At 49.3% G+C, this 142,615-nt stretch overlaps 3 protein-coding genes across 18 annotated transcripts; 2 read left to right on the top strand and 1 right to left on the bottom strand.

Annotated features, from left to right (window-relative positions):
- Window positions 1–23,507: 23,507 nt before the first annotated feature.
- On the top strand, window positions 23,508–55,419 carry LOC102930306 (coiled-coil domain-containing protein 33). Of its 8 annotated transcripts, XM_043523741.1 has the most exons (12): window positions 23,797–23,996; window positions 24,565–24,686; window positions 28,087–28,223; window positions 30,048–30,081; window positions 46,229–46,424; window positions 46,847–46,935; window positions 47,787–47,918; window positions 49,737–49,809; window positions 50,286–50,407; window positions 52,599–52,685; window positions 53,667–53,783; window positions 55,210–55,419. In XM_043523741.1, the coding sequence occupies exons 3-12, from the start codon at window positions 28,156–28,158 to the stop codon at window positions 55,270–55,272; spliced, it is 981 nt and encodes a 326-aa protein (XP_043379676.1). In that variant the 5' UTR covers window positions 23,797–23,996; window positions 24,565–24,686; window positions 28,087–28,155; the 3' UTR covers window positions 55,273–55,419. The 8 variants fall into 8 exon arrangements, with proteins under 8 accessions (XP_043379674.1, XP_043379679.1, XP_043379675.1 ...); XM_043523739.1 differs by lacking the exons at window positions 23,797–23,996; window positions 24,565–24,686 and adding an exon at window positions 23,508–23,642; XM_043523740.1 differs by lacking the exon at window positions 24,565–24,686 and having other exon boundaries at window positions 23,795–23,996; window positions 49,737–49,794.
- Window positions 55,420–65,952: 10,533 nt separating this feature from the next.
- On the top strand, window positions 65,953–88,680 carry LOC102939633 (cholesterol side-chain cleavage enzyme, mitochondrial). The gene is made up of 9 exons (XM_007055479.3): window positions 65,953–66,901; window positions 70,498–70,653; window positions 71,381–71,580; window positions 72,668–72,871; window positions 73,575–73,735; window positions 75,412–75,578; window positions 83,713–83,791; window positions 84,987–85,178; window positions 87,369–88,680. Exons 1-9 carry the CDS (start codon window positions 66,612–66,614, stop codon window positions 87,489–87,491), a joined length of 1,572 nt encoding a protein of 523 aa, XP_007055541.1. The 5' UTR covers window positions 65,953–66,611; the 3' UTR covers window positions 87,492–88,680.
- Window positions 88,681–99,288: 10,608 nt separating this feature from the next.
- LOC119567246 (coiled-coil domain-containing protein 33) lies at window positions 99,289–131,436 on the bottom strand. 9 transcript variants are annotated; one of them, XM_037911486.2, is made up of 12 exons: window positions 130,948–131,070; window positions 130,258–130,379; window positions 126,721–126,857; window positions 124,863–124,896; window positions 108,517–108,712; window positions 108,006–108,094; window positions 107,023–107,154; window positions 105,132–105,204; window positions 104,534–104,655; window positions 102,256–102,342; window positions 101,158–101,274; window positions 99,289–99,751 (listed from the first exon to the last, which is right to left on the bottom strand). In XM_037911486.2, exons 3-12 carry the CDS (start codon window positions 126,786–126,788, stop codon window positions 99,689–99,691), a joined length of 981 nt encoding a protein of 326 aa, XP_037767414.1. In that variant the 5' UTR covers window positions 126,789–126,857; window positions 130,258–130,379; window positions 130,948–131,070; the 3' UTR covers window positions 99,289–99,688. The 9 variants fall into 9 exon arrangements, with proteins under 9 accessions (XP_037767414.1, XP_043380043.1, XP_037767412.1 ...); XM_043524108.1 differs by lacking the exons at window positions 130,258–130,379; window positions 130,948–131,070 and adding an exon at window positions 131,302–131,436; XM_037911484.2 differs by lacking the exon at window positions 130,258–130,379 and having other exon boundaries at window positions 130,948–131,102.
- Between the last annotated feature and the right edge of the window lie 11,179 nt (window positions 131,437–142,615).

Below are 142,615 nucleotides of genomic sequence, written 5' to 3'. Positions count from 1 at the left end.
AGACTTCAGCTAGCAGGTTAAAAATAGCAGGGTGGCCCTTGTGGCACAGGTGGTGGCTCAGGCTAGCCACCAGAGCTTGGCCTTTGTGGCAGGCTTGGCCTTGGGCAACTAGCTCACCATCCACAGTGCTATTCTTAGCATGCTAGAGCTAGTGTGAGTCTGTCTCCCTCAGCTAGGAGGCTCTCTTCCAGCTCCAGTGCAGATGTACCCTGTGATAGTCAATGGGCCAGCTCGTCTATTTGGGCTCCAGGACTGAGTGTGGTTAGAGCAGCACCGTGACAATGGAGTGGGCCCCAAACCAGAGCACTGGCTCCAACCCCCTCGAGCTCTGGGAAGGTTGGTCCAGCATTCAGACTGGAACATGGCAGCTCAGACCCACTGGGTAGCTCAGACCCTCCTCCAGCTCCCTTTAAAGCTGGAGGGAAGGTTCTCGTCGACTCTAGTGGGTAACAAATGGCTCTGTTTGGAGTCAGCTCCCACTCTGCTGCTCACTAGAACCCAGAGGGCAGGTGCCCTAGTGCCCTAGGGCAGCAGCACACTTGTTGAACTACAAGCCCCCCACACATGCACTCTTTCTGACGTTGCCCTCCTTGCAACATTTTCATTGCCAGGTTGTGCAGACCCATGGCAGAGCATCCCAGGAGCTCTCTCCCCACCCTTGTGAAATTACACACATGGCTGGGGATGCAGCTACAAGCGCCTATGTACTTCAGGGCAGGGCAGAGTCACACAGTCTCTGTATCTCCTCCAGACCACAGGTGGCGGCTCTTCTACCCAACTGAGGAGTCCTAGCTTCTACCTGCTCCTCAAACCCTGCTGCTGAGGGGTTCATTGCCCCACCTTAACTTGAATTCCCTCTGATTCCTGCAGGGATTCCACCTGCCCCTTGTTTACTTGACTCTTCCAAATCCCCCCCAGGGATTCCGTCTCTGACTACTCCCCAAAACTCTCTACCATTTCCTTTCTGAGCTCCCCTCTTTGCTCCCCTACCTGCCTGCACTCCACGCTCCAACTTCCTGAGTTGCCAACTTGGAGCTGTGAGGACCTCTGTGGACACAGTCCTCCTCCCAAGCCCTGCTGTCATGCCAGCACTGCATCCTTGCATGTGACGCCACAGCCTAACATAACACTGAGCATGATGGGTAAACACCAGGACCAAGTCTTCTGGTTTCTACAGGTGTAAAGATCTCATGAGCACCCTCAGCTCAAGTCAGCAAGGATTTCTGGCGTGGAGAAGGAAAGGTCATCATCCTCGTCTCTGTTCATCTGTGGCTTCTGGGGAGACAGCCTCTCTGCCTTGAGAATGACTCCTTGAGAAGCACAGACCCAAAGCAGCATCCAGATGGTGGCAGTCCAAGCCCTGTCTCTTATCAGTACCATGTGAGGGCTTGTTACGAGCTTATCTCAGCAGCTGTGAAAGCTCTGATTTCCATGTGGGAAAGGGCAGCCTCTCCCAGGATGTGTCTCAGGACTGAAATGGGGAGCTGTCAACATTGTGCCCTTCTCTGGTGCTATCACTTAGCACTCCGACTCCTGCAATCCTCATCAAGCATCTCCAGAGAAGCTGGGGGCCCAGCCCTTTCGCCCCACTGGTTGCCTCCTCTTGTACTTACAGGACTGCTGCTCTCACTGCAGTGGAGAGAGTTTAGATAGTTAAGTCCAAAGCTGACTGTGAAGAGTTATAAAGGGATCTCCCTAAACTGGGTGCCTGGAAGACAAAATGGCTGATGAAATTCAATGCTGATAAATGCGAAGTAATGCACATTGGAAAACATAATCCAAACTATACATAGAAAATGGTTGGGTCTAAATTAGCTGTTGCCACTCAAGGAAAAGATTTGGAGTCATTGTGGACAGTTCTCTGAAAACATCCACTCAATGTGCAGCGGCAGTCAAAACAGCCAACAGAATGTTAGGAACCATTAGGAAAGAGATAGATAATAAGACAGAAAATAGTATAATGCCACTGTATAAATCCATGGTATGCTCACATCTTGTGTACTACGTGCAGATCTGGTCACCCCATCTCAAAAAAGATATATTAGAATTGGAAAAGGTACAGAGAAGGGCAACAAAAATGACTAAGGTTATGGAACAGCTTCAGTAAGAGGAGAGATTAAAAAGACTGGGACTGGTCAGTTTAGAAAAGCGACGACTAAAGGGGGATATGATAGAGGGCTATAAAAATGTTATTTACTCCTTCTCATAACATAAGAACCATGGGTCACCCAATGAAATTAATAGGTTTAATTATTGTTTAAAACAAACAAAAGGAAGTACTTCTTCACACAACACACAGTCAACCTGTGGAACTCATTGCCAGGATATGTTGTGAAGGCCAAAATATAACAGGGTTCAAAAAATAATTAGATGAGTTGACAGAGGATAGGTCCATCAATGGCTGTTAGCCAGGAAGGTCAGGGATGCAACCCCATGCTTTGGGTGTCCCTAGCCTCTGTTTGCCAGAAACTGGGCATGGATAATCACTTGATTACCTGTTTTGTTCATTCCGTCTGAAGCACCTGGCATTGGCCACTGTCAGAAGACAGGATGCTGGGTTAAATGGACCATTGGTCTGACCCAGTATGACCGTTCTTATGTTCTACCTGGCACTAGACATCCTGTTGTTGTTTTCCCAGTTCCTGTGGATACTGAATGCACGGTTCTAATTACTAACCCGTAACAGGGCGTATAAACCCCCGCACAATAGACCTAGATAGGACTCAAGTACAAGCTTAGTTCCTGTGCAGGCAAGCTGATCAGTGTGTGACTCACTGATCACTATGTTCTGCATCCCCTTCTGCGCCTGATCCAAAGAGAACACAAGTCTGTCACAGCTCAGCTCGTTGGGTCAAGTTGTAGCAACTCCTGATTTTACCTCTGAAAGTCCCTACTTCAGACCCCCATGTTGGCCAAATTGGCAGCCATCTCATAAGGGGGGCTTGTTTAGGATTTGAACTGCTGTTGGTCTCAGAGTCTTGGGATGAGCTTCCTCTGTCCAGAAGTGGTGCGTAATCCACCAATCAGTGCCCGACTATGTAACCCCACTGTGCCCAAGAAGGCCATTGTTACAACTGCACCATCTCAGCCCTAACCCAGAGTGGGAATTCACTGTGTTCTCAGGCTGGAACTTTGTATATTGCTTCCCCTTATGCACATCTGGCTAGGCCATTAGCTTTCCTCTCTCTTCAGATTTTCCCATCCTTTTCCCCTTTGTCTGTGGGAGTGGGGCTGATGACATCATACAATGATTTCCTCCCTTCTTCCTTATCACCCCCCACCGGTGGTGAATGAGTGGGAAGTTCTAGCAGCCATGTGAGGAACAAGAACCCATGTGGAGTATGGATGGGAAGGTCCTGGCCTGGGCCATAGTGAATGTGATGGCTGAGCCAAACTACACATCTCTCTGTTAGCTGGGAGGGTCTGGGGAAGCTTCATTTTATGGGCACTGCTGGTTGTCCAGGGCCTCCAGTGTCCACTCCATTGTCCTTTATGCACAGCACCCATCTCTGGAGCAAATTCTCATTGGAACATGTAGATGTCTCTACAGAACTCACAGTATCAGGGTCAAAGGTCAGAACAGGGCAAGCCCATGGAAGGCAATAACCTTGGCTTTTATTTCTTTTTCCAGATGGCCCCCATTGAGCTCGAACGCAAGAAGTCCCATGTCAATCTGTTGTTGGTGAGTAAGTATCCACAGGGATGCTCTCCATCACTAACCATTAGACTGGTGGTTGGGATTGGGAGTCAGAACAGGTCTTTCCCTGGGGCAACGCGCGAAGGTGAAGCATCTGATAGGAATTTACAATGGACATTTACAAGGACACCCCAGTGACAGCAATGTAAGCACTGCCATACCGGATCAGACCATTTTCCAGCCACAGCCTGCATCTTGCTGTATGGGATCCTTGCCATCTAGGCTTGTGTCTCACTTCCTACCAAGACAGTTTGGATCATGGCTCTACCAAGCCCCCTGTGGCACTGTCAGCTTTACTGAATCATTCATGGGTTGGCTAGTTCAGTGTCCTGCCTTCTGCCATTACCACTCTGCCCACTGGGCCAGCCATCCTTGTATTCCCACCTCCTGCCATATTGCAAAATGCTCCACCACATCTAATGACCCTCTTGTTAGCAGTCTTGGCACAGAGGCTAAGAATTGACTGGTAACATGCCCAGATTAAGGTAAATCAGGGCCTTAGGCAAACCATGACCCAGGGTCCTGGCAGCCTCACTCTTGCCATTGCACCAGAAAGGCAGGTGCAATGGCAAGGGGCCACCTTATCCCCCCAGGAGCAGCAGCTGTGTCCCCCATCCTCTTAGGAGCAGCAAAGCTTTCCCTGACAGGTGGGAATTATCTGCTTGGGTAGGTGGGGTACGCCTGCTGCCATACTCAGAGCCTTGTGGGGTGAGTATTGGAGATAACACCACATTGAGATGCATGGGGCAATTCACCCCTCTCAGAGCTATTGTTTCAGGCTGTCTGCAGGCTCAGGCAGAAATTACTGTTCCAGCCACACTCAGGTCACGTTTTCAAACTTTTCTTACCTACCATGAGGGAAGAAAGATCCTTTATTTTCAAATGAAATCTGAGAGTACAATATAATCATCTGACTCCTGGATCTGGGGCCCAAGGCACAGGACTGTAGCACCTACTTCATCCAGACGTGACTGAGAACAGAGACTCAGTTCCACCCCCCGCCTCTCCAGAGGTGGTCCTTCAAAGTCAGGACTGAGGTACATTGTTGTGATGGGGGTGTGGGCAAAGCTAGTTAGTGCCTCTGCCTTCATGGTTCCTTCTCTATGGAGGCAGTGAGGCTGTCATTGTCCAGGACTGTCAGTCCAGCACTTTTCACCAAGACTAAAGAAAGGGCAGATCCCGCATAAATAACAACCCGACTTCTCCCCCAGTCTGGCCCTGGATCTTGGAGAGAAAGTTGCAGCCTGGTGCATTATTGATGGGCCAGTTAATTGCATGCTTCCTAAAGCACACAGAGTCCTTGATTAAAAATTTATGGCATTGGCTGCGATATTAAGGAGAGATCAACTGGCTCTGGCTCCACTTGTTTCTTAACAAATGCTGAAGGAGACCCGAGTCTGGGATGCCGCAGCAGGTGAGAGAAGGAACAGAACCTGTTGGGGCCTCTCCAAGACTGAGGCCACATTACAGCTCCTGGCTCCTCCTGGCTGGTGCAACGCTGCGATGCCTTCCAGAGAAGAGGGGGACACACCTCACTTTAAGGGTACCACTAAGTGGTAGGGTGGCAGGCAAGTCACTGGCTGGCTGACAGGGTCATGGCAGGGTGCTGGCTGGCTGGCAAGGTAGTAGGCAGGACACTGGCTGTCAGGGCATCAGGCGAGGCACTGGCTGGCAGGGCAGGGCATTGGCAGGGTGCTGGATCACTGGCAGGATGGCAGGCAGGACACTGGCTGGCTGGCAGAGCAGCAGGAGAGGTGCTCGGTGGCAGGCAGGATACTGGCTGGCAGGGCAGCAGGTGAGGGGCTGGCGGGGCATTGGCAGGGCACTGGCTGGCTGGCAGGGCAGCAGGTGAGGGGCTGTCTGGGTGGCAAGCAGGGCACTGGCTGGCAGGGTGCTGGCTGGCTGGCAGGGCAGGGCAGCAGGTGAGGCACTGGCTGGCAGGGCAACAGGCGAGGCACCGGCTGGCTGGTAAGCAGCAGGCGAGGCACCGGCTGGCTGGCAGGGCAGCAGGCGAGGCACTGGCTGGCAAGGTGGCAGGCAGGACACTGGCTGGCTGGCAGGGTGGGAGCTGGTATAGTTGTGTGCCCTAACAGCTGCAAATCAGTCAGGCAGCAAGGGGGGAAGGACTGGTTGATTACCTAAATCTCCAGTGATATCCCGCATCGGGATGTATTCCTAAAGCTCAAATCTCCTGTGGCTCTGAAATATTGGGCTCCTCCCCGACTGCCAGGAGGGACCAGGAGCCACCAGGATGGACAGCAGGAGCCATGGATCTGTAGAACTGGAAGCAAAGTACAAACAAGCACACAAGAAAAGCGAGTGATGAACTGGACAAATCATCCTTGGGAGGCATAGAGAATTCCCCTTGTCCTGCGTGATGCGATGGATGCTCAGAAGCAGCAGACTGAGTATTCCTGACAGCTTGGCAGGCCTCAGGAGCTATGTCACCAGCTCACCCCATGCAGGATTATTTTGCGCAGATGGTTACCTCCGAAAAGAAAGTATAAGGCAAACCTGAAATGTTTCTCATTTCCTGGGGCCACATGAACAGAGAGTAATGCCAGGCAGCCATCCTGGATTGACAGCATTCTGGCTAGACAAGGAGGGGGCTGGCAAAGCCCTTTGGTTGCACTGCGAGGATTTTGTTAGCAAATATCATAATGGAGCCATTCCTTGGCATGCTCTCTGAGTCACAGATTGCACAGCACTCCCAGCTCCAGCTGAAATCAGTGGGATCTGTGTACTAAGAGGCTGCAGCGTGAGCAGAGAAACACCAGGCGCCATGTGCTTGAGTAGAGAGCTGGGGAATGAGCTGCCTCAAAGTCCTTCACTTGATTAAATTCGTCTTACAGTATATCCTGGTCCTCTCTGTGTCTGGAGCTGGAGAGCTAAGAACTCAATGGATTCAACTCCCCACTCAGTACCTCAGTACATCAGGCCCCACTAATGTGTCTAGTGTAGGGTGCTGCACACAAACATACAGGCTCTGCAGCCTGTATCATTGAGGCATTATTGGAACACCCCTCTGTGACCAATTTGGCCTCACTCTGACAGAGGTTGCTTATCTTCCGCTGTCTCTCCACTACTTAGCATATAAAGGGAATGAGGGCTGCAGATTACCCCACTACTCAAAGGGGCTGTTAGCTGGTGGGACTCACTCCGATTACAAATGGGTGATTACTCTTGCCTCAGTTTCCCCTTCTATGAAATGAAAATGGGACTGTGTCTAACCTAGAATCCCTTTGCTTTAGCTGTGTTGAGATTTGCCCAAGTTTGGGGCAAGGCAGAACAGAGCTGAAGCCTGAGTTTCACCTAGGGAAGGTCACAGCAGAGACTCTCTCAGAGACAGGATCTGAGATGCTGAGAGTCTTTAGAACTTAACTGGACAGGACGTGTGCATTACAGGGAAGAAAGCAGAGTGATAGGTGCTGGCGCTCAGCCTCTGAGATCCAATGGATGGAAATGAGACTCCACAAGTGTGAAAGGAGCAATAACTTTCCTCTTGGAGTCCATAATAATCTCCACCAAATTGCCTGGGTAGGTCTCAGCTCCTGGGAGCTAGAGATAAGTGCAAAGAAAGCTAATGTCAGGCCCAGAGACAAAGGGGACAGCCAAAAAAATGACAAGTTTTTAAAATGCTTATATACCAATGCTAGAAGTCTAAATAAATAAGATGGGTGAACTAGAGTGCCTTGTATTAAATGAGGATATTGATATAATAGGCATCACAGAAACCTGGTGGAATGAGGATAATCAATGGGACACAGTAATACCAGGGTACAAAATATATCAGAAGGACAGACCAGGTCGTGCTGGTTGGGGAGTTGCACTATATGTGAAAGAAAGCACAGAATCAAATGAAGTAAAAATCTTAAATGATCTAAATTGTACTATAGAATCTCTATGGATAGTAATTCCATGCTTGAAAACTAAGAATATAGCAGTAGGACTATATTACAGACCACCTGACCAGGATGGTGTTAGTGACTCTGAAATGCTCAGGGAGATTAGAGAGGATATTAAAATAAAAAACTCAATAATAATAATGGGGGATTTCAACTAGCCCGTTATTGACTCGGTACATATCACCTCAGGAAGGGATGCTGAGATAAAGTTTCTTGACACCTTAAATGACTGCTTCTTGGAGCAGCTAGTCCTGGAACCCATAAGAGGAGAGGCAGTTCTTGATTTAGTCCTAAGTGGAGCACAGGATCAGGTCCAAGGGGTGAATATAGCTGGACTGCTTGGTAATAGTGACTATAATATAATTAAATTTAATATCCCTGTGGCGGGGAAAACTCCACAGGGGCCCAACACAGTAGCATTTAATTTCAGAAAGGGGAACGACACAAAAATGAGGTTAGTGAAACAGAAATTAAAAGGTACAGTACCAAATGTAAAATCCCTGCAAGCTGCGTAGAAACTTTTTAAAGACACGATAGTAGAGCCTCAACTTAAATGTCTACCCCAATTTAGAAAACATAGTAAAAGAACCAAAAAAGAGCCACCGTGGTTAAACAACAAAGTAAAAGAAGCAGTGAGAGGCAAAAAGGCATCCTTTAAAAAGTGGAAGATAAATCCTAAGGAGGAAAATAGAAAAGAGCATAAACTCTGGCAAATAAAGTGTAAAAATATAATTAGAAAGACCAAAAAAGAATTTGAAGAACAGCTAGCCAAGGACTGCAAAAATAATAGGAAAAAAAATTTTAAGTACAACAGAAGCAGAAAGCCTGCTAACCAACTAGTTGGGCCTCTGGACGATCGAGTTGCTAAAGGAGCACTCAAATACAATAAGGCCATTGCAGAGAAACTAAATTAATTCTTTGCTTCGGTCTTCACTGTTGAGGATGTGAGGGAGATTCCCAAACTTGAGCCATTCTTTTTGGGTGACATATCTGAGGAACTGTCCCAAATTGAGGTGTCATTAGAGGAGGTTTTTGAACAAATTAATAAACTAAACAGTAATAAGTCTCCAGGACCTGATGGTATTCACCCAAGAGGTCTGAAGGAACTCAAATGTGAAATTGCAGGACTACTAACTGTCATCTGTAACCTATCATTTAAATCAGCTTCTCTACCAAATGACTGGAGGATAGCGAATGTGATGCCAATTTTTAAAAAGGGCTCCAGAGGTGACCCTGGCAACTACAGACCAGTAAACCTCACTTCAGTACTGGGCAAATTGGTTGAAACTATCGTAAAGAACAAAATTGTCAGACACATACATGAACATAATTTGTTGGGAAATAGTCAACATGGTTTTTGTAAAGGGAAATCATACCTCACCAATCTATTAGAATTCTTTGAGGGGATCAGCAAGCATGCGGACAAAGGAGATCCAGTGGGTATAGTGTACTTAGATTTTCAGAAAGCTTTTGACAAGGTCCCTCACCACAGGCTCTTAAGCAAAATAAGCAGTCATGGGATAAGAGGGAAGGTTCTCTTATGGATTGGTAACTGATTAAAAGATAGGAAATAAAGGGTAGGAATATTTGGTCAGTTTTCAGAATGGAGAGAGGTAAATAGTTGTGTCCCCCAGGGATCTGTACTGGGCCCAGTCCTATTTAATATATTCATAAACAATCTGGAAAAAGGGGTAAACAGTGAGGTGGCAAAATTTGCAGATGATACAAAACTATTCAAGATCGTTAAGTCCTAGGGAGACTGCAAAAAGCTACAAAAGGATCTCACAAAACTGGACAACAAAATGGCAGATGAAATTTAATGTTGATAAATGCAAAGTAATGCACATTGGAAAACATAATCCTAACTATACATATACAATGATGGGGTCTACATTAGCTGTTACCACTCAAGAAGGAGATTTTGGAGTCATTGTGGATAGTTCTCTGAAATCATCCACTCAGTGTCCAGTGGCAGTCAAAAAAATGAACAGAATGTTGGGACTCATCAAGAAAGGGATAGATAAGACAGAAAATATCATATTGCCTCTATATAAATCCATGGTATGCCCACATCTTGAATACTGCATGCAGATGTGGTCGCCCCATCTCAAAAAAGATATATTGGACTTGGAAAATGTTCAGAAAAGGGGAACAAAAAATTATTAGGGGTATAGAACAGCTTCTGTATGAGGAGAGATTAATAAGACTGGGACTTTTCAACTTGGAAAATAGGCAACTAAGGAGGGATATGATAGAGGTCTATAAAATCATGAGTGGTATAGAGAAAGTAAATAAGGAAGTGTTATTTACTCCTTCTCATAATACAAGAACAAGGGGCCACCAAATGAAATTAATAGGTAGCAGGTTTAAAACAAACACAAGAAAGTATTTTTTCAAGCAATGCACTGTTAGCCTCTGGAACTCCTTGCCAGAGGGTGTTGTGAAGGCCAATACTATAACAGGGTTCAAAAGGGAGCTAGATAGATTTATGGAAGATAGGTCCATCAATGGCTATTAGCCAGGATGGGTAGGAACGGTGTCCCTAGCCTCTGTTTGCCAGAAGCTGGGACTGGGTGACAGGGCATGGATCACTTGATGATAACCTGTCTGTTCATTCCCTTTGGGGACCTGTCAGTGGCCACTGTCAGAGGACAGGATACTGGGCTTGATGGACCCTTGGTCTGACCCAGTATGGCCGTTCTTATGTTCATGTTCTTATGATGAAACCAGCAAGTATTATCCATCTGGGGAGTATGGGAAAGTACAAGGGGAGAAAGGGGACAGGGGGAGTCAGGGGAAGCAGAGGTCCATGAGAGGTGGGGTCTGGGTGGCAGAGATCATAGAGAGGGGATGTGTGGGAAGCAGAGATCAGAGAGGGGATGTGGGGGGAGCAGAGATAAGAGCGAGGGGATTGTGGGAGCAAAGATCAGAGACAGGGAACTGGGGGAGCCAAGAACAGAGAGAGAGGGGATGGGCGAGCAGAGATCACAGAGAGAAGGGATGGGGAGCAAAGTTCATAGGGAGGAATCTGGGGGAAGCAGAGGAGAAAGAGGTTCTGGAGGCAGCAGAGAAGAAATGGGTGTGACAGGTTCCCCCGGGGTGCCAACTGGAATTGGGGTACCACTGAGTCCCCTGACCCACCAGCCTGGGCTCCTTCTCACACTGTGCTGCTGTGTCAAGCTGCAAAGCCCTCCAGCCTGCACTTTCACCAGCATTCACACAGGTAGGGACACACCCAGCTGCAGTTACATGCAGGCTCTATAACCACCAGCTTCCGAGCCTGGGACCCCAGAGCAGTACCATCCTGCCCTGGTCAAATCTGGCCAGTATATGGGTTTAATACCCAGTCCGCCTCTCCCTCAATGCGAAGAAAACAATGCACACTTGTGGTAACCAAGCAAAGATTTTCCCCCAAGCACTCCAGTCAAAGCTCACTGCTTTGGATTAAAACATAAAACAAGTTTATTAACTACAAAAAATAGATTTTAAGTGATTATAAGGGATAGCAAACAGATCAAAGCAGATTACCTATCAAATAAACAAAAAATGCAAACTAAACTTAATATACTAAATAGATTGGCTATGAATAACAGATTCTCACCCTAATGGATGGTACGAGCAGGCTACAAATTCTTAAGGCACAAGCTGCATTAGCTTTACAACTTGGGTTTCTCAGGTCTTCATGCATAGGCTAGAAATCCCTTTAGCATGGGTCCAGCACTTCCCACAGTTCAGTCTTTGTTCCTCAGGTGTTTCCAGGAGTCTTCTTGTATGGGGAGTGAAAAACCCTGATAATGTCACTCCCCTGCCTTATATAGCTTTTGCATATAAGCTTGGATCCCAGACCAATCTGTGGAAAAATACTGACATCCCAAGATGGAATCCAGCATCATGTGGCCTGGTCACATGTCCTTGTAGAGTCATAGCAGCCATCACTCACAGGTTGTCTGTGGAGTTCTCAGGAAGGCTCACCAGGTGGGAGATAAGCTTCTCCTAAAGCCTTTTGTTCTCCCTAATGGCTCATTGCCCTGAATAGGCCCTTTCCAACCAGCTATCTAGACTGAAAGCATCTTGTCTAGTGGGCATTACACAGGTGTAACTACATTTGAAGTACAAATACATATTCAATATTCATAACTTTAGATACAAAAATAATACATGCATACAAATAGGATAATCATATTCAGCAAATCAAAACTTTTCCAATGACATCTCACATGATTTATCTTGTACAAACTGCATCATAATTATGTCATAATCATATCATAATAATATCACTCTGAAGAATATGGGGTGCAGTGCCACAATGGGGTCTGGGGGATCAGGAGATTAGAGAGGAGGTCTGAGGGAAGCAAAGAAAGAGGGGTCAGGGGAGCAGAGAACAGAGGGGGGGGTATCTGGGAAGAAAAGAAATCAGAAAGGGGCTTAGGGGGAGCAGAAATCAGAGGGTGAGAGAAGTTCTAGAGTGGGGAAGCAGGGATCAGAGAGAGCGTGTGGGGGGAGCAGGAATCAATAGAGAATCTGAACTAAATTCACGGCTGGCTTTAGCAGGCATAACACCATTACTGTGAATGAGGTTGCACCTGTTTACCCGGCAGTGTGCTATGCTTCTCTCTGGGGTAAGGGCCTGCAGGAGAGTCTGCTTGGGGGCAAGGGAAGAAAGATCAAGGAGTTTGGGGTTTGTTGGGAGAAGAGTTCAGTCGGGGGATGTCAGTGCAGGCATTCTCCATCTGAACTGAGTTTCAATCCCCAGCCAGATGAGTTAGGCTGTGCATGTAAACACGCTGCCTTTTGCCTGCAAACTTTATGTCCTTCAAGTAGAGCTTGAAGCAATCACAGTGGGGTTCCCAGTGGCGGCTCAGGCAGGGAGCAAATGGAGTTTATTATTCAGGCACCCATCTGGCGCTGTCTCACAAGTGATGCTCTGAGAGAAACAGGCAGCGGCATGCATGAAATGGACTGGGAGGGCTGGGAGACTCACAAGGGACCAGCAGGATGATCCTCAAGCCCCTAAGCTCCCAAGGCTGCTCAGATTCAGAAACTGGGGGAATCACTGGGCTGGGCCCCTCTGTTCACTATGGGGAGACTGATATTTTGTGAGGACTGGGACCAGAAGAGTGAAGGGTTTTAGCCCTGGGTGCGTCTAGGACAGCATTTCTCAAATGCGGCCATCATGGCTGCATTTGGCCACAACAACTTCCTAAGCGATGATGTGGAGTAGGGAATGCATTGGTTCCTCCCCCTCCCTCCCTGTTTCTCCTGGATGCACTGCTCTGCATGTCTCCGGAGGCAGGTGGGGCACAACACTGAAGGAGAAAGTGAGTTCTCTAACTGGGGAGGGACGGGGGCTTTGTGGACTTCAGCCCTGAGGTGGTTGGGCGGTGGGGACTTAGGGAACCTGGCTGCAGACCAGGGCTCCATCCATGGGGCTTCAGGCCCCAATACCCAGCTCTGGCCATGGGGTTTCAGATGCTGACCCCCCAGCTCTGGCCATGCAATCTTGGCCTTCAGCCATGGGGCTTCAGACTCCAACCCCTGGCCATGCAGCAGCGGGCTCTGATCCCTGGCTCTTGCTGTGTGGTACCGACCCCTAATCCTGGCGGCGGCTGTTGGCCCTGAGAACTGACCCCTGTCCACGCACTCCAATCCCCAGCCCTGGCCACTGACCCTAGGTGCCAACCCTGGGTTCCAGTGGCTGGCAGCCCTGGGTGAAGATCCCCAGCTGCAACTGCTGGCCCTGGGTGCAGATCCCCGGCACTGGCCTTGGGCTCTGGCAGATGCTGGCTCTGGATGCAGATCCCAAATGCCAGCCCCCAATGCTGGCGGCAGCCGACCCCTGGCTGCACACTCTAACCCTCAGACCTGGCCACTGCCCCCGGGCACTGCTCCTGGATGTCAACTCTGGGTTCTGGCAGATGCTGGCCATGGACACTGATCCCAGCCCCAGGTGCAGATCCCCAGCCCCAGTCACGCAGCAGCAGGTGTCAACCCAAGGCTCCTGTGGGTGCTGGCCCAGGACATTGACTCCTAGCCCTGGCTGTGCAGCATCGGGCGTGGACCCGAAGGGTGCCAACCTACAGCCCTGGTCGCACAGCACTGGGCGCTGGCTCCAGGAGCTGACCCCCAGCTGCATGGCAGCGGGTGCTGATCCCCAGCCCTGGGCGCAAATTCCCAGCCCTGGCCACACAGCCGCAGGCATCGATACTAGGCTCCAGGGGGTGCTGGCCCAGGGCACTGACTTCCAGCCCCAGGCGCTGACCCACACACCCAATCACGCAATGGCGGGGCCCCCCATACATTGCCCCTGGCCTCTGCTGCCTCACCCCCCCACCCCTCCATCCATCTTCCTTGGCCACCGCTGCCTCACCCCCCATTCCTCCATCCAAGTCTTAACTTGCCAGGCCTTGCTGTAAAAAGTGATATTAACAAATATACAAATATCATTTTTCACAGTATTATTTTTATTATTGAGTATGGACAAAAAACCCTACATAAATAAATTACAATGATTTGGGTGTGTATCCATGCATAGCTTTTTGTTTTTCCGAAAGTTATTTAAGTATTTTAGGAAAAAGTGTCAGTGCGGCCCACCAGCAAGAGTTGGTTGGCTGCACTCTGAGGCCACCAAAAATTTTTTGAGAACCCCTGATCTAGGAAGAGTGCACACAGCTGTCCCCGTGCTGCCTCTGCCTTGGGAATCACAGCCTTAAACATGCCCCCACAGCTTCGCCAATGCTGCTGCAGGGCCTGATGTGGCAGCCCTGTTAAGTGGATACATAGTTGGTTAAAAAAGGCAAACAAAGAGTAACTATTAATGGAATGATGTCGGATTGGAGGGATGTCCCAAGTGGGATTCCAAGAGGTCTGTTCTGGGTCCAGAGTTCTTCAACATCTTTATTAATGACCTGGATGTAGGTATAGAGTGCATACTGATCAAATTTGCACATGACGCAAAGCTGGAGGATACCAATACTTGCTAACACTTTGGAGGATAGGGCTAAAATTCAGCAAATCTTGACAAATTGGAGAACTGGACTGTAGACAACAAAATGAAATTCAGCAAAGACACATGTAAGGTGCTACATTTAGGGGAAAAAACCAAATGCACAAATACAGAATGGGGCTTGGCAGCAGCACTGTTGAAAAGGATCTGGGAGTTGTGATGCAGTTGCAAAAACAGCAAATGCAATTTTCAGTTGTATTAACAATCATGCAAGTTACAGGAGTGATAGTACCACTCTACTCAGCGCTGGTTAGGCCTCAGCTGGAGTACTGTGTCCAACTTTGGTCACCAATATATAGAAAGGATGTAGAGAAACTGGAAAGGATCCAAAGCAGAGTGACAAAGATGATCAGAGGGATGGAACACAAGCCATATGAGCAAAGGCTGAAGGAACTGGGTATGTTCAGTTTGGAAAAGAGGAGATTGAGGGGGAATATAATAGCGGCCTTCAAATACTTGAAAGGCTTCCATTAAAAAGGTGGAGAAAAGTTGATCTCTTTTACCACAGAGGGCAGGACAAGAGACAATGGGTTCGAACTACAGCCTAGCAGATATAGATTAAATCTGAGGAAAAACTTCCTAGCTGTAAGCACAGTAGGACCATGGAACAGATGCCTAGGGAGGTCATGGAAGCTTATTCGCTGGAAGTTTTCAAAAGACTGGATAGCCATCTGTCTTGGATGGTTCAGACACAATAAATCCTGCATCTTGGTACGGGGTTAGCCTAAATGTCTATAATTCCCTCACACAGCTGTGCCAGTGCTGCTGCAGACCCAGCTTGTCCTGTCCTCTATGCAAAGTTTTGGGTGGATGGCCTGGGGCATCTGTAGGAAATGTTCCACTAGGCACTGACCTGCTGGAGGAGTCCAACGGGGTATGCTGCAGTCGCATTCAGTATTCAACCATGCATTAGTTTCCATTCAGTGTTGTCTAGTCTCTCTTCCCTTCCTTTCTGAGGCCTCTTGGAGAGGAGGTGAGATCCTGTGGGCTTTGCTGTGAGCAATATCATGGTGACACCCAATTCTATAGCTCTATAGCTCCTTCTTGGCACCTCCATGGGGTTGTGTGGCCCTCATCGCCATGGTATATGAGAGATTAACAGAGATGTCACCTGTGTGAGGCGTGCAAATTGTCTATAAGAGATTAGCACCTGCACAGAGAGCAACGAGCTCAAATGGACTGCAGGGAAGGTTGGAGTGGTGCAGGGGGAATGAGGAAATGTTCCAAAGAGCTGCCAAAATGTTGACCTCTCCTGCCATCAAAGTGCTTCACCCTCCTACCCTAAGTGTGGGTCTCGGGCCCATCATCACTAATCCTGTCCAACATCGTAGCTGCTTCCGCTTGGCAGGAAATGATGCCCCTTGCTCTGCAACGAGGATCCAGCCATGGGGACTGTGCCTTGGTCTCCTCCAGGCTGGACTATGATAACTCACTGTGCTGTAGCTGGGCCTACATATGGAAACCACGCTGAATCTCCAGTTTGTGCAGAAGGCAGAGCCCATCTCCTTAGCTAAGGAAGGGAAGCACAGGACTCTTCACACCAGGGTTCCTTGCTCTCCAGTGGATCAACATCTGCTTTCAGTGCCAATTCAAGGCCATGGACTTGAATGGCCAGGGACCAGCTGCATCAGAGACCTCCTCTCCATCCTGATCTCACCGAGACAGCTGTCCTCCCTTGGAACAATGCAGTTGATAGTGCCCAATGTGGAGTCCTTGGTGAGGCTTTCTCCACTGAGTTGTTCAACTGCTGAATAAGCACACAGAGGAAGACCAAGCCAAAGCCTGCCATTATTCCTAGTGTGTTGCAAGACTCTCCTCTTTGTAGAGCCACACTGTGTTATACCAATAAAATAAAAACCAGCAGGATCTTATTAAAGGGGATAAGACAAAATGTCACATTCATTGTGAATACATAAAGAATCGTAGTAGGCAGTCAGTTATAGCTATAACATTTCATTCAGTTTCGCATTCAGTCACACGTTCGTTCATACACACACACAGGTTCTGCAGCTGCTGTACAGTTACCAGTCCTGAATGTAGCTTGAGTTTGTGGCTTGGGTTTGTAGCTTGTGGCGGCTAGCTGGCCAGGAAAGCCAGGCACAAGGAAGAGCCGGGTCTCTGTTGGGCATGCACCGATGCCCTTCCATGTTGGCAGCAGAATGTTACCCTCCAAAGTCTTCCATCTCACCCATCCTTTTTGTAGGCTTTAGTTTGAATCCAGAGTCTATAGGTCTTGCTGTGTCACGCTGCCTCTGGGTTCGGAGTGACTGATCACCCGTCAATTACAGACATGACTTTCAGCCTGGGACCTGGCTTTAATGTTTCTTCAATTGCACTTTTGCTCTTTTCTTTTGAGGGTGGACTCCTCTTACTTTGTCAGGGCTGTTGTCTGCATCTTCAGCCGTTGGGTGTTTACACCACTTTATTTCATCAGGACAGGCTGGGGCTGGAGGTTGATTCCATCATCCATACATACCTCATTCACACATCTGGGGTTTTGCAAAAATGAAGCAGGGTTTTGCAAAAATGAAGGTTGCAGCAAGCTTTTACAAAATGGAGTGAGCATTTTAAAATGGACTGTGGGACAAGTTAAAATGGAGTTTGAGTTACAGTATGAACAAGTGTAAGGAATGGCAAACAGTGAACAGAAGTTACAATATAGACAAGTATAATGTATGACAGACAGTGAGCAGAAGTTACAATGTTGTAACAGTGCAAATTTCAGCGATTTAAGCAGCAATTGGATTGAAAGTGAAACTCAATTAGCCAGTTATTGGGGTAACCAGTTTTATGAATGAATGTTGTTTCATTCATAAAACTTTGCTTATGAAGTTATATTAATAAAGTGACCAATCAAAAACAATTTCATCGATCAGTTCTACAACTGCAGCAATCACAATGACAGCAATTACAACCCAGAACACAGGGAGCAAAAGCCATGACCCATGCAGAAGCAAGGAGCAGAGTCTACTATGGACGTCTCTGAACTGCACACTAATGGGTATCCTTGTAGTATCATACACAGATCTCCTGGATTGAGCATGTAGCCCAAGTTTATTTATTTACCAGCTCTCAAAATAGGAACCCCAGACAAGGATACAGAGGTGTTTGAGGTCTTGAGGGGTGGGGTGGTCTGATTCCTAAAGCAGTGTCTGCTTTGTAGTCAGTGGCAATAATTTGCCAAGGAACCCTTGGGGTGATAACCTTGGGGTGATTCAGCCATGGAAGACAGGCAGTGGAGAGACTCATTAGGGACCTGCCTCTTTCCCATTCTAACCAAAACTGGTCTGCAGCTTATTGGTCCATTCTTCTGCATACACAACTGATTGGTCCATCCATTCCCTTGCAGCCCCAGCTGCCAGATCCTACCCACCCAGGCCCCAGCACTCAGCCCTGGGAAGGGGGGTCCCGCAGGGAGACACTGACTGATGGCTGTTGTTGCATCCTGGGCTTGTGCCAGCAGCCCTGCCACTGTGACAGGGAGCAACATTCTCCCCACCTCCAGTGAGTACCCGTAGTGCAGGTACCCCCCACAACTTTCCCGCTCCCCCCGCAGTGTCCTCATTTTGGGAACCTGAAATATGGTAACCCTACCTCTGAAGCACCTGGCATTGGCTGCTCTTGGAAGACAGGATACTGGGTTAGATGGCACATTAGTCTGACCCAGTATGGCTGTTCTTATGTTTGTATGTGGATGTGTGGACAGATGGATAAACTGTACTGGTGATGAGGAGGCCTTCCCCAGGCACTGGGCTGAGATGGATGACATGGTTGGATAGAGAGATGGACAGTAGTGCTGTTGTAGACACCGTCTCCCTGGAGTGGGGCCTTGTATGACTGATTTGGAGAGATGCTTGTGATTCCATGTGCCTGTCTGTCACTTCTGGAATCACTTCCTGTGCATGCCCCTGTGTCTGGGAATTGCATCACACCATCAAGGACTCTAGCCAGTGTTCTCATTCCCACAAGTACCTAGCACTTACGTTCTGGCTACATAAGCTTTGGTGTGTCTGGCTGCACTAAGACAGAAGGTCCTTGTGATCCTGCAAAATGATGCCTGTGTGCATAGAAAACAGCATTGTATCATTCACCTTGGCATCCCCAAACAGGGAATTTGGCAAGGACCCAGAACACTCTAGCTGGTTTATTATTAACCTGGTCTTAAATGGGTTCTGGAGCTTTGAACTTCAGTGAGGTCTGAGACATCTCGAGCTTGGGCTGACTGACAAGGACTGTAATGATACTGAACTAGGTTTTGGATCAGAACCAGAGCATGCTTTCCTGTGGACTTTTGAGCCTTGCCAGAATACAGCAATGCATGGAAATGAAACATATGGGGAAATAAATCAGATATTTCATAACCTTCCTAAAAGGTTAGTAACAGAGACAAGTAGCGGGTTTAGAAGCAAGGGTGGGGTGGAGTTGTGACATTATTGACATAAACTGTAACCGTATAGATCATTGTTGCAACCACTGTTATATATTTGCAGCAAATATTGTACAAAGGCTGTCATGTGAGGTGTCTAAGACATGGTTATGATTTGCTGGTTATGATTATGCTATCTGTATGCATGTATCATTTTGATTATCATACACATTGTAAGGAGAGTGATCACTTTACATAAGCTATTACCAGCAGGAGAGTGGGGTGGGAGGAGAGAAAACCTTTTGTAGTGATAATCACCCATTTTTTTCATGGTTTGTGTGTATAAAAACATCTTCTGTACTTTCTACAGTATGCATCCGATGAAGTGAGCTGTAGTGCACGAAAGCTTATGCTCAAATAAATTGGTTAGTCTCTAAAGTGCCACAAGTACTCCTTTTCTTTTTGCAAATACAGACTAACACGGCTGTTACTCTGAAACATGTATCATTTTTGTATGTAAAGTTATAAATATTGGCTCTATATTGTCTGTATTTCAAACTTGTGCTATGCTTCTGGGTGACACCCCAGACCAGTTAGCATCAGCACTGCCTAGCCTGCTTGATGGCCCATTAAGGACCATCAGCTATACAATTGACACATTGAGAGAAGGCAGATACACCTTGTGACTCAGCAAGGCATGCAGGGACATGCCTATGGACAGAACTCTAAGGTTTTTCCATGCCATGTGCTGGGTAGCTTGTGGTTGGAACAAAGAAAGCACAAGCCACATGGCAAGAGACTTTGAAAGGCAGCTGCATCTCCTCCATCTTGTCTTCAGTCCTGCTTCTGACCTCTGGAGGAACTTTGCTACAAACTGAAGTTCTGAACAGAGGACTGAATGACCCGTCCCAGCTGTGGATGTACTCCAGAGACTTGATTTGAACCTGCAGTTTATTCCATCACTGCTAGAAGCCTGAACCAAGAACTTTGCCATTACTGTCTGTAATTGATTCCATTTAACCAATTCTAGCTAGCATCTATATTTCTTTCCTTTTATGAATAAAACTTTAGATTTTAGATTCTAAAGGATTGGCAACAGCGTGATTTGTGGGTAAGATCTGACTTGTATATTGACCTGGGTCTGGGGCTTGGTCCTTTGGGATCGGGCAAACCTTTTTTCTTTTACTGGGGTATTGGTTTTCATAACCATTCATCCCCATAACGAGTGGCTGCTGGTGGTTATACTGGGAAACTGGAGTGTCTACAGGAATTGCTTGTGTGACTTATGGTTAACCAGTGGGGTAAAACCAAAGTCTTCTCTGTTTGGCTGGTTTGGTTTGCCTTAATAGTAAAGGAACTCCAGCTTTGGGCTGTAACTGCCCTGCTCTAAGCAATTTGTCCTGAACTGATACTCTCAGTTGTGTCCTGCCAGAGGCAGCATCATTACAGGGGTGTCTTATTTTTTTCTGGGTGGGCTGTCTTTTCCCTGCCTCTAAAGTTTCCTTTTCTAAATAAAAGTTAGAGGGGTGATTGTGAGGTTTTTATATTTAGGGCCCAATTCTCCATTGCTTTACACCTTGTGCAGTGTGATTGGAAATGATCTCAACATTTTATACCAGCTTAGCACAGGCATGAATGATGACACAATAATGCAAGGCAGGGAAGACCCTCCCCTGTAGTATTTTGCTTATGGAACACTGTGTTAGTACAGAAATCTCTCTTTTTAAATAGTCACTGTAAGGTCAAGTTTGGCCCGGAATTAGTCTTTGTAAATTAGTTTTCATAGACCAAAACACCCATTGAAATGGGTCCAAATACAGATGTAACATTTAAATGTTAAACGGCCCTAAAGTTAAACTTCCCCCGCAGCACTGCCAATCCAAAGCTGGTATACTGGACTCTTGCAGGTAGAAGTGACTAGAACAGTGGTTCTCAACCCCTGGCCTGTGGGGCACTTGTGGCGCAATCAGCACACAGCTCCAGCCCGTGTGACATCCTCAGGGCCATACAGGGAGTGATGAGCTGCCAGAATCTTAACAACCGGTTCCCTATAATAAGTTCTGATAGAAGGGATGTGCCCCAGTATGTATTTTTTGTACCAACAGGGTCACCATACGTCCGTATTTTCCATACCATACTTCCGTATTTTTAAAATTTAAAAATTCCTCCCGGACGGCGATTTAAGAACCAAAAAGCCTGACCTGTCCGGGAAAATATGGCTGGATGTTAACCCTGCCTAAAGTTCTCTTTTTAAAAGATGGGCCTGAACTAGAAACGAGCTCCGTTTCACATGTGTGGGTCCCCGCCACTCCCTGGGGGTGTGCTAGGGTGACCAGATGTCCCGATTTTATAGGGACAGTCCTGATTTTGGGGTCTTTTTCTTATATAGGGTCCTATTACCCCCCCACCCCGTCCTGATTTTTCACACTTGCTGTCTGGTCACCCTAGGGTGTGCACATGTGTGGGTCCCTGCTGCTCTCTACCCCCCTCATTGAAGCTGGTGTGCAGGGTTATTGCCCTGGGAACTGCAGGGCACCAGTGGACGTGGGGCCAGCTGCAGACAGGGGCATGGGGCAGGGCTAGTTGAAGGCAGGGGGTGCGGGGCTGGCTGCAGGCAGGGCAGGGGGGTGCAGGGCTGGCTGGAGACAGGGGGTGTGGGTCTGGCTGGCTTTGGGCAGGGCTGCAGGGGGGTGCGAAAGGGGTTGGCTGGAGACGGGGGGGTGTGGGGATGGCTAGCTTCGGGCGGGGGGTGCGGCAGGGGTTGGCTGGAGACAGGGCAGGGGGTGCGGCATGGGCTGGCTGCGGGCAGGGGGTGCGGGGCTGGCTGCAGGCAGGGCAGGGGGTGCAGGGCCGGTGGGGGCAGGGCAGGGGGTGCAGCAGGGGCTGGCTGCGGGCAGCGGGTGCAGGACTGGCTGGAGACAGGGCAGGGGGTGCATGCTGCAGGGGTTGGCTGGATACAGGGCAGGGGGTGCGGCATGGGGCTGGCTGCAGGCAGGGGGTGCGGGGGTGGCTGGAGACAGGGGCTGGCTGCAGGCAGGGGGTGCAGGGGTGGCTGGAGACAGGGGCTGGCTGCAGGCAGGGGGTGCGGAGGTGGCTGGAGACGGGGGCTGGCTGCAGGCAGGGGGTGCGGGGGTGGCTGGAGACGGGGGCTGGCTGCAGGCAGGGGGTGCGGGGGTGGCTGGAGGCAGGAGCTGGCCACGGGCAGGAGGTGCGGGGGTGGCTGGAGGCAGGGGCTGGCTGCGGGCAGGGGGTGCGGGGGTGGCTGGAGACGGGGGCTGGCTGCAGGCAGGGGGTGCGGGGGTGGCTGGAGACAGGGGCTGGCTGCAGGCAGGGGGTGCGGGGGTGGCTGGAGGCAGGAGCTGGCTGCGGGCAGGGGGTGCGGGGGTGGCTGGAGACGGGGGCTGGCTGCAGGCAGGGGGTGCGGGGGTGGCTGGAGACAGGGGCTGGCTGCAGGCAGGGTGGTGGGTACTCACGGGGAGAGTGGCTCGGAGCAGCCCGAGCAGCAGGACGCAGCCCAGGCCCAGCTGAGCAGCCAGGGACCCACCAGGCAGCAGCAGGAGCCCCAGGGCCAGGGGTCGGGGGAGCAGCAGGAGCAGCAACAGGGCTTGTGCTCAGGGCCAGGCGGCAGCCCACATGGCTCCCGCAGTGCAGCGCCCCCGGCGGCCGGAGGAGGAATTGCATCACTTCTCGGCCAGAGCCCATCAAAGCCTCAGTGCCCCCTGCAGGGAAGCGGGTTAACAACGGTTTCTAACACTACTTCAAAATTTAACAACTGGTTCGTGCGAACCGGTGCAAACCGGCTCCAGCTCACCACTGCATACAGGTAGTATATATATTGTGTGGATGAGGCCCATATAACATATAGATGCATATGTGGCCCACAGTGGTAAATAGGTTGAGAACCATTGGACTAGAAACTGACTTACTACATAAATGAAACTGACCACTTTATTTTCATTGTCCCAATCAGAGAATGCAAAGGATAAACTAATAGAATTAGTGGTGAAAAGTCCATGACATTTGTAATAACTTACGGGGTAATAAAGATAAAGAAATCTAGGTGCCCAGCAGGTGTAAATCTGCATAACTGCATCAATTTATTCCATCACTGACTTCAATTGAGTGGTGCCTGGGGTTGTTTTTTTAGCTTGGCAGTACCCATGTAACAAACTGCTTCAGTGGAGACACAGAACAACAGGTTTGTGTTGCTCAAGGTTTTTCATCTAGGCTAACTTTGTCAGTGCTTCAGTCCACCCACAGATGTAGAACTAGAAGAGGCCTGATTTTCTGGTTCTGAAGTCAATAGAAGCCTGGGGGCTCAGCACCTCTGCTAATCAGGCAGGTGTCGAAACCTGGATTTGCATACTTGACCTTAGGCCCTTGGCTCTCCATCAGAGCGGCTCACCCCTCTCTTTCCCTTCCACACATCTGCTGTGGCAGTGAGAAAACCTGTGGGGTGCACACTTTGTGCACTGAAGCTGGAGTTCAAAGGGAGCCTTTCCTGTGCGGTTGCTAAGAGGAACCTTCTTGTTGTAGCAACAGCAGCACAGTGTGAGCTGTGAATGCACAAAGGAAGCAGGTGGTGCCTGCGTAAACCGAAACCCCTCTTGCTAGCAAAAAGTTCCTCAAAGACGCCTGGCTTCCCTCATGCTGCAGGCTACTAAGTCCTCTGTAAGTTTGGTGTCCTACTGCCTTTTCCTAGGCAGCTTGCAGCCTTGGTAGGGTGTGTGTCCAAGCCCCCTGTGGTCAGGACAGCAGAGAATGGGATCGCTGATTTGCCTTTGAGCTCTGGAGTTTGCATAGTTCTGTGGGTGTTGCTGTTTGACGTGACAGACACCTGGCAACGAACTGGTTATCACGGATGGCTGGCCTGCCAGTGAAGGGTGAGACCAGTTATCTCTGGAGCCCAGAGTCTCTCAGGAGCAGCAGCAGCAGCCTATGGGAGACGGCTTGGAATGAGCTAGTAGGATAGGGGCCAGGTACAGGTGGTGGATGGCTTGGTATTACAGGCCGTTCTCCTCAACCGTGAGTATCCAGGGCTGCAAACGGGGGTCGGGAACCATGAACCTTCTCTCTTTGTCTCTCACATTAAATTAAGTGCTGGCAAAGGGTGCCAGACTGACAGCTCTGGGAGTGCATTCTTCTCATTAGCAACAGCACAGATGCAGCCCAGGCAATGCACACTAACCCCTTCTGCGCCATGCAATCACATGGCAGCCCTAATCTGGAGAGACCATTTCAGAACAGGAGACCCCCATCCCCATGACCCATTCAGTCCTTAGCCTTGCTGCTAGCAAAGGGGGCAGGTAGCTCTTGCCCTTGCAGGCCCCTCACAGCTGTGAGGAGACAGGGCTTAATTGTAATGAAGAGCAAGAGGATTGTTTGCTGAGCCTGCTGGACACAGACAGACCCTGGGATCCTCTCTGCTCTCTAGCTCTCAGGCTGACTAGCGGTAGCTAGTGTCAGGGCCTCTGTAGCTCCTGGCCAGGACTCTGCAGCCACGGGTAGACTGCTGCCCATGCTGCAGTGCTGAGCATGGCTTTTGTGAGCGTTACATTTTGAAAGCTCATGTGTCAAGGTATCTTTCCACCAGAGGTGATGCAACATGATCAGATGCAGCGTCAGATATAACCAATATGCTTTTATGGTTGTGGGCACCAGAGTGTCGTGGCGGGGAACAAATCATTGTGGACAGTGGAGGTTCCAGCGAAGCAGGTATATTTTCAGAGTTAATGACTAGCAGTTGGGAAACATGACCCTGCTTTGTGTTACAGAGATTGTGAGATAACTGAATTAGCAATATTTGGGCTTGCACTGGATTTCTATCACTTGAATTAAGAAAATCAATGTTTTAAGATTGCCGGGAGAGAACTTTGTTTGCACTGTGTCACCTCTGTTTGATTAGTTCAGCAACGTGTGGTGTTCACTGAAGTAGGATTTGTCCCTGATAATTAGGCACCAACAAATCGGATGTAAATCACTCATTTACATGAGGTGTACAATGCAAAGTGTGCACAGTTCCATTTTGATGAAGTGAAGCGATGCAAAAGACGGTGTTGTCACCATGCCTCAGTGGGTCACAGCTGAGGATACGAGATTCAGGACAAACTGCCGAGAAATAGGGCAGACTTACCCCAAATTAGTGATTATTCTATTATTAGATATACCAAGCCTGAAACAAAAGTAAACTTCTGTCTTACCACACTGGTTAACTAGAAGTCAGAAATGCAGTCTCCTTAGGCATTCCAGCACGCATTTCACCATCCAGACACTAGACATTATGATGAATCATAGAAGATTAGGGTTGGAAGAGACCTCAGGAGGTAATCTAGTCCAACCCCCTGCTCAAAGCAGGACCAACCCCAACTAAATCACGCCAGCCAGGGCTTTCTCAAGCCAGGCCTTAAAAACATCTAAGGATGAGTGCTTATTGAAAACCAATTTCATGAGACAAAGAGTCCTTCTAATCCCAAGAGATCAGCCACGCAGCCAGGTCAATATATTGCTCAGATCTTACCTAACAATCATGCTGTTGCCAATCCTTTAGTATCTAATATATAAAGGTTTATTTATAAGAGAAAAGAAAGAGGAGAGAGTTAAAATGGTTAAGGAAATCAAATACATATAATCCTTGCAGAGTTCTTATATCAGGTTTGAAGCAGTGATGAATAAACTGCTGGCTTGTAAAGTCCTCAGTTCATTGATTGGAATATTCCTTTTAGTGTAAGTCTATAGTCCAGAGATCAGAGCAGGAAAGAGGCAAAATGGAGATGCTTCCAGGGTCCTTTATATCTTCTCCCAGGTGGAGGGACTGCTCTCAGTCTTAGTTTGTGGAAAAGTACAGGCACAAGATGGAGTCCAGGGTCACATCCCCTTGCATTCTTTGATGACTCATAAGAGCAGCCATTACCACTGTGCCCTCTAAGCTGTGCGCATGTGCATGCGCACCCAGATCCTAAACCCCGCGCACATGGCGAAACACCGCACATACAAAAATTTGCACAGAAGAAATTTTTTGCCCACACGGCCTGTCAAAAATTAGAGGGAACATTGGCCATTACCCATATTTTGGCTAAAGCATCTACAACTCACTCGGCAGGGACAAGCTTCTTCTATGGCCCATTTTGTCCTTTAACGGGCCATCTACCTGAATGGTCCATGTGCAATGTGCTGGCTAGACTGGATGTAAACTACCTTGTGGGTGTTCCCCCAGAAGCAAACACATGAAATACTGGTACATAATCAATATTTATAACTTCACATACAAAGATGATACATGCATATAAACAGGATAATCATATTTGATAGACTGTAACTTTTCCATTGACATACTTACATGACATACTTTGTACAAGATTTGTTTCAATAATAGTGGCAATATTAATCATATAAATGGTCATATTTCAATCATACAGCATCATGTGTGTTCACCAAACATACCTACTACTTTAATAAGTGGGTGAAACAGTTTATCTCAGATCTTAGGTGGACCTGTCACTCTGGTAGCTGAGTCCCTCACAGTGCAGCAAGGATTTAGGAGCCCTGTTCTAGAGCTGGACCCACAGTGGGTAGGGTGGTCACCTTGGGTAGGGTGAACTGGGGTGAGGAGGCAAGCAGCAGCCAGGTGGGCACACCAGATGGACGGCAAGGAGATTAGCAGGGGGGCTAGGGACGGCCCTGGCCCTTAGGCACAGAGAGCAGACATGACATACCCAAGGTCACACATAAGACCCAGCTTTCCTGAGCCCAGTCCAGTGCCAACCATCTTGGCAAATTTGCACTGAAATGTCAAGGCTGCCTGAGAATTAGTGATTAGGCTGAAACATCTGGAGGCCTGAGAGAGACTGAATGTAACTGATCCCTCTGGAATTGTGCCAGAGTTAACAACTCATACCAATGCCAAAAGTGCCTTGTGTGATCTTCAATGACCCTATAATAAATAAAGTGGGGGGATAGCTCCCTTTGATGGACACCCAGCCAGCCACCTGACCAAAAGAGCCAATGGGAAGGTAGAACTTTTTAAAGTTGGGAAAGAAACTTTCCCTTTGTCTGTTCTCTCTGGGCTGGAGGGTCAGAGTAGCCATGCTATAAGCAGCTAAGCCAGGTCTGATTATAAGTCCTCAGATCATGCCTAGAGCTACTTATCTGAACTCCAATGTGTAAGTAGATCAGAATGTTAACTAGATGCAATTAGGGTTATTTCTTATTGGCTTGTGGACTCCTCTGTGCTAACCCCAGATGCTTTTGTTTGTGTGTAACCTTTAAGCTGAACCCCCAAGAAAGCTATTTTGGGTGCTTGATTTTTGGAATTGCTCTTTTAAAATCTAGCAAAAGCCTAGGTTCCAGATGTATTTTCTTCCTTTTTGTTTTTAATAAAATTTACCTTTTTTAAGAACAGGATTGGATTTTTGGTGTCCTAAGAGGTTTGTGCATGTTGTTTGATTAGCTGGTAGCCACAGCTAATTTCCTTTGTTTCCTTTTTCAGCTCTTCCTGGGATGGGGGTGAAAGGGCTTGAGGGCACCCCACAGGGAGGAATTCCCAAGTGCTCCTTCCTGGGTTCAAAAGGGGTTTTGTTACATTTGGGTGATGGCAGCGTTTATCAAGCCAAGGTCAGAGAAAAGCTGTAACCTTGAGAGTTTAATACAAGCCTGAAGTGGCCAGTATTCATTTTTAAAATCCTTGCGGGCCCCACTTCTGCACTCGGAGTGACAGAGTTGGGATTCAGCCTTGACAGACCCCAAGTGGTCCTGGGCTGGGCTGTTCATCTCCTCTGAAAGATGAAGCATCGGAAAGACCAAACAGGGCCAAGTAAACAGCCAGACCAGATGAACTCTTAGGAAACACAGAGCATCTCTTCAGACAAGTGCCCTAAGTAAAGAGAGAAGGAGAGGAAGGATATAGGAGAGCTTCTGTTATGGTATCAGCCTGGCTTCCATGTTAGGGACCAGATCTGGAAATCAGCATCAATCCACAGAAGTCAGCAGAACTATGTCAATTTACATCAGCTGAGGATCTGGCCTCAATTCCCTCACCTGAGGTGTTCTGCATGGCACCGGCCCCACATTCTGTAAGCTTTGCTCCATCCATGGTGACCTTCTAAACTCCTTCTTGCAGCTTAACCAAGATAATGACGTCTCCCTCCCGCCCCCTGATGCTGTAGCTGAGATTCTGCCAGATAAGCAGATGCTCCTATATGAAAAGGCAGGCGGCCCAGCAGACAGTGACGTGGATGATGCAGATATGCTCAGAAGGTATGGGGAGCAGTGTTCCAGCTTGGGCTGGAAATCTCTTTGTCTCTGGTAGATGTGTCCTTAGGCACCTCCCCTGGTCCTCCTGCACCAGCTTCTTCCTCCTGCCTCCCACTGGTAGTCCATTGCTAGTGTCATTTTAGGAACATAGGGATTGGCTGACTGAACCAACCCCAAGGTCCATCTAGCCCAGTATCCTGTCTCTGTGGTGGCTTCAGAGGCAGGTGTGAGACCTCCACCTTGGGAAGCTAGGGAATAACCTGCTCTTATCAGAAGTTCCCTCCTAACCCCCAGCACTTTCTTTTTGTGAATATTTTGCCCCTGCTAGTAAAAGAATGATGGTCCTGACTGGAGCCAGTGACAGTGTGGGGAGTGGTGGGCAACCTTCCTTGTGATCCCTCCCTGCACCCATCCTGCAGTCCTGTGCCCCACACAGTTGGGCCAATGTCCTTCCATCCTGATATGTCTCACCACTGAATCGTGTTGAATTGGGCCAGGCTGAGTAGTGGCTTCTTAATGCAGACACATCCCAAGGGCTCGCTGGAAGTCATTAGTAGACTCACTTCACTAGGACCACAAGAGAGATTGTACTCTGGCCCCAATGGTGCAAGAGCGCAGCATTAGCATGGGGCACACACATCCCAGCTCACTGGGCTTTGATTGGTTTTCTGGGGCACTTCCTGCCTCCCAGCTGACTCACAGGCCCAGCCAGGTAAAGTCAAATCACCTCTTACCACCTTCTGCTCAGCCCTCTCCCCTCCTCCTCCTGTGCTCCTCTGCCTCATTGGGCATAGGCTGCCCACTTCTGAGCTGGGTCTTCCTGGGGCAAGCCTGGCCAGCTGCTGGCCTGGTGGGAAAGCACAGTGCATTAGGAATCACTTCACACCACAGAGGTCTGTCCATAATGTATTGCATGGGACCCAGCATGCCATTCAGCAGTGGGACCTAGTTCAGAAGGAGGTGAGCTGGTCAGGTTAGTCCATGGTAGGGGAAAGAACTAGAGGATATGGGGAGACAAAAGACAGCTGGTATTTAAGGACCCAACATCCTCTGCAAGGCAAAAGGCCCAGTCCCCCCACACACACACACCTGCACCCTTCTCACAGCACCCTCATCCTGCCTGCCCCAACGGCCAGCTTCCAGCCTGCCTGACTTCTGGAAGCCCTCCTCCAGTATTGGGTTTCCCTCTTGCCCAGTACAGTTGGCACAGGCTTCCCCAGCGCCTTGGGCAGAAGCGAACTGGTTGAGACCCCACCTTGACAGCACAGAGCTGATGCCTGGAGGCTGGGGCAAGCCACCAGAAGAAATGGCATGCCTTGACAGGGAGTACAGCTGTTTCTCCTTGTATTGCCTAGTGACTTGAGGCTGCTCCTGGATGCTCAGTTAGCTGTGGTGGCTGAGAGTTTGTTTGTTTTTCCATCTACCTTTGGCAAGAACCTAGGGACATCTCCACAGTCATCCAGGCCTTGTAAGTTCCAAACTGGGACCTGATCCAAGGTCCTTTGAAGTCAACAGAAAGACCCTCATTGACTCTGATAGGCATTGGATCAGGCCCTGGATTAGTGCAGTGGGCTACTGGCTGTCTGCCAGACTAGCAGTGGCTCAGAGCAGGGGCATGTCACCCTTTGCTCCAAGATCTGCACTGGCTCTCAGGCAGCTTGAGATGTTATTTTGGGCACCATCAAACCAAACCGTCTTGAGACCTACCTGCTTCCTCCCTCAGGCAGGGAGGGACAAAGGGAAGGGACTTCACAAGTTATTTCTTGCTCTGATGGGCTTGCAGGTTGCCTGGCTCCCATCCATGACCCTTTGCTTTCTGTTCTGCAGAACCCAGGATGTCACCAGGTTCCATCTGGATCAGGTGAGTAAATGTGGCTGCTTGTTTTCACTCCTAGAGGAGACATGATGGTAAGGAACCAGGGAGGGCAATGGACAAAGCAGGCTAGAAGTGTGGGTAACTGGGCACTCCAAGTCTGGCAAGGTACAACTAACATTGGCCAGACAGGAAAGGGGTGGGATGTGAGGCAGGGAGGGAAATGAGTGAGTCAGGACAACATGGGGCTCAGTGGACAATGTGAGTAACACTCTGTGGACGCTGCTGGGCTTGGGCAGTACCAGGTGGGTGGGAAGTAAGCAGCAGGGTGTGGTGGAGGCCTGTTGTTAATCAATGGTTGTTGACTGTTTCATGTTGTTCTCAAGTGAGCTGCAAACCAAACCGCCAAAGATTCATCCAGCTGTAGTGCACCATTCTGTGCTCTGGCTCTGCAGCCTGTCTGTTGGAGGAAGGGCTAAATGAAGTGTGTGGCTTGTCATAACTTCCTAGGATAGCCATGGGAACAAGATCCTTTCCATTGATAATATACAGATAAATAGCTTGGCAGCTATTTTCCATTAAGGCTTGATCCGGAGCCCACTGAAGTCAGTGAGGATCTTTCCCTTGATTTTAACAGGATTTGTATCAGACCTGCAGCTAACTCTGTGTGTGACATGCACAGGGCCTCCCACCTAGATACCAGCAACCTACAGAGAGCAGGAGAAGCAAGAGCAAATAATGAGACATCCCAGCTGGCTGGCCATCTTAGTATTTGCAATTAAATGCTGCCCTCTGCGGGAAAGAATAGGAAGTGCCGGAGCATCATGCAGAATTGATCATGAAGGGATTTGATTTGAGCAGGGATTTAATTTTGTTTCAATTATTACACAATTTCAAAAGAAAAAAAATCATTTTGTAGTGGTACAAAAAAAAAGAATTGAAATTTCCCACAAAAGAAATTTCTGGGAAAAAATTGGGGCAGCTGGAGTGTGAGAGTGAGATACAAACATGCAGAGGGACTAGTCAGAGAAAGGTAACTGGGATGTGTTTCTGTATTGCCTTGCAATGAGCAACACTACATCGGACAGGGAGTAATTAGATACAGGCTAGTCCCAGGTGGCACCAAACTCCAGGCTGGGATTTCCCATGGACCATCAGCAAGCAAAGTCTGTGTTACATAGAGCAACCTATCCAGAGTCAGGTCAGAGATTAGGGGTTCCTGGCTTCTAGTGTCATGCTCTCCAGTGAACCACATTGCCAGTCAGCAAAAATGAGGGGAGAAAACAGGGCAAACCCGTTCTGTGAATGCCCGTTGATGTAAGCGCAGAGCTCTTCTGGGTGAAGGTTTCACATGGGGCAGCTGAGCTAGCATCCCAGACAGCACAGTGCACGTGGCCACATGCCAGCAGCAGACTCCAGCACTTCAGGACTCTGACGGGCTCCTTTCATAGCAGCACAGCATGGGGCGCTCAGGTAGGACCAAGGGGAATTACAGGCCCCACCAAAATTGTTGACTTTAACAACAGGCTGACCTGACCCAGCTTCCCAGCCAAGGAGGGGACTCATCAGAGCTGCTCTTGGGCCACCTCTCTTGGGTTCAGAATGGTATGAAGTACTCCCTGCCCCTGCCAGAAGGTCCTCTCTTGTTGATTGTGTAACTATCCTACTGGGTGCAATAGGGAAATCTGTGCTGCCTAGAGGAGATGGTTTAGAAACCCCGTAAAAAGGCTCTCACTCTCTGTTAAATTCTGTAGGGTTTGGGAATCATGTTTATAAGGACCCCAGAGGTTTCATCCCTATGAAAGTGTCAAAGTCAGATTCAGGACTCACATAATTTGTCAGACCACTCTGTTTATTAGCAAAGCGCCTGGCTAATGCACCCAGATGTGAGCCCTTCTCTGAGGTTCAAGATAACTTATTTATACAGCTAAGCCAAAGCCAATTTAACATAAGAGACAAAAGAAAGCAGAAACTGACAAATATACATACATATCTTATTTGCATACTAACGTTTACCAATCTCCTAGCTCAGTAGGAGCTCTAAGTTAATTAGTTTGAGGACCCCTTGTCTCACACTCCTTAATGTTTCTCTTCCTGACAACTGTATTTCAACAAACCCTTCAGGTAGCATTTCTTTAATGAATTGTAATTTCAATATAATTCATTCTTAATTCATTCTACTTTCACAATCCCTCCTTTTGGTCAAGCTACGCAATGACCAACAATGACTGGGTTCCACATATCAATAGTTCTTTATCTCTTTGTTCATCAGTGATATTTAAAATCATCAAATTAGCACTCTGGTTTGGGGCAGCTATCTGTGTAGCATGCCTGATACAATTTTGGATAGTAACTGAAAACATAGGAAAGTAACTGAAAACATACAAAAATTATTAGGATTCCAAACAGGAGAGTTAGGGCTCCCTGAAACAACCAGTTTCCTATGCCAGAGAAATTGAAAAGGTTACTTAGCCACTTCCATAAAGAACTTGGCTCTTCGTGGGGAAGATATGCGATTTGTTCTAAGTGGCTAGCACGATCTATTACCTCATTGGTGTTGTCTGGTATATATACACAGCAGTCTTTTCCAATGAGAGCACAAGTCCCTCCTTTTGCCGCCAGCGCTATGTCCAATGCCTGACGGTTTTGGAGGGCCATCTGTCGGATTGCCCCTGTTTCTTTGGCCAGGGCTCTTAAACTTTCTCCGGTTTCATTTGCCATTATTTCAACTACTGCTTGTAACCTTAGGAGCCTTTTTGCATGGTGTATTACTCCCCCTAATGGTATTAAGGAACTGCCAATGGCCTCTTCCCAGGTTAAGGGGCTTATGTTATTTACGTGCCGTTGGGCATCTGTTAAGTCCCTTCTTTTTCGCCTGAAATTGCGGAGGCGTTCTCGAGGGAAGGTTCCTAGCACTCGGAATTGTGGGAAGAGTCAGGCAGGATAACAGGTTCCTGACCAATTAGCTGTTAGTTCGGTATAAGCTCTGGTCCCACACACCCAGTGATGGCCTATTAAGGCCGGGAAGGGTTGGTTGCACCCATTTGTCAGATAGGTGTTTGCAAAGGAGGAGTAGTATCCCCCAAAGGGTACAGGGTAATTCTCCTTACGAGGAGTGGTATTATTTGCATGACATTGAAAGATTGTATTGTTTTCACTAAGGTTACTGTAGGGGGAACATGAGATTGATTTCTCTGTTTGATCCCAGGTTGAGAAAAAATTCATATCTCCATACCCGGCCCGCCACTTTTTAGTTTTGTTTGAATAATCCCATACACCATTGGCCACAATATGCTGAAGGCAACGGCTTTTCCCCTGATCCAGCCCTCTCCCATTACACACCCAGCACCAATGACCTTTTCCCTCCACCACACTTATCCATTTAGTTGCATTTATTCCCACCGCTTTCCAAGTGTCATTGCTGATCCATATTTTGTTAAATGGACGAGGCCCTCCAGTGAGGTCTGGAGACTTGAGTGGGATAGCCAGGACAGGAACACCAGTTTGAGAGTGGGCTGGGATGTGGCTGCAGACCCAGCAATTAAAAATATTAAGGGTCTGAGCTATCCACACCTGCTGCTGGATAAAGTAATTGTCATTGTGGTCTCCCCAGACCGTAAGATACCAGCAGCCGAGGAACAGCGTCTGCTTCTGGCAACCCTTACGAGAGCGTAGATTGTAAGGTATTGCAGACTGTTCCTCTACGTCTTCTTGTGGAGTCAAAATTGACTCTTTGTTGTCCTGAGGTGATGACTGGTTCTCTGGGGATGGTGCCTTTTTACACTGTGAAGCATGTATCCACGCTGCGATGCCAGATAGTTTAACAGCCGTCTGTGTAGTAAGCAGTACCTAATGAGGACCTTCCACTGGGGCTCCAAGGTGTGCTTTCGATGATGGCGCCGTACGTAGACCCAATCACCTGGCTTGAGGTTGTGGCAAGCATCGGAGGTGGGTTCCGTGGGCCAGGCGACTCGAACCTGTGAATGGAAGTGACTTACAGCTTGTATTAGTCCCTTGCAATACTGAAGGAGCGCACTGTGAGTCAAGTTCAAATCTGGAACAGGAGTAATAGTAGTCATAGCTCGCATAGAACGTCCCATAACACTTTCAAAGGGACTTAATTTATGCCTTTGGGATGGAGTGGATCTCATGTCCATAAGGGCTAATGGTAAGGCTACTGGCCAGCTTAATCCTGTAGAGTCACAAATTTTAGCAAGCTTATTCTTAAGTACCCCATTTCGTCTTTCAACTGCACCTGCACTCTGTGGGTGGTAGGGACAGTGCAACAGGTATTTGATGTGCAATATACGGTCCAGGTGTTGAACAAGTTGTCCAGTAAAATGTGTACCCCGATCACTGGACAGAGTAGCAGGAATTCCCTTGGCAGGCATAATATGATTTAACAAACATTTGGCAACAGACAGTGAGTCAGCCTTGCGACAAGGAAAGGCTTCAATCCAACTGGAGAATAAACATACTATAACCAATATAAATTCATACTGTTGACACTTAGGCATTTGTGCAAGAACAGTGCTTGAGGCAGGCCCCGGAACCCCTGGACCACTTTTACAGGTTTACCAATATTCTGGCTTTGGCAAATGGTATAGGCTGCACAGTGGCGGGCTGCAAAAGACCTAAATTGGGGGGGCCCACCATCCTGTCTTAGTTACAGCAGAGACCATCCCCTCCTTTCCGACATGCGAAACACCGTGTAGCAGGGCGGCCCGAGACGGGTAGAGTGAAAAGGGGGCTACAAAGGCGCCAGTAGGCGAGCACCAAAAGGAATCGGGATGTAGAGAGCAACCTTGGGCGACCCAGGATTCTTTCTCGGTTTCTGGGGCAGAGTCTTGGAGCAGGGCGAAGTCAGTGAGGGACCAGGAGGGTAAGAGGAGAGCGGAGAACAAGGGAATCAGACATTTCGACTAGGCACGCTGCAGCAGCCACAGCACGCAGGCAGGGGGGTAAGCCTTGGGCAACAGGGTCTAAAGTGGCAGAGAAATAAGCCACTGGGCGGTTCTTTTCTCCGTGCATCTGAGTGAGAACTCCAAGTGCACACCCAGATTGTTCGTGGCAAAAAAGGGTAAAAGGCTTAGAATAGTCAGGCAGCCCTAAGGCAGGGGCAGAAGCCAAACCCTGTTTGAGGGAAACAAAGGCAGAATTGGCCTCAGGGGGCCACGGCATGGGGTCAGGCAGAGAGACCTGGGGAGGAGGGATAGCTCAATGGTTTGAGCGTTGGCCTGCTAAACCCAGCGTTGTGAGTTCAATCCTTGAGGGGGCCATTTAGGGATCTGGGGCAAAAATTGGGGATTGGTCCTGCTTTGAGCAGGGGGTTGGACTAGATGACCTCCTGAGGTCCCTTCCAACCCTGATATTCTATAATTCTATAATTCTCTATAATCGAGTGAGTTCCTGGAGAGGTTTTGCAAGGGAGGCATATTGGGGAATCCATTGCCTGCAAAATCCAGCCATGCCTAAAAACTTCCAGACCTGGCGTGGGGAGCGGGGTCAGGGAAAGCTAAGGATAGCTTGGACGCGGGTGGGAGAAAGTGCATGGGAACCGTGGGAGAGGAGAAAGCCAAGGTATGTGACAGAAGCTTGACAGAGTTGTAGTTTAGAGCGAGAAGCTTTGTGACCCTTATTTGCTAGGGCAGTAAGGAGCACTAAAGAGTCAGTTTCAGAGGCAGACAATGAAGGGGAACAGAGGAGGAGATCATCTACATATTGGACTAGTGTGGACCTGGACGGGAAAACAAGGTCAGCAAGGTCTCGGGCTAATGCCTGGGAAAAATATGATGGGCTTTCAGTATACCCCTAGGGCAGTGTGGTCCATGTGTACTGTTGCCCCTTGTAAGAAAAGGCAAACAGGAACTGGGAGTCAGGATGAACCAGGACAGAAAAGAAAGAAGAGCACAAATCAACAACAGTAAAATGAGTTGCATCTGGGATAGAAGCCAGAATCTTTGAGAGAGGCAAGTTTTGATTCTGTCCACCTATGATTTGCCTCTTCCCACCACTGCATGAAACAATCAACCTCTCCTTTTGCCAATTTAGTTGTAGGTTGGCTGAGTTTGTCTTTTAGGACGTCTGCTCGGTCTTTGTCCCAAGATCCTAACAGTGGCCACTGAATTTTGGGATTCTCCTGAGTTAGCCTTTTGCATTCCCATACACATCTTCCCCCCCTTCCCCCAAGGTCAGCCTTTTGAAGCCATCCCCCACCCATGTCATGAGGTTTTCTGTTCATTAAAACACAACAATGCTAGCAACAAGACAAACACCACAGTCAAACAACACAAAACATAGATCCATGGTATTCTGAGTTATTCTTCCGCTGGCGCCAGCTTGCTTGTAGAGTCTAAAAACAAAAGAAACAGTTTCTACCCCCCTGGTGGGGATAGATTATTGCTTAATAATAATACCACTTTCTTTTACAAATTTCCTTGCTAATTGCAGGAAAAACAGGAATTGCCCCCACATTTTCCTGTTTTTGTTCTATAGGCAGGCCAGGTTTCAATGGCTTTTATCTTTTAAGGGTTATGGGGAAATTATCCCACTGTTTAGTCATTAAATCCCTGAGTTTTCCTTCTTATACAGCAGACCAAGTTTATAATGTTTTTCCTGCTGTGTTAAGCTTTAAGTTTTATTTACAGGTCATAACTGAGAAGCATCATTACCATACGACCTTAAAGGGTTTTTCCAAAAATCATACACAATATACGTTGTTACAGGGATACTTATTATCATTAAATTTATTTAAATTATCTTGTTATACCATGCCTTTTATTTAGACAATTTGTTTGCTGACCAGGTGTGTCCTTTATCTGCAGCTCCTTTGTGCTGCTAGTTCTTTCCTTCCTTTATCATTTAGGTAATTTGCATTTTCACAGACACTTCCTGCTTTTGGATTTAAAGCCATCAGCAGCTCAGAGACTCTATCTTAAAAGGGACACAATCAACTTTCACCAGAGTTTTGATTACTTTTAACTTCTGCTTCCAAAACACACAGCAATCTGAAAAAGAAAACCCAACCTATTGTGGCTCCCTTTGGAGCCCTAATAGCATTTTAATTAAGTAGCATGGTATGTTTGCGTTTCTTTTGCCCCTTCTACAATATACCCTGCACATGTTCTGGGGCAAATGCACATTCCTTCCATAGTTTAACTTCTATAACATTATCCATATCCATTTTTACATAAGGTGTAACTATTTCTTTTTTTTGCTTACAGAGTTTTCATGTACCTTTATCAAAGTGACAGTCTGATTACTCAGAGCCATTTTAAGACTCAGTGTTTCTAACATTGGGGTTTTTTTTTGTTTTGTGCACTTCACCCCTGCTGTTGCTTCCGAAGGGCACTGTCTTTTATTTATTTATTTATTACTACAACTCTCATCTGCTATTTTGTTACAAAAACAAACAAACAAAAAACAAACAAACAAAAAGAATCCAGAATTTTTTTTTTTATCCTCCTGATTTTGACTGCCCTGCTGCAGCCACAACTTAAAAACATTTTAAATTTTGTAAAGCATTGAGTTACCTTTTAAGGGTTAAATGCCAAATCCCAAAGCCAAACAACACTAATTACCTGTGTCTAGCAAAAAGGTCTGTCAGTTTTGCAACTTTGAATTAAAGAGTCAAATGGATTTTTAGTGGCATTATTTAAAACAAAAACAACCAACTGGTCCTTAGAACTTTACATATTTACACACAGACAGACAGATACATACACATTTTCTTTCCCTTAACATCCCTTCCACACTGCTCTGTTTTTTTTTACATCTTACATTCCCTTTATACATTTGAGGCAGTTAAGTTCCAGTAGAACACCCTTACATCCTTTAGTGATTTTGATTACATTACCCAATAGTCAAACAATTTTGATCAGATTCTCTCTCTGCCTGCTGCCTGCAGCAGTTCCTTATAGACCATTTCTGTGGGGAAAGGGCCCATTTTCCCTCAGAATAGCTGTAAAGGCTTCTGGGGACAGAAGCGTAGTGCTGGTAGTAGTCACTCTACCTGACCCCCTTCGCCTAGACCATTTTTCCAGAAATTTACAGGAGTCCGAACTCTTCCTAAAATACATACACTGAGCCGGCGTTCCCTTAGGGAACTGTCCCGACTTAGACGTCTGGTTACCCATACAGGAGGACTTTACACACCAATCACACAAGAAGGAAAGTCGGGTTCGTCAGAGCGATGCCCGGTGCAACACACAAAAGGAGCCCACAGGCTACTGCCTCAATCGCCGTTGCTTTCACACTAAGAGTTTTACCCAAGGCGCGGTGCGGCTGCGATTGTGCAGATTTCACTCACTCAGACCACGGGGACAGGAACCCTTTGGTCAGCCGATCCCCAGACGGAGACGGCGCCCAGACTCAAACACACCACAGGGAGGACGGATAGACACAGAGACAAGACAGTCCTCAGTCCGGACAAAACACAGAAATAATTACCTGACCAGATTCCTGATGTCAGATCCCGGGATCCCTACCAGAACAGAGTGGGAACCAACAGGTTCGATGGCGTAGACTTCACTGTGGTCATGCACCCTTCCGTTCTGGTGGAGGACCGCTCGGGCCAAATGCCCAGGTGCCAGCTTGCCACGGCCGTCCTAAGAACAGTCAGGAGTCACACGGCCCCAGTGAAGATGGTTGCCATCTCGGTGGAACCTCCAAATTGTCAAAGTCAGATTCAGGACTCACATAATTTGTCAGACCACTCTGTTTATTAGCAAAGCGCCTTGCTAATGCACCCAGATGTGAGCCCTTCTCTGAGGTTCAAGATAACTTATTTATACAGCTAAGCCAAAGCCAATTTAACATAAGAGACAAAAGAAAGCAGAAACTGACAAATATACATACATATCTTATTTGCATACTAACGTTTACCAATCTCCTAGCTCAGTAGGAGCTCTAAGTTAATTAGTTTGAGGATTTGAGGACCCCTTGTCTCACACTCCTTAATGTTTCTCTTCCTGACAACTGTATTTCAACAAACCCTTCAGGTAGCATTTCTTTAATGAATTATAATTTCAATATAATTCATTCGTAATTCATTCTACTTTCACAAAAGTCTATATGGCTTTCCCATAAGGAATGCCCTGGGAGGACAGCATGTGTGGCAGGGTGGGAGTTGCAATATTGGGGCTCCTTTGGCACATGGGTCCCAGAATGGCTAATCCATCTGACTGGGTGCTAATCAGCCGCAGTGCATGATGCACACCGGCAAGGCTGGCGCCCCACTGAAGTGGAGAAATGAGACTCGTGCAATTTCCAGCTGATAGTCTCCCCTGTTTAAAAACAAGCAGGTCTCCTCAAGGCTCCGAGCCATGCACAACTCTCCCGAAGGCCATCAGTACTGGCACACAGACAGCTCTGTCATGGCTGTCTCTGCCCAAGGCCCCGAGCAATACAGTTGTGGCAGTTGCTGGAGGGGCTGACCCCCTTTCAAATCAGACGTGACTGCTTTCTCCTGTAAAGGCTTGTATGTCTGGCACAACATGTTGTCTCCTCACCTGATTCCATCAGTGCCACAAACTATTTAAGTGGAGCAAATACAATGGTCTGCCAAGGTTATAGCTTCATAGATTTTAAAGTCATTATGATAATCGACTCTGACTTCCTGCATAACACAGGCCACATAACCTCACGCAGTAATTTCTGCATCAAACCCATGACTTCAATTGGAGCTATAGCATCTCTTTTAGAAAGAGATCCAGTCTAGCTTTAAGGACTGCAAGCGATGGAGAATGCCCCACATGATTAATCACCCTCACTGTTAAAAATGTGCACCCTAGTCTGAATTTGTCTCTCTTTAGCTTCCAACCATTGGATCTCATTATGTCTTTTCCTGCCAAGTCAAAAGCTGTCTGCTATCAGAAATCTCTTCACCATGGAGGTAGACTGTGCTCAAGTCATCTGTTAACCTTCTCTTGGATAAACTAAATAGATTGAGCTTCTTGAGGCTCTCATTCTATAGCAGGGTTTCCAGACTTTGAATCTTTCTTGTAGCTCTCTTCTGAGCCCTTTCCAATTTTTCAACATCCTTTGTGAAGTGTGGACACCAGAACTGGACACAGTCTCCAGTAGTGGGCTCACTAATGCAATACACAGAGGTAATTCCAGCTTCATACTCCTACTTGATATGTCCCTGCATATACAGCCAAGAATCATGTTTGCCCTCTTAGCCACAACATTTCACTGAGAGCTCATGTTCAGTTGGCTGTCTACCATGCCCCCAAATGCTTTTCAGAGTCACAACGTTCCAGGATACAGTCACCCATCTTCTAAATGTGACCTTCAGTCTTTGTTTCTAAAAGTATGACTTTGTATTTGGCTGTGTTAAAACATATGGTGTTCAAATGAGCAGCCCTTACCAAGTGATGCAGATTAGTCTATAGAACTGACTGATCCCTGGCTGGAAGTTGAAGCTAAGACAAATTCAGACTGGAAATCAGGTGCAAATTTTTAACACTGAGGATAATTAACCACCAGAACAACTTATTAAGATTGAATGGGTTCTTTTAAAGACATGCTCTAGTTCAGAAGGGATTACTTTGGGGCAGTTCTCTGGTCTGTCTTATACAGGAGGGCAGACTAGATAATCACAGTAGTACCTTAGGGCCCTTAGAATCTATGAACACCTGTGATTATTTACCACTCCACCAGTGTTTCTGTCACTTTGCCAGGGAATAAGAGAGAGGATTGAGATTCAGGAAGCTGCTTCTCAAGCTACATGGGCTCTGTCTCTCTCTCTCTCTGAAGATGGACACCTCTGGGGCCTGATTCTTAATTGAGTTACTCTTGGTTTACACTGGGCGAGATCTTACCTCTCTCATTAGGAGAGAAGGATTTTGCTGCATGCCCTTTAGCACTGCCAGTATGTAGCTGATATCAGCCAGAGTTGATGTTAAGAATAGAAAGCTCGTGTGCTGTGGAACAAGGAAGTGCATGACAGTGCGATATACTGTCCATAGCTCAAACTTCATTGTCCACTCATTTTAACTTACTCCAAGGGTTTTCCCATTTCTGGCAGCTCATGGTCAAGCAGCTACCCCTCAACCATCACGAGAGCTCCAGAGGATATGGGGAGACAAAGGGCTCGAGGGACAAATCAGCATTTGCCAGCCGTTCCTAGCACTGCAGCATCAGAGTGGCCACAGTCTTTCCTTCTACTTAAAGTAGAAAAGAGCTGTGGGAACCCTTAGTAGTTACTGCCCTTTTACTAGCAACTGCTGTGTGCAGTGTCAGAAGCCATCCAGTGTGCAGAGTACATATCACCCCATTGTTAGCTCCTGTTCTATTGGAGTTCTGTTCAGAATGGTGTTGCCTCTGAGGCAGACGTTTGGAAGGATCTGAATTTGTTTTATTTCCTTGTTATTCCTGCTGCATTTTCTCCCACAACCTGTGTGCCCTGTGTGGCATGTCTGATGCCTCCCTGAAGGGTGGCAGAAGAGCCAAGAGATGTGCCTGAAAAGCTGCACTGAGCTGAGACTAAATGTAGGTGTCTCGGGAGCAGTGTGCTGTTGCTTGACTTGAACTGCAGCAGCAGATTTAGCCTGTAGGCTGAGGCGCCTCTTGCTTAGGTCACAAGGTCAAACCACTCATCAGCCAGAAAGGCAGTCACCCAAGGCTCCTTGAAATCTGGGGTCATATTTTGTGTATGGGAGTGTGTTGGCTCCCAATAGGATGGATAAGAGACCTACTACGCAGCTGGCATGTTCATCAACAGATCAGGTACATTGTCCCTGGGCATGTATGGACACAGCATGGCAGGTGTGATCTGCCTGAGTGCAGCTGACACGTTCATCAGCAGAAAGGTGACCAAGACTCAGACCATGTCAACGAAGTGTGGCAGCTCAGCAGGCATGGTCTACCTGTACATAGCAGGGAGCCTTGACAGACCAGAAGTGTGCTGTACCTAGGCCCAGCTGGGTCTCCGGGAGGCCCAGCAGCTATGTTCTGTATATTTGGTAGCCCTGTTAGATCTGGAATGCCAGGCAGCAATCAACCTCTCTGCCTCACGGCCGCCTGCAGCTGTCTGTGCTGTGGCCGTGGAACTTTGCCTGCACGCCCTGAGCCTGTGCTCTCCCCAGCTCTAACCTTGGCCAGAGCACACGCTGCTCCTGGCTAATGCCGCTGGCTGTTGTTTTTGTTTCATCCATTCCTGAGATAGGGCTCTGGAGTGTGCCCTTGCCCCTGGGCCCGAACTCCAAACCATGGCAACGTTATCATCTTCCTGTTTGTCTTCTGAGTGCTTCCATGCACAGCAGGCTGGGGGCCTTGCAGGGGGAGAGGTAGAGCTCTTCACTCAGTGGGACTCTTCTTAGAGAAACACAACAGGCCAGAGGCTGTTCTCGCCCATATGAAACACCAGTGGCTTAGCTGGAGTTATGCCAGCGGGAGCGAGATCTCTTCAGCTCCAGTCCCTGAGGAAAGCGTGCATTGATAAATCCAGTCTGTTTCCATGCTCTCATTTTTCTGTAATGATTCCCTGCTCCCTTTCCACTGGTTTATTCCTCTCTCAGGATCTTCACTGACTGTTAGTTGGATTGGTGTGTAGGGAATTCATTCCTATAACATAGGGCAGGCAGATGGGGGGAGGAGGAGCAATGTGGTCTAGTAGGTAGAGCAATGGATTAGGAGTCAGGCTTTTTAGATGCTGTCCCTAGCTCTGCCATTGATCTTGGGCAAGCCATGGTTAATCCCTTGGTGCCTCGTCTCTCTGCCTCTAAAATGGTGATAGTAATGTTCACACACACCCCTTTAGAAGTATTATTAATAAGTTTTAAGGTCAGAAGGGACCACTATGATCATCTCCTCTGACTTCCTGAATAGCATAGGCCAGGGAACCTACTCCAGTGAGTCCTGCACCAAACCCTGTAACTAGGACTGGATGGAAAACAAGGATGTGTAAAAAATTTCAAGGTTTTCAAATTTTTTTTCATTTTGCATTGGAACAAAATGGAGATCTATGTGAAAGTAGCAGCCCTAGGATGTGCTGGGAGCAAATCCCTGCTCTGCATGAGGTAGACTAGGGACTTGACCCACATGCTGCTGACTGCCCTAGCCACTGGGATTGGCTGGTCTGGAATGATTCCGACCCTCATTTTTACCAGAAATTCCATCCTAGACCAGAGGCACCTTCCCCATGAAAATTTAATGCAAACTTTCTGCAAAAGGTCTGGTTTTGACTAATTGGTATTCTCTGACCAAAAAAGTCTAGTCTAGTCAAAAAATTCACAGGTAGCTTAGCCAATAACCTGTGTTTGAGCTGAAGCACACTTCGCCTGGATTTAGAGGCTCCAAGTGGTGGGCAGTCCACCACATCCATCAGCATATTGTTCCAGTGCTTAATGACTTTCAATGCATCTTATTTCTCATCTGAATTTGTCCAGCTTCAGCTTCCAGCCATTGGATCTCGTTATGCTTTTGGCTGCTAAATGAAAGATCCTATCAGAAACCTTCTCCCCATAAAATACTTAAAAGAGGGCCCCTAAGAGAGCTGGAGCATCCCTTAACATGGCCTATTTTGGCATGTGATCTTTTTACCTGTGGGGAGGCAAATCATCTATAGGGTGTGTTGAATAGGGCGGTAAATCTCCTGGCTCATTAGAGCAGCCCAAGAAGGCTTGGGTAGGAAAGAGTGATATTGACAAACCAGGTATAACTGATGTGCTGTGTTCAGAACTCTGGATGTTGGATAGGAATTATCAGCTGATTTACAAAGTGCCATTTGGTCCTATTTACACTATTGCAGAAGCGATGTTTGGTCCCATTTGCTGCCCTCTCCCCAGGTCTGCACAGATGGATCTAGGAAGGACTAGTGATGTTGTGGAGATAAGTGGAACACAGGAGGGAGCACATGGTGTGCTGCTGCCCAATGCAGCTGGGTGGTAATTCTTGTTCCAAGGCCTCTTCAGTAACCTTCTAGGTGAGGAATTCTACCCTGAGAACATCACTGCTGCCATGATGAGAGCTTTAAGAATCAAAGAATTGACATGTTTCCAGGGCTGGTTCCATCACTCAGTGGTTAATGTGGGACAGATAAGCTGAGGCCTGGCATGCCAGAAATGTCTGCCAGAGGCCATATTGGGGAAGCACAGGGGCCCTTCTGAAAGGGGTGAAGATGGGTAGTGGGTAAATCTTGGAATGCAGCTCCTATGTCAACTGCTCCTTGGTTAGTCCTGGTCAGTTAACAGACAGAGCAGTGATGCTTGTTTTGGGTGCAGAACACACCATGATGGGACCACTGTGACCTGCCAATGTAGGGATGGGAAGGGAGGAGGATATGGATAGGGGCATGTGGTGGACACCCAGGATGGGAAGGGAGGATACACTTGGGGGAAGGTGGTAGTTACCTGGGATGGCAAAGGAGGAGGATGCAGATGGGGGAAGGTGGCAGCCACCTGAGATGGGAAGGGAGGAGTATATGAATGGGGGCAGATGGGGGCCAGTCCTCGAGGGATGGTGTGAAATGAGAACTGCTTGACTCTGGGCTCTGCTAATGAGATACGGAGCCTGTTGCCTCGGGGTCACTCTCTCAACTACGGTTAGCTGTCTGGTGGCCCTGAGTGAAATGGGTTTGATGCCCTCAGTCCAGGGCCTAGTGCAGGGGTGGGCAAACTTTTTGGCCCGAGGGCCACATTGGGGTGCGAAACTGTATGGAGGGCCAGGTAGGAAAGGCTGTGCCTCCCCAAACAGCCTGGCCCCCGCCCCCTATCTGCCCCCTCCCACTTCCCACCCCCCTCAGAAACCTCCATCCATCCAATCCCCTCCCCCCGCTCCTTGTCCCCTGACAGCCCCCTCCCAGGACCCCTGCCCTTAACTGCCCCCCCAGACTCCACCCCCTATCTAACCCCCACTGCTCCCCATCCCCTGACTGCCCCTGCCAGGACCTCTGCCCTATCTAACTGCCTCCTGTTCCCCATCCCCTGACCACCCCCTCCCGGGACCTCCCACCCCTAACCATCCCCCCCAGGACCCCACCCCCTATCCAACCACCCCCTGCTCCCTGACTGCCCCCCAGGACCTCCTGCCGCTTATCCAACCCCCTGGCCCCAGACCCCTTACCATGCTGCTCAGAGTGCTGCCCGCGCGGCGGTGTGGCTGCGGAGGAGGGGGTACAGCAGGAGAGGGTCCAGGGGCTAGCCTCTTGGGCCAGGAGCTCAGGGGCTGGGCAGGATGGTCCCGCGGGCCGGATGTGGCCCACGGGCCATAGTTTGCCCACCTCTGGCCTAGTAGATAGGTGCTACATCACAAGCCTGTTGTTATAGCTGATGCTAGCTGGCGTTCTTGTTGGCAGCCTCTGCAGAGAGACCAGGGACAGCCTAGGTCATGAGGCGTGATCTCCCCTCTCAGCCCTAGAGGTCATCCCTCAAGGTCAGCATGGAGGCACACATGGGCAAAGAAATAAGATTCAGGTCCCTGGAGTTGTCAGTCTAGCCCCCCTCATCCACCTCCACCCCCACCTCCAGCACTAGATGGACACAATGCTTAAAACAAGGGAAGAAAAATTGACCCTGCTGAGCTGCTGAAACTAAACAAGAACAGACCAGAAGTTTCACCCCAAACTTTCCCATTCCACCTGTGGTCAGAAACCCGACTGCTGAGATAGCACAAGACAATGTTTCCATGGTCTTTCCAGCCCCAACAGAGGCAGGAGGTGATGTAAACCTACTGTGACAGTGGCTTAAGATTTCCAAGAATCTCAGATAAGCAGGGGACAGTGTGGTCTAGTTGTTAAGGCAGATGACTAAGACTCAAGAGATTTGCGCTGTAGTCTTAACTCTGCCACTAGTGTAGTGACCTTTGGTGAGTCATTTCCTCTCCCTTCTTCCCCATCTGTAACATGAGGTCAGTAATATTTACCCATGCTCCTAAAGTGCTTTGAGATCTATGGATGGAGAGTGCTATATAAGTTCAGTACATTATGGTGCATGCCTGAACACCTGAAAACTATGGCGATTGTGTCCTATAAATATTGGGTGGGAAACTTTCCGCAGCTCATCCATGTCTTTTGCAGTTCACCCATCCCCACCCAGGCTCTTGCTCAGTCTGGTCCCCCGTGGCAGGAGCCTTTGGCCAGCACCTTTGGTCATTGAGGTGGGTGGGTGGAAGGAAGAAGAAGGGACCTGGTTAAGCATATGTGTCTAAGTTGAGGTTGTGCAAGCTGTAACAGGTGCTCTCCTGTGGCCAACAGGAGCTGGATAATTACTGTACGGCAATGAAGAAGATGGCAGACGATATCCTGTCTCTGCGCAGGCGTGTTGCCAGCCTGGAGGCAGAGAACAGCACCCTGCGCCGCAATCTGAGTATGCACGAGGAAGTGGGCCGCACATTGCTGAACGATGTGGACGTGGATGTCATGACCAAGGCGGAGATAGTCGACAGGATAGGTAAAGTACGCACCTCCCACCCCCACCTCTGCATGGCCCAGTAGAGAGCGAAGGAAGGAGGAGGCTGCCATGAGGAAGAGTGAGGAGTGTCTCTGACTGTGGTATTACAGGGAGTGGGAAAGTGAAAGGTTAATAGCCTTGGCTAGAGGCAGGCACAGTGTCAGTGCCCCCCAGTCTACTGTTATCCCTGTCCCTGCCCTCTCCTCTGGGACTCTCTCTCTTGGCAGATGCTCCTCAGTCCTCACCATCCAGTTTAATTTGTATCTGAATTTGTGGCTCTAACAATCTGATTGGGCGCTTTTGGCCTTGGTGAATAGACCTGCCCCATAGCTGTGTCCCCTATTCCCTGGGAGTCCTGGAAGCTGCTTGTATCCCTCAGACATGTCCCCGTGCCACTGACCAGGCTGTGTGGTCTCTTGCAGTGGCCCTCAAGCGCAAACTGGCTGCTGGGACAGTGGAGATGAGCAGGATGAAGGACCGGGTGCAACAGCTGCAGAATGAGCTGATCCGGGTAACTGTGCCGATGGCTTTGGCCTGCTTGGTCATTATTCCATAGAGGGACCCGTGAGCGTACACAGCTCCTGTCCTGAGGGCCTCATGGTCTAATTCAAACAGATATGATGCCCAGGGCACAAGCACAAGGATCTGGGCTGTCCCTAGTGAGGGGAGCTCTGAAGAAGGCTGCATGCAAGAAGGGAGTTTGACAGTGGAGACAGGGCTCAGCACGTGGGACATCAGAGGTTGCTCCCCAGCCCCAGCCTGCGGAGCAAGAGGCCAGGCTAAGGGTGAAAGTCAGCTGTGCTGCACAGCCAACACCCTCTGCCTTTCTCCTCCTATCCCATGCTGGGGGTCTTCCCCTCCAGAGGAGAAAGGAGGCCACCACTCTTTAGAGCTGCACGCTAGGAGCAGCACGTTCCTGGTTACAGGTGGAAATTAACACAGACACAGAGAGGGCAGCCTGGTGCCCGGGAGGCCCTCACTGTGGGTAAGCAGCTTGGAGCTCTGGGAGCCATCTGGAGAAGCAAGTATTCCAAGACCCCTGGACAGTCTCACTAAGCTCCTGGAGACTGGGGCTGCAGTTTGAGTTCTCCGCTGATTACCCTCCTCTCCTAACCCTGCAGCCACCCTGACTGACCAAGGGAGGAGAGTGGAGTAACATGGAGTAACAGGTGAACTCCAGTAGCTTTGGCAGCTCAATTCGAGTCACACCCTGCCATGGTTCCGCAGCCTGATCAGCGACTATTAGGAGCCAGAGAGAACCACAGGTCTGCCTGTGTCCATCCACCTCCGTAAAGAATCCCCTGTGCATTCTGATTCCCTTCCCGAGGGATCTGATGGTTTCCCTCCCTTCTCGCCCACCAGAAGAACGACCGGGAGAAGGATCTGGTGAAGCTGCAACGAGCCCATCAGCAGCAGCAGATGGTGCTGAGGAAGTACCAGGAGAAAATCACCAAGATGAAAGCCCTGGAAGACACTGTGCGGCAGCAGGAGAGGGTAAGCAGAGCACAGGTGCATGGGAGGGTGAGGGGAGGGCACCCAGCTGGGTGTCCCACAGTGCTTTGCCCCTCTTCCATGCTGGGGCAACATGCCCTGTGCTCATAGTGCACTCCCTACAGGGAGACCTTGCAACAAGCCACAGCAAAGCAAACCCATCAGGTCATGTTTGTTAGCATCACCCAGGCCCACAGGATCGGGGCCCCATAGTCTCACTAGCAGGGTGGGATCTTCCTGCCTCCATCTGCTCCCTCTTTGTCACCCATTTCCTGGTGGCAGGGCATAGGTGCACATTGTGTTACACAGAAGGTATTGGATGGATCGCTACAAACAACTGCACCATAATGAGCCAACATTCTGCATTAAGTGCTTGGCTTTTCAGGCTCTTGTGTTGGTACCTGGCATGGAAATAGGAGCTGCAACTGCAGGGCATCTGCTTAGCGCCGTGAACTCTCTCATGCACCAGAGAATGGGATCTTGAAGTCCTGTGGGTCACCCAGCCCAGAACTTTGGGAAGCAAATGCTTTCACTGAATCCCTGGTATGGAGCGTGGTGACAGTAATTAATGCTAGCTCTGCAGATCAGCCACTCAGCTTTTCAAAGCCTACAGTCTGGACAGCCTTGGGAATCCTGGGATCTGAGTAGCAGTGATCCCCCATATCCCCAGACTGCAGATTTGCTCTAGAACTGCATTCCTGCCTAGACTAACAGTCCCTTTGCCCAATCCCTGTAGGTCCTCGTCTCTTAGGGTTGTCTGCACTGCACACTAAGACCAGATCTGTGGGACCAGGCTTGTAGACTTGGTGCTTCAAGCTCACGCTTGAGCATACACACTGCATTGTAAAGCTGGCTCTACAACTGCTGGTCTCACAGCCATGCTAACACATCCATACTGCACTACACAGACCCTCTGACTTGGATCTGCAGCTTGAGCTGCATTCACACTGCAAAATGACAGGGTTTGAGCCCGAGTCATAGCAGGACTCAGGCTCTGATCCACACTCCAGCAGGGTCCTAGGACCTGAGTCCTGTGACTCCTGAGTGCTTGGTGACCTGAGTCAGACTGAATTGTGTATGGACAGAAGTAGAGCTTTGGCTAAAAGCTGAGGCCAGGTCTACACTACAAACATACATTGGTATAACTATGTCACTCTGGGGTGTGAAAAATCCACACCCCTGAGTGATCCAGTTAGACCGACCTAACTCCTGGCATAGAGAGCACACTATGTCAACAGGAGAGTTTTTCCCACCCACATAACTACTGCTTCTTGGGGAAATGGATTAACTACGCTGATAGGAGATGCTCTCCCGTCAGCATAGCAGCGTCTCCTCTGTGCCGCTGCCACATTTTACATGTAGACCTGCCCATGTGCAGTGTGGACCCACCCTTAAAGGACATGAGGTTCATTGTCTGTGGCCCATACACAGTCCCCTCCAGCTGGGGAGCAGTGCAGCAAACTGAGCATGAGGGAAGGCCAGCAACAGCATTGCAGAGCTAGGCCTTGTCCGGACTAGGGTTGTGGTGTTAGCATGTGTGACTCACATGTTTTAAAAGTCTAGTGCTGCTAAGGCCACACCGCCTTTAACATGCCAACCTTTGGGCTTCACCTCAGCCTGTTTAGCATGAGTTAAGGGCAATGTACCCTCTGCAGATTAGATGTTTAGACCCTGTTAGTGATCATGTGCTAACAACATGCCCCAAATCTAGTCTAGCCAAGGCCCCAGCTCTCTGCAGCACCCTGCTGCTGTAAGGGTTATGTGGGCCTTCAGGGGCCATGATGGGAGCTCCCCTCTCCACTGAATTTCTGCCTTCCAAAGGTGATTGAGAAGATGGAGCGCATGCTGGAGGAGAAGGTGCCAGAGGCCGCTAGGACCTGTGAGCAACCGTTGGGTAAATGCCCCCCTCTCCTTTTGTGTGAGAGCCAGGGGCTGGGCTGGGCCCTGTTTTATCTGGGAGCCAGGTAGCTCCTGAGTGATGCAGGAGGGGAGGGAGTGGCCAAGTTACAGCTCAACTGGCCACATGAGGGGCAGGTGGGAGAAGCTCATAGGGACCCAGCAGAGAGGCTCATCATTCAGGGCCATACCCTGCCCCCTCCCTTACTCATGTTGGGCAGCACCAACCAATGGGGCTACTTGTGGAGTAAGTTGCTACTCCACGTGATGTCTGGCCCTGTGGAAGGGAAAAGCAGAGCCCCCAGTTAAGGAAGCCTAAAGGCCCCAGGTTCTGATTCCAGTATGGTAGGCTGGCAGGGGCAAAGGGGAGGTGAAATGACCTGGCCTCTCCCTGGAAGGGGGTGGGTAGCGAAAGTGCTGGAGGGTATGGAGCCGAGCAGAGGTCTGAGTGGCTTCTCTGCTCCTCTCCCCCAGCTGATAGCTTCTCCAAGGAGTTCTACTCCACCCTGCTAGCCGAGAACATGAGACTGCGGGAGGAGCTGGGCAGAGCCCGCTACCGCTCTTCCCCCATCATCCTGCAGCAGCAAGCCTTGCCGGTGAGATTCAGGAACTGGGCTGCACATGGGGCCTTGGGGCCATGCCATGGGGAGGGTCCCCTGTTAGCCAGTGGGAGTGATTCACTTCATGTGCAGGATATTGTGGCTGGCCATTCAGTTGCTTTATCAGTGTGACGGGTTCCCCCCGGGGTGCCATCTGGAACTGGGGTACCACTGAACCCCCTGACCTACCAGCCTGGGCTCCCTCTCACACTGTACTGCTGTGAGAAGCTGCAAAGCCCTCCAACCTGCACTTTCACCAGCATTCATACACCAGTGTTCCATCTAATTTTTCCCACACATGTGCGGAATGAATTTTGTTATATGCGCCAATACGAAGGCTCTGGCTGGGGGTGCGGGCTCCGGGGTGGGTCCAGGGATGAGAAGTTTGGGATGCAGGCTGCTCTGGGGCTACAGCAGGGAGAGAGGACTCCCCCCAGCTCTCTCTCCCTGCAGCAGCACCTAGGCTGCGGAGAAGATTCACCTCTCCACACCGTGGCAGCTCCAGGGCTGGACCTGCCTCTCTCCCGGCCATGGCAGGTCGGGGCTGGGGCTGGGTTGGGGGCAGGGAAGGGGGGGCCTCTTCCCCAGCTTTGGCAGATCTGGGGCTGGGCTGTGTTGAGGCTGGGGGAGGGGCGCCACAGCAGCCCTGACCGCTTGTGTGGCACTTAGTAGGCTGCTGCGCAGCCGCACAGCTCAGAGGAAACTTAGGTAGGGACACACCCAGCTGCAGTTACACGCAGGCTCTCTAACCTCCGGCTTCCCAGCCTGGGACCCCAGAGCAGTACCATCCTGCCCTGGTCAAATCTGGCCAGTATATGGGTTTAATACCCAGTCCACCTCTCCCTCAATGTGAAGAGAACAATGCACGCTTGTAGTAACCAAGCAAAGATTTTCCCCAAGCACTCCAGTCAAAGCTCACTGCTTTGGATTAAAACATAAAACAAGTTTATTAACTACAAAAAATAGATTTTAAGTGATTATAAGGGATAGCAAACAGATCAAAGCAGATTACCTAGCAAAAAAACAAAAAATGCAAACTAAACTTAATATACTAAATAGATTGGCTATGAATAACAGATTCTCACCCTAATTGATGGTACAGGCAGGCTACAGATTCTTAAGGCACAAGCTGCATTAGCTTTACAACTTGGGTTTCTCAGGACTTCATACACTGGCTAGAAATCCCTTTAGCCTGGGTCCAGCACTTTCCTCCAGTTCAGTCTTTGTTCCTTAGCTGTTTCCAGGAGTCTTCTTGTGTGGGAAGTGATGAACCCTACCCTGATGATGTCACTCCCTGCCTTATACAGCTTTTGCATATGGCGGGAACCCTTTGTTCCAAAGCTTGGTTCCCAGACCAATCTGTGGAAAAATACTGACATCCCAAGATGGAATCCAGCATCATGTGGCCTGGTCACATGTCCTTGTAGAGTCATAGCAGCCATCACTCACAGGTTGTCTGTGGAGTTCTCAGGAAGGCTCACCAGGTGGGAGATAAGCTTCTCCTAAAGCCTATTGTTCTCCCTAATGGCTCTTTGCCCTGACTAGGCCCTTCCCAACCAGCTATCTAGACTGAAAGTATCTTGTGTAATGGGCGTTACCCAGGTGTAACTACATTTGAAATACAGATACATAGATAATATTCATAACTTTAGATACAAAAATGGTACATGCATACAAATAGGATAATCATATTCAGCAAATCAAAACTTTTCCAATGACATCTCACATGACTTATCTTGTACAAACTGCATCATAATTATGTCATAATCCTCTCATAATATCACTCTGAAGAATATGGGGTGCAGTGTCATAATCAGGTTGTAAACGCTTTGGGACAGGGACTGTTTCTGCTGACAAGTTTGTACAGCACCTGGCACAATGAGGCCTTGACCTCTGATTGGAGCCTCTAGCCACTACTGCAGTGCAATATTATATTGTATTTAAAGAGCTGCCTTCATCACAGCCTCCACAGATCCAAGGTCTGTTCAGTACCTCTCTCACTGGCTTTTTGCCCCCCAACCCCAACCTCCTCCCCCACCTCCCCACCCCCCGCATCAGCACTCCCATTATCTGAATTCCATGGAATGGTGGGGGGAAAGGGGTCACTGGCAGCCTGTGTCATGATGGGAAGGGGATGGAGGGCTAGAGTCTCTAAATCTCACTTCCTGGCTGTATTACCTGTTTGCAGGACATGTTCTCCACCAACTCAGAGAAACTGTCTTTGCTGGCCAAGGTGGAGAAGGCGCAAGGTCGCATTCGTGTCCTGGAAAGCCAGGTAATTGTCATGCCCTTTCTCATGGTCATCCCCCCAGTACACACATCCCATCCCCAATCTCCACCCATTGCATGGTCCTGTGGCATGAATGAGAATGAACTCTGACAACCTGACTCACCCCTTGGTGTGCCCCCCGGATCTGGTGTTTCCTTTGAGGTATCTATATACATGATCACAGGTGGCTTAGGGGCTAGATGCAGACAAAGCATTGTCTCATCTCTGCTCCTTTCCCAGAGGAGGGTAGGACTTGTTATGGTTTATTGGCTGGTGAAGAGCTGACTCTTGCAATTGGCCTGGAAGGTGATCAGTTGCTGGTCAGTTGTAACTCTTGTGGACGGGAGTTCCACAGTCAAGCACTGGCTGCTGAAAAGATCAATCTCAAACTAGTCTTCTCCTTGAGTCTCATCATCGCTCGAGAGAACAACGTGGAAGGAGAGGCATCAATTTCTGACATAGCCTAGGCCCAGCCCATGGAGAGCACAGAAGAGCAGCATCAAGGCCTTAAAGCAGATGTGTCCAAAAGCTCCTTTGCCCACCAGCCTCCCTGGCATTGAGCATTTTCACAGGCTTTCCCACAAATAAGCCCCCGAAGGAGGCTGCAGCATGAGTCTAACAGGTCCCCAAATCAGCACTAGTGAGGGGAAATGGACCTCAAAGGAACACCTTGGGTGTGGCCTCAAAGACCCAGTTGCCCAGGTGCCATGTTTCATATTCTCCAAGCTTCCCCTAATTCCAGCAGCGCTTTGCTGTGTATGGCTGGGTATAGGTTATGGGAGGCAGCCAGCTGGGGAATGTGTGGCTTGGATGGGGAACCCACAGGTGAGCAGTGTGAGCTGCACAAGTCAGTTTCCCATGTGTCCGTGAGCAGAGTGGTGGTGCCATGCCATGCACCACCACTGCCTTCAAGAGCAAACCCAGGGTGAGAGGGCAAGCAGGGCAGCACTACCATAGTGCTCTGAGTATCTGTTCTCTCCCTCGCAGCTGGAGGAGTCTGCAAGGAAATGGGGGCGGGAGAAGCAGGATCTCAGCACCCGGCTCCTGGAGCAAGAGCATGGCTTTGGGTGCTCATCCAGCACCATCCTGCATGATTTCTCACTGGTCAGTAACATGCCTGCTATGCCTGCCAAGCCACAAGCTGGGCTCACCCAGCTACAGTCTGACTCCTCTCATACTCAGCTGTTCACCCTCCTGCCATGGCCACTGTCCATCTGGCTGGTGTAAGAGCTGCGTTACTGGTCTCTAAAATTGTCCATCTAGTTTTTCTTAGCCAAAGATTGATGGCCAGGATAGGGGAGTGTGTAAGGGCTCAGCACTCTTTCTAGGGCACAGAAGCTGCTCAAGGGACCTCCCCTCCCCACAAGAATATCCAGGCTGAAAGTCTCTGTGGTTTGTGCTAGTATAATGTCGACAGACCCCGGTCGTCGCCAGGCGGGATTGAACCAGGAACCTCTGGAGCCTCTTCCACAGGAGCTAAAAGCCAGCTGGCTCTTAGTGAAGGCTGTAGAGCAGACTCATTTTATCTGTCTCTATAAGTGGTCTTGGTGCCAGGAGGAGGAGGTGTGTGGGTTACACTAGCTCAGTATCACACCCCCTCCACACACTCCCAGGAGGAGAGGGGAGGAAGAGGAGAACCAGGCAGGGCAAGCAGAGGTGGAAGAAGAGCAGGAGAGAGTGGATCCTCATAGCCAGCCAGTCCTCTGCTGTGGGAGGGACTGTTGGGTTGACTCCACCCACCTGCACCACAGAGGCAGATCATTGGTCTAAATTTTGGTGCCTGAACAGCTGGTCACAATGAATTTCTGAGTCACCCGTGTCCCTGCAGTGCGCAGGGTTGGGACGGGGCTACCCTCTGTTCCCTGACCCACCCATGTGCTCTCTGGACTGCAGCAGTCTCTTAGCCCCCTCCCCCGCCCCTACACACACACACACACACACACACACACACACACACACACACACACACACACACACACACACACACACACACACACACACACACACACACACACACACACACCCCCTTAGGCTCCATCACAACTGGTTGGCCAGGGCCCTCTTTACCTAAGCCCTTTGACGTCTCCCCATATCACAGGGGGGCTGTTGTCAGACTTGTGACTTCCCAATCTTGTAGGGTGGCTGCATTTGTTGATTGGGGTAAGACTGAATAGAACCTGCCCCTGCCCATTCAGCTGGGTGGACAGTCATCCACCATGGCCTGCTCTAGACCACAGGCATGGGGTTTTCAGCATGGCAGGTGGGCGAGCATATTACTGAACGGCATACAGGGTCCAGCGCAGAATCTCCTTGTTAAAGCTTTGGGAGGAGAGAGTGGTAGAGCACCAGTCACAGAACCTGGTAGCGTCAGGGCTAGCTCACAGAGCACACCCTGGGAACACGAGATTGGGGCACTGGACACAAAGGACTCTGCCAGCACACAGGAATGTAAGGGCTGAAAGGAAGTGGGAGACAGATGAATTAAGATTCCAGGAATATCCCCTGATGTTCATTCTCTTCTCCCACACAGAAGACTTCACCAGACCCCACAACACATATCAAGAAGCACCAAATGCTCGATCCTCTGCCCTAACACCTTCTGCAAGATGGACTTATTGGCAGTGCTGGGGAAAGACTGTGAATGTTCTGTCTGGTCTTCCCTCCTTTTCCCACCCCCCACCAAAAACAGACCTCTCCTAGGGGTCTACTGGAGATCTTCATTAAATGCTTGATGCTCAGCCCCCAAGTGCTGTTACTGCAGACTGGATGGCCATGGAAAATACCTGTGCCAGTCAGCGCTCAGGGATATGCTTGGCCAAGTGATAGGATCTGGTCTGTGAAGCCCAGATCAAAGCTTGGAGAAGCGCCAGCTATGGGTGCTATCACAGGGCACTGGGGTTTGGGGACTTTGAATCTGGTCCAGAACACCAGCACATAAGCCCCTGCCCCAACAGGTAACCCCCCCCCGCCCCCAACCCTATCTCCTCCCCATCTTAAATGACCATCTGTACGTTTCTCTCCCCAAGGCGGTTTAGCTTGGCTTTCAGCATGTTTTCAGCAGCTGATTTTTGCTGGTCCCTTGTATGATCACTTCTGCAGTGTCCTAAGCACAGTTAGATGGCAGCTGGTATTGAGCTTATTGTATCTTCCCTTCCCCGCCTTCTCCCTCCTTGGCTGTGATGATGGAATGCTGCCCGCTGTATAGCACATCAGCTATGCCTGAATGATCAATCTGGATCAGTTTCAGCCTCCAAGCGTGTGAAGTTCATGGAGGTTGACATTCCCTTTACCTGTGGTCCACTTCTTTTATGCTTTGCTGGCCTATGCAGCCTATGCCCCCTAGGGAGTCCTGAGTAGAGAAGCAAAACATCACGGACCAAATTCATCCCTGGGGTAGCCCCATTGACTTCAGCAGAGTTTCACCAGGGATGATTCTGACCCCTGGAATGGCCCACCAGGCTAGACTTAGCCCTGCAAGGTGAGGTGCTCGGCTAGTATGAGTGATGGGAGCAGCAGCAGCACATGGCCATGAGGGCCCTTTGCCCTGACTGCCATTCCTCGTGTCTGCAAGAACTCGTTTGAAGCTACTGGGCTCCAGATCCTTGCAGCCAGGGTCACTCGTGCAGTGGCAGAAGCTGCTCGTTCTTGTCACTAGCGCCGTTCCGCTGGCAGCAGGTGTTAGCCCCAGTCAGTGTGTGCTATGCCTCCCGATCTGCAAAGGGAATGGGGCTGGGCCAGCTCTTAGCTTGCACTGTAGAGACTCGGGCTGTTGGCTGTTAGGTCCCTGGTTCAGTCCCCAGTATTGGCCAAGAGGGCAGCCCCCATACCTAACCCCCCTTTGGGTGTGGCAGGTTTAGTAGACAGGTGACAGCCGGGGCTGCACCCATACCAGCTCTGAGCACCGCACGCAGGTTAGCAGGTGCTGCCTGAGCCGTGCTCACCACTGGGGCTGACTTGCTAAGTGTACCTGATACGGAAAAGGCCCCACAGGTGTTGCCCCCAGTACAAGGCGTGTTGATTTGCAGAGCCCATGGAATGACAGCATTTCAAAGGGAAGTGGCTATGTCCCATGGCAGCAAAGGGGTGCCATCTGCCTTGTTGCTTTAAGGGGTGGCAACTTCAAATGAGAACACGGCCCTCCAAGGACATCTGGTCTCGTTTGCCCCTTCTTCAGTAGCCCTTCCCTTTGCCACCCCTGTGATGCGATCCCAGCCTGTTGGGGTTGGAGCATCTCAGCTGTAGCCTGGAGGGAGGAAAGGAGGTGGGGGATTTTAAAACTGAACAAATGAACAGGGCCCCCAGTGGTCTGCCAGGTGCAGGGGGCAGAGCAGGAGCATATAGCCAAGGCAGAACATGGCACGGGAGTTGGCCACATCACCAGCCAGGAAGGCAACTTTGGAACACGTATCCTGGAACCTTCAGATCTGACTGGTCAAGGCCTGCTGCCTGGAGATGTGAGGAGGAGCAGGACGCTGGCGTGGCCAGGTGCCTGTTTTGCATGTCAAATCAGGGCACTGAATTGGGCACATCTGAATTGGGCATGCCAATGGGTACTTCCTATGGGGAGTGGGAGCCCTCAACATTCCAGCAACTCAACCACACATCCCTGGTCCTTCTCTAACTATTCTCCAACTGCACAGATATCCCGCGGATCTCTCCAGAGTGCAATTCCAGTGCCTTTCAGTAACCGCACCTTCCCCATCCTCCTCCTGTAATACACTGGACAGGAACAGAAATGGACTTTCTGGTGCCCATCTTTTCTTATAACATTTATTGTTTGCCCTTGAGTAGTTCTTGGAACATCATCACCCAGCTGAACGTCACCAGATATTGTTGTGTTCACATGCTAATTTCTTAAATATCTTCCTTGAGTCCACTACAGAGTTGTCACTGGAAAAAAAAATCACCAGCAATGACAATGTGATCCCAATAAATGGAAAGCAGAAAGCAGTGGTTGACAATTTTTAACACAATGGTACCAATCTAGCGGTATTTTCACTGACAGGTCCAGTGGTTCTTTCACACCTTGGTACAAACCTGTACTACAATGTATTGTCACTAACGGGTCTTTGCAGCAGGCATTATAGGGATCATGGCTTCCATAAAGCTAACCACAATGATAGCTCAGTGGTGAGCCTTGGTGGGAGCACCTGCCCTTGAAGACATATACAACCTCTCAACCCCCTAGGAGTGCAAATACAAGGTGAGAGTCACTTGCAATGCTGGTGCAAGCAGGTACAATTCCATTGAAGTTAGGGGGAACTCCAGAAGTGTAACTGAGATCAAAATATGGCTCCTATTCCCATCTCCAAAATGCAGTGACCTCTGAAGTAGATGTCAGCTGCTCCTTAACAACACACAGCAATACTACACACAGTAGCTTCAGGCTTAAGTTTAGGCCTGGCAGTGAGGCACACCACCTTCCAATTAAAACTGCAAGAGGAAATGTAAGGTAGCAGACTCTAATGGCCATGACATTCTCTTACTGCTGGCCTCATGTTACAGTTGGCTGGATTGCTGTGAGAGTGATGGGAAAATCAGCAATTTTGTGGTAAGGTATCATTTTTGTGGGTGTCATTTCTCACAGAGTTGGCATGTCTTGCTGTGACGCTGCAGGGAGCCGGGAGTGTTGACCTGGGAATGTGGCAGGGGAGTTTCACTGGGGATGGGAGAGCTGAGAGCCTGTAACCTGAGCCAGGAGGGGGAGGTAACACCTCTGCCCCGGAAACTGGACAAAGGCTGCAGGAGAGAGCCTGCTGGGGGGGTTTTGGTTTCAGTTTGGTGCTGGGTGATGGAACGCAGGGAACCCCAGGGCTGGGGTCTAAGCTCCCTGCCCCCCAGAAGGACTTGACTGAGGGGTCCTGGTTGTACCCACAAGCTCTGTTTTAGACTGTGTTCCTATTGTCCAATAAACCTTCCATTTTACTGGCTGGCTGAGAGTCACAGTGAATCCCAGGAAGAGGGGTGCAGGCCTCGGAATCCCGCACACTCCGTGACACTTGCATTTCAGATTCAGAAATCCCAAAGAAAGACAAAGCAAAGCTCATCCAAAATTACCACATTGCTCATCCAGAATTACCACATTTTGCCTGGTCTCTGCTTGACTCAGGGTCTGGGCACTGTTCCCTCTAAGCTGTGTGCGTGTGCGCGTGCACACAGATCCTAAACCCCGCGCACATGACGAAACACCGTGCGCACAAAAATTTGCACAGAACACAAAAATTTGCACAGAAGAAATGTTTTGTGCACACGGCCTATCAAAAATTAGAGGGAACATTGGGTCTGGGTGGTGTCCATCAGAAAACAGCCTGCATTTGTATGTCACTAACCCAGAAGTGGGCAAACTATGGCCCGCGGGCCTCATCTGCTAGTCCCCGGCCCCTCCCCTGCTGTCCCTCCTCCCCCGCAGCCCCGCCACTGCGCGGGCAGCACTCTGGGTGGCGGGGATGCGCACTCATGCAGGGCAGCGCGGCAGCATGTCTGGCTCCGGCGCGGCTCCGAGACATGCTGCTCTGAGCTGCATGATAAGGGGGCCGAGGCCAGGGGGTTGGATAAGGGGCAGGAGGTCCTGGGGGGCAGTCAGGGAGCAGGGGGCAGTTGGATGGAGGTGAGGTCCCGGGAGGGGGTGGTCAGGGGATGGGGAACAGGGGGCGGTTGGATAGGGCAGAGGTTCTGTGGGGGGGGGGGGCAGTCAGGGAACCGGGGGGGGTTAGATAGGGGGTGAAGTCCTGGGGGGCGGTTAGGGGCAGGGGTCCTGGGAGGGGGGCGGTCAGGGGACAAGGAATGGGGGGGTTCAATGGGGAGGGTTCTGAGGGGGGCGGGAAGTGGGAGGGGCCGGATAGGGAGAAGGGGCTAGGCTGTTTGGGGAGGCACAGCTTTCCTGACCTAGCCCTCCATACAGTTTCGCACCCCGATGTGGCTCTCGAGCCAAAAAGTTTGCCTACTCCTGCACTAACCTGAGACTGTGCAAATCCCGGTGAGCATGCTCTCAGTTCTAATCCCACCTCTGTGTGTGACTGTGGGAAAGCGATGCCTCTCTGTGCCTCGGTTCCCAATCTGTAGAATGGGGCTAATGTGGAGGGAATGTGAGGCTAAATTCATGCATGGTTGTAAAAATGCTTTGAACTTCCCAAGGTACACCAACACTGGATCTGAAGGTGTAATTTTCACATTGGATAGTCATATCATGCTTATTCTGATCAAGCTGGCATGCAGAAAATAGCAGCACAATAGCTGCCCCAAGTACAAGCCCATCTGAAATCCTAGGTATGTATACCGGGGACTAGCTGAAGCCATTGCCCAGGAAGCCATGGTTACACTGCTGTTGTTAGCATGCTAACTGGATCAGAACTAGCCTGGTGTGACAAAGTTTGGGATTTTTGTAGTGTTTTACATGAATTATGTGTGTGTGCCTCAGTTTCCCTTTTTTTGCTGCACGTGAGAGACAGGCATGCTGAAGCCTCAGAGAGGTTTATCCCCTGAGAGAGAGTGGACCCCCGAGAAGGGCTGTTGCAATGAAGGGGGTTCCTCCCAGGGACCATATGGAGCCCGGAGAGAGCATAAATCCTGTGAGTCCATGACAAGTTGGTAGCAGAGGATGGTTGGTGGCTGCACCGTGCAGATGGTTTCCTGCCAGCAATAAAACAAGGGAATTGAAGGAACCATCAAGGAAAGGGCCTAGAACCAGCTTCCTAAAAGGGACCTTGCACGTCTGTGCAGGGAGAGAGGGCTGAGCGTTGGGAGGCTCACCCAGGAACTACAGATTGCCTGGCTGGTAGAGAATGACCAGTCTGAGGAGCAAGTTCCAGATCCTAGCAGGGCTTCCGGGATGCCCGGAGAGCCTGGGAGTAGCAGCAGGGCAGTTGGGGTAGTGGCAGGGGGGCCACTGTACCCCCTTCCCCAGCCAGGACGAGGGCTTCCCAACCTGGGTTCCCCCCAGTGGATATGAAGAGATGAAAACTGTGAAGCTGAAAGCGAAGGAGCTGGAACCGGAGGAATGGAGACTAACTGACTGCTTGGAGCAGTGAAAACATGAACTGGAGTTGGAGGAGAGGCAGGCCAAGAGCACCTCCTGTGGGGTAAGTGGGGAAAGACCCCAAGATGCCAATTTGGCAGGAAGCCTAGAGTCCAAAGTGTGCCCCAGTACAATGCGGGAGGTACATTGATGCCGACCTCACTGCCTGTGAGAAGACTTGTGATTTGAACCAGGTTGACCCTGCGAACAGACTGTCTCACCTCCATGCTTGGTCCCAAGGCCATACCAGTGTCCAGCCAAATGGATGGTGCAGAGGCTGGGGACTAGGAAGGTTCCAACAGGCTTTGCCGCTTATGTTTGAATGATTCCGAGGCAGACAGGAAAATATTCCGGGGTGCACAAGAAACCCTGGGCATCACATATGAGGAGGTCACCACCCTGCTGGGAGAATATCTCTCTGAAAGGGGGAAAAGAGTGCTGGTCCACTCTTGCAGAGGATGTGTATAATCTGGTTGGATAGGGGCAGCTCTCAGAAGCCCAAAGCCCTGCAAGGTGCAGGTACGCTGGCAGACTTGAGGTTATGGAGAGCCGATGGGGTGGGGGAGAGAGACCCCCTGTTGGGGACTCAGAAGGGGAGTCACCCAGAGACCTCTCAGAGGTGAGACTCCAGGAAGCCCAAGGTGGGGGTTCCCACGAATGCCGGAACAGGCAGATCCCCTCCTTGGGACCTGTGGGACCTCAGATGTCATTACTTCAAGCAAAAGGATGCAAGGTGGTGTCATGCCCAAAGACACAGGAAATTTTCACCCAAGAGAACCCTCGAAGGGTTAACGGGCAAAAGGAAGACAGCCTGTAATGCAGGCTGAGAGAGTGAGCTGGGAAGCAGTCACCCAGCCAGCTCTTGGGGCAGAGCTGGCCAGGCCAAGGGAGTGGGGAAGGCACAGGGGCTTCCACTCCAAGTCCAGCAGATATGTCTGCTTGTGATTCCTGGGCTCAGGCCCCTCTGATCCCCAGGGGGAATGACAGGTAGGCGTCAGTGGGAAGACATTCACGGGGTGAAGAGGTTCTGGGACCAAGACTCTTCTGGGTGTGGTGCAACCTCACAAGCTGCTGAGGGGCCGTGTAACTTGGGGGAAAGCTCCCAGATGGCAGCCATTCACCTTCTTGGGTCCTTCGGCAGATCAGTGGGAAGTGACTGTGTCTCTTTAAGTCAGGATCCAAACCCTGCACCAGTAAAGGTGAACCTAAGAGCTGAACCCAGAGATTGGAAGGTGGAGAGGGCAGAAGTCAGTGAGCATGTGAATGGCGGAAAAATGGCCCAGCCAGCACAGAGGGGGGTATTTTCCCCCCTGGCTAGTAGCATGTGGGAAGAACAGCAAAGCTCTGGTTATCTGCCTGTCCGTAGCCAGCCCCTGGAGCTGACTGGGCCAACAGCCCTGCACAGGGGAGAGGAGACTCACACTGGCTTTGATGCAGCAACGAAAGCAGCAGGCTCATTCCGTACCCTCACTGGGACACGGGTGCTGGGGGTGATCGGACCCTCAGTTAAAGTCCTGTAGCGAGGATACATCTGAATGGGGGCCCAAAAGAGGTTGGGGTGCATGATCAGCTACCTGCAGAGATACTGATGGGGGATGGACTGAAAAACTGGCCAGACAGCACCCTGGTCCTTGCCTGTGGCTGAGGTCAGGGAGGGCCACTTGGCCTGGCACCAGAAATCCGCCCAGCAGGGGTGTGTGGAACCTCCAATGGCGGGGAGTGAGTTGCCAGGGACAAGGCTTAACAGGATTGAGACCAAGGCCTTGTACCAAGGTGGTAAAAACTAAGGCACAGCAATGAGGGCTGGTCCCTGAACCCAGCAGCTGAATTCTAGAACTAACCGCAGCAGAATCCCTCCTTGAAAAAGTGCGGGCCTTGTGGGCCATGGTGTTGCAAGATCCTAGGGAAGGCTCCAGGTGAGAAAAGTGGCCCAGTACTAAAAAAGGGCTCCCTGAGGGAAAAGTAAATGTGGGTGATGAGAGCGTGTCTGGTGGTCTCCCAGAAATACCACCGGTGGGATGTCCCTTCTTCTAAACATCAGGGGATGCAGCGCACCCGGCGAGAGCTGGTACAGAACATTTACTGCCCCGGAAATTCACAGGGGTCCACCCTTTTGAGTTGGTGTATGGAAGGAGAAGGAGGGGACCCCTGGACTTGATGAGAAATAAATGGGGAAACAGTGGTGGATTCTGAACTATCGTTCTGGGGAAAGCTCACTGAGCTCACGGGTTTGGTCAGGAAGAACCTAGCCGGGGCCCAGAAACTGCAAAAGGGCTGTTACAACAATGTGCCTGATCGGGGACCGGAAGTGGCGGGGGTCTCAGCTCAGTACACATGGTGCCTGGGAAGAGCCCTGTGAAACCAACAACCAGCTGAGTCATGTACTGGAGCGGCCCAATTGGGCAATTGTACCATGTAGACATGAAGAAGCTGTACTTTGACAGGGAGACTGTTTGTGCAGCCGTGTAGGTGGGAGGGTGGGGAAAGTGAATCTCTCTCTCCCAAGCCAGGAGCCGACCTCCTGCTGGAATAACTTCCCCTCTCTGACCAGCTAACCCCTGCCCACCTGCAGAGATCAGGGGAGCTCACTAATTTAGCTGTCCATGGGGGGATGGGAGGTGTTCCCCATTCACAATCTCTGGGAAAACAGTGACATGCTGGCATTAGCGGTGATCCAGTCATCCTCCAGCCCCTGGGACTCATCCGTGGTGCTGGTCCCCAAGTAAGATGGGTCGATCAGAGCCAGTGTGCACTATTGGAAGCTCAATGCTGTCACCATGTTCAACGCCTGCCCCATGCCTAGAATTAAAAAAATCCTAGACAAGGTGTGTGTGGCACGGGCTTTTCCTCACTACTGCAAATCTCACCAGTGGCGACTGGCAGGTGCCTTTGGACCCAGTTGCCAGGTTGAAATCTGCTCCCATCAGCCTTATAGGGCTCTGAGTTCCTTGTCCTACCTTTCAGCCTCAAGGGGGTGCCTGCCACTTCCCAGTGCCTGGGGGATCAGTTACACAGCCGGGAGGAAGACTGTGCCTGGTGTACTTTCATGATATCTATGTCTTCAGCCCAACCTGGGAGAAACAAGTGTCCCAGTGAAGAGGGGCCTGGGATGCCTCCAGGATGTAGGCTGGATGGTAGAGGCCGGAAAGGGTAAGATGAGGATGGCAGATGTGTCGTACCTGGGCCACAAGGTGGGAAGCAGCTGCCCAAAGCCAGAGGCAGCCAAGGTGAAGATAACCAGAGATTGGCCTATTCCTCAATTCAAGAAACAGGCCCGGGTCGCTAATGGGATGGCAGGGTACTGCTGAAGGTTTGTACCCCACTTTAGCTCCCATTACGAAGCTTGGTAATTTGGGCAAGCCAGACAAGGGTGGTCTGGACCTAACAGTGCTGGGGCACTGTGTGCGCTGAAGGAGGCTCGAATCCAGGGGCTGGTGCTGATAAACCTAGATCTGGACAAATCCTTCAGGGTGTTCTCTGACAGGCCTCAGACAGAAGGCTGGGTGCAGTGCTGATACAGGCCACTACGAAGGGGGAGAAAGACCCCATTGTGGACCTGAGCAAGAAGCTGTTCCTCTGAGAGCAGAACTAGGCATCCCTAGAGAAGCAATGCCTGGCCCTGGGATGGGCTCTTAAAAAGCTGCAGCTCTATCTATTTGGGTGGTGCTTTATGGTGTACACTGACCACCCACCCTGCCATGGTCAACGGATAAAGGGCTAATGCCAAACTCCTAAGGTGGACTCTGATCCACCAGGATGATCATATGGGGTGGAGCATGAATGTTATAGCTGATGCTTTGTCCTGGAGAAGGGGGCCTGAACTTCCACAGCTCACTGGCTGGAGTGACCCAACTCACTTCAGACTCGAAGTGCAGGAGAGATGTGACAAAGTTGGGGATTTTGGTAGTGTTTTACATGAAGAGTGTGTGTGTGTGTGTGTGTGTGTGTGTGTCTCAGTTTCCCTGTGTGCTGTGTGTTTAGCACATTGATGAGAGAGGGTTTGTTGTTGCAGAGGACCAGGTGTGACCCCGCCTAGCAGCTGGGAACGTTGGACAATGGCCTGGAGATGGGGTTCCCTAACAAGTGGTGACTAAGAGTCCCACCCCAGCTTGTCAGTCAGCCGTTTCTGGCCTGTGGGAGGACAAAGGGCTGAAAGGAGAGGATCCCGGTGACCTGACCAACCAGTTCCAGCCAGAAAAGAACAAAGAACGGAAGAGAGAGGGCCCCAGTGACCTGTTTACCTGGGACGTAAGACAAAGCACAAGGGAGGAGCTATTGGGGTTGTTGATAGGTGTTATAGAATGCCTCCGTTGGAAAGAGGGGGCTTCTCTACTGGAGACACAGTAAGCAGAGCCCACTTGGATGCGGGACAGACCTAGATGTACAGTGCCTCAGCACAGGATACTGGGCCTGAGGACACGGAGAGTCCCGTGCTGGGTTCATATGTTCAATAAACCTTTCTGTTTTATGCTGCCCGAGAGTCACTGCAGTATAGCGATCTGGACTGCATTATTCCCTCTGGAGGGGTGTACTCCCGGGGGGGTCCAGACCGAGTGGACTACCTGAGGGACAGGCGTGCTGAGTTCCAGAAAGGTGGAGTTCCAGGAGGCGGAGCTGCCTATGGCTTAACCCCCCGTGAAAGAGTAGACCACGCTAGAACAGATGTCACAGTGAAGGGGGTTCCTCCGGGAGAATGTACAGAGCCAGGAGAGAGCACGAGTACTGTGAGCCCATGAAAACATCAAAGTCAGTTGTTTTTTTCAAGGGGAACCTTCCTGGCAAACCCACGCATCTCAGACCTTTGTACTATGCAAAAACAGAAAAATATTCTTGAATGCAAATTGTTTTTTACCCAAGCCAAACAGAACTCATTGTCATATTTCCAATCTCCAAACAGGATCCAGATCAGGAGCCAGGCCCCCAGAAAGCATGAGATTGGCTTAAACATAATGAGATTTATACATTTTCATTTTCCTTCCCTCTCGTGTCTGAGATTTCACAGTGCAGCTTTTTTTCCTCAATTTCAAGCTTTTCTCAGCTATTTAAAAAACAATCGAAAAGCTGAGTTTCTCCTAGAGATGCGACTTTAAGAAAAACACCAAATGTCACAGGACTTGCAGTGAAATCACCAGAGCTGGCTGCTTTGAAACAGCCAGTTCTCCCCTAGATGCAGAGCAGATTTTGATTGAGCTCAATTTTTAATTGCAGAGTATCCCTTAAAAAGTACTACTTCACAGTGGGTAGAGCACTGGACTAAAAGTCAGGAAACTAGGATCTATTCATAGCTCTGCGACTGGCCTGCTGCTTCACATTACCTCGCTGTGCCTCAGTTTTCTGATCTCCTTTGTAAAGTGCTTTGAGATCTAATTATTAAAAGAGGTAGGTGGTGGTGTTATTTGTACTGTAATTATATAGCGCTTTAAATTCAACAGCAGTTAGGAATGTGTCTTTGAGGATCTGGGTTATGGTCCTTGTGCTGTGCCCCCTCCTCTTTCCTCCAAACATATGAGCCAACCCTCTTCCAGGAAATCCTACCAAAGCAACCTCACCAGCACTGTTGGATCATCAAAGTTTAGGGTTAGCTAGCTGATCTGAAGGAGATTTCTATCACATGCAAAGAAATACATTTCTGAGCCTTCTCATTAGGAATAGAAGTGGGAGTAGCCAGCCATGTCCACCCCCCTACCTTGCTCCTCCGTTACTCCTGCATTCCTATGGGCGTGGCTTTCACTAACCTTCCATTGCCATTACTATAATTAGAGTGATATGGAGGCAAGGACAGCAGCAATGATTCAACTGGCTAGTCCTTGACAGAGACTGTGTTAATATAAGAGCAAGCCTATTTGAGCGTGTGCCAGTCTAAAGGAATTTCACTAACAAGGTGATTTGTCTGTTTTGTTCTCCCTTCCCTGAGGGCCATGTTAGCCAGGGGTGGGTTGCGTTTGCCAGCTTTAGCCAATCCCAGCAGCCTGTGGATCCTCTCCCCTACCGAGGACGGCCAGGCTCCTGCCTACCGCCGGGCTTACACAGCTGTTGGCGAGGTTTACCCTCCTTCCCTCCAACGGAAGGTGGTCCGACCCTTCAGCGAGCTTCCAGGCAACTGGAGAACAGGCTGGCTTAACCTCTTTCACTTCTGGCAGGAGGGTGGTTTCCACAACGTCCACAACATCATGATCCACAAGTTCCAGAAGTTTGGACCCATTTACAGGTAAGAAGCTGCGAGGCTCTGCAAATTCCTGCTAAGGGTAGCTCAGTGGCATAAAAGAAAATGTGGGGATCACGGTGTATATAGGTATGGTTTTGAGGTACCATGGTCTAGTGGGTAGGGCAATAGGGCAGGAGACTGGAAACCTGGGTTCTCAGTCACTTGTGGGACAATCTTATCTATCTGCCCCTCCATTTAGATCTGCTTTTACATCTGTCCCCCAGGTATCCAACTCTAATAGTGTAAACTGAGGAACATTGTGTTAAGCTAGTGGATTAGGACTGGGCGTGAGGTGACCTGGTCTGGTACTGAGTTGCTGCATGACAGTGGGCAAGGCACTGGCCTCTTTGTGCCTCAATTTGTCCACCTACCCTTTGTCTATTGATATGGTAAGGTCTTTCCACCAGCCCCCCCCCTCCCCCCAGCACAGAGGGACCCTGATACAGTGACTGGAATACTAATAGTCTAGCAGGTTCAGGTCTGAAAGACCATGCAAGTATCTGATCTCTACCAGTCTGAGGTGGCTTAACTAGAAGTCCACCCTTTCTCTCCATGTGGGTTTGTACATCTAGGAGCTCAGACGATGTGGGGATGGGCAGAAATACAAAACTCCCGTGTGTGAACATGTAACATCACACAGTGAAATTTCACTCTGTTCATTGCAGCACATGCCCAACTCAGCCACCAGTTAATATAACAGGGCAAGAGGCAAATCTGCCAATCAAAACATTTGTGGATTGTAACTGCAGCGAGAAAGCCGCCTGGGATGGAAGTGGCCATTTACAGTGTTTGATACATTTTCATTGTTACTCTGATCACACTCTCTTAGCTGGCAGAATCTTTAGGACTGTTTACAAACTTCTCTCCAAACTGTACTTAGTACAAGGCTATGGGCCAGATCCTCAGCTAACAAAAGTTAGGGAAGTTCTACAGTTTGCAATGGGGCTGTTTCCATTTACACCAGCTGAGGTAGTGGCCTTATATCACCAGTATCTCTCTAGCTCAAGGGTTATTTTAGTTATGAGACAACCTCATGGGCCCAAATTCCCCCCTAGACTTAGGCTTATGGATTTCATCCACTATCTTGTATATCTGTTACACAGCTCGGGCTAGTTTAGTGTGCACGGGCCTGATCCTGAAGTCGCATTCTTTAATTTTGCTCAGTTCCCTTTGGAAGTAATTGGTGTTTTCCCTTGGTAACTAGAGTCTGATCTCGGCTGGTGTTGATCTCCGGCAATTCCCACTGTTTTGGAGTTGCAGGTGTCAGCAGCTCCCAGGATCAGACCCTTAGGAAGGACATTTAGGAGATGGCCCTATGGAACAAGGCTGTGGGATGTGGCTGTGATGTAGTCTCGAAGACAGAATGTGGCAGAGTGTTCAAGGGGAGCTGCCCCTTGCACTTAGACCCTGGGGAAAGCGACAGATAATTCTTGCATTATCTGTGTGAAGGGCTAGTGGCAGGTACCATGCCAGCCTTCCCAAAGAGGTTGTTTTGGGGTAAATGGAAGGTGCCACCATGGCTCTCCGCCAGTTAGAGGAGCTGAGCCAGCATGAAGGGGTAGAGGGGAAATAGATCCTTCTTGAAACAGGTGACATAGTTTCCACCTCAGTGCTACAGGGGGAATTCTGGCTGAGTTCTGAAGGCTGCACACCCCTTTTGTCCAACAGAGACTCAGTTTGTGGCTCCAAAGCCACAATGCAGTGTCCTCAAATTCTTCAGTGTGTGCACTGGGCAGACAGGAAGAGTGATCCTTTCCCACGCTGATCACACCTTGATCACACTAAGTGTTACAGAGCCAGAGCAGCTGCACCACTAAACCCAACAGGTAGCCCAGGATGTCAAAGCACATTCACAGATTAAGCCTCACTGTCTCCCTATGTGGTAGGTAACTTATTACCCTTCCTTTACAAGTGGGAAAACTGAGGCATAGGGAGGGTTAAGCCCAGCGTTTTGATAAATGCGTACTTTTCCCGAAGGTGTTAAAACTTGAGGTCAAGGCTTCATGCAAGGCAACCAGGTAATTCATACTTTGGATTGGTGCAAGTGCCACTCAGATATGGTTCTGGGCAACTTACTGTATTCAGGCAGAAGAGGAAGGGTGGATCAGTGGTTAGGGTTCTAGTCTGGGATGCTGGAGACCTGTGTTCCTGCTCAAATACAGACTTCACATTTGATCACTTAGGTCCAGATTTGTAAAGGTACTTAGCTATTGCTGCACTCAGCGTTACAGCAAGGAAATTTATTTAGGCGCCTAAATCTAATTTGAAAAGGGGATTTATGCCTTTAGGAGCCAAATTGCCATTGAAAGCCAATAGGATTTAGACTCCTAGGTGCCTAAATTATTTTTGAGAATGACTTAGGCTCCTCAGCCAGTTAGGTCTCACAAAGCTGAGCACACCGATGCCTAAGTATCTTTCAAAATCTGGCCATTAGTCTCTCTCTGTACCTTAGTACACCACTTGTGAAATGGGAATAACATGTCCCTTGCTCACAAAGTTGTTAGGACAAATACTTCAAAGAACATGGAGGGCTCAGATTCCATGGTAATGAGGTCCGGCTGAGTTTTGGACAGAATTATTATCAGCAAGCTATTGGTAAAAGGAAGGCAGTTCAGAGACGAGCAGCAAAAGGGTTGAGTGAGGAAGATTAAATTGGCTAGCTATGTGCAGTTTAGCTTAGCAAACAGTGAGGAGGATTATCATGACAGGGTATGATATTAAGAAAGGAAATAAAATCAACTTACCAAAATTCCTGACTGTAAGTCTAATGAAAACTCTCCCAATGGGAACAGCTTGGGGCTACCCCTGTATTGGCCAGGAAATCACAGCTCATTCAGTCTAATTCATTTCCATGGCTAACTCCTGTGATGGTCCCTTTTGTCCAAGGACTGCAAGCAAAATCAACAATTCAACTAAACAAGCCTCAAGACACTCCTAGGACAGAAGGACATATTATAACAGAAATCAGTTCTCCTGGATGCCAATCCCATACATTAATCATTAAACAAATGCAGAAGTATTAAAAACAGAAAGGAAGAGACCTCTTGGGTCACTGAGTGCAGTCGGCAGTCCTAATCCCATTTAGATTGTGAAGCACTTGTTAAGGGCTTGTCAAAAGCCCTTTGCAGCCAGACTGGCCAAGTGATTTTGGAGTATATGTCTTATTGGGAGTCAATGGGATTTTACCCTGCTGTCACTTGGGTGCTGCTGAAAAGACCATCCTTTGAGAGCATGTTATTTATAAGTGTTTTGATATTGGCCCATTTTTCACATTCAATATATATGCTCAGGGGCATGTGCAATGGGCATGTTTTAGATATTTCCAGTTAATTAAATACATAATTCAGATTTGACCCAGAGTTCATTAGGGTCAGTGGAAAGACTTCAAACTTTGGATCAGGCTCATAGTTTTGCTCAGCAGCCAGACTTTTAGATGCTGAACAGAGAGACTCCGGCCGCTCTGAATTTCCCCCTTTGCTACTCATGGGGTACCAGTTACAAGCCCTGCCCTACTCACCATTTATCAGGGTCAGGAAGTTATGTTGTCTTCAGTGGTTTTTGCTTGTGGGAGTGTCCTGATCCCCTGTCAAATGTCACAGGGAGAAACTCGGCCTCTACCAGAGTGTGAATATCATTAACCCAGAAGATGCTGCTACTCTCTTTAAATTGGAGGGCAACTATCCAGAGAGGTTCATGGTGCCACCTTGGGTGGCCTACCGTGACTTTCGCAACAAGCCATATGGAGTGCTTCTCAAGTAAGTAAGGGCTATAGCCTCTTCTGACTGTCACTTCCAGCTATATAAAGGGAAACTAGGGGGAAAAAATGAATCTTGCGAAGGTAGAGTCAATGTAGAAGTTGGGTGAGAGTGGAGATCCCTTTTCTAATGACAAAGGTAACTGGGCTCACTTTTATGTTGTGATCTAGGAAGGGAGGAGATGTAGCATGATGGGAAAAGAGGAGCATTGTCATAGTGATGCCTCTGAATTTGGAGCATCAGCTGGGGAGCGAAGTGGGTTGGGCACCTAATTCTTAGGAAACTGTCTGAGGCTCAGGTGGGTTAGGTAGGTTTACCGGTAGCAGAGAGACAGGTCTGGTCTCTTAACTTGAGCACATGCCAACCTGCCCGTCATGGAAAGCTTGCTTTATCCTAGCTTACACTCACCATGCAACTTGCATCCCTGCTGCTAGGACCTGTGTGATTGTCAGGCCAGGACTCTGGCCTGGAACATGTTACTCAAGGTCTGCGAGGGAATTCACATGGGAACAGACCAGCAAGGGCATGACAGCTGGACAGGAAGCAGTGGGTGCCACGCATGGAAAATCACTCTGTGTTGCTTTGTGGGCGAGATGAGGAGGGTTGGAGCGATGGGTAGGGGCTAGGTGTAGGACCGAGGAATGGGTATATACTGTGCCCTGCCCTGAAAGGCTGGATATCTCAGGGAACACAGCGATGTGACTGATCTTCCTTTTATTTTTCCCAGGAAGGGGGAGGCCTGGCGCTCCGACCGCCTCGTTCTGAATAAAGAGGTCCTGTCTCTGAAGGTGATCGACTGCTTTGTGCCCCTGTTGAATGAGGTGGGTGAGGACTTTGTCAAGAGGGTGCGAGTCCAGATCGAGAAGAGTGGCCGGGGAAGGTGGACGGCCGACCTCACCAATGAGCTGTTCCGCTTCGCCCTGGAGTGTGAGTGGGCTGGGCTGACATGCTGCCATTGCCTGTGGGGTTTCATTGGCTCAGTGGGGGCATCTGGGGGAAGCAGAGAAAAGCTACTGCTGAGTTCAGTTTGCACTAGTGCCTAAATCCAGCCCCCCCAGACATGCCACTGATTCCTATGACTTTGCAAATGGCCTATCATTAGAAGTGGTTGAACCACACCTATAAGGTCTGAACGCCCTTAGGAGGTGGAAAATCCATCCTTTCTGCTTAGGAAAATCTGTTTGGATGAGCACCCAAGTGACCTTCAGCGGAAGCTCTTCAGCATGAAACAAACCCCATGGGTTAGAATCAGTAAGTGTCTAGCCTCATGCCTCTAGCCTTATGCCTCTTAATGCAATGCGAGGTTCTATAAGGATCATCCAGATGCTCTCTCGCTATCATGTCTGAATATCTTGTGGATGAAATATATATGACCACATCCGCAGCTGGTTTAAATCACCACAGCGCCACTGAGGTCAATGGAAATACATCAATTTACACCAGATGGCCGCTGAACTGTTTCTCTAGCTACTCATGGCACTTTCCCCAAGCATACAGTTGATGGCTCCAGAGTTCTGACCAAATTTCAGCTGGAGTCATCCTGCCTCACCAGACTCTTCCTGCAGCCTGAGCTACAAAAAGGTGCTCTTTCTTTGTGTTCTGAACTGTTGTGCGGTGACTGCTGGCCCAGAAATACTACCATTGCACCCCAAAGGTGGCTGCATTTCAGCCCTGTGTATATGTTCGTGCTGGACTAGAGATGAGTAGAAATGGCCCGTCTCTGGCGGGAAGAACTTGGATAAGATGTTCTTATCGGGAAGATATTGGATAAGAGACACTATATATTACATCCGATAGAACTACATAAAAATACATTAAGATTGTAAAGCCAAGCTCTTGGAAGCTAGAAAACGCCAGATTTACGGTTGCCTGTGTACCCTTAAGAGAGAGCATTACCAGCCCTGCATATAAACATACTGCGTAATGAAGGGGCTTGTGGCCAATGGCCTCAAATCACCCCAGAGTCATATTTTGCGGAATGTTTGGGTACTAACCCTAACCCTTGCCCCTGCAGCCGTGTGCAACGTCCTGTATGGAGCACGCCTCGGGCTCCTGCAGGATTTCATTGACCCCGAGGCGCAGAAGTTCATCGATGCTGTGACCATGATGTTCCACACCACGTCACCCATGCTTTACATCCCACCCAGCATGCTCTGCAGGATCAACTCTAAGACCTGGCGGGACCATGTGCAGGCCTGGGATGTGATTTTCAGGCATGGTGAGAGCTCATGTGCACTGCTGCATAGATCCCACCCAGCTTAGACTAAGGCTGCTGGCTAGAGCAGGGGCGTTCAGGCTGTTATGCGGAATGGCCTAGACTCAATATGATACTGCAACAGATGAGAAGTTGTGGGAACATCATGGAGGGAAAAGAATGGATTTACATAGAAAATAATTTTTGCTCATAGGAACGGGTGAGTCTGGCAAGATACTTGCTTCTTGCTATTCTGAGGGCTCTGATGTACTGCTAGGGTCTCTTAGATGGAAGGCAGCAGGGATAGCTCTGCTGGAGAGCTGGTGGAGTTTTCTATGGTGCAGAACGGCTAACTCAAATGACCTCAGCTGGGAAATTATAGGAAAGACACAAAGTGTCAGGAAAGTGCGGGATTCCCCATAGTGTCCTTGCGGACCAGATTCTAGCCAGAGCTGGCCAGTCTCGGAAAGCTAAATTATATATCCCATGGGAAAGCTTCACAGCTTTTTGCTGGGGGCTGGTGAGATCCTTTGGCTTCAGAGATGCCATTAAAAAGGCATTCAATGACAGCAGTTTAGCATATTCAGGGTACTCAGGGGCCAGGGGCTCAGAGGTGACTATGGTGGCATGGGGAGTGGGCGGAGGGATGGGCCTTCATAGATATATTACTAGGTGCTGCATTTACTGCTTTCCTTTTTTCTCCCTATCTCCCTCCCCCTTTTCCCAGCTGACAAGTGCATACAGAACATCTACCGACAGCTGCGGCTGGACCGAGAAAATACCAATGAATATACTGGCATCCTGTCCAGCCTCTTGGTACAGGACAAGCTACCCATCGATGACATCAAATCGAACGTGACAGAGATGATGGCAGGAGGGGTAGACACAGTAAGGATGAGCCTCGGGGATTGGGGAGAGTGCCATTGTTGTAGTGGCGATTGTGACCGGATCCCTTTGGGGTGCAGCCTCAGACTGTGGAACCACTCTGGCCCTTAACTCTCTCCAGCCTGGGCTCTCACTCACAATGCCTTGCTAGTGACCAGCAGCAACCCCTCCAGGTGCTGTTATTACTCAGCACAACCACATGTGCAGGCCCCACAGCAAGCTAGATTGCATTAATGCTTTCAGAGCCATTCATTAATCACACAGAGAAAGGCACCAGAGCTCAGCACTGTACCTCAGGAATATACAGTCTTGCACTGCTCAACAATGGAAAGTGGATATACACTAGCCTTTGTACCCACACTTCACACAAATTCACTTGTAAAGATAATCAGTAAAATAAATTTCTTCATGATAAAAGATGGATTTTAAGTGATATTAAGTGACAGGCAAAAAGTTAGAGTTAGTTACCAAAAGAAATAAAATATAAGCATGCAGTTTAAACTCTCAACCCAATTAGACTGGGCAACATCTAGATTAAGCAGCTTTTCTCAACCACTGGATAGTGCAGTCCTTAATATACAGGTCTGCTCCTTAAACCTGGGCCAATCTCCTGTCTTGGAGTCTTGTCTTCACCATGTCTTGGGTTTTTCCAGGGTAGATTAGGGCAGGAGAAGGGCGCAGTATGTGTCCACTCTGTTTTTTTTTTTTTACCCTCAGTCCATGTGCCTGGAAAACACAAGTCTAGGCATGTCTGGAGGGGGGGCATTGCTGAGTTTCCAGGCAAGTAGAGCAATTCTCCTGATGTGGCTTTATGCAGGTGAATCATTGCATTGTAGCTCTCTTGCTGGAGAACGGCGTTGGTTTTTCTCCTTGCTGTTGCCTCTGCGGGCCTAATATCTGGTTGATTCCCTAATTTACAGCATATTTTAGTAATAACCATACAACACAATTCTTATAACCTCACATGCATTAATGATAAACATATATGGTTAGAGAAATGATTTTCCCTCTTGTGTTACAAGGCAAACTTTATATATAATATCATAATTATATACAGATGAGGAATTTGAAGGGTTAAAGGGTGCTCTCTCTCTCTCTCTCTCTCTCTCTGTAGAACGTGCCAGCGATATTACAATATCTCTGGTAATTGCTGTGTACTAGAAGGATTAGGGGAGAGCATTCATTATCAGCTTGGACCTGGCGTTTCACTACGGACCAATGATGGAATCTCAACATAGTTCCCTATTTCCATATCCTGGCTCCCCTCTGATGACATTTCCCACACTGGCTTTCCCACACTGCTCCTCAAAGGAGGATGCTCCTGGTGAGGTACACAAGGCAAAGAATGGCTAACGTTGAGAGCTTAGAATTGGAGTTCTGGCACCTGGGTGCCTCAATCCCATAGGCTCTTCTAAAAGTCCTGGCCCATAACATTTCAGAAATATAGCGGGGGCGGGGGGGTCGTCTTCTCTGAGCAGTACAAGGTGCTTCATTAAAGCCACACAACCCGCCCGACCTTGTCAAGAAGAGAAACTGAGGCATAGAGAGGTGATATGGTATGCATGGTTCACCCGTAGAGCGACATCCCTAGGGTCAGAACATATCTGGTGTTGAGTTCTAGGACGTTCCCCTGTGCCCTGCTTCAGACCCCCATGACCATCCTCTGTGCCCTCCTCTAGACCTCCATCACCCTCCAGTGGGCCATGTTCGAACTGGCTCGCACTCCAGTAGTGCAGGAGCAGCTTCGGGCGGAGATCTTTGCAGCCAGACAGGCAGCACAGGGCGATATGCTGAAGATGTTGAAAGCCGTGCGGCTGCTCAAAGCTGCCATCAAGGAAACACTCAGGTAAGGAGTTTTTCTTTCCAAGACAGTGTAATCAGTTCCTAACCCCCACCACTTTTGACCCAGATATGAGTGCACAGATGACTGCCTTCTCTCTATGGGAATTCAGCCTGGTATCTAGGTACTGATACAGCCCCCAGCACTACAGAATCTGAGCTCTGGAGGTGGAGTTTTTCACCATTGAAGAAAAATGAGTGTCTCCCTTGAATGGCTGATCCTCTTAGAACAGCTGTTCTCAAATTTCATTGCACCGTGACCCCCTTCTGAAAACAAAAATTACTACACGACCCCACAATTGGTGACTGAAGACTGGGCTGGGTCGGGTGGGGCCAAAGCTGAAGCCCAAGGGATTCTGTCTTGGGTGGGGGGGCATGTAACTTTAGCCCTGGGCAGTGGGACTCGGGCTTCAGTTTCAGCCCTGGTGGTGGGGCGTGGGCTTGGGCCCTGGGACCCAGTAATTCTAACACCAGCCTTGGTGATGCCATTAAAATGGGGGTCACAATCCACTTGGTTCCGGGCCCACAGTTTGGGAACCCCTGTATTACATGATAACTGCTCACTACCTACTCACCTCTAGAACTATCACTTTAGTTCTAGTGGCGGGTCCTGTGATTTTGATGCTGGAGTCTCTGATTCTCTCCCAGCATAGTGGGTTTGCTGCAGTCCATCTAACACACTTTTTCATCAGTGCAGCATTTATGGCTTAGCAAGAATGGAAACATTTTTGAGGGAAACTGATGCAAAGGGTAATAAATTTACTTCCTTAAAGGACAATTAACAGCACCACAGAGCACAGTACTGTTGTCCTTCCAAAACAATAAGTTCACAGCATTGGAAGATTCCTCCATCCCACCTCCAGTGGGTTCACCATAACGTTTTTATTTTGCTTTTCCATGACAATTTCTCAGAGCTTCAAGGAAACAGGAGAAGAGAACAAATATGAAGTCATTGCTAACTCTTGGCCACTGCTACACTGAACAGTGCCTTTGCAAACTGACAAAAAGCCCCATGCTGCAAAGTGTCATGTGCTCCTTGTACAAGAGAGATTGCAGGGATGCTACTGGCAGGTCAGACTTCTGTACCAGAATTTGGCTGGCTACAGAGATCCAAGATATGTGTTCTTTTTAAGATACCTTAGAACACGGCTAGGTATGCTGTTACTATCTCTGATAAGGGATGTTATGCACTGTGCCACTTAGCAGTTGAAAATTATAATACAGTTTTAGCATAGAACCATACACTCAGTCGTAGGACTGGAAGCGACCTTGAGAGTTTATATGGTCCAGTCCCCTGCACTCTTCCCATAAGATACCATGAGTAAGGATATCACTAAACTGGTTCTCTCTCTGTGTGAGCAGCTTTCTTGACTCCTCCATGACCAACTCTGCCCTTGCATAGGAGACGCATGGCACATCTGCTGCTTTGCCGACCTGTGCCTGTGGATTGAAGGGAGGGGGCAGTCTGTCTCATCTCTTTTTGCAAGCTTTCCTACTACTTCCTCATATTTCAGAATCTTTAATACCGGCACTCAAGAAACTTGAAAAAATAGCACCATTGATTATTGAGTCCAACATTGACAACCCCAGGAAATCAGGTGAATTATTTTGTCTGTCTAATATTGGCCTCATTTATCTCCCATGATAGAGAGATAGGTAGCACAAAGACGGGGATTCATAATAAATATCATGAATCTGCAGAGATGCGCTCAAGGGTTCTGGGCACGTTATGTGCAAACACAAAGCCAAGTAAACCTTGGAGAGCTTTGGAAGAAAACCTTCAGGACTGCCAATTGCTGCCATAATAACAGTGAGTTCCCATCTGCCACGGACACCAGATCTAACCCTGGGAAATGGCAGACTAAACTAATAAAGCCCTGCACGTGCAGCATCAAAGCTAGCCAAAAATTGCAGTGCTTGCTTCAAAAGAGTCAATTTAAAAGTCTGGGAGTCCAGCTCTGCAGGCAGCACAATGAGAGAAGGGGAACCTGTCCAAAAAGAATGCTCATCTGGGCCAGCACATCTACGACTATTCTGGGACTTTGACTCCCTCCCATTTCAGACAGGAAACTGCTCGTGCCAGGAAGGGTGCTGGGCTGCTAGATGGGCATTAATTAAACAGCCATATCTTCAGCTGTGGCAAATCAACATCAGTCCATTACTTAATTGGAGTTATTTAGATTTACCCCAGGTGAAGATCGGGCCCCAAGATTTTGCTCCTCTCTGCTGGTGGCCAGGAGGACATTAAACAGCTTATAGCAAAAACCAGAAAGACAATAGGGAAGAGCTCTGGTTTCATGGCAATCATCTCCACTCTCTCAATGAAACAGCTTCTCATTCCCAAGGCTACATGAGATATTGCTGTGCCCATAATGGCTCCTAGATTGGCAGAGACGATCTTGGGGCAGAGACGGTTTTTCTAAATTCTCTGTACAGCACCTTTACAGTGAGTAGACCATGCCCATGTTAAATGCTTTGGGCCTGATTTTGATCATTTACACCAGTTGACTTGCATAGACAGACTATCAAGTGACTCCTGATTTAATCTCAGGACCAAAATTGGTCCCATTGAGGATATCAGGAAATGTATTTAGACTCTTAAACTGGCATTGTGGGTCCAGTCAAATGGAGATATTGACAAACATGAGGTTAGAGGAAAATAGGTCAAATGATGGGAGAACTGGCATGTAAGACCCAGGGAGAAAGCTTGAGAGGATTGGAGAACTATGTTAGAGAGCTTATTCCTTCACTCTCCCACTTCCCTGGTCCTTCTCGCATGAACAGAGAGCAACAATACCCCAAGTCCAAAGTTGCAAACAATTCGATGTTTATTGGGGTGAACTTCCAGCAAGCTTAAATACAAGTTCCTTTTTCCTTATTCTTGAATCCCAACTTACTTCCTGTTTGCCCCTAATTTATATAGTAATATTCTTAGCTATACCTTAACGAATCATTCTACTGAAATTTAACTAACCAATCCTAACATATTGTAACATGATTAGCTAACCAATTATATCCCACCACCTTAATTAGTTTACACCCAGCAAAATTAATTATACAGCAGACAGAAACAATCACAGAACCAGACAGAGACCATGCCAATAAACAATAGCAAAGTGGGAACTATAATGACAAAATAATACAGAAGTGAGGATTTCACAACTACATCTATAAAGACATAAGAGTTTCCCAGCTGTGTCTATTGATAAGAGTTTTCTGTCTGGTAAGAACTCAATCAACCTCAATTTCCTTTTACATCTTCTAGGCACTTTCCTTTCTCTGGAGGTGATAGGCACTATCAGGACAGGACTGTATTCCTAACAGCCCAATAGCACCTTATTTCAATGTGACTACTTTGGAATGTGAGGATGTGACCGGTCACTTCCCAGTTTATGGCTGCCTCTGTCGCTTAGCCAAAGGCCTTAGCCTAAGAACAGGGCCTCAGACTGTCACAGTAAGAGAAGGACTTTACACTGGCAGACAGTGATTTTGATTCTTTCTTTTATACCTCTAACGAGCTAAGTGATAAGAATACACGTAAATTCTTAAAGTACAGGCCTCTGCAGACAGGCCTGAATATCTATATCCTAACACTCCACCCCTTTTTTTTCTTTTTCTTTTGGGATCCTCCTGCCCAGGTAACCCTGGAAAAGCATAGGACATATGGTGACACATTTCCTGATAGGGCCAGGCATCAAGGTGGAAGGTGTCGATGCTCCATCTGTCCCACTGCCCCTTGTGTAGTACCGTGCCCTGCACCTTCTCTCGTACGGGCATACTACACCTATTCCAATTAGTGTTCCAGACTTCCTAGTATAGTGGGCCCGAGAAGGTTGGGTCCGGGTTGTCTAGTACACTTGGGGGGAGGGGGGGCTTACTACATTACTTATAGGTTATAATTAGTGGCTGTTCTCTAGGGGGTTGTGCCCCCCTTGATCGTTTCCATATGCAATGTAACACACATATAGTTAACAATACACCAGCTGCTATGATAATCCACAGCAACACTGAGAGTCCTGACCACTGCAGTATGGTCCAACATCCTGGCCACCACCAAAAACACTGCTTCTCCTCCTTTGATAAGGTTAAAATTTTGTCAGCGCCATCCTGTAGTGTGTATTGTAAGTGTGTCCAACTGTTGGCGCTTGCAGCAAGTTGCTCTTGTAATCTTTGTGTACTTTTGTCCATATTGTGTGTCCATTGAATATCCACAGTGAAATTTGGTATTGTCCAAACCAATTCAACTACTTGGTACGGTATGGGGTAGTAGGTGCTGGTTCGATTGTTTACAACGATTAAGTCCACTGATCCACTGGTGCACCATAGTCCAGGTGGCAGTGTATAGAAGTTCATAATTTTGTCATACACTGGAAGGATTTTGCCTTCTAGTGTTATATTGCAGGATTGCATATATTCCCAACAGAATACACCGTACCCCGTATACATTACCCCTAAATGCCCCCACTTTGCAATAGGCCATTGATCCTGCTCCTCCATAGTCATAGGAGAGGGGCACATCCATATTCCTCCTCTGGATATACAACTGCTTAATGTGATGATAGTCCAATTTACCCCATTCCACCCCCCCTCCACCTATTCCCTAGTGGCGCCCAACGTGCTCCCCTTTCCCTACTTACTCCCATAGGGTTCAAGGGAACCACCTTATTTGCATTTCCTTCCCATGGTATCATAGTAACAATTACACAAGAACTGTCCCCACAGGTCGGGGATGTTATTTTCCAGGTAGATGGGTATGTTTTTGCAATTGTGGATAAATACGGGCTAGCCTCCCGATTTAATACTGAAGGCCATTGTTCTGACCAAGCATCTCTCATAATATCCATTAACATTATTAACTGAGCATTTTGAACACCTACACACACTTCTCCCCATGTTAGTCTTCTGAAGCCATCCCCTACCCATGTCACCAGGTCCCCTACCCAATGAGTTAACTGCAAGTTTACCTCTACTGCTGTCCTCCACCCTGTGGCAACTGCTGATAGTTGCTGTGCCATTAATTCATTAATTTGTTGATATTGACAAACATGAGGTTAGAGGAGAATAGGTCAAATGATGGGAGAACTGGCATGTAAGACCCAGGGAGAAAGCTTGAGAGGATTGGAGAACTATATCACAGCGATGCATGGTGGCTGTATGCATGGGGTAGCATCAAAACAGTGATCATGCAATTACAAGGACAGGGCAACACATCTTAAATTACAGCTGGAACAGTTTAGGCTAAATATTAGGGGTAGTGTTATCAGACCAGTTTGGTGATAGCACAAATTGTGACTGGAACAACTTACCATGGAGTGATTCAAGACTAGACCTTACCCCCATCTGGCAGGATTGGCTTTAGGCATCATGAGGCTTATTTACACTGGGAATTTTCCCCAGTTCCAGCAGTAACAGTTCAGCCACCAGTGTTTGGATTGGTGGACCCTGCTGGAAACCAGAGTCAATCCTTCTACAATTCAAGGAAATAGGCTAGATGATTTGCTAGTGCTTCAAGCCCATTGAAGCAATATGCTGGTTTGATCAGCTACACAGACAGTAAGTTGTGCAGAATGGAAACTGTCTTAAGAAATGTGACAGGGCCATAGCTGGGCTCCCACCAAACCGCTATTGTGTTCCCAGGCAGGTGCACAAAGCAAAAGGGGTTTTTGTCTGTCAGTCCTTTCAGGTAGGGTCCCAACCACAGCAGCAACAGGCAAGTCACATGGAGTACATCCCCTGTCAAGCTGACCTTCCCCGCCTCTGGAGCTTCTGGCCCCAAATGAGACTTTCCTCGTAGAGCAAGGGCTGTGAAGCTGCTCTCCGTCCCAGCTGGGCTCTCCTCTTTTATCTTCTCCTGACACTAGGGCTGTTGACTAATTGCACTTAACTCATATGTTTAACTAAAAAAAAATTAATCGTGATTAATTGTCGTTTTAATCATTCTTTAAACAATAGAATACCAATTAAAATTTATTAAATATTTGTGGACATTTTTCTACATTTTCAAATATATTGATTTCAGTTACAGCACAGAATATAAAGTGTACAGTGCTCACTTTATTTATTATTTTTATTATAAATATTTGCAGTGTAAAAATGATAGACAAAAGAAATTATATTTTTCAGTTGTAGTGTAGTGCAATCTCTTTATCAGGAAAGTGAAACTTAGAAAGATAGATTTTTTTTGTTACACAACTGCACTCAAAAACAAAACAATGTAAAACTTTACAGCCTAAAAGTCCACTCAGTCCTACTTCTTTTTCAGCCAATCACTAAGACAAACAAGTTTGTTTACATTTAAGGGAGATAATGCTGCCCCCTTCTTACTGACTATGTCACCTGAAAGTAGACAGCATTGCAAGTTATTTACATGCCTGATATGCTAAACATTCGTATGCTTCAGCCACCATTCCAGAGGACATGCTTCCATGCTGATGATGCTCGTTAAAAAAAATAATACATTCATTAAATTTGTGACTGAACTCTTTAGGGGAGAATTGTATGTCTCCTGCTCTGTTTTACCCACATTCTGCCATATATTTCATGTTATAGCAGTCTCGGATGAGATCCCAGCACATGTTGTTCTTTTTAAGAACACTTTAACTGCAGATCTGACAAAACAAAAAGAATGTAACAATGTGAGATTTCTAAAACCAGTGTCTCCCAAAATCTGAGAGGGACAAGGTGTGGCGAATGCTTTCAGAAGTCTTTAAAGGGCAACACTCCGAGATGGAAACTACAGAACCCAAACCACCAAAAAAGAAAATCAACCTTCTGCTGGTGGCATCTGACTCAGATGATGAAAATGAACATGCGTCGTCCGCACTGTTTTGGATCGTTATTGAGCAGAACCCACCATCAGCATGGACGCATGGCCTCTGGAATGATGAAGGGACTTATGAATCTTTAGTGCATCTGGCATCCGGCTACAACAGTGACACATGAACACCTGTTCTCACTGTCAGGTGACATTATAAACAAGAAGTGAGGGGTATTGTCTCCCACAAATATAACAAACATTTATTTGAGCCAGTGGTTCTCAACCTTTCCAGACTACTGTATCCCTTTCAGCAGTCTGAGTTGTCTTTCACCTCACTTTAGAACTACTTGCTTACAAAATCAGACACAAACATACAAAAGTGTCAGAGCACACTATTACTGAAAATTGCTTACTTTCTAATTTTTACCATATAATTATAAATCAATTGGAATATAAACATTCTACTTTCATTTCAGCGTATAGTATATACAGCACTACAAGTCATTGTATATATGAAATTTTAGTTTGTACTGACTTCACCAGTGTTTTTTATTTAGCCTGTTGTAAATTAGGCAAATATCTAGGTGAGTTGATGTACCCCCGAAAGACCTCTGAATACCTTCAGGGGTACATGTACCCCTGCTTGAGACCCACTGGTCTGAATTATTGGCTGAACAAGAAGTAGGACTGAGTGGACTTGTAAGCTCTAAAGTTTTACATTGTTTTATTTTTGAATGCACTTTTTTTGTACATTGTTCTACATTTGCAAGTTCAACTTTAATGATAAAGAGATTGCACTAAAGTACTTGTGATGGGGGAATTGAAAAATACTGTTTCTTTTGGTTTTTACAGTGCAAATATTTCTAATAAAAATAAATATAAAGTGAACGCAGTACACTTAGTATTCTGCGTTGTAACTGAAATCCATATATTTGAAAATATAGGAAACATTAAAAAATTAAATGGTATTCTATTATTGTTTAACAGCGCGATAAATCGTGCGATTAACCGTGATTAATTTTTTAATTGCGCGATTAATCGCAATTAATTTTTTTAATCACTTGACAGCCCTATCTGACACCTATTGCAGGTGTAGCAGGTTAGGGCTGATTAAGCTCACTGCAGCTTGTTAACCCTTTCCTGGACAGCGGAGGATTTGTATACTCTGTCACAAGCAACAGCTTGATGTTCTGGTTTAACAGAGGTAGGTCCTCTAGCAAAGCCGGAGCAGAATGGCATGGGGAGTCTTTGGGCTGAGCTCTTATTTCTAAGGCAGATGACTGGTCTCATGCACAGCCCTGATTGTATAGTCCGCCCATTGGGACAATATTGGCTGTAAATGAGTGATGAGTAAATCCCACCCTGATGCGCCCTCCTCCTGCAGGCTCCATCCGGTGGCAGTGACCATACAGAGATACACAACACAGGAGATTATCCTCCAAGACTATTTCATCCCCGCCAAGGTGAGTTTCCTGCCGTGGCAGGGCCAGATGAAAGGAGGGGAATAGGCAGCTGTGGAACTTTGGTTTTGTCTTCACTAGATTTTGCCTTAACATTTCCCACTGTTGCTGTTTTTGGTGCCTCTCCAGTGGTGGTGGCCAGCATGGGAGAACAGCTATAGGCTGCCCCGGCCATTTTAAATGTTGTGTCAGCCAGTTCTAGTGCAGAATACCCTTGACTTTTAGCAAAGGCTGCATTCACAGCCAAGGGAAGATTGTGGATAAGCATTGTTTAAAAACTTTCTTATGGCCAAAAGGATTGTACCAGGCTTGGGCTACTCAGTGAGGTCAGGGCTGGAGCACATTAGCATGGTGTTTAAAGAAAAGATCGACCATGAATCTGCACCGAGCCCAAAGCACAAGGGCCGGGCCCATCCAAATTGGGTGGCCAAGGCATGTTAGAGGGATGGGAATGTAGGCTGAGCTTTAGACACAGCACAGAACTCACGGGGAACGGGATGGAACTTTAAACTACCTTTGCGCCTGCCTGATCCTGGGTTGCTCTGGGGGCTGGCGTGTCCCCTGGCCCACAGAACACTGAGCTGCCTGGAATCTCTGCTGTACCTGAGCCCGACACATTTCCTTCAGAAGGCAGCCTTCCACCACACCTGCCTGCACTGAGGGAATCCTTCCACAGCTGAATATGGGACCCCCCCTTCTGCTGTTCCCTCTTCCCTTTTACCCAGCGAAAAGGGGTGGGGGAGGGAACTCCCCTAGTGAGGTTAAGCCCTGCGCAGATATGGAGCTTACACTCGGTTGTAAGAGCACTTTAGATTGGCCCAAAGAAAATGGGGGAACTAAGGGTGTGGCTCACTGGAGCAGACACAGGCTCGGAAACCATTGCCAGTTACAGAGTGAACAGCTCACAGCCTCTTTGTGTAGCACATACAACACCGCTCTCCCTATGGAGCACACCATTAAAGTCAGCATCACACACCCCGAGGAAGGGCTGCCCACAAGGCCCTGTGTGTGGATGTCTGCTTGTGGTGGCACAGTTGGCCAGAATCACCCTTGGTGTAAGGGCAGATGCTGTTCCCTCACATTGTGACTGCAATGTCACTCCCCTGTCGTGAGCGAAGTCTGGCAGAGCCCCCGTGATGGATGCCAGCTGGGAGAGCTGCTAGCAGTCCACTCACCCTCCCTCCTCTCTCCCTTGCAGACACTAGTGCAGGTTGGAATTTATGCTATGGGCCGTGATCCCAAGTTCTTCACCAAGCCAGAGCTGTTCGACCCAGCGAGATGGCTGAAAATGGATTCTACATACTTCAGGGCGCTGGGCTTTGGCTTTGGGCCACGCCAGTGCCTCGGTCGCAGGATTGCCGAGCTGGAGATGCAGCTCTTCCTGATCCATGTGAGTCTGACACCTTCCTCCCTTGGCAAAGCCACAGAATTTGCAAAGCCCCTTTATCGCTGAGGCACCTTCGCGGCGATGTAGGAGAAGGGCTGTGGGCAACTACACAGAGAACCAGGGCAACCTAAGGCTCTGCTGGGAAAGAGAGAAACAGAGGTCTAGGCACTTGGCTGTCTGCATGGCTTGCACAAGTGGAATGAGCATTGCATGGTAGATAGGTCACACAGCTAAGGCTGAAAATTACAGTTCAGGTGCATGTGCCTGCAAGCTCCCTGCAATCCCCTTTCTTCCCCCATACTGGGATCTGAAGATATGTCTACACTGAACACTAAGCTAGGATCTGACTTAGGGTTGAGCCCAATACCCCCAACCCCCTCTTCCATCCACACACAAACCAGTCTGACTCAATAAGCAATCGGGACCCAGATCTTAGGACACTGCTATGTGGGTGGGGCTGAACATGAATCTTGCTCAAACCCGGTCCTGTTGCAGTGTAGACAGAGCTCAAGCCGACCCGAGTCAGACAGTCTGTGTAGCAAAGTATGGATATGTTAGCATGGCTGTGAGACCCGGTTCCAGCAATTGTAAACCCAGGTTTACAATGCAGTGTGGCTGCGCAAGCATGGGCTTGGCAGCACCGAGCTCACAAACTCAAATCCCACAGACCCTAGTTTATAATGCAGTGTAGCCATACCCTGAGAGTCCTGCTAGAAGTGTGCAAAAAATTAGCAACAAATATGCAAAACCACTCCAATTCGGGGGGGGCAAGGTGTCTTTCTTTGCACTGGAAGCAGCATGGTCCAGCAGATAGCGCACTGGTTTCAGAGTCCTGGTGTCTAGGCCCAGCTTTGTCAGTGTTTATGGATATTCACTTCATCTCTCTGGCCCAGAACCACAAAGGTGCCTGAATACCTTTGAGGTTCTGGGCCTCTATGTCTTAAGTTTCCCGAACTGTAAAATGGGGCTAATAATAGTTGCCTTCCTTTATAAAGTGCTTTCATGTCTGCAGCTAATGAACATGTTGCAAGGAAGGCTGAGCTGGTGGGTTGGGTGCTACCCTGGGGCTCCACAGATCCAGGCTCAATTCTCTGCCCTGGCACAGGAAGCCTGTATGATCTTGGGTAAGTCACTTAGCCATGCTGTGCCTCAGGTTCTGCAGCTGTACAGTGGGGCTAATAACAGTGCCCTGACTCCCAGGGGTGTGTGAGAATAAACGCATTAAAGAATTTGAGATGCCCACATACATCGGTCATGGGGGCTACGTAAGGAGCTTAGAGCTTGGCTATACTCCTGCTTAAGTCAATGACATAACTTACAGCGGTGTCTACACTGCCTACACTGTCTACCCAGAGCATCTCCTGCAGACATAGCTTCCACCTCTTACTGAGGTGGAGGAATTATGTCAATGGGCGAGCACTCTCCTATTGACATAATGCATCTGTGAAGACAACTGTAAATTAAAAATGGTAAATAGGTAATTGTAATAATTTTTCATGATACATTTAAAAACGATCCACCAAAAAACTACCTAAGATCATGAATTTTCCTCTGGCTGTTAAGCCCATTTCTCCAGTGAAAGGTGGCTTCACAATGCAGGCTTCCCAAGTCACATGGTTTGTTCTATGGCAGATCACAGAGGACTTTTGCCAGTTTTCTTGAATTTCATGAAAAAACCACAACTAGAGAGGTACAAAATCCTCCCCAAATAAGCAACATTTTTGGGTGTGTACATCATCTCCTGCATGCACGGATGGAGAGCAAACACCATTTAGTGCAATGAATACAAGGACATTTAATGGATGTCTAGCCCCGAAGTCAACAGCACTTCCCTCAGGCAAAGACTAGGGATAAAGTCATTTCAACCTTGCTCCACAGTGGAGCTGCCAACACGCCTTTCTCATCCTCTGGTTATCAGGGTCAGTCACCTAAGGCCCCACTGAACATCAGTCCTGCAAATTTCCTGAACTGCGGTAGTCAACCCTGGATCTTCCAGAGGGCGATAGTGGCATGGGCAAGAAATTACTGTGCCACAGGTTGAAAAACTGGCTCTTTGTGACTGGAGACTGATGTTGCATCAGATTGCAGCCACAGTGCAATGAGACCTTCTCTTTCATTTCCCACATTGGCTGGAATCAAGATGATTTTGCATCTCTGACAGATTTTCATTGTCTCCTTTATTCTATTTCCCAGATGCTGGAGAACTTCAAGATAGAAACCAAGAGAGGAGTGGACGTTGGTACCCAGTTTGACCTCATCCTGATCCCAGACAAACCAATATACCTTACGTTACGGGCCCTGGACTCCCAGCCATGAATGGAACAGAAGCTACCACTCCCCACTGATTCTGTGACAAGGCTGGGTGATGGAACCAATGTCAACCCATCTTGAGCCAGCTGAAGAGCTGTCACCTCTGTTTGGGACAATCTGGGTACATATGATTTATGTCCTTGTGGAACTTTGTCTCTAGACATAAAAATTAGAATCTAGTAAGAAGAAAAGAATGGGAGCTAGGGGTTGGGTGTGATGGGATTCCCCGGGGTGCAACCTGGAACTTGGGTACCACTGAGCCCTCTGGCCTATCAGCCTGGGCTCCCTCGCACATTGTGATGTCATGTCAAGATGCTAACCTCTGGCAGGTACTGCACTTACACAGACATCCACAAGCAGGGACACACCCAGTTGAGTTACATGAAGGCTTCTCTCAGCCACTCATGGACTAATAAATTTATTTGAGCATAAGCTTTCGTGAGCTACAGCTCACTTCATCGGATGCAACACGAAAGCTTATGCTTAAATAAATTTGTTAGTCTCCAAGGGTGCCACAAGTACTCCTTTTCTTTTTGCGAATACAGAGTAACAAGGCTGCTACTCTGAAACCTGTCGTGAACTAATAGAGAGGCTCCAGCCAGTCTGACCAGTGTAAATTTATTACCTGATCCATCGCTCCCTCAATGTGGAGAGGCCATAACACAAGCCTTTGTAACTGCGGTGAGATTGCCCAAGCACTTCAAGCAAACTACACTGTTTTAAATAAAGTGTCACACAGATTTATTAGCTACAGAAAGATAGATTTTAAGTGGTAGGCATAAAGATCAGAGAACATTGTCAAAGAAAATAAAAGATTAAATGCGCAATCTAAATCTTAGCCCTTATTACACCAGGCAGTATCAGATCAGTGATTTTCCCACTCCACTGGATGTTACAGTTCTTAATATATAGGCTTCTCATTAAGTCTGGACCAGTGTCCCCAGATGACCGTCATCTTCTTGGTGTGCCTGCTGCTTCCAGCGTACGTGTGGAAGGAGAAAGGCCAAGATACGCTACAACTCTTCCTTATTTTATACCCTCAGTCCATGTGATACTTGCCCAGATATGTCCCGGTAAGCTTTGCTAAATCACAGTGATAGAGTAAACCCCCATTGTGTGGACTTGGGTGACTGTCATTGAACTGTAAATCCCTTGAGTACAACACCCCTGCTGATTAATGGTCATGGAGCACCATCCTGGGCATGTGTCCTTTGTATATCACTAGCAAATTTACAGCATATTTCAGTAACAACCATACAGCAAAAATCTCATAACTGTATACATACTAATGCTATACATATTTGGACAGAACGGGTTTTAGCAGAGCATGACTTTTCATATACCTTACATGGCATACTTTGTATGAAATATCACAATTACATGACAGTGGTGAATATGGGGGTTTCAGGGTGCTATTTTGAGGTTATAGTGAGTCACAGTGGGGTGGGAGCTCCAGGACCCTAACCCAGGGTTTGTCTGTCACTGCCTTTGCTGCTGACCAATGCAATGGTCACTGGAAGAGACAATCTGGCTAGGCAGCTGAAGGGTGCTAACTGGAGTCTCCAGCCTGGAAAAAAAAATGTGCCTTTGTGATCAAATTCCTCCAGTATTCAAGGCAAAGTAGAGACTGTCCACAGGGCAAGATGAATGTTCATGCAAGTCCCCTGGCCTGTAGACCCCTGCAACACGGCCCCAAACCTCAGGCAGGGAAGTGGCAAAAGGATCCAGACGTTTCAAGCGTGTTAGCAGAGTTAGTCAAGGTCACCTTGACTGTGTCAGCACAGCCAATGCTGCCCTCTCAAGTGCATTGGAATGGGAAGATGCCCATCAGCTTTCAACCACCCATGTCATAGCCTTTGAGAAATTTTCCATAGGCACCACTGCTTTACCCTTTTCTCACCATTGTTTGCCAGTACACTGTCTAGCTGGGAGAAATATAATGGTTTGTCTTTGAATAGCACCCATCAGCTGAAGGTATGTTGACACTGATGGTGTAGTTGCCGACTTGGGTAGAGTTACCCAAGTGTCACGGATTCACAGGTCTCGTGCTCTCTCCTGGCTCTGTACAGTACCTGGGAGGAACCCACTTCAGTATGACAGCCCTTCCCGGGGGGGGGGGGGGTCCACTCTCTCGGGTTAAGCTATAGGCCCCTCCGCCTCCTGAAACTGCACCTCTCTGACCCTCAGCATGCCTGTCTCTCAACGTGGGCCCCCTCAGGGAGTCCCTTGTTCTGGACCCCGCCGGGGCCTCCACTCCCAGAGAGAATAATGCAGTCCTGATCTCTGGACTGGAGTAATTCTCAGACAGCATAAAACAGAAGTTTATTGAGCATATGAACCCAGCACAGGAAATTCTCCTGCCCCTCAAGCCTAGCATCCCTCAGCACAGTACATCTAAGTCTGTCCCACATCCAAGTGGGCTCTGGCTGCTCTCTCTCTGTCCAATCCAGCAGCCCCTCCTTCCAGCCGATCATCCAATATCATCTCCCCCAACATCTCCTCCCCTCTACTTTTTCTTCCATTCCAGGTAAACAGGTCACTGGGGCCCTCTCTCTTCCGTTCTTTGTTCTTTTCTGGCTGGAACTGGTTGTTCAGGTCACCGGGATCCTCTCCTTTCAGCCCTTTGTCCTCCCACAGGCCAGAACCGGCTGACTGACAAGCTGGGGTGGGACTCTTAGTCACCACTTGTTAGGGAACCCCATCTCCAGGCCATTGTCCAGCGTTCCCAGCTGCTAGGCGGGGTCACACCTGGTCCTCTGCAACAACAAACCCTCTCTCATCAATGTGCTAAACACACAGCACACAGGGAAACTGAGACACACACACACACACACACTCTTCATGTAAAACACTACCAAAATCCCCAACTTTGTCACATCTCTCCTGCACTTCGAGTCTGAAGTGAGTTGGGTCACTCCAGCCAGTGAGCTGTGGAAGTTCAGGCCCCCTTCTCCAGGACAAAGCATCAGCTATAACATTCATGCTCCACCCCATATGATCATCCTGGTGGATCAGAGTCCACCTTAGGAGTTTGGCATTAGCCCTTTATCCGTTGACCATGGCAGGGTGGGTGGTCAGTGTACACCATAAAGCACCACCCAAATAGATAGAGCTGCAGCTTTTTAAGAGCCCATCCCAGGGCCAGGCATTGCTTCTCTAGGGATGCCTAGTTCTGCTCTCGGAGGAACAGCTTCTTGCTCAGGTCCACAATGGGGTCTTTCTCCCCCTTCGTAGTGGCCTGTATCAGCACTGCACCCAGCCTTCTGTCTGAGGCCTGTCAGAGAACACCCTGAAGGATTTGTCCAGATCTGGGTTTATCAGCACCAGCCCCTGGATTCGAGCCTCCTTCAGCGCACACAGTGCCCCAGCACTGTTAGGTCCAGACCACCCTTGTCTGGCTTGCCCAAATTACCAAGCTTTGTAATGGGAGCTAAAGTGGGGTACAAACCTTCAGCAGTACCCTGCCATCCCATTAGCGACCCGGGCCTGTTTCTTGAATTGAGGAATAGGCCAATCTCAGAGATATCTCAGAGATAACCAATCTCTGGTTATCTTCACCTTGGCTGCCTCTGGCTTTGGGCAGCTGCTTCCCACCTTGTGGCCCAGGTACGACACATCTGCCATCCTCATCTTACCCTTTCCGGCCTCTACCATCCAGCCTACATCCTGGAGGCATCCCAGGCCCCTCTTCACTGGGACACTTGTTTCTCCCAGGTTGGGCTGAAGACATAGATATCATGAAAGTACACCAGGCACAGTCTTCCTCCCGGCTGTGTAACTGATCCCCCAGGCACTGGGAAGTGGCAGGCACCCCCTTGAGGCTGAAAGGTAGGACAAGGAACTCAGAGCCCTATAAGGCTGATGGGAGCAGATTTCAACCTGGCAACTGGGTCCAAAGGCACCTGCCAGTCGCCACTGGTGAGATTTGCAGTAGTGAGGAAAAGCCCGGGCCACACCCACCTTGTCTAGGATTTTTTTAATTCTAGGCATGGGGCAGGCATTGAACATGGTGACAGCATTGAGCTTCCAATAGTGCACACTGGCTCTGATCGACCCATCTTACTTGGGGACCAGCACCACGGATGAGTCCCAGGGGCTGGAGGATGACTGGATCACCGCTAATGCCAGCATGTCACTGTTTTCCCAGAGATTGTGAATGGGGAACATCTCCCATCCCCCCATGGACAGCTAAATTAGTGAGCTCCCCTGATCTCTGCAGGTGGGCAGGGGTTAGCTGGTCAGAGAGGGGAAGTTATTCCAGCAGGAGGTCGGCTCCTGGCTTGGGAGAGAGAGATTCACTTTCCCCACCCTCCCACCTACACGGCTGCACCAACAGTCTCCCTGTCAAAGTACAGCTTCTTCATGTCTACATGGTACAATTGCCCAATTGGGCCGCTCCAGTACATGACTCAGCTGGTTGTTGGTTTCACAGGGCTCTTCCCAGGCACCATGTGTACTGAGCTGAGACCCCCGCCACTTCCGGTCCCCGATCAGGCACATTGTTGTACTAGCCCTTTTGCAGTTTCTGGGCCCCGGCTAGGTTCTTCCTGACCAAACCCGTGAGCTCAGTGAGCTTTCCCCAGAACGATAGTTCAGAATCCACCACTGTTTCCCCATTTATTTCTCATCAAGTCCAGGAGTCCCCTCCTTCTCCTTCCATACACCAACTCAAAAGGGTGGACCCCTGTGAATTTCCGGGGCAGTAAATGTTCTGTACCAGCTCTCGCCGGGTGCGCTGCATCCCCTGATGTTTAGAAGAAGGGACATCCCACCGGTGGTATTTCTGGGAGACTACCAGACACGCTCTCATCACCCACATTTACTTTTCCCTCAGGGAGCCCTTTTTTAGTACTGGGCCACTTTTCTCACCTGGAGCCTTCCCTAGGATCTTGCAACACCATGGCCCACAAGGCCCGCACTTTTTCAAGGAGGGATTCTGCTGCGGTTAGTTCTAGAATTCAGCTGCTGGGTTCAGGGACCAGCCCTCATTGCTGTGCCTTAGTTTTTACCACCTTGGTACAAGGCCTTGGTCTCAATCCTGTTAAGCCTTGTCCCTGGCAACTCACTCCCCGCCATTGGAGGTTCCACACACCCCTGCTGGGCGGATTTCTGGTGCCAGGCCAAGTGGCCCTCCCTGACCTCAGCCACAGGCAAGGACCAGGGTGCTGTCTGGCCAGTTTTTCAGTCCATCCCCCATCAGTATCTCTGCAGGTAGCTGATCATGCACCCCAACCTCTTTTGGGCCCCCATTCAGATGTATCCTCGCTACAGGACTTTAACTGAGGGTCCGATCACCCCCAGCACCCGTGTCCCAGTGAGGGTACGGAATGAGCCTGCTGCTTCCGTTGCTGCATCAAAGCCAGTGTGAGTCTCCTCTCCCCTGTGCAGGGCTGTTGGCCCAGTCAGCTCCAGGGGCTGGCTACGGACAGGCAGATAACCAGAGCTTTGCTGTTCTTCCCACATGCTACTAGCCAGGGGGGAAAATACCCCCCTCTGTGCTGGCTGGGCCATTTTTCCGCCATTCACATGCTCACTGACTTCTGCCCTCTCCACCTTCCAATCTCTGGGTTCAGCTCTTAGGTTCACCTTTACTGGTGCAGGGTTTGGATCCTGACTTAAAGAGACACAGTCACTTCCCACTGATCTGCCGAAGGACCCAAGAAGGTGAATGGCTGCCATCTGGGAGCCTTCCCCCAAGTTACACGGCCCCTCAGCAGCTTGTGAGGTTGCACCACACCCAGAAGAGTCTTGGTCCCAGAACCTCTTCACCCCGTGAATGTCTTCCCACTGACGCCTACCTGTCATTCCCCCTGGGGATCAGAGGGGCCTGAGCCCAGGAATCACAAGCAGACATATCTGCTGGACTTGGAGTGGAAGCCCCTGTGCCTTCCCCACTCCCTTGGCCTGGCCAGCTCTGCCCCAAGAGCTGGCTGGGTGACTGCTTCCCAGCTCACTCTCTCAGCCTGCATTACAGGCTGTCTTCCTTTTGCCCGTTAACCCTTCGAGGGTTCTCTTGGGTGAAAATTTCCTGTGTCTTTGGGCATGACACCACCTTGCATCCTTTTGCTTGAAGTAATGACATCTGAGGTCCCACAGGTCCCAAGGAGGGGATCTGCCTGTTCCGGCATTCGTGGGAACCCCCACCTTGGGCTTCCTGGAGTCTCACCTCTGAGAGGTCTCTGGGTGACTCCCCTTCTGAGTCCCCAACAGGGGGTCTCTCTCCCCCACCCCATCGGCTCTCCATAACCTCAAGTCTGCCAGCGTACCTGCACCTTGCAGGGCTTTGGGCTTCTGAGAGCTGCCCCTATCCAACCAGATTATACACATCCTCTGCAAGAGTGGACCAGCACTCTTTTCCCCCTTTCAGAGAGATATTCTCCCAGCAGGGTGGTGACCTCCTCATATGTGATGCCCAGGGTTTCTTGTGCACCCCGGAATATTTTCCTGTCTGCCTCGGAATCATTCAAACATAAGCGGCAAAGCCTGTTGGAACCTTCATAGTCCCCAGCCTCTGCACCATCCATTTGGCTGGACACTGGTATGGCCTTGGGACCAAGCATGGAGGTGAGACAGTCTGTTCGCAGGGTCAACCTGGTTCAAATCACAAGTCTTCTCACTGGCAGTGAGGTCGGCATCAATGTACCTCCCGCATTGTACTGGGGCACACTTTGGACTCTAGGCTTCCTGCCAAATTGGCATCTTGGGGTCTTTCCCCACTTACCCCACAGGAGGTGCTCTTGGCCTGCCTCTCCTCCAACTCCAGTTCATGTTTTCACTGCTCCAAGCAGTCAGTTAGTCTCCATTCCTCCGGTTCCAGCTCCTTCGCTTTCAGCTTCACAGTTTTCATCTCTTCATATCCACTGGGGGGAACCCAGGTTGGGAAGCCCTCGTCCTGGCTGGGGAAGGGGGTACAGTGGCCCCCCTGCCACTACCCCAACTGCCCTGCTGCTACTCCCAGGCTCTCCGGGCATCCCGGAAGCCCTGCTAGGATCTGGAACTTGCTCCTCAGACTGGTCATTCTCTACCAGCCAGGCAATCTGTAGTTCCTGGGTGAGCCTCCCAACGCTCAGCCCTCTCTCCCTGCACAGACGTGCAAGGTCCCTTTTAGGAAGCTGGTTCTAGGCCCTTTCCTTGATGGTTCCTTCAATTCCCTTGTTTTATTGCTGGCAGGAAACCATCTGCACGGTGCAGCCACCAACCATCCTCTGCTACCAACTTGTCATGGACTCACAGGATTTATGCTCTCTCCGGGCTCCATATGGTCCCTGGGAGGAACCCCCTTCATTGCAACAGCCCTTCTCGGGGGTCCACTCTCTCTCAGGGGATAAACCTCTCTGAGGCTTCAGCATGCCTGTCTCTCACGTGCAGCAAAAAAGGGAAACTGAGGCACACACACATAATTCATGTAAAACACTACAAAAATCCCAAACTTTGTCACACCAGGCTAGTTCTGATCCAGTTAGCATGCTAACAACAGCAGTGTAACCATGGCTTCCTGGGCAATGGCTTCAGCTAGTCCCCGGTATACATACCTAGGATTTCAGATGGGCTTGTACTTGGGGCAGCTATTGTGCTGCTATTTTCTGCATGCCAGCTTGATCAGAATAAGCATGATATGACTATCCAATGTGAAAATTACACCTTCAGATCCAGTGTTGGTGTACCTTGGGAAGTTCAAAGCATTTTTACAACCATGCATGAATTTAGCCTCACATTCCCTCCACATTAGCCCCATTCTACAGATTGGGAACCGAGGCACAGAGAGGCATCGCTTTCCCACAGTCACACACAGAGGTGGGATTAGAACTGAGAGCATGCTCACCGGGATTTGCACAGTCTCAGGTTAGTGCAGGAGTAGGCAAACTTTTTGGCTCGAGAGCCACATCGGGGTGCGAAACTGTATGGAGGGCTAGGTCAGGAAAGCTGTGCCTCCCCAAACAGCCTAGCCCCTTCTCCCTATCCGGCCCCTCCCACTTCCCGCCCCCCTCAGAACCCTCCCCATTGAACCCCCCCATTCCTTGTCCCCTGACCGCCCCCCTCCCAGGACCCCTGCCCCTAACCGCCCCCCAGGACTTCACCCCCTATCTAACCCCCCCCGGTTCCCTGACTGCCCCCCCCCCCACAGAACCTCTGCCCTATCCAACCGCCCCCTGTTCCCCATCCCCTGACCACCCCCTCCCGGGACCTCACCTCCATCCAACTGCCCCCTGCTCCCTGACTGCCCCCCAGGACCTCCTGCCCCTTATCCAACCCCCTGGCCTCGGCCCCCTTATCATGCAGCTCAGAGCAGCATGTCTCGGAGCCGCGCCGGAGCCAGACATGCTGCCGCGCTGCCCTGCATGAGTGCGCATCCCCGCCACCCAGAGTGCTGCCCGCGCAGTGGCGGGGCTGCGGGGGAGGAGGGACAGCAGGGGAGGGGCCGGGGACTAGCAGATGAGGCCCGCGGGCCATAGTTTGCCCACTTCTGGGTTAGTGACATACAAATGCAGGCTGTTTTCTGATGGACACCACCCAGACCCAATGTTCCCTCTAATTTTTGATAGGCCGTGTGCACAAAACATTTCTTCTGTGCAAATTTTTGTGTTCTGTGCACATTTTTGTGCGCACGGTGTTTCGTCATGTGCGCGGGGTTTAGGATCTGTGTGCACGCGCACACGCACACAGCTTAGAGGGAACAGTGCCCAGACCCTGAGTCAAGCAGAGACCAGGCAAAATGTGGTAATTCTGGATGAGCAATGTGGTAATTTTGGATGAGCTTTGCTTTGTCTTTCTTTGGGATTTCTGAATCTGAAATGCAAGTGTCACGGAGTGTGCGGGATTCCGAGGCCTGCACCCCTCTTCCTGGGATTCACTGTGACTCTCAGCCAGCCAGTAAAATGGAAGGTTTATTGGACAATAGGAACACAGTCTAAAACAGAGCTTGTGGGTACAACCAGGACCCCTCAGTCAAGTCCTTCTGGGGGGCAGGGAGCTTAGACCCCAGCCCTGGGGTTCCCTGCGTTCCATCACCCAGCACCAAACTGAAACCAAAACCCCCCCAGCAGGCTCTCTCCTGCAGCCTTTGTCCAGTTTCCGGGGCAGAGGTGTTACCTCCCCCTCCTGGCTCAGGTTACAGGCTCTCAGCTCTCCCATCCCCAGTGAAACTCCCCTGCCACATTCCCAGGTCAACACTCCCGGCTCCCTGCAGCGTCACAGCAAGACATGCCAACTCTGTGAGAAATGACACCCACAAAAATGATACCTTACCACAAAATTGCTGATTTTCCCATCACTCTCACAGCAATCCAGCCAACTGTAACATGAGGCCAGCAGTAAGAGAATGTCATGGCCATTAGAGTCTGCTACCTTACATTTCCTCTTGCAGTTTTAATTGGAAGGTGGTGTGCCTCACTGCCAGGCCTAAACTTAAGCCTGAAGCTACTGTGTGTAGTATTGCTGTGTGTTGTTAAGGAGCAGCTGACATCTACTTCAGAGGTCACTGCATTTTGGAGATGGGAATAGGAGCCATATTTTGATCTCAGTTACACTTCTGGAGTTCCCCCTAACTTCAATGGAATTGTACCTGCTTGCACCAGCATTGCAAGTGACTCTCACCTTGTATTTGCACTCCTAGGGGGTTGAGAGGTTGTATATGTCTTCAAGGGCAGGTGCTCCCACCAAGGCTCACCACTGAGCTATCATTGTGGTTAGCTTTATGGAAGCCATGATCCCTATAATGCCTGCTGCAAAGACCCGTTAGTGACAATACATTGTAGTACAGGTTTGTACCAAGGTGTGAAAGAACCACTGGACCTGTCAGTGAAAATACCGCTAGATTGGTACCATTGTGTTAAAAATTGTCAACCACTGCTTTCTGCTTTCCATTTATTGGGATCACATTGTCATTGCTGGTGATTTTTTTTCCAGTGACAACTCTGTAGTGGACTCAAGGAAGATATTTAAGAAATTAGCATGTGAACACAACAATATCTGGTGACGTTCAGCTGGGTGATGATGTTCCAAGAACTACTCAAGGGCAAACAATAAATGTTATAAGAAAAGATGGGCACCAGAAAGTCCATTTCTGTTCCTGTCCAGTGTATTACAGGAGGAGGATGGGGAAGGTGCGGTTACTGAAAGGCACTGGAATTGCACTCTGGAGAGATCCGCGGGATATCTGTGCAGTTGGAGAATAGTTAGAGAAGGACCAGGGATGTGTGGTTGAGTTGCTGGAATGTTGAGGGCTCCCACTCCCCATAGGAAGTACCCATTGGCATGCCCAATTCAGATGTGCCCAATTCAGTGCCCTGATTTGACATGCAAAACAGGCACCTGGCCACGCCAGCGTCCTGCTCCTCCTCACATCTCCAGGCAGCAGGCCTTGACCAGTCAGATCTGAAGGTTCCAGGATACGTGTTCCAAAGTTGCCTTCCTGGCTGGTGATGTGGCCAACTCCCGTGCCATGTTCTGCCTTGGCTATATGCTCCTGCTCTGCCCCCTGCACCTGGCAGACCACTGGGGGCCCTGTTCATTTGTTCAGTTTTAAAATCCCCCACCTCCTTTCCTCCCTCCAGGCTACAGCTGAGATGCTCCAACCCCAACAGGCTGGGATCGCATCACAGGGGTGGCAAAGGGAAGGGCTACTGAAGAAGGGGCAAACGAGACCAGATGTCCTTGGAGGGCCGTGTTCTCATTTGAAGTTGCCACCCCTTAAAGCAACAAGGCAGATGGCACCCCTTTGCTGCCATGGGACATAGCCACTTCCCTTTGAAATGCTGTCATTCCATGGGCTCTGCAAATCAACACGCCTTGTACTGGGGGCAACACCTGTGGGGCCTTTTCCGTATCAGGTACACTTAGCAAGTCAGCCCCAGTGGTGAGCACGGCTCAGGCAGCACCTGCTAACCTGCGTGCGGTGCTCAGAGCTGGTATGGGTGCAGCCCCGGCTGTCACCTGTCTACTAAACCTGCCACACCCAAAGGGGGGTTAGGTATGGGGGCTGCCCTCTTGGCCAATACTGGGGACTGAACCAGGGACCTAACAGCCAACAGCCCGAGTCTCTACAGTGCAAGCTAAGAGCTGGCCCAGCCCCATTCCCTTTGCAGATCGGGAGGCATAGCACACACTGACTGGGGCTAACACCTGCTGCCAGCGGAACGGCGCTAGTGACAAGAACGAGCAGCTTCTGCCACTGCACGAGTGACCCTGGCTGCAAGGATCTGGAGCCCAGTAGCTTCAAACGAGTTCTTGCAGACACGAGGAATGGCAGTCAGGGCAAAGGGCCCTCATGGCCATGTGCTGCTGCTGCTCCCATCACTCATACTAGCCGAGCACCTCACATTGCAGGGCTAAGTCTAGCCTGGTGGGCCATTCCAGGGGTCAGAATCATCCCTGGTGAAACTCTGCTGAAGTCAATGGGGCTACCCCGGGGATGAATTTGGTCCGTGATGTTTTGCTTCTCTACTCAGGACTCCCTAGGGGGCATAGGCTGCATAGGCCAGCAAAGCATAAAAGAAGTGGACCACAGGTAAAGGGAATGTCAACCTCCATGAACTTCACACGCTTGGAGGCTGAAACTGATCCAGATTGATCATTCAGGCATAGCTGATGTGCTATACGGCGGGCAGCATTCCATCATCACAGCCAAGGAGGGAGAAGGCGGGGAAGGGAAGATACAATAAGCTCAATACCAGCTGCCATCTAACTGTGCTTAGGACACTGCAGAAGTGATCATACAAGGGACCAGCAAAAATCAGCTGCTGAAAACATGCTGAAAGCCAAGCTAAACCGCCTTGGGGAGAGAAACGTACAGATGGTCATTTAAGATGGGGAGGAGATAGGGTTGGGGACGGGGGGGGGTTACCTGTTGGGGCAGGGGCTTATGTGCTGGTGTTCTGGACCAGATTCAAAGTCCCCAAACCCCAGTGCCCTGTGATAGCACCCATAGCTGGCGCTTCTCCAAGCTTTGATCTGGGCTTCACAGACCAGATCCTATCACTTGGCCAAGCATATCCCTGAGCGCTGACTGGCACAGGTATTTTCCATGGCCATCCAGTCTGCAGTAACAGCACTTGGGGGCTGAGCATCAAGCATTTAATGAAGATCTCCAGTAGACCCCTAGGAGAGGTCTGTTTTTGGTGGGGGGTGGGAAAAGGAGGGAAGACCAGACAGAACATTCACAGTCTTTCCCCAGCACTGCCAATAAGTCCATCTTGCAGAAGGTGTTAGGGCAGAGGATCGAGCATTTGGTGCTTCTTGATATGTGTTGTGGGGTCTGGTGAAGTCTTCTGTGTGGGAGAAGAGAATGAACATCAGGGGATATTCCTGGAATCTTAATTCATCTGTCTCCCACTTCCTTTCAGCCCTTACATTCCTGTGTGCTGGCAGAGTCCTTTGTGTCCAGTGCCCCAATCTCGTGTTCCCAGGGTGTGCTCTGTGAGCTAGCCCTGACGCTACCAGGTTCTGTGACTGGTGCTCTACCACTCTCTCCTCCCAAAGCTTTAACAAGGAGATTCTGCGCTGGACCCTGTATGCCGTTCAGTAATATGCTCGCCCACCTGCCATGCTGAAAACCCCATGCCTGTGGTCTAGAGCAGGCCATGGTGGATGACTGTCCACCCAGCTGAATGGGCAGGGGCAGGTTCTATTCAGTCTTACCCCAATCAACAAATGCAGCCACCCTACAAGATTGGGAAGTCACAAGTCTGACAACAGCCCCCCTGTGATATGGGGAGAAGTCAAAGGGCTTAGGTAAAGAGGGCCCTGGCCAACCAGTTGTGATGGAGCCTAAGGGTGTGTGTGTGTGTGTGTGTGTGTGTGTGTGTGTGTGTGTGTGTGTGTGTGTGTGTGTGTGTGTGTGTGTGTGTGTGTGTGTGTAGGGGCGGGGGAGGGGGCTAAGAGACTGCTGCAGTCCAGAGAGCACATGGGTGGGTCAGGGAACAGAGGGTAGCCCCGTCCCAACCCTGCGCACTGCAGGGACACGGGTGACTCAGAAATTCATTGTGACCAGCTGTTCAGGCACCAAAATTTAGACCAATGATCTGCCTCTGTGGTGCAGGTGGGTGGAGTCAACCCAACAGTCCCTCCCACAGCAGAGGACTGGCTGGCTATGAGGATCCACTCTCTCCTGCTCTTCTTCCACCTCTGCTTGCCCTGCCTGGTTCTCCTCTTCCTCCCCTCTCCTCCTGGGAGTGTGTGGAGGGGGTGTGATACTGAGCTAGTGTAACCCACACACCTCCTCCTCCTGGCACCAAGACCACTTATAGAGACAGATAAAATGAGTCTGCTCTACAGCCTTCACTAAGAGCCAGCTGGCTTTTAGCTCCTGTGGAAGAGGCTCCAGAGGTTCCTGGTTCAATCCCGCCTGGCGACGACCGGGGTCTGTCGACATTATACTAGCACAAACCACAGAGACTTTCAGCCTGGATATTCTTGTGGGGAGGGGAGGTCCCTTGAGCAGCTTCTGTGCCCTAGAAAGAGTGCTGAGCCCTTACACACTCCCCTATCCTGGCCATCAATCTTTGGCTAAGAAAAACTAGATGGACAATTTTAGAGACCAGTAACGCAGCTCTTACACCAGCCAGATGGACAGTGGCCATGGCAGGAGGGTGAACAGCTGAGTATGAGAGGAGTCAGACTGTAGCTGGGTGAGCCCAGCTTGTGGCTTGGCAGGCATAGCAGGCATGTTACTGACCAGTGAGAAATCATGCAGGATGGTGCTGGATGAGCGCCCAAAGCCATGCTCTTGCTCCAGGAGCCGGGTGCTGAGATCCTGCTTCTCCCGCCCCCATTTCCTTGCAGACTCCTCCAGCTGCGAGGGAGAGAACAGATACTCAGAGCACTATGGTAGTGCTGCCCTGCTTGCCCTCTCACCCTGGGTTTGCTCTTGAAGGCAGTGGTGGTGCATGGCATGGCACCACCACTCTGCTCACGGACACATGGGAAACTGACTTGTGCAGCTCACACTGCTCACCTGTGGGTTCCCCATCCAAGCCACACATTCCCCAGCTGGCTGCCTCCCATAACCTATACCCAGCCATACACAGCAAAGCGCTGCTGGAATTAGGGGAAGCTTGGAGAATATGAAACATGGCACCTGGGCAACTGGGTCTTTGAGGCCACACCCAAGGTGTTCCTTTGAGGTCCATTTCCCCTCACTAGTGCTGATTTGGGGACCTGTTAGACTCATGCTGCAGCCTCCTTCGGGGGCTTATTTGTGGGAAAGCCTGTGAAAATGCTCAATGCCAGGGAGGCTGGTGGGCAAAGGAGCTTTTGGACACATCTGCTTTAAGGCCTTGATGCTGCTCTTCTGTGCTCTCCATGGGCTGGGCCTAGGCTATGTCAGAAATTGATGCCTCTCCTTCCACGTTGTTCTCTCGAGCGATGATGAGACTCAAGGAGAAGACTAGTTTGAGATTGATCTTTTCAGCAGCCAGTGCTTGACTGTGGAACTCCCGTCCACAAGAGTTACAACTGACCAGCAACTGATCACCTTCCAGGCCAATTGCAAGAGTCAGCTCTTCACCAGCCAATAAACCATAACAAGTCCTACCCTCCTCTGGGAAAGGAGCAGAGATGAGACAATGCTTTGTCTGCATCTAGCCCCTAAGCCACCTGTGATCATGTATATAGATACCTCAAAGGAAACACCAGATCCGGGGGGCACACCAAGGGGTGAGTCAGGTTGTCAGAGTTCATTCTCATTCATGCCACAGGACCATGCAATGGGTGGAGATTGGGGATGGGATGTGTGTACTGGGGGGATGACCATGAGAAAGGGCATGACAATTACCTGGCTTTCCAGGACACGAATGCGACCTTGCGCCTTCTCCACCTTGGCCAGCAAAGACAGTTTCTCTGAGTTGGTGGAGAACATGTCCTGCAAACAGGTAATACAGCCAGTAAGTGAGATTTAGAGACTCTAGCCCTCCATCCCCTTCCCATCATGACACAGGCTGCCAGTGACCCCTTTCCCCCCACCATTCCATGGAATTCAGATAATGGGAGTGCTGATGCGGGGGGTGGGGGGGTGGGGGAGGAGGTTGGGGTTGGGGGGCAAAAAGCCAGTGAGAGAGGTACTGAACAGACCTTGGATCTGTGGAGGCTGTGATGAAGGCAGCTCTTTAAATACAATATAATATTGCACTGCAGTAGTGGCTAGAGGCTCCAATCAGAGGTCAAGGCCTCATTGTGCCAGGTGCTGTACAAACTTGTCAGCAGAAACAGTCCCTGTCCCAAAGCGTTTACAACCTGATTATGACACTGCACCCCATATTCTTCAGAGTGATATTATGAGAGGATTATGACATAATTATGATGCAGTTTGTACAAGATAAGTCATGTGAGATGTCATTGGAAAAGTTTTGATTTGCTGAATATGATTATCCTATTTGTATGCATGTACCATTTTTGTATCTAAAGTTATGAATATTATCTATGTATCTGTATTTCAAATGTAGTTACACCTGGGTAACGCCCATTACACAAGATACTTTCAGTCTAGATAGCTGGTTGGGAAGGGCCTAGTCAGGGCAAAGAGCCATTAGGGAGAACAATAGGCTTTAGGAGAAGCTTATCTCCCACCTGGTGAGCCTTCCTGAGAACTCCACAGACAACCTGTGAGTGATGGCTGCTATGACTCTACAAGGACATGTGACCAGGCCACATGATGCTGGATTCCATCTTGGGATGTCAGTATTTTTCCACAGATTGGTCTGGGAACCAAGCTTTGGAACAAAGGGTTCCCGCCATATGCAAAAGCTGTATAAGGCAGGGAGTGACATCATCAGGGTAGGGTTCATCACTTCCCACACAAGAAGACTCCTGGAAACAGCTAAGGAACAAAGACTGAACTGGAGGAAAGTGCTGGACCCAGGCTAAAGGGATTTCTAGCCAGTGTATGAAGTCCTGAGAAACCCAAGTTGTAAAGCTAATGCAGCTTGTGCCTTAAGAATCTGTAGCCTGCCTGTACCATCAATTAGGGTGAGAATCTGTTATTCATAGCCAATCTATTTAGTATATTAAGTTTAGTTTGCATTTTTTGTTTTTTTGCTAGGTAATCTGCTTTGATCTGTTTGCTATCCCTTATAATCACTTAAAATCTATTTTTTGTAGTTAATAAACTTGTTTTATGTTTTAATCCAAAGCAGTGAGCTTTGACTGGAGTGCTTGGGGAAAATCTTTGCTTGGTTACTACAAGCGTGCATTGTTCTCTTCACATTGAGGGAGAGGTGGACTGGGTATTAAACCCATATACTGGCCAGATTTGACCAGGGCAGGATGGTACTGCTCTGGGGTCCCAGGCTGGGAAGCCGGAGGTTAGAGAGCCTGCGTGTAACTGCAGCTGGGTGTGTCCCTACCTAAGTTTCCTCTGAGCTGTGCGGCTGCGCAGCAGCCTACTAAGTGCCACACAAGTGGTCAGGGCTGCTGTGGCGCCCCTCCCCCAGCCTCAACACAGCCCAGCCCCAGATCTGCCAAAGCTGGGGAAGAGGCCCCCCCTTCCCTGCCCCCAACCCAGCCCCAGCCCCGACCTGCCATGGCCGGGAGAGAGGCAGGTCCAGCCCTGGAGCTGCCACGGTGTGGAGAGGTGAATCTTCTCCGCAGCCTAGGTGCTGCTGCAGGGAGAGAGAGCTGGGGGGAGTCCTCTCTCCCTGCTGTAGCCCCAGAGCAGCCTGCATCCCAAACTTCTCATCCCTGGACCCACCCCGGAGCCCGCACCCCCAGCCAGAGCCTTCGTATTGGCGCATATAACAAAATTCATTCCGCACATGTGTGGGAAAAATTAGATGGAACACTGGTGTATGAATGCTGGTGAAAGTGCAGGTTGGAGGGCTTTGCAGCTTCTCACAGCAGTACAGTGTGAGAGGGAGCCCAGGCTGGTAGGTCAGGGGGTTCAGTGGTACCCCAGTTCCAGATGGCACCCCGGGGGGAACCCGTCACACTGATAAAGCAACTGAACGGCCAGCCACAATATCCTGCACATGAAGTGAATCACTCCCACTGGCTAACAGGGGACCCTCCCCATGGCATGGCCCCAAGGCCCCATGTGCAGCCCAGTTCCTGAATCTCACCGGCAAGGCTTGCTGCTGCAGGATGATGGGGGAAGAGCGGTAGCAGGCTCTGCCCAGCTCCTCCCGCAGTCTCATGTTCTCGGCTAGCAGGGTGGAGTAGAACTCCTTGGAGAAGCTATCAGCTGGGGGAGAGGAGCAGAGAAGCCACTCAGACCTCTGCTCGGCTCCATACCCTCCAGCACTTTCGCTACCCACCCCCTTCCAGGGAGAGGCCAGGTCATTTCACCTCCCCTTTGCCCCTGCCAGCCTACCATACTGGAATCAGAACCTGGGGCCTTTAGGCTTCCTTAACTGGGGGCTCTGCTTTTCCCTTCCACAGGGCCAGACATCACGTGGAGTAGCAACTTACTCCACAAGTAGCCCCATTGGTTGGTGCTGCCCAACATGAGTAAGGGAGGGGGCAGGGTATGGCCCTGAATGATGAGCCTCTCTGCTGGGTCCCTATGAGCTTCTCCCACCTGCCTCTCATGTGGCCAGTTGAGCTGTAACTTGGCCACTCCCTCCCCTCCTGCATCACTCAGGAGCTACCTGGCTCCCAGATAAAACAGGGCCCAGCCCAGCCCCTGGCTCTCACACAAAAGGAGAGGGGGGCATTTACCCAACGGTTGCTCACAGGTCCTAGCGGCCTCTGGCACCTTCTCCTCCAGCATGCGCTCCATCTTCTCAATCACCTTTGGAAGGCAGAAATTCAGTGGAGAGGGGAGCTCCCATCATGGCCCCTGAAGGCCCACATAACCCTTACAGCAGCAGGGTGCTGCAGAGAGCTGGGGCCTTGGCTAGACTAGATTTGGGGCATGTTGTTAGCACATGATCACTAACAGGGTCTAAACATCTAATCTGCAGAGGGTACATTGCCCTTAACTCATGCTAAACAGGCTGAGGTGAAGCCCAAAGGTTGGCATGTTAAAGGCGGTGTGGCCTTAGCAGCACTAGACTTTTAAAACATGTGAGTCACACATGCTAACACCACAACCCTAGTCCGGACAAGGCCTAGCTCTGCAATGCTGTTGCTGGCCTTCCCTCATGCTCAGTTTGCTGCACTGCTCCCCAGCTGGAGGGGACTGTGTATGGGCCACAGACAATGAACCTCATGTCCTTTAAGGGTGGGTCCACACTGCACATGGGCAGGTCTACATGTAAAATGTGGCAGCGGCACAGAGGAGACGCTGCTATGCTGACGGGAGAGCATCTCCTATCAGCGTAGTTAATCCATTTCCCCAAGAAGCAGTAGTTATGTGGGTGGGAAAAACTCTCCTGTTGACATAGTGTGCTCTCTATGCCAGGAGTTAGGTCGGTCTAACTGGATCACTCAGGGGTGTGGATTTTTCACACCCCAGAGTGACATAGTTATACCAATGTATGTTTGTAGTGTAGACCTGGCCTCAGCTTTTAGCCAAAGCTCTACTTCTGTCCATACACAATTCAGTCTGACTCAGGTCACCAAGCACTCAGGAGTCACAGGACTCAGGTCCTAGGACCCTGCTGGAGTGTGGATCAGAGCCTGAGTCCTGCTATGACTCGGGCTCAAACCCTGTCATTTTGCAGTGTGAATGCAGCTCAAGCTGCAGATCCAAGTCAGAGGGTCTGTGTAGTGCAGTATGGATGTGTTAGCATGGCTGTGAGACCAGCAGTTGTAGAGCCAGCTTTACAATGCAGTGTGTATGCTCAAGCGTGAGCTTGAAGCACCAAGTCTACAAGCCTGGTCCCACAGATCTGGTCTTAGTGTGCAGTGCAGACAACCCTAAGAGACGAGGACCTACAGGGATTGGGCAAAGGGACTGTTAGTCTAGGCAGGAATGCAGTTCTAGAGCAAATCTGCAGTCTGGGGATATGGGGGATCACTGCTACTCAGATCCCAGGATTCCCAAGGCTGTCCAGACTGTAGGCTTTGAAAAGCTGAGTGGCTGATCTGCAGAGCTAGCATTAATTACTGTCACCACGCTCCATACCAGGGATTCAGTGAAAGCATTTGCTTCCCAAAGTTCTGGGCTGGGTGACCCACAGGACTTCAAGATCCCATTCTCTGGTGCATGAGAGAGTTCACGGCGCTAAGCAGATGCCCTGCAGTTGCAGCTCCTATTTCCATGCCAGGTACCAACACAAGAGCCTGAAAAGCCAAGCACTTAATGCAGAATGTTGGCTCATTATGGTGCAGTTGTTTGTAGCGATCCATCCAATACCTTCTGTGTAACACAATGTGCACCTATGCCCTGCCACCAGGAAATGGGTGACAAAGAGGGAGCAGATGGAGGCAGGAAGATCCCACCCTGCTAGTGAGACTATGGGGCCCCGATCCTGTGGGCCTGGGTGATGCTAACAAACATGACCTGATGGGTTTGCTTTGCTGTGGCTTGTTGCAAGGTCTCCCTGTAGGGAGTGCACTATGAGCACAGGGCATGTTGCCCCAGCATGGAAGAGGGGCAAAGCACTGTGGGACACCCAGCTGGGTGCCCTCCCCTCACCCTCCCATGCACCTGTGCTCTGCTTACCCTCTCCTGCTGCCGCACAGTGTCTTCCAGGGCTTTCATCTTGGTGATTTTCTCCTGGTACTTCCTCAGCACCATCTGCTGCTGCTGATGGGCTCGTTGCAGCTTCACCAGATCCTTCTCCCGGTCGTTCTTCTGGTGGGCGAGAAGGGAGGGAAACCATCAGATCCCTCGGGAAGGGAATCAGAATGCACAGGGGATTCTTTACGGAGGTGGATGGACACAGGCAGACCTGTGGTTCTCTCTGGCTCCTAATAGTCGCTGATCAGGCTGCGGAACCATGGCAGGGTGTGACTCGAATTGAGCTGCCAAAGCTACTGGAGTTCACCTGTTACTCCATGTTACTCCACTCTCCTCCCTTGGTCAGTCAGGGTGGCTGCAGGGTTAGGAGAGGAGGGTAATCAGCGGAGAACTCAAACTGCAGCCCCAGTCTCCAGGAGCTTAGTGAGACTGTCCAGGGGTCTTGGAATACTTGCTTCTCCAGATGGCTCCCAGAGCTCCAAGCTGCTTACCCACAGTGAGGGCCTCCCGGGCACCAGGCTGCCCTCTCTGTGTCTGTGTTAATTTCCACCTGTAACCAGGAACGTGCTGCTCCTAGCGTGCAGCTCTAAAGAGTGGTGGCCTCCTTTCTCCTCTGGAGGGGAAGACCCCCAGCATGGGATAGGAGGAGAAAGGCAGAGGGTGTTGGCTGTGCAGCACAGCTGACTTTCACCCTTAGCCTGGCCTCTTGCTCCGCAGGCTGGGGCTGGGGAGCAACCTCTGATGTCCCACGTGCTGAGCCCTGTCTCCACTGTCAAACTCCCTTCTTGCATGCAGCCTTCTTCAGAGCTCCCCTCACTAGGGACAGCCCAGATCCTTGTGCTTGTGCCCTGGGCATCATATCTGTTTGAATTAGACCATGAGGCCCTCAGGACAGGAGCTGTGTACGCTCACGGGTCCCTCTATGGAATAATGACCAAGCAGGCCAAAGCCATCGGCACAGTTACCCGGATCAGCTCATTCTGCAGCTGTTGCACCCGGTCCTTCATCCTGCTCATCTCCACTGTCCCAGCAGCCAGTTTGCGCTTGAGGGCCACTGCAAGAGACCACACAGCCTGGTCAGTGGCACGGGGACATGTCTGAGGGATACAAGCAGCTTCCAGGACTCCCAGGGAATAGGGGACACAGCTATGGGGCAGGTCTATTCACCAAGGCCAAAAGCGCCCAATCAGATTGTTAGAGCCACAAATTCAGATACAAATTAAACTGGATGGTGAGGACTGAGGAGCATCTGCCAAGAGAGAGAGTCCCAGAGGAGAGGGCAGGGACAGGGATAACAGTAGACTGGGGGGCACTGACACTGTGCCTGCCTCTAGCCAAGGCTATTAACCTTTCACTTTCCCACTCCCTGTAATACCACAGTCAGAGACACTCCTCACTCTTCCTCATGGCAGCCTCCTCCTTCCTTCGCTCTCTACTGGGCCATGCAGAGGTGGGGGTGGGAGGTGCGTACTTTACCTATCCTGTCGACTATCTCCGCCTTGGTCATGACATCCACGTCCACATCGTTCAGCAATGTGCGGCCCACTTCCTCGTGCATACTCAGATTGCGGCGCAGGGTGCTGTTCTCTGCCTCCAGGCTGGCAACACGCCTGCGCAGAGACAGGATATCGTCTGCCATCTTCTTCATTGCCGTACAGTAATTATCCAGCTCCTGTTGGCCACAGGAGAGCACCTGTTACAGCTTGCACAACCTCAACTTAGACACATATGCTTAACCAGGTCCCTTCTTCTTCCTTCCACCCACCCACCTCAATGACCAAAGGTGCTGGCCAAAGGCTCCTGCCACGGGGGACCAGACTGAGCAAGAGCCTGGGTGGGGATGGGTGAACTGCAAAAGACATGGATGAGCTGCGGAAAGTTTCCCACCCAATATTTATAGGACACAATCGCCATAGTTTTCAGGTGTTCAGGCATGCACCATAATGTACTGAACTTATATAGCACTCTCCATCCATAGATCTCAAAGCACTTTAGGAGCATGGGTAAATATTACTGACCTCATGTTACAGATGGGGAAGAAGGGAGAGGAAATGACTCACCAAAGGTCACTACACTAGTGGCAGAGTTAAGACTACAGCGCAAATCTCTTGAGTCTTAGTCATCTGCCTTAACAACTAGACCACACTGTCCCCTGCTTATCTGAGATTCTTGGAAATCTTAAGCCACTGTCACAGTAGGTTTACATCACCTCCTGCCTCTGTTGGGGCTGGAAAGACCATGGAAACATTGTCTTGTGCTATCTCAGCAGTCGGGTTTCTGACCACAGGTGGAATGGGAAAGTTTGGGGTGAAACTTCTGGTCTGTTCTTGTTTAGTTTCAGCAGCTCAGCAGGGTCAATTTTTCTTCCCTTGTTTTAAGCATTGTGTCCATCTAGTGCTGGAGGTGGGGGTGGAGGTGGATGAGGGGGGCTAGACTGACAACTCCAGGGACCTGAATCTTATTTCTTTGCCCATGTGTGCCTCCATGCTGACCTTGAGGGATGACCTCTAGGGCTGAGAGGGGAGATCACGCCTCATGACCTAGGCTGTCCCTGGTCTCTCTGCAGAGGCTGCCAACAAGAACGCCAGCTAGCATCAGCTATAACAACAGGCTTGTGATGTAGCACCTATCTACTAGGCCAGAGGTGGGCAAACTATGGCCCGTGGGCCACATCCGGCCCGCGGGACCATCCTGCCCAGCCCCTGAGCTCCTGGCCCAAGAGGCTAGCCCCTGGACCCTCTCCTGCTGTACCCCCTCCTCCGCAGCCACACCGCCGCGCGGGCAGCACTCTGAGCAGCATGGTAAGGGGTCTGGGGCCAGGGGGTTGGATAAGCGGCAGGAGGTCCTGGGGGGCAGTCAGGGAGCAGGGGGCGGTTGGATAGGGGGTGGGGTCCTGGGGGGGATGGTTAGGGGTGGGAGGTCCCGGGAGGGGGTGGTCAGGGGATGGGGAACAGGAGGCAGTTAGATAGGGCAGAGGTCCTGGCAGGGGCAGTCAGGGGATGGGGAGCAGTGGGGGTTAGATAGGGGGTGGAGTCTGGGGGGGCAGTTAAGGGCAGGGGTCCTGGGAGGGGGCTGTCAGGGGACAAGGAGCGGGGGGAGGGGATTGGATGGATGGAGGTTTCTGAGGGGGGTGGGAAGTGGGAGGGGGCAGATAGGGGGCGGGGGCCAGGCTGTTTGGGGAGGCACAGCCTTTCCTACCTGGCCCTCCATACAGTTTCGCACCCCAATGTGGCCCTCGGGCCAAAAAGTTTGCCCACCCCTGCACTAGGCCCTGGACTGAGGGCATCAAACCCATTTCACTCAGGGCCACCAGACAGCTAACCGTAGTTGAGAGAGTGACCCCGAGGCAACAGGCTCCGTATCTCATTAGCAGAGCCCAGAGTCAAGCAGTTCTCATTTCACACCATCCCTCGAGGACTGGCCCCCATCTGCCCCCATTCATATACTCCTCCCTTCCCATCTCAGGTGGCTGCCACCTTCCCCCATCTGCATCCTCCTCCTTTGCCATCCCAGGTAACTACCATCTTCCCCCAAGTGTATCCTCCCTTCCCATCCTGGGTGTCCACCACATGCCCCTATCCATATCCTCCTCCCTTCCCATCCCTACATTGGCAGGTCACAGTGGTCCCATCATGGTGTGTTCTGCACCCAAAACAAGCATCACTGCTCTGTCTGTTAACTGACCAGGACTAACCAAGGAGCAGTTGACATAGGAGCTGCATTCCAAGATTTACCCACTACCCATCTTCACCCCTTTCAGAAGGGCCCCTGTGCTTCCCCAATATGGCCTCTGGCAGACATTTCTGGCATGCCAGGCCTCAGCTTATCTGTCCCACATTAACCACTGAGTGATGGAACCAGCCCTGGAAACATGTCAATTCTTTGATTCTTAAAGCTCTCATCATGGCAGCAGTGATGTTCTCAGGGTAGAATTCCTCACCTAGAAGGTTACTGAAGAGGCCTTGGAACAAGAATTACCACCCAGCTGCATTGGGCAGCAGCACACCATGTGCTCCCTCCTGTGTTCCACTTATCTCCACAACATCACTAGTCCTTCCTAGATCCATCTGTGCAGACCTGGGGAGAGGGCAGCAAATGGGACCAAACATCGCTTCTGCAATAGTGTAAATAGGACCAAATGGCACTTTGTAAATCAGCTGATAATTCCTATCCAACATCCAGAGTTCTGAACACAGCACATCAGTTATACCTGGTTTGTCAATATCACTCTTTCCTACCCAAGCCTTCTTGGGCTGCTCTAATGAGCCAGGAGATTTACCGCCCTATTCAACGCACCCTATAGATGATTTGCCTCCCCACAGGTAAAAAGATCACATGCCAAAATAGGCCATGTTAAGGGATGCTCCAGCTCTCTTAGGGGCCCTCTTTTAAGTATTTTATGGGGAGAAGGTTTCTGATAGGATCTTTCATTTAGCAGCCAAAAGCATAACGAGATCCAATGGCTGGAAGCTGAAGCTGGACAAATTCAGATGAGAAATAAGATGCATTGAAAGTCATTAAGCACTGGAACAATATGCTGATGGATGTGGTGGACTGCCCACCACTTGGAGCCTCTAAATCCAGGCGAAGTGTGCTTCAGCTCAAACACAGGTTATTGGCTAAGCTACCTGTGAATTTTTTGACTAGACTAGACTTTTTTGGTCAGAGAATACCAATTAGTCAAAACCAGACCTTTTGCAGAAAGTTTGCATTAAATTTTCATGGGGAAGGTGCCTCTGGTCTAGGATGGAATTTCTGGTAAAAATGAGGGTCGGAATCATTCCAGACCAGCCAATCCCAGTGGCTAGGGCAGTCAGCAGCATGTGGGTCAAGTCCCTAGTCTACCTCATGCAGAGCAGGGATTTGCTCCCAGCACATCCTAGGGCTGCTACTTTCACATAGATCTCCATTTTGTTCCAATGCAAAATGAAAAAAAATTTGAAAACCTTGAAATTTTTTACACATCCTTGTTTTCCATCCAGTCCTAGTTACAGGGTTTGGTGCAGGACTCACTGGAGTAGGTTCCCTGGCCTATGCTATTCAGGAAGTCAGAGGAGATGATCATAGTGGTCCCTTCTGACCTTAAAACTTATTAATAATACTTCTAAAGGGGTGTGTGTGAACCTTACTATCACCATTTTAGAGGCAGAGAGACGAGGCACCAAGGGATTAACCATGGCTTGCCCAAGATCAATGGCAGAGCTAGGGACAGCATCTAAAAAGCCTGACTCCTAATCCATTGCTCTACCTACTAGACCACATTGCTCCTCCTCCCCCCATCTGCCTGCCCTATGTTATAGGAATGAATTCCCTACACACCAATCCAACTAACAGTCAGTGAAGATCCTGAGAGAGGAATAAACCAGTGGAAAGGGAGCAGGGAATCATTACAGAAAAATGAGAGCATGGAAACAGACTGGATTTATCAATGCACGCTTTCCTCAGGGACTGGAGCTGAAGAGATCTCGCTCCCGCTGGCATAACTCCAGCTAAGCCACTGGTGTTTCATATGGGCGAGAACAGCCTCTGGCCTGTTGTGTTTCTCTAAGAAGAGTCCCACTGAGTGAAGAGCTCTACCTCTCCCCCTGCAAGGCCCCCAGCCTGCTGTGCATGGAAGCACTCAGAAGACAAACAGGAAGATGATAACGTTGCCATGGTTTGGAGTTCGGGCCCAGGGGCAAGGGCACGCTCCAGAGCCCTATCTCAGGAATGGATGAAACAAAAACAACAGCCAGCGGCATTAGCCAGGAGCAGCGTGTGCTCTGGCCAAGGTTAGAGCTGGGGAGAGCACAGGCTCAGGGCGTGCAGGCAAAGTTCCACGGCCACAGCACAGACAGCTGCAGGCGGCCGTGAGGCAGAGAGGTTGATTGCTGCCTGGCATTCCAGATCTAACAGGGCTACCAAATATACAGAACATAGCTGCTGGGCCTCCCGGAGACCCAGCTGGGCCTAGGTACAGCACACTTCTGGTCTGTCAAGGCTCCCTGCTATGTACAGGTAGACCATGCCTGCTGAGCTGCCACACTTCGTTGACATGGTCTGAGTCTTGGTCACCTTTCTGCTGATGAACGTGTCAGCTGCACTCAGGCAGATCACACCTGCCATGCTGTGTCCATACATGCCCAGGGACAATGTACCTGATCTGTTGATGAACATGCCAGCTGCGTAGTAGGTCTCTTATCCATCCTATTGGGAGCCAACACACTCCCATACACAAAATATGACCCCAGATTTCAAGGAGCCTTGGGTGACTGCCTTTCTGGCTGATGAGTGGTTTGACCTTGTGACCTAAGCAAGAGGCGCCTCAGCCTACAGGCTAAATCTGCTGCTGCAGTTCAAGTCAAGCAACAGCACACTGCTCCCGAGACACCTACATTTAGTCTCAGCTCAGTGCAGCTTTTCAGGCACATCTCTTGGCTCTTCTGCCACCCTTCAGGGAGGCATCAGACATGCCACACAGGGCACACAGGTTGTGGGAGAAAATGCAGCAGGAATAACAAGGAAATAAAACAAATTCAGATCCTTCCAAACGTCTGCCTCAGAGGCAACACCATTCTGAACAGAACTCCAATAGAACAGGAGCTAACAATGGGGTGATATGTACTCTGCACACTGGATGGCTTCTGACACTGCACACAGCAGTTGCTAGTAAAAGGGCAGTAACTACTAAGGGTTCCCACAGCTCTTTTCTACTTTAAGTAGAAGGAAAGACTGTGGCCACTCTGATGCTGCAGTGCTAGGAACGGCTGGCAAATGCTGATTTGTCCCTCGAGCCCTTTGTCTCCCCATATCCTCTGGAGCTCTCGTGATGGTTGAGGGGCAGCTGCTTGACCATGAGCTACCAGAAATGGGAAAACCCTTGGAGTAAGTTAAAATGAGTGGACAATGAAGTTTGAGCTATGGACAGTATATCGCACTGTCATGCACTTCCTTGTTCCACAGCACACGAGCTTTCTATTCTTAACATCAACTCTGGCTGATATCAGCTACATACTGGCAGTGCTAAAGGGCATGCAGCAAAATCCTTCTCTCCTAATGAGAGAGGTAAGATCTCGCCCAGTGTAAACCAAGAGTAACTCAATTAAGAATCAGGCCCCAGAGGTGTCCATCTTCAGAGAGAGAGAGAGACAGAGCCCATGTAGCTTGAGAAGCAGCTTCCTGAATCTCAATCCTCTCTCTTATTCCCTGGCAAAGTGACAGAAACACTGGTGGAGTGGTAAATAATCACAGGTGTTCATAGATTCTAAGGGCCCTAAGGTACTACTGTGATTATCTAGTCTGCCCTCCTGTATAAGACAGACCAGAGAACTGCCCCAAAGTAATCCCTTCTGAACTAGAGCATGTCTTTAAAAGAACCCATTCAATCTTAATAAGTTGTTCTGGTGGTTAATTATCCTCAGTGTTAAAAATTTGCACCTGATTTCCAGTCTGAATTTGTCTTAGCTTCAACTTCCAGCCAGGGATCAGTCAGTTCTATAGACTAATCTGCATCACTTGGTAAGGGCTGCTCATTTGAACACCATATGTTTTAACACAGCCAAATACAAAGTCATACTTTTAGAAACAAAGACTGAAGGTCACATTTAGAAGATGGGTGACTGTATCCTGGAACGTTGTGACTCTGAAAAGCATTTGGGGGCATGGTAGACAGCCAACTGAACATGAGCTCTCAGTGAAATGTTGTGGCTAAGAGGGCAAACATGATTCTTGGCTGTATATGCAGGGACATATCAAGTAGGAGTATGAAGCTGGAATTACCTCTGTGTATTGCATTAGTGAGCCCACTACTGGAGACTGTGTCCAGTTCTGGTGTCCACACTTCACAAAGGATGTTGAAAAATTGGAAAGGGCTCAGAAGAGAGCTACAAGAAAGATTCAAAGTCTGGAAACCCTGCTATAGAATGAGAGCCTCAAGAAGCTCAATCTATTTAGTTTATCCAAGAGAAGGTTAACAGATGACTTGAGCACAGTCTACCTCCATGGTGAAGAGATTTCTGATAGCAGACAGCTTTTGACTTGGCAGGAAAAGACATAATGAGATCCAATGGTTGGAAGCTAAAGAGAGACAAATTCAGACTAGGGTGCACATTTTTAACAGTGAGGGTGATTAATCATGTGGGGCATTCTCCATCGCTTGCAGTCCTTAAAGCTAGACTGGATCTCTTTCTAAAAGAGATGCTATAGCTCCAATTGAAGTCATGGGTTTGATGCAGAAATTACTGCGTGAGGTTATGTGGCCTGTGTTATGCAGGAAGTCAGAGTCGATTATCATAATGACTTTAAAATCTATGAAGCTATAACCTTGGCAGACCATTGTATTTGCTCCACTTAAATAGTTTGTGGCACTGATGGAATCAGGTGAGGAGACAACATGTTGTGCCAGACATACAAGCCTTTACAGGAGAAAGCAGTCACGTCTGATTTGAAAGGGGGTCAGCCCCTCCAGCAACTGCCACAACTGTATTGCTCGGGGCCTTGGGCAGAGACAGCCATGACAGAGCTGTCTGTGTGCCAGTACTGATGGCCTTCGGGAGAGTTGTGCATGGCTCGGAGCCTTGAGGAGACCTGCTTGTTTTTAAACAGGGGAGACTATCAGCTGGAAATTGCACGAGTCTCATTTCTCCACTTCAGTGGGGCGCCAGCCTTGCCGGTGTGCATCATGCACTGCGGCTGATTAGCACCCAGTCAGATGGATTAGCCATTCTGGGACCCATGTGCCAAAGGAGCCCCAATATTGCAACTCCCACCCTGCCACACATGCTGTCCTCCCAGGGCATTCCTTATGGGAAAGCCATATAGACTTTTGTGAAAGTAGAATGAATTAAGAATGAATTATATTGAAATTATAATTCATTAAAGAAATGCTACCTGAAGGGTTTGTTGAAATACAGTTGTCAGGAAGAGAAACATTAAGGAGTGTGAGACAAGGGGTCCTCAAATCCTCAAACTAATTAACTTAGAGCTCCTACTGAGCTAGGAGATTGGTAAACGTTAGTATGCAAATAAGATATGTATGTATATTTGTCAGTTTCTGCTTTCTTTTGTCTCTTATGTTAAATTGGCTTTGGCTTAGCTGTATAAATAAGTTATCTTGAACCTCAGAGAAGGGCTCACATCTGGGTGCATTAGCAAGGCGCTTTGCTAATAAACAGAGTGGTCTGACAAATTATGTGAGTCCTGAATCTGACTTTGACAATTTGGAGGTTCCACCGAGATGGCAACCATCTTCACTGGGGCCGTGTGACTCCTGACTGTTCTTAGGACGGCCGTGGCAAGCTGGCACCTGGGCATTTGGCCCGAGCGGTCCTCCACCAGAACGGAAGGGTGCATGACCACAGTGAAGTCTACGCCATCGAACCTGTTGGTTCCCACTCTGTTCTGGTAGGGATCCCGGGATCTGACATCAGGAATCTGGTCAGGTAATTATTTCTGTGTTTTGTCCGGACTGAGGACTGTCTTGTCTCTGTGTCTATCCGTCCTCCCTGTGGTGTGTTTGAGTCTGGGCGCCGTCTCCGTCTGGGGATCGGCTGACCAAAGGGTTCCTGTCCCCGTGGTCTGAGTGAGTGAAATCTGCACAATCGCAGCCGCACCGCGCCTTGGGTAAAACTCTTAGTGTGAAAGCAACGGCGATTGAGGCAGTAGCCTGTGGGCTCCTTTTGTGTGTTGCACCGGGCATCGCTCTGACGAACCCGACTTTCCTTCTTGTGTGATTGGTGTGTAAAGTCCTCCTGTATGGGTAACCAGACGTCTAAGTCGGGACAGTTCCCTAAGGGAACGCCGGCTCAGTGTATGTATTTTAGGAAGAGTTCGGACTCCTGTAAATTTCTGGAAAAATGGTCTAGGCGAAGGGGGTCAGGTAGAGTGACTACTACCAGCACTACGCTTCTGTCCCCAGAAGCCTTTACAGCTATTCTGAGGGAAAATGGGCCCTTTCCCCACAGAAATGGTCTATAAGGAACTGCTGCAGGCAGCAGGCAGAGAGAGAATCTGATCAAAATTGTTTGACTATTGGGTAATGTAATCAAAATCACTAAAGGATGTAAGGGTGTTCTACTGGAACTTAACTGCCTCAAATGTATAAAGGGAATGTAAGATGTAAAAAAAAACAGAGCAGTGTGGAAGGGATGTTAAGGGAAAGAAAATGTGTATGTATCTGTCTGTCTGTGTGTAAATATGTAAAGTTCTAAGGACCAGTTGGTTGTTTTTGTTTTAAATAATGCCACTAAAAATCCATTTGACTCTTTAATTCAAAGTTGCAAAACTGACAGACCTTTTTGCTAGACACAGGTAATTAGTGTTGTTTGGCTTTGGGATTTGGCATTTAACCCTTAAAAGGTAACTCAATGCTTTACAAAATTTAAAATGTTTTTAAGTTGTGGCTGCAGCAGGGCAGTCAAAATCAGGAGGATAAAAAAAAAAAATTCTGGATTCTTTTTGTTTGTTTGTTTTTTGTTTGTTTGTTTTTGTAACAAAATAGCAGATGAGAGTTGTAGTAATAAATAAATAAATAAAAGACAGTGCCCTTCGGAAGCAACAGCAGGGGTGAAGTGCACAAAACAAAAAAAAAACCCAATGTTAGAAACACTGAGTCTTAAAATGGCTCTGAGTAATCAGACTGTCACTTTGATAAAGGTACATGAAAACTCTGTAAGCAAAAAAAAGAAATAGTTACACCTTATGTAAAAATGGATATGGATAATGTTATAGAAGTTAAACTATGGAAGGAATGTGCATTTGCCCCAGAACATGTGCAGGGTATATTGTAGAAGGGGCAAAAGAAACGCAAACATACCATGCTACTTAATTAAAATGCTATTAGGGCTCCAAAGGGAGCCACAATAGGTTGGGTTTTCTTTTTCAGATTGCTGTGTGTTTTGGAAGCAGAAGTTAAAAGTAATCAAAACTCTGGTGAAAGTTGATTGTGTCCCTTTTAAGATAGAGTCTCTGAGCTGCTGATGGCTTTAAATCCAAAAGCAGGAAGTGTCTGTGAAAATGCAAATTACCTAAATGATAAAGGAAGGAAAGAACTAGCAGCACAAAGGAGCTGCAGATAAAGGACACACCTGGTCAGCAAACAAATTGTCTAAATAAAAGGCATGGTATAACAAGATAATTTAAATAAATTTAATGATAATAAGTATCCCTGTAACAACGTATATTGTGTATGATTTTTGGAAAAACCCTTTAAGGTCGTATGGTAATGATGCTTCTCAGTTATGACCTGTAAATAAAACTTAAAGCTTAACACAGCAGGAAAAACATTATAAACTTGGTCTGCTGTATAAGAAGGAAAACTCAGGGATTTAATGACTAAACAGTGGGATAATTTCCCCATAACCCTTAAAAGATAAAAGCCATTGAAACCTGGCCTGCCTATAGAACAAAAACAGGAAAATGTGGGGGCAATTCCTGTTTTTCCTGCAATTAGCAAGGAAATTTGTAAAAGAAAGTGGTATTATTATTAAGCAATAATCTATCCCCACCAGGGGGGTAGAAACTGTTTCTTTTGTTTTTAGACTCTACAAGCAAGCTGGCGCCAGCGGAAGAATAACTCAGAATACCATGGATCTATGTTTTGTGTTGTTTGACTGTGGTGTTTGTCTTGTTGCTAGCATTGTTGTGTTTTAATGAACAGAAAACCTCATGACATGGGTGGGGGATGGCTTCAAAAGGCTGACCTTGGGGGAAGGGGGGGAAGATGTGTATGGGAATGCAAAAGGCTAACTCAGGAGAATCCCAAAATTCAGTGGCCACTGTTAGGATCTTGGGACAAAGACCGAGCAGACGTCCTAAAAGACAAACTCAGCCAACCTACAACTAAATTGGCAAAAGGAGAGGTTGATTGTTTCATGCAGTGGTGGGAAGAGGCAAATCATAGGTGGACAGAATCAAAACTTGCCTCTCTCAAAGATTCTGGCTTCTATCCCAGATGCAACTCATTTTACTGTTGTTGATTTGTGCTCTTCTTTCTTTTCTGTCCTGGTTCATCCTGACTCCCAGTTCCTGTTTGCCTTTTCTTACAAGGGGCAACAGTACACATGGACCACACTGCCCCAGGGGTATACTGAAAGCCCATCATATTTTTCCCAGGCATTAGCCCGAGACCTTGCTGACCTTGTTTTCCCGTCCAGGTCCACACTAGTCCAATATGTAGATGATCTCCTCCTCTGTTCCCCTTCATTGTCTGCCTCTGAAACTGACTCTTTAGTGCTCCTTACTGCCCTAGCAAATAAGGGTCACAAAGCTTCTCGCTCTAAACTACAACTCTGTCAAGCTTCTGTCACATACCTTGGCTTTCTCCTCTCCCACGGTTCCCATGCACTTTCTCCCACCCGCGTCCAAGCTATCCTTAGCTTTCCCTGACCCCGCTCCCCACGCCAGGTCTGGAAGTTTTTAGGCATGGCTGGATTTTGCAGGCAATGGATTCCCCAATATGCCTCCCTTGCAAAACCTCTCCAGGAACTCACTCGATTATAGAGAATTATAGAATTATAGAATATCAGGGTTGGAAGGGACCTCAGGAGGTCATCTAGTCCAACCCCCTGCTCAAAGCAGGACCAATCCCCAATTTTTGCCCCAGATCCCTAAATGGCCCCCTCAAGGATTGAACTCACAACGCTGGGTTTAGCAGGCCAACGCTCAAACCATTGAGCTATCCCTCCTCCCCAGGTCTCTCTGCCTGACCCCATGCCGTGGCCCCCTGAGGCCAATTCTGCCTTTGTTTCCCTCAAACAGGGTTTGGCTTCTGCCCCTGCCTTAGGGCTGCCTGACTATTCTAAGCCTTTTACCCTTTTTTGCCACGAACAATCTGGGTGTGCACTTGGAGTTCTCACTCAGATGCACGGAGAAAAGAACCGCCCAGTGGCTTATTTCTCTGCCACTTTAGACCCTGTTGCCCAAGGCTTACCCCCCTGCCTGCGTGCTGTGGCTGCTGCAGCGTGCCTAGTCGAAATGTCTGATTCCCTTGTTCTCCGCTCTCCTCTTACCCTCCTGGTCCCTCACTGACTTCGCCCTGCTCCAAGACTCTGCCCCAGAAACCGAGAAAGAATCCTGGGTCGCCCAAGGTTGCTCTCTACATCCCGATTCCTTTTGGTGCTCGCCTACTGGCGCCTTTGTAGCCCCCTTTTCACTCTACCCGTCTCGGGCCACCCTGCTACACGGTGTTTCGCATGTCGGAAAGGAGGGGATGGTCTCTGCTGTAACTAAGACAGGATGGTGGGCCCCCCCCAATTTAGGTCTTTTGCAGCCCGCCACTGTGCAGCCTATACCATTTGCCAAAGCCAGAATATTGGTAAACCTGTAAAAGTGGTCCAGGGGTTCCGGGGCCTGCCTCAAGCACTGTTCTTGCACAAATGCCTAAGTGTCAACAGTATGAATTTATATTGGTTATAGTATGTTTATTCTCCAGTTGGATTGAAGCCTTTCCTTGTCGCAAGGCTGACTCACTGTCTGTTGCCAAATGTTTGTTAAATCATATTATGCCTGCCAAGGGAATTCCTGCTACTCTGTCCAGTGATCGGGGTACACATTTTACTGGACAACTTGTTCAACACCTGGACCGTATATTGCACATCAAATACCTGTTGCACTGTCCCTACCACCCACAGAGTGCAGGTGCAGTTGAAAGACGAAATGGGGTACTTAAGAATAAGCTTGCTAAAATTTGTGACTCTACAGGATTAAGCTGGCCAGTAGCCTTACCATTAGCCCTTATGGACATGAGATCCACTCCATCCCAAAGGCATAAATTAAGTCCCTTTGAAAGTGTTATGGGACGTTCTATGCGAGCTATGACTACTATTACTCCTGTTCCAGATTTGAACTTGACTCACAGTGCGCTCCTTCAGTATTGCAAGGGACTAATACAAGCTGTAAGTCACTTCCATTCACAGGTTCGAGTCGCCTGGCCCACGGAACCCACCTCCGATGCTTGCCACAACCTCAAGCCAGGTGATTGGGTCTACGTACGGCGCCATCATCGAAAGCACACCTTGGAGCCCCAGTGGAAGGTCCTCATTAGGTACTGCTTACTACACAGACGGCTGTTAAACTATCTGGCATCGCAGCGTGGATACATGCTTCACAGTGTAAAAAGGCACCATCCCCAGAGAACCAGTCATCACCTCAGGACAACAAAGAGTCAATTTTGACTCCACAAGAAGACGTAGAGGAACAGTCTGCAATACCTTACAATCTACGCTCTCGTAAGGGTTGCCAGAAGCAGACGCTGTTCCTCGGCTGCTGGTATCTTACGGTCTGGGGAGACCACAATGACAATTACTTTATCCAGCAGCAGGTGTGGATAGCTCAGACCCTTAATATTTTTAATTGCTGGGTCTGCAGCCACATCCCAGCCCACTCTCAAACTGGTGTTCCTGTCCTGGCTATCCCACTCAAGTCTCCAGACCTCACTGGAGGGCCTCGTCCATTTAACAAAATATGGATCAGCAATGACACTTGGAAAGCGGTGGGAATAAATGCAACTAAATGGATAAGTGTGGTGGAGGGAAAAGGTCATTGGTGCTGGGTGTGTAATGGGAGAGGGCTGGATCAGGGGAAAAGCCGTTGCCTTCAGCATATTGTGGCCAATGGTGTATGGGATTATTCAAACAAAACTAAAAAGTGGCGGGCCGGGTATGGAGATATGAATTTTTTCTCAACCTGGGATCAAACAGAGAAATCAATCTCATGTTCCCCCTACAGTAACCTTAGTGAAAACAATACAATCTTTCAATGTCATGCAAATAATACCACTCCTCGTAAGGAGAATTACCCTGTACCCTTTGGGGGATACTACTCCTCCTTTGCAAACACCTATCTGACAAATGGGTGCAACCAACCCTTCCCGGCCTTAATAGGCCATCACTGGGTGTGTGGGACCAGAGCTTATACCGAACTAACAGCTAATTGGTCAGGAACCTGTTATCCTGCCTGACTCTTCCCACAATTCCGAGTGCTAGGAACCTTCCCTCGAGAACGCCTCCGCAATTTCAGGCGAAAAAGAAGGGACTTAACAGATGCCCAACGGCACGTAAATAACATAAGCCCCTTAACCTGGGAAGAGGCCATTGGCAGTTCCTTAATACCATTAGGGGGAGTAATACACCATGCAAAAAGGCTCCTAAGGTTACAAGCAGTAGTTGAAATAATGGCAAATGAAACCGGAGAAAGTTTAAGAGCCCTGGCCAAAGAAACAGGGGCAATCCGACAGATGGCCCTCCAAAACCGTCAGGCATTGGACATAGCGCTGGCGGCAAAAGGAGGGACTTGTGCTCTCATTGGAAAAGACTGCTGTGTATATATACCAGACAACACCAATGAGGTAATAGATCGTGCTAGCCACTTAGAACAAATCGCATATCTTCCCCACGAAGAGCCAAGTTCTTTATGGAAGTGGCTAAGTAACCTTTTCAATTTCTCTGGCATAGGAAACTGGTTGTTTCAGGGAGCCCTAACTCTCCTGTTTGGAATCCTAATAATTTTTGTATGTTTTCAGTTACTTTCCTATGTTTTCAGTTACTATCCAAAATTGTATCAGGCATGCTACACAGATAGCTGCCCCAAACCAGAGTGCTAATTTGATGATTTTAAATATCACTGATGAACAAAGAGATAAAGAACTATTGATATGTGGAACCCAGTCATTGTTGGTCATTGCGTAGCTTGACCAAAAGGAGGGATTGTGAAAGTAGAATGAATTAAGAATGAATTATATTGAAATTACAATTCATTAAAGAAATGCTACCTGAAGGGTTTGTTGAAATACAGTTGTCAGGAAGAGAAACATTAAGGCGTGTGAGACAAGGGGTCCTCAAACTAATTAACTTAGAGCTCCTACTGAGCTAGGAGATTGGTAAACGTTAGTATGCAAATAAGATATGTATGTATATTTGTCAGTTTCTGCTTTCTTTTGTCTCTTATGTTAAATTGGCTTTGGCTTAGCTGTATAAATAAGTTATCTTGAACCTCAGAGAAGGGCTCACATCTGGGTGCATTAGCCAGGCGCTTTGCTAATAAACAGAGTGGTCTGACAAATTATGTGAGTCCTGAATCTGACTTTGACACTTTCATAGGGATGAAACCTCTGGGGTCCTTATAAACATGATTCCCAAACCCTACAGAATTTAACAGAGAGTGAGAGCCTTTTTACGGGGTTTCTAAACCATCTCCTCTAGGCAGCACAGATTTCCCTATTGCACCCAGTAGGATAGTTACACAATCAACAAGAGAGGACCTTCTGGCAGGGGCAGGGAGTACTTCATACCATTCTGAACCCAAGAGAGGTGGCCCAAGAGCAGCTCTGATGAGTCCCCTCCTTGGCTGGGAAGCTGGGTCAGGTCAGCCTGTTGTTAAAGTCAACAATTTTGGTGGGGCCTGTAATTCCCCTTGGTCCTACCTGAGCGCCCCATGCTGTGCTGCTATGAAAGGAGCCCGTCAGAGTCCTGAAGTGCTGGAGTCTGCTGCTGGCATGTGGCCACGTGCACTGTGCTGTCTGGGATGCTAGCTCAGCTGCCCCATGTGAAACCTTGACCCAGAAGAGCTCTGCGCTTACATCAACGGGCATTCACAGAACGGGTTTGCCCTGTTTTGTCCCCTCATTTTTGCTGACTGGCAATGTGGTTCACTGGAGAGCATGACACTAGAAGCCAGGAACCCCTAATCTCTGACCTGACTCTGGATAGGTTGCTCTATGTAACACAGACTTTGCTTGCTGATGGTCCATGGGAAATCCCAGCCTGGAGTTTGGTGCCACCTGGGACTAGCCTGTATCTAATTACTCCCTGTCCGATGTAGTGTTGCTCATTGCAAGGCAATACAGAAACACATCCCAGTTACCTTTCTCTGACTAGTCCCTCTGCATGTTTGTATCTCACTCTCACACTCCAGCTGCCCCAATTTTTTCCCAGAAATTTCTTTTGTGGGAAATTTCAATTCTTTTTTTTTTGTACCACTACAAAATGATTTTTTTTCTTTTGAAATTGTGTAATAATTGAAACAAAATTAAATCCCTGCTCAAATCAAATCCCTTCATGATCAATTCTGCATGATGCTCCGGCACTTCCTATTCTTTCCCGCAGAGGGCAGCATTTAATTGCAAATACTAAGATGGCCAGCCAGCTGGGATGTCTCATTATTTGCTCTTGCTTCTCCTGCTCTCTGTAGGTTGCTGGTATCTAGGTGGGAGGCCCTGTGCATGTCACACACAGAGTTAGCTGCAGGTCTGATACAAATCCTGTTAAAATCAAGGGAAAGATCCTCACTGACTTCAGTGGGCTCCGGATCAAGCCTTAATGGAAAATAGCTGCCAAGCTATTTATCTGTATATTATCAATGGAAAGGATCTTGTTCCCATGGCTATCCTAGGAAGTTATGACAAGCCACACACTTCATTTAGCCCTTCCTCCAACAGACAGGCTGCAGAGCCAGAGCACAGAATGGTGCACTACAGCTGGATGAATCTTTGGCGGTTTGGTTTGCAGCTCACTTGAGAACAACATGAAACAGTCAACAACCATTGATTAACAACAGGCCTCCACCACACCCTGCTGCTTACTTCCCACCCACCTGGCACTGCCCAAGCCCAGCAGTGTCCACAGAGTGTTACTCACATTGTCCACTGAGCCCCATGTTGTCCTGACTCACTCATTTCCCTCCCTGCCTCACATCCCACCCCTTTCCTGTCTGGCCAATGTTAGTTGTACCTTGCCAGACTTGGAGTGCCCAGTTACCCACACTTCTAGCCTGCTTTGTCCATTGCCCTCCCTGGTTCCTTACCATCATGTCTCCTCTAGGAGTGAAAACAAGCAGCCACATTTACTCACCTGATCCAGATGGAACCTGGTGACATCCTGGGTTCTGCAGAACAGAAAGCAAAGGGTCATGGATGGGAGCCAGGCAACCTGCAAGCCCATCAGAGCAAGAAATAACTTGTGAAGTCCCTTCCCTTTGTCCCTCCCTGCCTGAGGGAGGAAGCAGGTAGGTCTCAAGACGGTTTGGTTTGATGGTGCCCAAAATAACATCTCAAGCTGCCTGAGAGCCAGTGCAGATCTTGGAGCAAAGGGTGACATGCCCCTGCTCTGAGCCACTGCTAGTCTGGCAGACAGCCAGTAGCCCACTGCACTAATCCAGGGCCTGATCCAATGCCTATCAGAGTCAATGAGGGTCTTTCTGTTGACTTCAAAGGACCTTGGATCAGGTCCCAGTTTGGAACTTACAAGGCCTGGATGACTGTGGAGATGTCCCTAGGTTCTTGCCAAAGGTAGATGGAAAAACAAACAAACTCTCAGCCACCACAGCTAACTGAGCATCCAGGAGCAGCCCCAAGTCACTAGGCAATACAAGGAGAAACAGCTGTACTCCCTGTCAAGGCATGCCATTTCTTCTGGTGGCTTGCCCCAGCCTCCAGGCATCAGCTCTGTGCTGTCAAGGTGGGGTCTCAACCAGTTCGCTTCTGCCCAAGGCGCTGGGGAAGCCTGTGCCAACTGTACTGGGCAAGATGGAAACCCAATACTGGAGGAGGGCTTCCAGAAGTCAGGCAGGCTGGAAGCTGGCCGTTGGGGCAGGCAGGATGAGGGTGCTGTGAGAAGGGTGCAGGTGTGTGTGGGGGGGAGGACTGGGCCTTTTGCCTTGCAGAGGATGTTGGGTCCTTAAATACCAGCTGTCTTTTGTCTCCCCATATCCTCTAGTTCTTTCCCCTACCATGGACTAACCTGACCAGCTCACCTCCTTCTGAACTAGGTCCCACTGCTGAATGGCATGCTGGGTCCCATGCAATACATTATGGACAGACCTCTGTGGTGTGAAGTGATTCCTAATGCACTGTGCTTTCCCACCAGGCCAGCAGCTGGCCAGGCTTGCCCCAGGAAGACCCAGCTCAGAAGTGGGCAGCCTATGCCCAATGAGGCAGAGGAGCACAGGAGGAGGAGGGGAGAGGGCTGAGCAGAAGGTGGTAAGAGGTGATTTGACTTTACCTGGCTGGGCCTGTGAGTCAGCTGGGAGGCAGGAAGTGCCCCAGAAAACCAATCAAAGCCCAGTGAGCTGGGATGTGTGTGCCCCATGCTAATGCTGCGCTCTTGCACCATTGGGGCCAGAGTACAATCTCTCTTGTGGTCCTAGTGAAGTGAGTCTACTAATGACTTCCAGCGAGCCCTTGGGATGTGTCTGCATTAAGAAGCCACTACTCAGCCTGGCCCAATTCAACACGATTCAGCGGTGAGACATATCAGGATGGAAGGACATTGGCCCAACTGTGTGGGGCACAGGACTGCAGGATGGGTGCAGGGAGGGATCACAAGGAAGGTTGCCCACCACTCCCCACACTGTCACTGGCTCCAGTCAGGACCATCATTCTTTTACTAGCAGGGGCAAAATATTCACAAAAAGAAAGTGCTGGGGGTTAGGAGGGAACTTCTGATAAGAGCAGGTTATTCCCTAGCTTCCCAAGGTGGAGGTCTCACACCTGCCTCTGAAGCCACCACAGAGACAGGATACTGGGCTAGATGGACCTTGGGGTTGGTTCAGTCAGCCAATCCCTATGTTCCTAAAATGACACTAGCAATGGACTACCAGTGGGAGGCAGGAGGAAGAAGCTGGTGCAGGAGGACCAGGGGAGGTGCCTAAGGACACATCTACCAGAGACAAAGAGATTTCCAGCCCAAGCTGGAACACTGCTCCCCATACCTTCTGAGCATATCTGCATCATCCACGTCACTGTCTGCTGGGCCGCCTGCCTTTTCATATAGGAGCATCTGCTTATCTGGCAGAATCTCAGCTACAGCATCAGGGGGCGGGAGGGAGACGTCATTATCTTGGTTAAGCTGCAAGAAGGAGTTTAGAAGGTCACCATGGATGGAGCAAAGCTTACAGAATGTGGGGCCGGTGCCATGCAGAACACCTCAGGTGAGGGAATTGAGGCCAGATCCTCAGCTGATGTAAATTGACATAGTTCTGCTGACTTCTGTGGATTGATGCTGATTTCCAGATCTGGTCCCTAACATGGAAGCCAGGCTGATACCATAACAGAAGCTCTCCTATGTCCTTCCTCTCCTTCTCTCTTTACTTAGGGCACTTGTCTGAAGAGATGCTCTGTGTTTCCTAAGAGTTCATCTGGTCTGGCTGTTTACTTGGCCCTGTTTGGTCTTTCCGATGCTTCATCTTTCAGAGGAGATGAACAGCCCAGCCCAGGACCACTTGGGGTCTGTCAAGGCTGAATCCCAACTCTGTCACTCCGAGTGCAGAAGTGGGGCCCGCAAGGATTTTAAAAATGAATACTGGCCACTTCAGGCTTGTATTAAACTCTCAAGGTTACAGCTTTTCTCTGACCTTGGCTTGATAAACGCTGCCATCACCCAAATGTAACAAAACCCCTTTTGAACCCAGGAAGGAGCACTTGGGAATTCCTCCCTGTGGGGTGCCCTCAAGCCCTTTCACCCCCATCCCAGGAAGAGCTGAAAAAGGAAACAAAGGAAATTAGCTGTGGCTACCAGCTAATCAAACAACATGCACAAACCTCTTAGGACACCAAAAATCCAATCCTGTTCTTAAAAAAGGTAAATTTTATTAAAAACAAAAAGGAAGAAAATACATCTGGAACCTAGGCTTTTGCTAGATTTTAAAAGAGCAATTCCAAAAATCAAGCACCCAAAATAGCTTTCTTGGGGGTTCAGCTTAAAGGTTACACACAAACAAAAGCATCTGGAGTTAGCACAGAGGAGTCCACAAGCCAATAAGAAATAACCCTAATTGCATCTAGTTAACATTCTGATCTACTTACACATTGGAGTTCAGATAAGTAGCTCTAGGCATGATCTGAGGACTTATAATCAGACCTGGCTTAGCTGCTTATAGCATGGCTACTCTGACCCTCCAGCCCAGAGAGAACAGACAAAGGGAAAGTTTCTTTCCCAACTTTAAAAAGTTCTACCTTCCCATTGGCTCTTTTGGTCAGGTGGCTGGCTGGGTGTCCATCAAAGGGAGCTATCCCCCCACTTTATTTATTATAGGGTCATTGAAGATCACACAAGGCACTTTTGGCATTGGTATGAGTTGTTAACTCTGGCACAATTCCAGAGGGATCAGTTACATTCAGTCTCTCTCAGGCCTCCAGATGTTTCAGCCTAATCACTAATTCTCAGGCAGCCTTGACATTTCAGTGCAAATTTGCCAAGATGGTTGGCACTGGACTGGGCTCAGGAAAGCTGGGTCTTATGTGTGACCTTGGGTATGTCATGTCTGCTCTCTGTGCCTAAGGGCCAGGGCCGTCCCTAGCCCCCCTGCTAATCTCCTTGCCGTCCATCTGGTGTGCCCACCTGGCTGCTGCTTGCCTCCTCACCCCAGTTCACCCTACCCAAGGTGACCACCCTACCCACTGTGGGTCCAGCTCTAGAACAGGGCTCCTAAATCCTTGCTGCACTGTGAGGGACTCAGCTACCAGAGTGACAGGTCCACCTAAGATCTGAGATAAACTGTTTCACCCACTTATTAAAGTAGTAGGTATGTTTGGTGAACACACATGATGCTGTATGATTGAAATATGACCATTTATATGATTAATATTGCCACTATTATTGAAACAAATCTTGTACAAAGTATGTCATGTAAGTATGTCAATGGAAAAGTTACAGTCTATCAAATATGATTATCCTGTTTATATGCATGTATCATCTTTGTATGTGAAGTTATAAATATTGATTATGTACCAGTATTTCATGTGTTTGCTTCTGGGGGAACACCCACAAGGTAGTTTACATCCAGTCTAGCCAGCACATTGCACATGGACCATTCAGGTAGATGGCCCGTTAAAGGACAAAATGGGCCATAGAAGAAGCTTGTCCCTGCCGAGTGAGTTGTAGATGCTTTAGCCAAAATATGGGTAATGGCCAATGTTCCCTCTAATTTTTGACAGGCCGTGTGGGCAAAAAATTTCTTCTGTGCAAATTTTTGTGCGTGCGGTGTTTCGCCATGTGCGCGGGGTTTAGGATCTGGGTGCGCATGCACATGCGCACAGCTTAGAGGGCACAGTGGTAATGGCTGCTCTTATGAGTCATCAAAGAATGCAAGGGGATGTGACCCTGGACTCCATCTTGTGCCTGTACTTTTCCACAAACTAAGACTGAGAGCAGTCCCTCCACCTGGGAGAAGATATAAAGGACCCTGGAAGCATCTCCATTTTGCCTCTTTCCTGCTCTGATCTCTGGACTATAGACTTACACTAAAAGGAATATTCCAATCAATGAACTGAGGACTTTACAAGCCAGCAGTTTATTCATCACTGCTTCAAACCTGATATAAGAACTCTGCAAGGATTATATGTATTTGATTTCCTTAACCATTTTAACTCTCTCCTCTTTCTTTTCTCTTATAAATAAACCTTTATATATTAGATACTAAAGGATTGGCAACAGCATGATTGTTAGGTAAGATCTGAGCAATATATTGACCTGGCTGCGTGGCTGATCTCTTGGGATTAGAAGGACTCTTTGTCTCATGAAATTGGTTTTCAATAAGCACTCATCCTTAGATGTTTTTAAGGCCTGGCTTGAGAAAGCCCTGGCTGGCGTGATTTAGTTGGGGTTGGTCCTGCTTTGAGCAGGGGGTTGGACTAGATTACCTCCTGAGGTCTCTTCCAACCCTAATCTTCTATGATTCATCATAATGTCTAGTGTCTGGATGGTGAAATGCGTGCTGGAATGCCTAAGGAGACTGCATTTCTGACTTCTAGTTAACCAGTGTGGTAAGACAGAAGTTTACTTTTGTTTCAGGCTTGGTATATCTAACAATAGAATAATCACTAATTTGGGGTAAGTCTGCCCTATTTCTCAGCAGTTTGTCCTGAATCTCGTATCCTCAGCCCTGACCCACTGAGGCATGGTGACAACACCGTCTTTTGCATCGCTTCACTTCATCAAAATGGAACTGTGCACACTTTGCATTGTACACCTCATGTAAATGAGTGATTTACATCCGATTTGTTGGTGCCTAATTATCAGGGACAAATCCTACTTCAGTGAACACCACACGTTGCTGAACTAATCAAACAGAGGTGACACAGTGCAAACAAAGTTCTCTCCCGGCAATCTTAAAACATTGATTTTCTTAACTCAAGTGATAGAAATCCAGTGCAAGCCCAAATATTGCTAATTCAGTTATCTCACAATCTCTGTAACACAAAGCAGGGTCATGTTTCCCAACTGCTAGTCATTAACTCTGAAAATATACCTGCTTCGCTGGAACCTCCACTGTCCACAATGATTTGTTCCCCGCCACGACACTCTGGTGCCCACAACCATAAAAGCATATTGGTTATATCTGACGCTGCATCTGATCATGTTGCATCACCTCTGGTGGAAAGATACCTTGACACATGAGCTTTCAAAATGTAACGCTCACAAAAGCCATGCTCAGCACTGCAGCATGGGCAGCAGTCTACCCGTGGCTGCAGAGTCCTGGCCAGGAGCTACAGAGGCCCTGACACTAGCTAGCGCTAGTCAGCCTGAGAGCTAGAGAGCAGAGAGGATCCCAGGGTCTGTCTGTGTCCAGCAGGCTCAGCAAACAATCCTCTTGCTCTTCATTACAATTAAGCCCTGTCTCCTCACAGCTGTGAGGGGCCTACAAGGGCAAGAGCTACCTGCCCCCTTTGCTAGCAGCAAGGCTAAGGACTGAATGGGTCATGGGGATGGGGGTCTCCTGTTCTGAAATGGTCTCTCCAGATTAGGGCTGCCATGTGATTGCATGGCGCAGAAGGGGTTAGTGTGCATTGCCTGGGCTGCATCTGTGCTGTTGCTAATGAGAAGAATGCACTCCCAGAGCTGTCAGTCTGGCACCCTTTGCCAGCACTTAATTTAATGTGAGAGACAAAGAGAGATGGTTCATGGTCCCCTACCCCCGTTTGCAGCCCTGAATACTCACGGTTGAGGAGAACGGCCTGTAATACCAAGCCATCCACCACCTGTACCTGGCCCCTATCCTACTAGCTCATTCCAAGCCGTCTCCCATAGGCTGCTGCTGCTGCTCCTGAGAGACTCTGGGCTCCAGAGATAACTGGTCTCACCCTTCACTGGCAGGCCAGCCATCCGTGATAACCAGTTTGTTGCCAGGTGTCTGTCACGTCAAACAGCAACACCCACAGAACTATGCAAACTCCAGAGCTCAAAGGCAAATCAGCGATCCCATTCTCTGCTGTCCTGACCACAGGGGGCTTGGACACACACCCTACCAAGGCTGCAAGCTGCCTAGGAAAAGGCAGTAGGACACCAAACTTACAGAGGACTTAGTAGCCTGCAGCATGAGGGAAGCCAGGCGTCTTTGAGGAACTTTTTGCTAGCAAGAGGGGTTTCGGTTTACGCAGGCACCACCTGCTTCCTTTGTGCATTCACAGCTCACACTGTGCTGCTGTTGCTACAACAAGAAGGTTCCTCTTAGCAACCGCACAGGAAAGGCTCCCTTTGAACTCCAGCTTCAGTGCACAAAGTGTGCACCCCACAGGTTTTCTCACTGCCACAGCAGATGTGTGGAAGGGAAAGAGAGGGGTGAGCCGCTCTGATGGAGAACCAAGGGCCTAAGGTCAAGTATGCAAATCCAGGTTTCGACACCTGCCTGATTAGCAGAGGTGCTGAGCCCCCAGGCTTCTATTGACTTCAGAACCAGAAAATCAGGCCTCTTCTAGTTCTACATCTATGGGTGGACTGAAGCACTGAAAAAGTTAGCCTAGATGAAAAACCTTGAGCAACACAAACCTGTTGTTCTGTGTCTCCATCGAAGCAGTTTGTTACATGGGTACTGCCAAGCTAAAAAAACAACCCCGGGCACCACTCAATTGAAGTCAGTGATGGAATAAATTGATGCAGTTATGCAGATTTACACCTGCTGGGCACCTAGATTTCTTTATCTTTATTACCCCGTAAGTCATTACAAATGTCATGGACTTTTCACCACTAATTCTATTAGTTTATCCTTTGCATTCTCTGATTGGGACAATGAAAATAAAGTGGTCAGTTTCATTTATGTAGTAAGTCAGTTTCTAGTCCAATGGTTCTCAACCTATTTACCACTGTGGGCCACATATGCATCTATATGTTATATGGGCCTCATCCACACAATATATATACTACCTGTATGCAGTGGTGAGCTGGAGCCGGTTTGCACCGGTTCGCACGAACCAGTTGTTAAATTTTGAAGTAGTGTTAGAAACCGTTGTTAACCCGCTTCCCTGCAGGGGGCACTGAGGCTTTGATGGGCTCCGGCTGGGAAGTGATGCAATTCCTCCTCCGGCCGCCGGGGGCGCTGCGCTGCGGGAGCCATGTGGGCTGCCACCTGGCCCTGGGCACGAGCCCTGTTGCTGCTCCTGCTGCTCCCCTGACCCCTGGCCCTGGGGCTCCTGCTGCTGCCTGGTGGGTCCCTGGCTGCTCAGCTGGGCCTGGGCTGCGTCCTGCTGCTCGGGCTGCTCCGAGCTACTCTCCCCGTGAGTACCCACCACCCTGCCTGCAGCCAGCCCCTGCCTCCAGCCACCCCTCCACCTCCTGCCCGTGGCCAGCTCCTGCCTCCAGCCACCCCCGCACCCCCTGCCTGCAGCCAGCCCCCGTCTCCAGCCACCCCTGCACCCCCTGCCCGCAGCCAGCCCCTGTCTCCAGCCACCCCCGCACCCCCTGCCCGCAGCCAGCCCCTGCCTGCAGTCACCCCCGCACCCCCTGCCTGCAGCCAGCCCCCATCTCCAGCCACCCCCGCACCCCCTGCCCGCAGCCAGCTCCTGCCTCCAGCCACCCCTGCACCCCCTGCCTGCAGCCAGCTCCTGCCTCCAGCCACCCCTGCACCCCCTGCCTGCAGCCAGCCCCTGCCTGCAGCCACCCCCGCACCCCCTGCCTGCAGCCAGCCCCCATCTCCAGCCACCCCCGCACTCCCTGCCTGCAGCCAGCCCCCATCTCCAGCCACCCCCGCACCCCCTGCCCGCAGCCAGCTCCTGCCTCCAGCCACCCCCGCACCCCCTGCCTGCAGCCAGCCCCTGCCTCCAGCCACCCCCGCACCTCCTGCCCGCAGCCAGCCCTTGCCTCCAGCTACCCCCACACCCCCTGCCTGCAGCCAGCCCCTGCCGCACCCCCTGCCCTGTTTCCAGACAACCCCTGCAGCACGCACCCCCTGCCCTGCCCACACCAGCGCCGCACCCCCTGCCCGCAGCCAGCCCATGCCGCACCCCCTGCCCTGTCTCCGGCCAACCCCTGCAGCACGCACCCCCTGCCCTGTCTCCAGCCAGTCCTGCACCCGCTGCCCGCAGCCAGCCCCTGCCGCACCCCCTGCCCTGTCTCCAGCCAACCCCTGCCGCACCCCCCTACCCGAAGCTAGCCAGACCCACACCCCCCGTCTCCAGCCAACCCCTGTTGCACCCCCCTGCAGCCCTGCCCAAAGCCAGCCAGCCTCACACCCCCTCTCTCCAGCCAGCCCTGCACCCCCCTGCCCTGCCTGCAGCCAGCCCCTACCTCCAGTCAGCCCCTGCTCTGCCTCCAGCCAGCCCCACACCCCCTTGCCGCTAGCCAACCCCGCACCCTCCTGTCTCCAGCCAGCTCCGCACCCCCTGCCCTGCCTGCAGCCAGCCCCGCACCCCCTGCCTTCAACTAGCCCTGCCCCATGCCCCTGTCTGCAGCTGGCCCCATGTCCACTGGTGCCCTGCAGTTCCCAGGGCAATAACCCTGCACACCAGCTTCAATGAGGGGGGTAGGGAGCAGCAGGGACCCACACATGTGCACACCCTAGGGTGACCAGACAGCAAGTGTGAAAAATCAGGACGGGGTGGGGGGGTAATAGGACCCTATATAAGAAAAAGACCCCAAAATCAGGACTGTCCCTATAAAATCGGGACATCTGGTCACCCTAGCACACCCCCAGGGAGTGGCGGGGACCCACACATGTGAAACGGAGCTCGTTTCTAGTTCAGGCCCATCTTTTAAAAAGAGAACTTTAGGCAGGGTTAACATCCAGCCATATTTTCCCGGACAGGTCAGGCTTTTTGGTTCTTAAATCGCCGTCCGGGAGGAATTTTTAAATTTTAAAAATACGGAAGTATGGTATGGAAAATACGGACGTATGGTGACCCTGTTGGTACAAAAAATACATACTGGGGCACATCCCTTCTGTCAGAACTTTTTATAGGGAACCGGTTGTTAAGATTCTGGCAGCTCATCACTCCCTGTATGGCCCTGAGGATGTCACACGGGCTGGAGCTGTGTGCTGATTGAGCCACAAGTGCCCCACAGGCCAGGGGTTGAGAACCACTGTTCTAGTCACTTCTACCTGCAAGAGTCCAGTATACCAGCTTTGGATTGGCAGTGCTGCGGGGGAAGTTTAACTTTAGGGCCGTTTAACATTTAAATGTTACATCTGTATTTGGACCCATTTCAATGGGTGTTTTGGTCTATGAAAACTAATTTACAAAGACTAATTCCGGGCCAAACTTGACCTTACAGTGACTATTTAAAAAGAGAGATTTCTGTACTAACACAGTGTTCCATAAGCAAAATACTACAGGGGAGGGTCTTCCCTGCCTTGCATTATTGTGTCATCATTCATGCCTGTGCTAAGCTGGTATAAAATGTTGAGATCATTTCCAATCACACTGCACAGATGTACACAAGGTGTAAAGCAATGGAGAATTGGGCCCTAAATATAAAAACCTCACAATCACCCCTCTAACTTTTATTTAGAAAAGGAAACTTTAGAGGCGGGGAAAAGACAGCCCACCCAGAAAAAAATAAGACACCCCTGTAATGATGCTGCCTCTGGCAGGACACAACTGAGAGTATCAGTTCAGGACAAATTGCTTAGAGCAGGGCAGTTACAGCCCAAAGCTGGAGTTCCTTTACTATTAAGGCAAACCAAACCAGCCAAACAGAGAAGACTTTGGTTTTACCCCACTGGTTAACCATAAGTCACACAAGCAATTCCTGTAGACACTCCAGTTTCCCAGTATAACCACCAGCAGCCACTCGTTATGGGGATGAATGGTTATGAAAACCAATACCCCTGTAAAAGAAAAAAGGTTTGCCCGATCCCAAAGGACCAAGCCCCAGACCCAGGTCAATATACAAGTCAGATCTTACCCACAAATCACGCTGTTGCCAATCCTTTAGAATCTAAAATCTAAAGTTTTATTCATAAAAGGAAAGAAATATAGATGCTAGCTAGAATTGGTTAAATGGAATCAATTACAGACAGTAATGGCAAAGTTCTTGGTTCAGGCTTCTAGCAGTGATGGAATAAACTGCAGGTTCAAATCAAGTCTCTGGAGTACATCCACAGCTGGGACGGGTCATTCAGTCCTCTGTTCAGAACTTCAGTTTGTAGCAAAGTTCCTCCAGAGGTCAGAAGCAGGACTGAAGACAAGATGGAGGAGATGCAGCTGCCTTTCAAAGTCTCTTGCCATGTGGCTTGTGCTTTCTTTGTTCCAACCACAAGCTACCCAGCACATGGCATGGAAAAACCTTAGAGTTCTGTCCATAGGCATGTCCCTGCATGCCTTGTTGAGTCACAAGGTGTATCTGCCTTCTCTCAATGTGTCAATTGTATAGCTGACAGTCCTTAATGGGCCATCAAGCAGGCTAGGCAGTGCTGATGCTAACTGGTCTGGGGTGTCACCCAGAAGCATAGCACAAGTTTGAAATACAGACAATATAGAGCCAATATTTATAACTTTACATACAAAAATGATACATGTTTCAGAGTAACAGCCGTGTTAGTCTGTATTTGCAAAAAGAAAAGGAGTACTTGTGGCACTTTAGAGACTAACCAATTTATTTGAGCATAAGCTTTCGTGCACTACAGCTCACTTCATCGGATGCATACTGTGGAAAGTACAGAAGATGTTTTTATACACACAAACCATGAAAAAAATGGGTGATTATCACTACAAAAGGTTTTCTCTCCCCCCACCCCACTCTCCTGCTGGTAATAGCTTATGTAAAGTGATCACTCTCCTTACAATGTGTATGATAATCAAAATGATACATGCATACAGATAGCATAATCATAACCAGCAAATCATAACCATGTCTTAGACACCTCACATGACAGCCTTTGTACAATATTTGCTGCAAATATATAACAGTGGTTGCAACAATGATCTATACGGTTACAGTTTATGTCAATAATGTCACAACTCCACCCCACCCTTGCTTCTAAACCCGCTACTTGTCTCTGTTACTAACCTTTTAGGAAGGTTATGAAATATCTGATTTATTTCCCCATATGTTTCATTTCCATGCATTGCTGTATTCTGGGAAGGCTCAAAAGTCCACAAGAAAGCATGCTCTGGTTCTGATCCAAAACCTAGTTCAGTATCATTACAGTCCTTGTCAGTCAGCCCAAGCTCGAGATGTCTCAGACCTCACTGAAGTTCAAAGCTCCAGAACCCATTTAAGACCAGGTTAATAATAAACCAGCTAGAGTGTTCTGGGTCCTTGCCAAATTCCCTGTTTGGGGATGCCAAGGTGAATGATACAATGCTGTTTTCTATGCACACAGGCATCATTTTGCAGGATCACAAGGACCTTCTGTCTTAGTGCAGCCAGACACACCAAAGCTTATGTAGCCAGAACGTAAGTGCTAGGTACTTGTGGGAATGAGAACACTGGCTAGAGTCCTTGATGGTGTGATGCAATTCCCAGACACAGGGGCATGCACAGGAAGTGATTCCAGAAGTGACAGACAGGCACATGGAATCACAAGCATCTCTCCAAATCAGTCATACAAGGCCCCACTCCAGGGAGACGGTGTCTACAACAGCACTACTGTCCATCTCTCTATCCAACCATGTCATCCATCTCAGCCCAGTGCCTGGGGAAGGCCTCCTCATCACCAGTACAGTTTATCCATCTGTCCACACATCCACATACAAACATAAGAACAGCCATACTGGGTCAGACTAATGTGCCATCTAACCCAGTATCCTGTCTTCCAAGAGCAGCCAATGCCAGGTGCTTCAGAGGTAGGGTTACCATATTTCAGGTTCCCAAAAGGAGGACACTGCGGGGGGAGCGGGAAAGTTGTGGGGGGTACCTGCACTACGGGTACTCACTGGAGGTGGGGAGAATGTTGCTCCCTGTCACAGTGGCAGGGCTGCTGGCACAAGCCCAGGATGCAACAACAGCCATCAGTCAGTGTCTCCCTGCGGGACCCCCCTTCCCAGGGCTGAGTGCTGGGGCCTGGGTGGGTAGGATCTGGCAGCTGGGGCTGCAAGGGAATGGATGGACCAATCAGTTGTGTATGCAGAAGAATGGACCAATAAGCTGCAGACCAGTTTTGGTTAGAATGGGAAAGAGGCAGGTCCCTAATGAGTCTCTCCACTGCCTGTCTTCCATGGCTGAATCACCCCAAGGTTATCACCCCAAGGGTTCCTTGGCAAATTATTGCCACTGACTACAAAGCAGACACTGCTTTAGGAATCAGACCACCCCACCCCTCAAGACCTCAAACACCTCTGTATCCTTGTCTGGGGTTCCTATTTTGAGAGCTGGTAAATAAATAAACTTGGGCTACATGCTCAATCCAGGAGATCTGTGTATGATACTACAAGGATACCCATTAGTGTGCAGTTCAGAGACGTCCATAGTAGACTCTGCTCCTTGCTTCTGCATGGGTCATGGCTTTTGCTCCCTGTGTTCTGGGTTGTAATTGCTGTCATTGTGATTGCTGCAGTTGTAGAACTGATCAATGAAATTGTTTTTGATTGGTCACTTTATTAATATAACTTCATAAGCAAAGTTTTATGAATGAAACAACATTCATTCATAAAACTGGTTACCCCAATAACTGGCTAATTGAGTTTCACTTTCAATCCAATTGCTGCTTAAATCGCTGAAATTTGCACTGTTACAACATTGTAACTTCTGCTCACTGTCTGTCATACATTATACTTGTCTATATTGTAACTTCTGTTCACTGTTTGCCATTCCTTACACTTGTTCATACTGTAACTCAAACTCCATTTTAACTTGTCCCACAGTCCATTTTAAAATGCTCACTCCATTTTGTAAAAGCTTGCTGCAACCTTCATTTTTGCAAAACCCTGCTTCATTTTTGCAAAACCCCAGATGTGTGAATGAGGTATGTATGGATGATGGAATCAACCTCCAGCCCCAGCCTGTCCTGATGAAATAAAGTGGTGTAAACACCCAACGGCTGAAGATGCAGACAACAGCCCTGACAAAGTAAGAGGAGTCCACCCTCAAAAGAAAAGAGCAAAAGTGCAATTGAAGAAACATTAAAGCCAGGTCCCAGGCTGAAAGTCATGTCTGTAATTGACGGGTGATCAGTCACTCCGAACCCAGAGGCAGCGTGACACAGCAAGACCTATAGACTCTGGATTCAAACTAAAGCCTACAAAAAGGATGGGTGAGATGGAAGACTTTGGAGGGTAACATTCTGCTGCCAACATGGAAGGGCATCGGTGCATGCCCAACAGAGACCCGGCTCTTCCTTGTGCCTGGCTTTCCTGGCCAGCTAGCCGCCACAAGCTACAAACCCAAGCCACAAACTCAAGCTACATTCAGGACTGGTAACTGTACAGCAGCTGCAGAACCTGTGTGTGTGTATGAACGAACGTGTGACTGAATGCGAAACTGAATGAAATGTTATAGCTATAACTGACTGCCTACTACGATTCTTTTTGTATTCACAATGAATGTGACATTTTGTCTTATCCCCTTTAATAAGATCCTGCTGGTTTTTATTTTATTGGTATAACACAGTGTGGCTCTACAAAGAGGAGAGTCTTGCAACACACTAGGAATAATGGCAGGCTTTGGCTTGGTCTTCCTCTGTGTGCTTATTCAGCAGTTGAACAACTCAGTGGAGAAAGCCTCACCAAGGACTCCACATTGGGCACTATCAACTGCATTGTTCCAAGGGAGGACAGCTGTCTCGGTGAGATCAGGATGGAGAGGAGGTCTCTGATGCAGCTGGTCCCTGGCCATTCAAGTCCATGGCCTTGAATTGGCACTGAAAGCAGATGTTGATCCACTGGAGAGCAAGGAACCCTGGTGTGAAGAGTCCTGTGCTTCCCTTCCTTAGCTAAGGAGATGGGCTCTGCCTTCTGCACAAACTGGAGATTCAGCGTGGTTTCCATATGTAGGCCCAGCTACAGCACAGTGAGTTATCATAGTCCAGCCTGGAGGAGACCAAGGCACAGTCCCCATGGCTGGATCCTCGTTGCAGAGCAAGGGGCATCATTTCCTGCCAAGCGGAAGCAGCTACGATGTTGGACAGGATTAGTGATGATGGGCCCGAGACCCACACTTAGGGTAGGAGGGTGAAGCACTTTGATGGCAGGAGAGGTCAACATTTTGGCAGCTCTTTGGAACATTTCCTCATTCCCCCTGCACCACTCCAACCTTCCCTGCAGTCCATTTGAGCTCGTTGCTCTCTGTGCAGGTGCTAATCTCTTATAGACAATTTGCACGCCTCACACAGGTGACATCTCTGTTAATCTCTCATATACCATGGCGATGAGGGCCACACAACCCCATGGAGGTGCCAAGAAGGAGCTATAGAGCTATAGAATTGGGTGTCACCATGATATTGCTCACAGCAAAGCCCACAGGATCTCACCTCCTCTCCAAGAGGCCTCAGAAAGGAAGGGAAGAGAGACTAGACAACACTGAATGGAAACTAATGCATGGTTGAATACTGAATGCGACTGCAGCATACCCCGTTGGACTCCTCCAGCAGGTCAGTGCCTAATGGAACATTTCCTACAGATGCCCCAGGCCATCCACCCAAAACTTTGCATAGAGGACAGGACAAGCTGGGTCTGCAGCAGCACTGGCACAGCTGTGTGAGGGAATTATAGACATTTAGGCTAACCCCGTACCAAGATGCAGGATTTATTGTGTCTGAACCATCCAAGACAGATGGCTATCCAGTCTTTTGAAAACTTCCAGCGAATAAGCTTCCATGACCTCCCTAGGCATCTGTTCCATGGTCCTACTGTGCTTACAGCTAGGAAGTTTTTCCTCAGATTTAATCTATATCTGCTAGGCTGTAGTTCGAACCCATTGTCTCTTGTCCTGCCCTCTGTGGTAAAAGAGATCAACTTTTCTCCACCTTTTTAATGGAAGCCTTTCAAGTATTTGAAGGCCGCTATTATATTCCCCCTCAATCTCCTCTTTTCCAAACTGAACATACCCAGTTCCTTCAGCCTTTGCTCATATGGCTTGTGTTCCATCCCTCTGATCATCTTTGTCACTCTGCTTTGGATCCTTTCCAGTTTCTCTACATCCTTTCTATATATTGGTGACCAAAGTTGGACACAGTACTCCAGCTGAGGCCTAACCAGCGCTGAGTAGAGTGGTACTATCACTCCTGTAACTTGCATGATTGTTAATACAACTGAAAATTGCATTTGCTGTTTTTGCAACTGCATCACAACTCCCAGATCCTTTTCAACAGTGCTGCTGCCAAGCCCCATTCTGTATTTGTGCATTTGGTTTTTTCCCCTAAATGTAGCACCTTACATGTGTCTTTGCTGAATTTCATTTTGTTGTCTACAGTCCAGTTCTCCAATTTGTCAAGATTTGCTGAATTTTAGCCCTATCCTCCAAAGTGTTAGCAAGTATTGGTATCCTCCAGCTTTGCGTCATGTGCAAATTTGATCAGTATGCACTCTATACCTACATCCAGGTCATTAATAAAGATGTTGAAGAACTCTGGACCCAGAACAGACCTCTTGGAATCCCACTTGGGACATCCCTCCAATCCGACATCATTCCATTAATAGTTACTCTTTGTTTGCCTTTTTTAACCAACTATGTATCCACTTAACAGGGCTGCCACATCAGGCCCTGCAGCAGCATTGGCGAAGCTGTGGGGGCGTGTTTAAGGCTGTGATTCCCAAGGCAGAGGCAGCACGGGGACAGCTGGGTGCACTCTTCCTAGATCAGGGGTTCTCAAAAAATTTTTGGTGGGAACTCTTGCTGGTGGGCCGCACTGACACTTTTTCCTAAAATACTTAAATAACTTTCGGAAAAACAAAAAGCTATGCATGGATACACACCCAAATCATTGTAATTTATTTATGTAGGGTTTTTTGTCCATACTCAATAATAAAAATAATACTGTGAAAAATGATATTTGTATATTTGTTAATATCACTTTTTACAGCAAGGCCTGGCAAGTTAAGACTTGGATGGAGGAATGGGGGGTGAGGCAGCCGTGGCCAAGGAAGATGGATGGAGGGGTGGGGGGGTGAGGCAGCAGAGGCCAGGGGCAATGTATGGGGGGCCCCGCCATTGCGTGATTGGGTGTGTGGGTCAGCGCCTGGGGCTGGAAGTCAGTGCCCTGGGCCAGCACCCCCTGGAGCCTAGTATCGATGCCTGCGGCTGTGTGGCCAGGGCTGGGAATTTGCGCCCAGGGCTGGGGATCAGCACCCGCTGCCATGCAGCTGGGGGTCAGCACCTGGAGCCAGCGCCCAGTGCTGTGCGACCAGGGCTGTAGGTTGGCACCCTTCGGGTCCACGCCCGATGCTGCACAGCCAGGGCTAGGAGTCAATGTCCTGGGCCAGCACCCACAGGAGCCTTGGGTTGACACCTGCTGCTGCGTGACTGGGGCTGGGGATCTGCACCTGGGGCTGGGATCAGTGTCCATGGCCAGCATCTGCCAGAACCCAGAGTTGACATCCAGGAGCAGTGCCCGGGGGCAGTGGCCAGGTCTGAGGGTTAGAGTGTGCAGCCAGGGGTCGGCTGCCGCCAGCATTGGGGGCTGGCATTTGGGATCTGCATCCAGAGCCAGCATCTGCCAGAGCCCAAGGCCAGTGCCGGGGATCTGCACCCAGGGCCAGCAGTTGCAGCTGGGGATCTTCACCCAGGGCTGCCAGCCACTGGAACCCAGGGTTGGCACCTAGGGTCAGTGGCCAGGGCTGGGGATTGGAGTGCGTGGACAGGGGTCAGTTCTCAGGGCCAACAGCCGCCGCCAGGATTAGGGGTCGGTACCACACAGCAAGAGCCAGGGATCAGAGCCCGCTGCTGCATGGCCAGGGGTTGGAGTCTGAAGCCCCATGGCTGAAGGCCAAGATTGCATGGCCAGAGCTGGGGGGTCAGCATCTGAAACCCCATGGCCAGAGCTGGGTATTGGGGCCTGAAGCCCCATGGATGGAGCCCTGGTCTGCAGCCAGGTTCCCTAAGTCCCCACCGCCCAACCACCTCAGGGCTGAAGTCCACAAAGCCCCCGTCCCTCCCCAGTTAGAGAACTCACTTTCTCCTTCAGTGTTGTGCCCCACCTGCCTCCGGAGACATGCAGAGCAGTGCATCCAGGAGAAACAGGGAGGGAGGGGGAGGAACCAATGCATTCCCTACTCCACATCATCGCTTAGGAAGTTGTTGTGGCCAAATGCAGCCATGATGGCCGCATTTGAGAAATGCTGTCCTAGACGCACCCAGGGCTAAAACCCTTCACTCTTCTGGTCCCAGTCCTCACAAAATATCAGTCTCCCCATAGTGAACAGAGGGGCCCAGCCCAGTGATTCCCCCAGTTTCTGAATCTGAGCAGCCTTGGGAGCTTAGGGGCTTGAGGATCATCCTGCTGGTCCCTTGTGAGTCTC

The sequence above is a fragment of the Chelonia mydas genome, chromosome 10, assembly GCF_015237465.2.
Source record: "Chelonia mydas isolate rCheMyd1 chromosome 10, rCheMyd1.pri.v2, whole genome shotgun sequence".
NCBI classification, from domain to species: Eukaryota; Metazoa; Chordata; order Testudines; family Cheloniidae; genus Chelonia; species Chelonia mydas.
This window is presented reverse-complemented; position numbering and strand designations above follow the sequence as displayed.

Coding starts and splice junctions, on each gene's coding strand:
- LOC119567246 (XM_037911484.2), bottom strand. CDS start 130,980: ATGGCTTGGTATTACAGGCCGTTCTCCTCAACC. Junction 126,858..130,947: donor ACAGGCCGTTCTCCTCAACC/GTGAGTATTCAG, acceptor TCCTTCTTGCAG/CTTAACCAAGATAATGACGT. Junction 101,275..102,255: donor TTCGTGTCCTGGAAAGCCAG/GTAATTGTCATG, acceptor TCTCCCTCGCAG/CTGGAGGAGTCTGCAAGGAA.
- LOC102930306 (XM_043523738.1), top strand. CDS start 23,964: ATGGCTTGGTATTACAGGCCGTTCTCCTCAACC. Junction 23,997..28,086: donor ACAGGCCGTTCTCCTCAACC/GTGAGTATCCAG, acceptor TCCTTCTTGCAG/CTTAACCAAGATAATGACGT. Junction 47,919..49,736: donor CTGTGCGGCAGCAGGAGAGG/GTAAGCAGAGCA, acceptor TGCCTTCCAAAG/GTGATTGAGAAGATGGAGCG.
- LOC102939633 (XM_007055479.3), top strand. CDS start 66,612: ATGTTAGCCAGGGGTGGGTTGCGTTTGCCAGCTTTAGCCAATCCCAGC. Junction 72,872..73,574: donor GGATGTGATTTTCAGGCATG/GTGAGAGCTCAT, acceptor CCCTTTTCCCAG/CTGACAAGTGCATACAGAAC. Junction 83,792..84,986: donor ACTATTTCATCCCCGCCAAG/GTGAGTTTCCTG, acceptor TCTCCCTTGCAG/ACACTAGTGCAGGTTGGAAT.